Below are 144,179 nucleotides of genomic sequence, written 5' to 3'. Positions count from 1 at the left end.
CAAAATGTGTGTCTTCCAAACAAAGAGATTTAAGCTCTTAATTAGAAAAACAGAACAACAGGTTAGTGTATTTAGGGGATGGTGTCAGGCATGGGATTAGAAAAAGACAATGTCTACAGTATTTAATTGAATAACTCACAGCTCATTTGTCCATCATATATTGCTAAATATACATATAATGCTAACATACAGACATCATAAAATGTGATTTCAGTTTTATAGTTTCAAATTTGGAAATGTAGCATACTATAATAGCAACCATGACAGACGTGAGCTACCTTTTTTTGAAGGTACATATACTGCTATGGTTCCATGGACATTATTGTAGTGAGGTTGTATTCACTTGTTGTAAACTACTTCAGATAAGCAAATGAATGTAATGTATGGTGGTACCTTATACTGATTTTGTTTTTGACTGGTGAAGATAATTTTATTACCTTTCAGTGATTCCCCTATAATTAGGGTGGCAGCCCGCCAGGCCAACGAGAACCTCCGCCAGGCCAAAAAAAATTTATTTTTAATGCCAAAAATAATGCCAAATATCCATTCATTCAGAAATCAGTAGCGTTTGGGAGCCTCTGTGCAGCTCTGTTCTGAAACGTGAGTTAAGCTCTGTGTCATTGCCTGGGAAACTCCTGGTAGCATAGCTCCTTTTAAGGAATAGGGCAGTGCACAATGTTTGCACGTAGTGGGTGAGTGAGTGGTTAAGTGAGAGAGCGAGCGTCAGAAAAGTGACAGTGGATGTGAGCGGAGCAGAGGAAAAGGTTAGCAGTAAGTTGTCAATCTGACAGTAAATGTACAGTACAGGCTACAGTGTGTCAGTTAATAAAGGCTGCAGCTTGTCAAGACTAAGAGAGGTCACGTCTGTTGTTGTTGATAACTGTGACCGAAAACATCTGAACCCATAGAAGCAGTGTGCTAACCATAGACTGTATAAAAATATGGACGTAGTTACCGTGACGTCAACCGTTGGTTTCTGAAGAGTGGTTTTGAAACTCAAAGTGAGCTGCTCCGGCCGTCACCATCTTGGCAGTGCATGACGCTGCCTAACTCCCAGCCAATCAAAAATGGGCAAAGAGGCGAGCTGAATGGCTGAAACAAGCCACCTAGCGGCTGGCAGACCTGTCACTCAAAGGAGCCATGTCCTTCATTATGCATAACTTTATGACTTAATAAAATTTAAACAAGTGGGTTATAAAAAAATTCACCCCCTGTACAGTTGTCATGAAAGGGGAAATTAGCTACAGAGACCAAAACCATTTTTTGTACCAGGCTGTAAACATGTTTATTTCTGCTGTAAAGTTGGATATTTTAACATGGGGGTCTATGGGGATTGACTCGCTTTTGGAGCCTCAAGTGGCCTCAAGGAACTGCAGTTTTTGGCACTTCCACTTGGTGCTAACATGTAGCTGCTAACAGCTAGTGCTACACTGAGTGACTAGCAGCAAGTAAGGGTCTCACCTCAGCAGGGATGACAACTGTAGCCATGGCAACAATCAACATGTTATATGTCCTGCTAACATTACGATCCACATCATCTTCTCAAACTGCAGAAAATACAGTCTGATTGCTGCTAGTATGTCTCTTAGCTCTGTTTATAACAATGTAAGTCACATACTGGCGAGTTAGCGAGCAGATCATAATTCACAGAAGAGCTGATAAATGAATGGAAACAGGGTGCATCTGGGAATAAATGTGGACACTATTAGTGGCAATTGTTACAAAAATAAACACAGTTAGGCTAGACTAGCTTGTCTACACAAAAAGCATTTCAGCTGCATCTTTCAGTCATCTAAACAGATACACTTCCATTTTAATCAATCCAGCTGTCTACCTGGGCCATGTAAATGTTGTTAGATTCAGGCTATACATGTGTAAACGCATTCTGACCATACTTTTAAGCTTCAAGTCTATTTTACTCTGTTAATGCGTAACTATAGTGATTGTATGTTGGGCTCTGAGTGCTTCCAAAATGCGGGTGACATAAACAGAGCACACACTGCTGCTGCTCTGCTTACATGCTGATCACACTATGCCTCCTGTATAGACACCATGGATGTATTCAGAGGTATGGATACAGTACTGCCACTCAGCCTTGCTGCCAATATCCCTCAGTGTACACCGTTATAGAGAGACATCTGTAAAACTTGAATTTGTCCTAAAAAAAAATTGTCCTTGTCTCGCTTCATCTTACCCAAGCACGAACACACACCCACACACACAGACACACGCACTATTCTGCAACTGTTCTTACAAACTTCTTGTAATGAAGTAATTTTTCACCCAGTGCAACAGTATGACACTTTTATGTATATATTAATTTCAAGGTACAGAGCCAGAAGCTATATCAGTCTGTGGATACACAGACAACACTATAAATGTATTGTTGATATGGGGCTGTTTAGGGGATTTGTTGATAAAAAGAGAAAGGCCAACACTGGTTCTTTTAACATAGTCATCTGACAGGCACCCTTCTGAGACTGGTTGACCAGAGTTAGACTGTAAAACGCTCACTGAGAGCTCCTTACGCCTGGGACACACTGGATGCGTGAGCAGCGCATGTGCATCGCGGAACCTCTTGCTTTTCATTTCGGTGCCCATATTAACAGGTTAGAGCAGCCACACAGCCCTTCTCACGCGCTCAAGTTTCCTTTCAAACAAGTTTCCTTATTATCACATAATTTTCCCACTGATGGAAGAATACCTGAAGTGTTTTTGCTGGAAATAGAAGTCCTGAAAGGCTTATATTCTATTTTTTTCCATAAATGTCAGTTTTCCAAACCTGAAGGCTACTAGCTATGAGCTCTGATTGTTTTCTGTCTTTATTATTGCTCTGCTGCTTTGAGATCAGATATGTCTATTGTAACTTTTTTAACCAACTACTTTAAAAGTCCAAAGGCATGCTCAGGTGCAGAGGAGGTTTTTCTTTAGCAGTCAATATTAGATTCATCAAAGCATGGAGTCAAGATAGTCTGATGCTTTCATTTCAATAATAAGTGTTTTTTCTGTTTTCATAAAGTAAATAGGTTGGAAACTACACAAGGTGAGTCATGACAGTTATTAATGCTGACAAGCAACTGAGGCTGTTTTCCTTTTACAGCAGCAGCAGCAGCAGCAGGTTTCTGCAGGTCAAACAGTATCCAGAAAGAAAAAGTGCTTATGTTGTTTTGTGTGGACTGACCTTTCTGACCCAGTGTCACATTCGCAGCAGTTTCAAACGTATGTGGCCACAAACGTGTGTCGCCCTCAAACAGAACAGCATCTAAGCTTTTAATGAAACAGAAACACCAAGCAGGAATTGTACATGTCAAAGAGTAACAGAATAAAAATTGAATTTGGACAGCAAGAGAACATCTTAATTGGTTTTAGTTAAATGATCCACAGCAGCATTAAGATCAGAAGCTGCTTGCTTGCAAAGAGTGCAAATATTAAATGACGCTTCTGATTTTACTGCAGGAGAAAAACAGAGCAGTGGCTGTAAAATAGCATGCAGACTGGCAGATTTAGATGATATCTAATTTCTTTTTCCTATCAACATTAATATCTTTTGTCTCTGCATTGATTTGTTTTTCACTAAGTCCTTGGTTTAAATGACTACTGCTCTCTCGCACTGGTATCAGTCATCATGAAGTGCTTTAAGCAACTAGTCAAAACCTGCATTTGCTCCTCCCTTTCTTACACCTAGGACCCTCTTCAGTTTACAGACCAAACACGGCCACAGATGATGCCATCACCTTGACTTACCCATCTGGACAAAGGGAATACATATGTGAGAATGCTCTACATTGATTACAACTTGGCATTCAGTACCATCATTCCCTCAAAACTCATCTCTAAGCTTTTTGATCTTGGACTGGAGACCTCCATCTGCAGCTGGATATTCGACTTCCTGATGGGCAGGCCCCAGATGGTGTGAATCAGCAGCCACACCTCCTCTTTGGTGACCCTCAACCTGGGCGTACCACAGGGCTGTGTGCTCAGCCCGCTCCTGTACTCCCTGTTCACTTATGACTGTGCTGACAAGCACAGCTCCAATGTCATCATTAAGTTTGCTGATGACACAACCATCCTGGGCCTCATCATGGACAACAATGAAACGGGGAGGAGGTGAAGACACTAACCAGCTAATGCCAGGACAACAAACTCTCTCTCACTGTCAGTGAAACTGAAGAGATGATTGTGTACTACAGGAGACAGCAGGGGGTTGGACACCTCCCAATCCACATTGGTGATGCTGAGGTTGAAAGGGTCAGCAGCTTAAGTTCCTCGGTGTGCGCATCACGGACACCATGATGAAGAAAACTTGCCAGCTGCACTATTTCCTGAGGAGACTGAGGAAGCTTGGCATGAACACCAGCATCCTCAAGAACTTGTACAGGTGCACCATTGAAAGCTTGCTGACGGGCTGCATCACGGTCTGGTACGGGAACTGCTCTGCCTACAGCCACAATTCACTACAGAGAGCGGTGGAGGTGGCACAGTACAGCCATTCAGGATGTCTTCCAGTAGCAGTGCCTACGGAAGACACACAGCATCATCAAGGACCACAGCCACCCAGCATGCAGACTGTTCTTGTTACCATCAGGCAGATGATACAGGAGCAGGGCTGCACGTACTACCAGACTGAAGGACAGTTTTTACCACCAGGCCATCAGGCTTCTCAACTCATATACCTAAACACACACACATTGCATATTTTCTTACCTACTTGTCTGCACTGTCTACTGTTTATTGCACTGCTTAACAGAAATGCACTATCAACCATGACTGCTGCTATTGAACTAAGACTGCTGAATACCCAGTGTGCAATACTGTTGTATACATTTGTCACTTTTACTTATACATAAATCATCATGTTCATATATGTATATAGTGTTATATTTTATTTATATCTCATCCCATCTTTTTATTTATTTTTTAATCTTATATTCTATATTTTATGACTAGTGCTCTTATTGCTGAGCTGACCTGTTTTCTCATCCAACACATTTCATTATACCATAGACCTTGTGTTAACCTATAGACCAATAAAACTGAACTGAACTGGTTTGTACAGTAAGTTTTTATTCCCTCAAAGTCACAACACTCTTCCATCAAGACAGCAACTGCAGGTGTCTAATTTCATCCTTGCTGCTGGGGCCCTACCATGAGTATCTCAGACATCCATCTATCCACAGCCTCAAGAAAGTGCAGAAGGCACAGACAAATGTTTACCTCTCACTGAACCCCTGAACAATGCACCATTTAATGCTATGTCTTTTCTACCCTTCCACAGAAAAAATAGTCTGCCTGTCACAGCTTTCTACACAATTCTACGGATTGATGAATTCATTGATGAAAGCTAAAGCTCTCTTCTTTTTAGTCCTTCACATGCAAACCTGTTGCCAACATTAAGATAAACTCATTTGCTTTTCCAGATATGTTTTTTACTTCTTGTTCCTTCAGTCGGATGTTGTTCTCTGTGCAGAGTTTGTTTTGACATTCATCTGCTGAATGACAGAAGTTTCTCTGAGCTCACCTTGAATCTGAGTTTAAGATGTGTACTTATGAGCATGATTTGTTACAACACAACTAGTTTGGAGCCAATCGTGGTCCAGTATGCAACTTATACAAGTGTGATGTGGAAACTTGAAGCCTACAGTACACATACACTGAGAATGGACTTACTAGGAGACATCTTGTGTACTGTCAGCTTTTAAAATGAATTTGAATATTCCTAGATTATGGATTTTAAACAAGGGGGAAGAGGTAGATATAATCTTCAGAATTTTAACAAGGGAACTGAATTTTTTTTTGGTGAAAATTCATATAAGGCACAAATTATTATTCTAATTAGAATATTTTGAATCTATCCAAAAACATGTCTGGAGGGGATTTTTTTTTGTTTATATTAGTTTAATTTATGCAACTAAAACTATTTGGTTAAGGTTATGAAAAGATGATGGTCGTGGTTAAGGCTGCATGATATCAGACTGATAATGTTCCAACCACAGGGTTGTTTTTTTTGTTTGTTTTTTATGTTTGCGTCTCACCTAGTTTGACAACTTCTACGATGTGTTCTGTGACATTAACTTGTAGGGGCACAGAGTGCTCTTTATGCACAACAGTAAACATGACAAAGCAAAAAAAGAATGAAGTTGTTGGTATGTCAGGCACCTTTCTGATTACTATTAGTATTACTATTGATATTAGGTACTATCTTTCACTGTGTTAATTATTATTGCTCAAGTCACAGCAATGATTTTTGAATCTAAATTGCCCAATCTGACACAGAGACATCTCAAAAGATGAAAAATATCATATAGTCTGATTCCGACATTAAAGAAACCAACACAATCTATTGATGTCAAAAGTTAGACACTTTACCCCGTAAACCATCCACCCCAACATCCTCCCCTAAAGATTTCACTGAAATGTAATCCTGCTGCTTCTGCCTTTGCTTCTGAGAGACAACAGTCATTATTTGCACACCCACATGAGGTCACTTGTCAGCTAATTCGCCACTTGAAGCATTCGAACAAATGACCGATACTGTCTCCTACATGTTAGATTAAGGCTACTAAATCATATGTGATAGGTTTTGAACACAGACTATATGGACGCAGCGAGGTGTGACATCACCTGTTGGTTTTATTGGAGCCAGTTTGAAGCCCAGAGTTGCAGCTTCTGGTCGGTGCCATCTTTTCCATTTGGAGTCAGGAGCTTCCAAATAAGGAGTGTGGGGTTTTGCCTTTCACACTCTGGAAACATGCCCCACTACCTCAGACCTAAGATAATGCTAGTAACATTAAACTAAGTGAATTATTGCAACAATAGTCCAACTCAGTGCGAGTCCCGGAGCCGGGGTGAACAGCAGGTCAGCCAACTGTCGATCACAGCTGTCAATCATCACCCACATGGCAGTAGCATCAAAGCTACAATAAAGTCCTCAAATCTTCTTAATGGAGCAATAATTTCCAAAATAACCACCAGCTCACTTATTAAAGGGTCTGAGATTAGAGATTGAGACTATAATGACTCGTTTAAAAAAATGATTGACTCTGATTTCTAGAGAGAAGTTGAGGCTTTTTGAGTCAGTTGGAGCATCTAGTGGCTGTCTGTGGCACTTTAAGATACTTCCACATTAGCTTCAGCCTCAAGCTGTGGTATATGATATGCAGCTTGGGTTTGAGGAAGCTTTTTTTTTTTTTCAGTGCCTTCCATCTTCTTTTTCAATATTTCACCAAAACCACCATCTGGAAAAGGTTGCCACAGGACAAGCAATGAACTATCAGGCCACATAGGAGACAACAAAGCCATGCACTGTCTGGCCTGTGTCCATGTAAAACTGACTCAGGATAGCAGAACATAAACACAGGTCCTTGGTGTTAAAGGGGTTTCAGGATCCTCATCCAGAAAATCCCAAGTCTGGCAGAAGAAGCATTGCTTTTTGTAAAAACTATAACGGTGGCGGCGGTTATACTTGGTTTGTGGCAGAGCAAAATCATGATTGAACATTATTTCTGATCACGTTTGATAGGGCTTAGTCCAAATAAATTATTTGTTTCAACAAAAACTGTTCTTTCACAACACTCTCTTGATAGTGTCTTGACTAGATTATTATGGGGAATTGTCAGTTTATGCAACCATGTAAACGGCTTAAAGTGACTCTTTCAATCACAGTTTTGACAGCAGTGACATCACTGTTGCATGTGGAGACTGCCAAAGCCAACGGAATACAGCTTCATCAATCACTTTCATAAAACAAACTAAATGCAACCAGCAAAATAATGGGACAATTTCCACATCTGGTCCCTGAACTAACAATGGAGTACATTGTCTTCTTGATATTTGGGCAGATACAGTAGAACATTTTTCAGGACCTTCTTCCTGTGTTTACATTCTTGCTCCCACGCTAGACACAATTAACCAATGAGAGGAGCAAGCGTTCTCACATGGTTTTTAGTCATGCATTTTGGTTCACTTTAATTTTTTCCTGTGTGAAAAGAAATGTAACCAAGAGTCATCCACTCATCCACTGATTCAGACCAGAACAATCCACACATCCTCTCTACCCAGCTGGATTTGCCCCTGTCAACTGTAAGTGCTGTTACTGTGAAGTGGAAATGTGGAATCTACAAGCAACAACAGATGAGCACCTCTGACTGCTTAAGTGTGTAGCGCTTAAAAATATTTTTTCATCACTTGCAATACTAACTACTGGGTTCCACACTGTCTCAGGAAGCAGCACAGTACAAAAGTACAAGAACTGTTTGTCAGTATCATGACATGAGTTTCTCTGGCCAAGCCTGAGACCCATGGCAGTGTGCTTTACACCACTCATGCAGACACTTGAAATTGTGCACACTGCCGTTGGACTCTGGAGCAGAGGAAACGTGTTGTCTGGAGTGATGAATCACACTTCTCTGATGGAAGAATCTGGTTCTGGCAGTTGCCAGGAGAAGGTCTTATCAGCCAGTGTCAGTATTGGACCTCACTAAAGCAACTGCAGTTCCAACATCTGGTGAAATCCTGGCTGTTTCACCAGCTGTTATAGCAGGTATTTATTCAGAAATAGTAATTAACATGACCTTTATTTAAGGGCAAATATCTCACCCATACTAGCATTGCCCTTTCACATCGTCACAGTATGCTGCTGTTGTAAAAAAAAAAAAAAAGGAAATGATTCAGATATTATTATGGTCAGAGTTACTCACTTGATGCAAACAACCGTAAATCCAGACGCACGGACTGTATATTCACCCTCTTGTCATCATCATACACTGGCAGGCTGTATGTTGGCTAAAGGCGTATAGATTTAACAGCTGTCAGACTCTTTGCAAGCTTGTATCATCTGAAGTGGGAACTAGTACAGTCTGTCAGTCAGGATCCCCAACAGCTTTTAGGGATTTATTTAAATATCTTCATTTAAGAAATAATCTCCTTCTCGCAAACGTATTCCTGCACATGTGCCCAATGTATGATTAAAATTTCACACTCACACAGCTTCACGCAGGACTGAAATCTGGTTACAGAGAGTATTTTAGGAAGTAGTGTTTACATTCAAGAAAGCCTAAAAACATGTCTGTGTGAAGCATTAGCCAGCTGCTGTACACCCCAAATTAAATTGAATGAATTTGGTTCTAAAAAAAGGCATATTTGTTCTGTCTAGCAGACTTGTCATGGTTTCATCAGATTCCTGTTCATCTGACCAAAATATCCCTGGCTTGCTCTTATAACAATGCAGTACTAAAGGCGGCATGAGTCTACCACCGTCTGAAACCCCCTCCCACACACCGGAAACGGGGGGGCTGTGTCTGACAAATTTTTGTGTCGTCCTACAAAGCATACAGAAGCCCCTACTTACAATTTGATATTATTGAATCATAAATTAACATGTAGTGATGTGATGAAATAATGATTCACATTCAAAAGGACTACAGGTCTAATCCTCAGTCAATGGCTGCTAGATGCTACAATATCTTGGATGAAACAAACAAGACAGAGGAAAGGCTATTTGATCATTAAAATGGAAAAAGGCGTATCATCCTGAGAGCATGTGCTGTACAAGCTGACATTGAACCAGAAAATGGTTCTCATCGTGAGGAGCATGAATGTGCTCAATAATGTTCATGGCAATCTGTGTACACTTAAAATACAGTATTTGCCTGAGGATGATGATGACACAGAACTCTATCTCTTCATGAACCCTTTCAAATACTCATTTGCGGCACATGTTGATGTTTTTATCGTATTGGGATTTAAAGAGCAATACAAAACAAAAATGTAATTATGTCATCTGCTCAGTCTGCCCTCCTCCCTCTTCAACCACTGAATCTCTCTCTCTTCCCAGTAAGGACTGCTGCATTCCAACTCCAAACCCGGAAATTCCCAACCTCCTAGTCGAAAAAGTATGATGGAACAGCTCTCAAAGTCAGATCTCCAACTGGGAAACTCGGGCCTATTTCAGCATCCAAAGAAGTTTCAAATGGTGTTAAATGAATAGTGAATATACGGTATATTAGTGAATGACATAGACCAGCCATGGCCTCAGACCAATCACAGCACAAGGGCAGATTTTATACAGTCCATAGCTTCTTTCTTAAAATGTATTAATTATGGCCCGCTAGCACTGTCAAACTGAATTAATAAATCAATGCAAGTTCAAGTTGCAAGGTTGTGTTTGCCTAATTTGCCAAGAGACTGTTGCTGTTCCTAAAGAATTCAATATAAAGACACACTATCAGACTAAGCATGCTAATACATATGCCAAGTTTTCAGAGAGCGACCGCTCCGATAGAGTGAATCAGCTCGAAACTGTCTTGGCCTCCCAACAATAGCTTTTAATGCAGGCTTGTGAGTCAAATGAAAACAGCACCAAAGCAAGCTATGAAGTGGATATGCTAATCACCAAACATGGCAAGCCTTTTACAGAGGGTGAGTTTATCAAAGACTGTGATGAAGATAGTGGATAACATTTGATGTTTGCCTGGTTCGTAACACCGTGGCACAAATAATTGTCAAAATATATTCAGACATAAAGAGACAAGTGGGTGACTTTGATTTTTTTTTTTCTTTTAGCCTGCGATGAAAGCTAGGACACATCTGACACTGCACGATTGCTAATTATTTTAGGAGGAATTAGTAATGACCTCAACATAACAAAAGAACTGCTTGACCTCCATAGTCTCAAGGGCCAGACAGGAGGAGTGGATTTACCTGACTCTTCTGCTGTTGATGACATGCAACTGCCATGCATTAAAGTTAAACGTTACAGTCGGCATGCCTGCCATGGCTGGTGAACGAAGTGGATTATCCACACTGATAAGTAACAAAGTCAGCAAACAGGGAAGCAATGCCATTAAACTCCACTGTACAATTTATAAACAAATTCTTTGTGCCAAATGTCTGAAATTTGATCGTGTGGTGAAACCGGTGGTCGAAGACTAAGACTATTAACTTAATTCACTCAAAAGTCCTATACCACTGCCAGTTTCAGCAGTTCTTGTTGGACATCAAGGCAGAATATGGAGATGTTATCCACCACAACGATGTGAGATGGGTCCATTTTTGGCGGAAAAGGGACAACCTATGCAAGAACTGTCCGACCCTGTCCAGCTGGCAGATTTGGCTTTTTTGGTTGACATAACAAAGCATTTGAATGCTATATCAGCCTACATGGGTAAGACTCACTGGTGAGACAGCTATGTGCACACATCAAGGCCTGTGGTACCAAGCTCCAACTTTTCCAAAGACACCTGTTACAAAGGGAGCCCAGCACCTAACATTTCCCTGTGTTCCATGAGATTATGCTCAGCTTTCCACAGGACAATATTAGTGTGCAAATGAGGAGGTATGCAGCAGCCATCACATATGTCTCTGCAGAGTTCAACAGTCATTTTCAGGATTTTGCTGTTCTCCAAAAGGACATGTTGCTTTTTTCCTCCCACATCTCCATGGACCCTGATGATGCCCCGCATCACCTGCAGCTGGAGCTCTCGTGAACTTTTACTGGCAGCTGGACAAAGGCAGGTTTCCTGAATGCAAACATTTGCCAAGAAAATACTGAGCTTGTTTGGCACAGATGTTAGGACTGGCCCTCAGTCATAAGGTTTGATTCCCACTTCCTCTGGTCCTGAATGTCATGTCTATGTTGAAGTAAAAATGTATGTCACCGTGGACAAAAGCATCTGCAAGGTAAGTGTAAAGTCCAAGCCATTTCAGCCTGCATTTCCCCACATCTGATCTGTGATGGAAAAAAGAAACTATCACATGTTTTCTGTATCTATTTTTCAAACAATTTAGATTTTATATACAGGTAGTGTTACTGTAACTCGGCAGGATGATAAAGTGGCAATATATGTAGAAAATCCACTATAGTGTGTGTGGGTGATGAAATAACTTTGTTTTGACAAATGGTTAAACAACAAGTCTCATTATGGTCAAAATCTCTTTCAGGAGAAAATGTACAAAGAAGAAAACTGGTTTTGTAACTCATGCCATGTGTGAGGAGTGCATCAATTAAAGTCAGTTTTTCCAAGACCAATTGTACATGCAGTATATACTAAGATAATGGACCATATTTTCGTGGAGGCGCAATGACCAGCACAAGCAGCGCTCCGACTGTTTGGTATTTTCCTGACCTTGAAACTCACTTTTTGTGGTATTTGTGTGCCCAGAGCAGAGCACATGGTGCACAGGTGGGGTGACAACAACAAACAGGTGGAAGGTTCATTCAAATGAAGCAGTGCAAAACCAGTTGTTGTATTTTGGTTGAAATTTGGTCCTAGAAGTTGCCCTGAAAATAGAACCACATCTCAGAACCAGTTCTGTTTCTGGCGCAACGTCAATCTGCTGCTTCTTTGGTGATTTTATCAATAGGATCAAACTAAATACTTGCTGCAGATGTGCTGCAACAACAGATTAATGGTTGAAATATAAAGAAGTTATTTCAATTAATCACTCTCCAAATTAAATCAGCACAGAAAATAATGGTTAAAGCAGGAAAGTCAGTAAATCAGTATCTGTTGTCCACAGCTGCTTTATACTGTATGAAAAGCTTCTCCCTCAGTTCTTTAAATCCCTGATGCCTCCGATTAGAGAAGTGCTGCACCAGAGCACAGTGCTGTTATGCACGGACGTTCATTGTGTTTACCTTCATTAAATCACCTGAAAATAATGTAATACTGCTACAGAGTAACCACACACACACCTCTACACACATCAGACTGGTCAGTTATAACTTGACATTGGGTTAACAGGGCTCATCTTAGCCTTTTTTTCCAACTTTCTTGTGAGCAAAAGTATATTTTATCTTGAAATACATTGTGGTGCAAAAACTGTTGTGTAACATTAATTACTAAACTATGTGATGATTTAGGGGGTGAGATACATTAGAAATTATGGCTGAAACAGCCTCTCTGATGTAATCATAGAAACAGCTTCACCAAATATTTTTTTTTTTTTTTTTTTATCTCTGTGGTTAACTGGAAATGACTCCATCTGTCTTTGGCTGCAGATTTGTGGTGATGTGTATTCATGTCGTAACGCTCTGAACCATCCAGACATGTCCTGAAGAGAAGCTTTCCATTTGTTGAGCTGTCGTTGTCATGGTTAACTGTGACTGGCACAACAGTTTCAGAGCTATGAGAGCAGTGATGTGCACTGTTATGAACAGAGTCAAGAGGCTTTAAGCCGGAGATGAAGGCATGCATATATAAAATATCACCACAATCAAGTGCGGAAGTAATTGTAGATTCCTGTTAGCTACTATACATTTGTAACATTTAACAACTTCAATCTAAGAACACTGAAGGTATGGATGTGAGCAGTAAGCAGGATTGTCCTCAGTGACCACTGATACATTTTGTTTTGTGAGCATTTAAAAGACACTTATGTTGGATGAGAGAGATCTGAAATGCATCAATTTATGATTATTGTTTTGAACTAACATCCTCAAAACACCAGAAAATAAAACACTAAAAAACCACGGTACAAACAGGATACAGGTATTCACATTTTTAGGTTAGTGTTTTCTTTTTTATGCTTCCTTAATGTTTTTTGATCTTATCTCTGTTGCAGGATTAGCTCTGAGCCTATTATTTAAACACAGCATCTTGCTAGATTCATGTGCTGATGGAGGCTTGATGTAGAAAGAGACTGTTCTAAGTTTCAGCATGTGCCTAAAACAACATATGTTTACCTTCAACACCCTCTACCAGGCTGTAGTTCTGTTTCTCTAATCTTAACGAAGTATGTATTTTAATCCACACCATCATCTTTCCCTAACCCAAACCTAAAGTTATTCATTTTCATTTTGGAAGGCACATACAAATGATGTGGTCTTGCTGATAGGGGTGGCATATCAGAAAACACTCCATGGACCTCATGGACCTTTTGTCATTTAATTCAGAGGACTTGATTAGAAATGATCCAGTCACTGTGATGCTATTTATCTGCTTTGTCCCTCACTGGTTGTGCAGGTGTAAGGGTTACAGTATGAGTATGGACTGTACCCATTACCTGCAGCTGTGCAAAAGGAAAAAAAACAGATGAGAGAGCAAAAGCAGATGAGGTTCAGGTGCATGATATAAAAACATGTAGATGAATGGCAAGTGTAACTGCTCTCTATTTCTATAGTAATAGAATGGTAGAAAACAGTCTACCTAATTGCTGTGTGGGAGTAAAAGCAGCTTGAATAAGGAGAAACTGACCTAATGAAACACTTGTTCAAGTACAAAGATTTGAGGTGGTGTGTAGCATGTGTCAACATCAATGAACGTATTGCTTTACAGTATTTTCAAAGAGAGAAAGCCAGGGCTGATTTAATGTTGGATATTTAATAACAGCGGCCAGTGGCTCAGTGGTTAGCGGCTCACAGTGAGGCGGGCTTTGTAGACTGCAGAGTACAAGCTCTCCCTGAGTTCATGTGGCTTTCCTCCGGCTGTTCAGTTTTCTCCCACGCCTTAAAGATACAGAGATAATTAAAAAAAACTTTTTCCTAGTTCTAATCATGTGTCTCTGTCTTAATCTGTTGTTATATGCCAAAACATGTGAACAAATCATTTTCAAGTGCTTTTATGTGTTTTCATATAACAATATGTCTTCTCTCTTCCTGTAAAACATTGTCATGTTTTTGATGACTCATCTTGAAGTCAGGGGCATACACAAAAATGAATCCAGTTAAATGTAATTTTGCGCGACCAGGTAATCACATCCATTTTATAAAACCACATTACAGTTTGTGGGTCTTACTAGCTAGCAGAACAATGTCTCTGAGGGTGGTGTGTGTTTGGATATCAGTGGGAAAAAACATTATTTTCATTTCCAAAAGAATGTGGCTGACGTCTGATTTATTTATTTCTCCCTCGTCCTAGTGATGTAACAACATGGCCAACAGTCGTCTGGAGCTCAGTTTCAATCGGTCTGTATCATAATGTATTCAGTAAGCCACATTTTAGTGGTCCCATAAAATCTGAAGGATTTGATTTAAATCCCTCCTGTAATTCCACATGTTCCATTTCACTAGGAAATATGTCGCAGTACTGAAGCTACAGACACTTGACTTTAAAGACATGCAGACCAGCAGACCAAGTGGAAGAGAAACTGTACAATGTGCTTTGTGATGGAGTGGTCTTATAGGACAGATTTGTATTTTTTCAAGTCTATCTTAATACAATATTCACAAATCAAGTGGGTGATTTGCAAACTTACGGTCTTTTTAGTACAAAATTCCTTCTTTTGTCTTCTCTTGCCTTAGATGAATACATCCTGGTAGTTGCATGTAAGATTTCTACTTACTTACCTAATCCTCTTAGTCCCCTGTGGGATATAAGGCCACAATGAACTGCCTCTGTCATCTCCTATCCATGGATAAATGATGAGCCTAACCCAAGTTTGGTTCATCTTGGCTCGCTCATCTGTCACAGTTCTGCGTTGGGTCCTTTTTGGTCTTCCAGGTTCTCTTTTCCTTCAGTCCATCTCAGCCCAGCATTTGGAATGCGATCTGCCTCCTCTTGAGTTACATAGCCGAGCCTTCACAATTATGTCTGCCTTATTTCAGTGATGTTTTTACTTTTTGATTTTTCTTTTCGGGTTGTTGCCAGAACAAAACACCAGCAATTAATCACTGAATATGGTTGTGGATATGGTTGACTCTGGAATTCTCCATCTAGAAATGGTTCTAAGGGGATGATTGAAAGACGGCGAGAGAGTGCGCAGAGAGAAAAAATAACATTTTATGCTACATACAACCAAGGACGGACTTGGAAAAAATAATGGCCCTATGCTGTTTTATGTGGGCTGGCGCATAATCAAAGTGGGCTAATCTCTCGCTCTTGTTTTTGGCCTACTCAAGCGGCCCACAGAGCAACCGGCCCACCAGCATTTCTCCTGGTGCGCCCAATGGCCAGTCCAACTCTGAATACAAAGGTACTTTTAAAGGTAAGTTTTAAGTCAATGTTTGAAAGGCATAACTTTGACTTTCACTTAAGTGATATGACTAAAATGTATATGCTACTGATAAGTTAAATGCTTATGCCACAGTTAGCTAAAGTTAGCTAAATTAACTTAGCTAGTTAACTCAGTGGTCAGTGAATGAGAAACAACATTTCTGGCATTCTTGGCTCTTAAATGTTAACTTGCGCTTTTGCAGTTGCTAGTGTGGTTTCTAGGGAGCCAAAGTGCACCACTAATTTTGCTGATAATTTGTTAGTTAGTTTTTCATATGAAGCGTATAGACCACTAATTTAGTTACTAATGTTAGTAACTTAGCTGTAGCTATCTACACCATGGATGTATAAAGAGAACTGGATACAGGAAGAGTGCCAGGCTTTGAAGCCAATTTGACATAGCAGCCAAACCGTGTAATTACAACGTCATGTGATGCACACTGGCCCAAAAAGACTTTTTTCCCATAGACTTACATTGTGAAAGAGACGTCCATAAATCAGCGAATAAATTTTTTTGAGCATCACAACCCCCGCAAAATGACTCGTCTCGCTATCAGAATTAAATCCCTTCAGTCTGATCACATTTCAAAAGCCTAGAAGAGCCGCATGATTGAATTGTTTTATCCCCATTCAAGTTTGCCGGAGGGCTAAACTGGAAGTAGCCGGCTCGGCCAGCGAAAGTCACTAGTGCGCATGCTCTATGGGCCGCACAATGCGGAAGATCCGGATACTTTCATACCCGGAAGTCAATTTTTTTTTTGCTTCATGCACCACTGAGCAACTTTAATAGGAATGAACGGGGCCCCACCTCTGATGCTGTATCCAGTTCTCCTTATACATCCATGATCTATGCCGCTGAGTTACCTTAGCTATTAATATTAGGTGTCCTCCTAAAAGCCTTATCAATTTTACTTTAATCAATACTCACCTCTATTTATTATGTACGCTATCCATGACATGAAATTATTCTCTGCAAGAAGCATTCACATCATAAGTTAACATTTCTCATTGTGGGAAACAAACCATAACCTATAAATTGGATGTTTGATTTTTTTGGTGTTTTATTGTTGGCTCACATGTCATGGCAGTATTTGCACTACAACCCCTGAAGTGCATTTTGCAATGTATGTATATAAGATGGTTTTCTAACTCTTCTGTGATCTGTTGATTGCATATTTAACATTTTTGCTGATTTGATTCAGAGTTAATGTTGTTAGCCTATGGTTTTATGTGGGTTTCTGGAAGTTATTAATGTGCATTTTTTTAATGAATTGATCGGGAATGATGCAACGAGCATGGAGAGGAGACTGCACTGGCTGAGCAGATGATGACCTGTAAGACTGACACTGAAGACAAGCAGGTGAGGAAAGGTTCAGGTCGCCAGTTTATATTTATTATTCAATTTATTTGTAATTATTTGTGTCAGGTTTTCATTACAAACATTTATGCTCAGTGGTTTCAATACACTTTAATGTGCTGCACACTGTTTCTCAAACTCTAATAAACTTGATCTCTGTCATTTTAATAGTCTTATCATAGATTTCTAACAGAGTTAATATATCTTATCTTGTCTCTGTCCTTCTTTCTGTCCAGGCCCAAAATGATCCTGAAGCACACCCAGGCTGAGCTGAAGACCAAGAAGGCAGAGGTGAAAAAGATGGACAATGGCTACAAGAAGGATCAGGACCCCCTGTAGGCTGTGAGTGGCAGCAGGGAGCAACTGCAGGCTGAGCTAGCCAAACTCGACTGTTATTTGTGAAGGAAAAAGACTCATTTGTACTCTTAGCAGCTGCCTTCCTTATACTACTATACTACACTACTATATGTGTGTTTGTGTGTATGCAGATGGGAAGGAGGAGAGTCTGCTGCACCAAAGAAGACAGAAACCATGCAGAAACCGCAAGAGGAATGTTGACTATAAAATTCGCTCACACATTTCATTCACAGGTCTGAAATATGACCACAAGAATACATTTTCCTGTGTTTAATTTTATGTCACTATTCATTTTTTTTTTCAAAATCTCCCTCCCTCTCTGCAGGAGCGATCATCATACCTGGAGTACCAGAAACTGATGTGTGACATCCACCACTTGGCATTGTGCAAAGCTGTGAGATGGACAATTGGAAGGAGGCTCTTGCTGGTCTGCTGACCTATGCTCACCCAGAAGACTTTACCTGTCTGTGTGGTAGGTTGCTCACAAGTGAAGCAGCACATTGATCATGATGTGACTTGCCTTGCTTCCAGGAGAATTGCACCATTTTATCAGTACCTGTTTTACATGCTGAATAACATTTCTGTCTGAGCTCATCCCCCCTGCCCTCATGTTAACGCTCCTGCTGTTTTCAACATTTTTAAATCTGTAATTCTAATATTTTTCTCTTTGGATTGTAATAAACACATTTGTTCATGCTCCATTTTGACTCCCCACCCCGGGATCATGATGCTGAGAGACAGGCTGTTCCACGTTCAGGGAGCTGTTTCAACAGAATCAATGTGTTCACAGCCAAGCCCACTCCTGCTGCTCAGACTCAGGCACCAAAAGCACAAATTATGGTATAAATTTATTAGCAACCAAAAGCATTAAATCATTAATATATTTTGTTAGATTATCTTCTAATTGTGGATGTTAGAACCTTTCTTTTAAAACATTTTGTGATTGTTTTTCTTCACCCAAGCTTAGAGTCAGTGTCAGACTTCTGCTCCTTCCTAGGTGGCTGCACAACAGCAGCTTCCACTGCCATCAGTTTTCAACCCTCAAGCTGCTCCAACCAACACCAGGCCTGGCCTGCCACCTTCTTATGTACTGCTGCCTAGTATGACCTGCCCTGACACAAGGCCTCCATCCTCCCAACATCCTGTTCCTGCTCCAGGTTTAACGCTGACTATTTGTATTCTACTTTCAATTATGTCAGGCTGTTTTGATTGGATGTAGTGATACTTATATTTGACCTTTTCCAGGTGCCCTTCCTTATCAGCCATTCCAGGCTCAGCCTGTGCCTATTGGCGGACCCTCAGCCTTCCGTCTTTGCCAGCTGCTAACTTATCTGGACCTCCGCTACAGCCTTTGTGGTGGACCCCAGGAGGCATGCCCCCCATGCCCAGCAATGGTTTAAATTTTTTAAAACAATGTTCAGGCATTCACAGGGGAAAAAAAATCAGGATTTAGCTGTTGTAGTATGTTTTCCCATGAGCCATTATTGCATAAAATGGGGCCTTTAATAATTGCCTGGAGTGGAACTTCTTTTTGTTTGCTTTGTTACAGTTAAATGTTTTACTGTTGTCGCCTGAGCAGTTCCAAAAATCTATATATACATTCTAAAAAAGTGTTTTGTGTTTTTGTTTTTCATTCTGGCATCTTATACAGTGTTTTTTTCTCCCATACAATATGGAACATCCCACTCCCGCACTACAGATAGAACAGTTTGGAAGTCTGATTGTCTGTGAGAGAACATCTTTTCATCTATGAAAGATAAATTGTAACAGCTGCTTTCCCTCATATTTATTCAGGAAGGTGCCATAATCTCTTTTTCCAGGGAGTCTCATGTGATCACCTTCAAGCTTTATCACTGAGTTATTCAGAGGTGTTTATTTTTCATGCATATGGTATAGGGATAGTAGTATCGCAAGTTATGCACAGCAAGTTGCATACATATGATCAAATCTTGAACAATGCGTTGAAAACATGGAATATGTAAATCACTGATTCAGACAGTATTGTCATATGTTGATCCAATTGCAAACTAGGTAATAAATAATTGAATGCCCAATTGTGTATAATGAAAAGGAAAAGCAATCTAAAGTTTATTCCATGTTGAAAAGTTGAGGTGTACAGTATAGTACAATATAGTACAGGGTAGTACCACAGTAGGTTAATTAAGCAATTATCTATACGTGATCTACTTAGATAAGTAATTATGTAATAAATTATATGTCTTTATCTCAGCAGCAATCAGTTATTATTAATTAAAGCTATTTCAAGTAATTTCATGTACCTAAAAAAAAAAAACTCTTTTCTCCTGAAGAAGAGAAACTTTCAAGAAGAGAGTTTTGTTGCACAGGCACTTGCAAAATGTAAGACAGAGGATAAACTTCGTACTGGAATCTGCAGGAGGTATAACTGCATCATCTGCGTGAGGTATAACAGATGTTGGGACGATCTGTATATATATCAGCCTGTCGTTTATTTAAGTTGCAGAGAGAGCGGCAAGACGTCGTAGAAACATCGAGCAGCGATGTCTCGGCGACATATGGGCAATGAGCAAACGATCAAAAACTCTACCATCTACCGACACATTTTGATTGTATCGCCAATACATTGTGGTGATGTATATGCACTTACTGGGCTTGCTGATGGCCCGCCTGCCAATTCTAACATCTACTCTAATACATACTGTATATTTTTTCAATGTGCAATGACAGACACAAAATGGAGTTTGTAGTAGAAATTAGTAGTAGATTTTTTTACTATTTAACTTAATGTCCTTGATATCTCCTCTCATTATACCCACTTACTTTAATAAGTGACATTAGCTGCCGTGTATTCAGACAGACTTTTTTGTCCCAGTTGTCTGTTAAATGGCCTCACTGCCAATTCAGAGTAACGTTTAAACATCTTTAAAAGGAATGTAGCTTTCTGAAAGCTGGAGACAGAAGGACAAGGGTGCCAAGGTTGTTGCTTTATTTCTTGTTCCACTTTTTGACAAGAAAAAACATTGCACTGTCACAAATCCTGCTACAGCATAAAGTCTTCCCTTCACTTAGGAAGGGATATGTGTATGCCTGGCTTCCATCAGTGTTGTTATATGGTATGTGAGGTGGTGAGGAGGTGGAATATATAATATCAAAGAGACAGTCAGGTATTCTGAATATGCACCTTGTTAATATATTTCATGTAAATGAAAGTAAATGCAATGCACACAAGACACTTGCTTGAGGACTTTTTAAATTTAATGAAGCATCATGTTTGCATCTGTGAACTGACATACAATATCTTCACATTACCCTGTAATGAAATTTCATTGATTTCCTTGGGTAAAATTGGGTCATTACCACAGTGAAGTGTGTGACAAACAAAAGGGAAGCATTAAACATAACAATGACAAGTGACATCCAAGGGTAATAATTTCAACATAAGGGTGGGAAATAAGGGGAAGAGTTCAGGTTACTGACATGTCTTTCTCACTGTTATATTCAATTGATATAAGGGACTGTACAGAAATGATTGGGGTGAGAAGGAGAGCTGAACCTTATGTTTCACTTTATAAAAAAAAACCCTCCTCAGTGTCATAAATATCTTCTTTGGACCCTCCTTTTTAAGAGAAAATTGTAGAACCCTCCTCCCATATCTATTGAAAGAATAGTTTAACTATTAATAACTAAAAGTGCATAAAGTATTTAATAGGATGTACTCTTATTAAAACCTTAACTCTTTGAACCCTAAGCTTTTTCCCTTCAGTTTTCGATCCCTTTTCTGCCTTTAGCAGAGTCACTAGACATCTTAGCCAGACATGCCATATATTATTTTCAGAATAAGTTGTACTACACATATTTTTATTTTTAAAAAATTTTGTGCACCTGTTGTTTACCTGTATGTCCACAGGTTTCAACACAGGCAAAAGTGTCAGTGTTCCAGGGATATGGGAACCATGTTGATATGACATTCTGGCCCTATTTTAACAATCTAAAGCAAGTGCAAGTGCATTAAGGGTGTGTCCAAATCCACTTTTGCTATTTTAACGGGGGAAAAATGGTTGATGCACCAGGATCATGGTTGTCCATAGTCTCCTAATTAATCATGGGTGTGTTTTCTGCGTAACATGCAATAAACCAATCAGAGTGTCATCTTCCATTCCCCTTAAGAGCCAGGTGCGCTTGCACCTTGGCAGATTGATATTATAATGGTACCTTGTTCAAGTAGAAAGAAGGAGCACTTCTCTGCAGAGGAAACGGATCTGCTCGTGCACAAAGTGAAAGCGCACGATCCATAATGAGCACACTGGCCCCTGCTGCTCCTGGACCCTCCTGTGGCCCCAGACCACCACTTTAAGATCCTGTTCATTCATTTGTTGCAAATTTACTTTTCTTTGTTTTTTGAAAAGGTTTATTTTTTTTAATTTGGTTTCTTTAAAATCATTTTGTTCAGTCATGGAGTAACAGGTCAAATCAGCAGGGTTTTAGTTGCTGAAAGTATGGAAACCTGATCACTGTACTCTCAAACATGTTAATGAATATTTGTTAAATATTGTTCAAAAATTAAATCATTAATTTTAATCATGTAAAGAATCATCAACACAGTTATCAGGACTTGATGAGCTCTCAAAGGTTCTGATCCTGCTGCTGTGCAGATTTATTTCCTTCTTTAGTTGAATCATTGTTTTCACCTCATTTATTTCCTCATGTGTTCCTCATGTCTTCATGTATTGATGCAGCAGGAAAGTTGATCTGTGTCTGATCCCTTGTTGTCCATCTGTTTAAATACCTATGTGTATTGCCACGATTTGGTCAAATAATTTTTAAATAAGTTTTATTCGTCATTACTGCGATTAGTTAATTCTGATAAATATTATGCCTAACCATGATGATATGTATTTTTTAAAATATACTGATACACAATAATAATCTTTCACATTGTAATCCTTTTATTTGTAATAGTTGCATGTTTGTGCACTGCTGCTCGTCCTGTGTGTGTAACAAGCAGAATTACGCGTGTTGTTCACCCACCTGTGTAGGCGCATATTACTGTCTTGATAATGTGCCCTTAAAATAACATGGAAACACTGCTCCATTGACTTCAGATCAGGATTTTGTTGGTCAATAGCGAAATCGCTTTCTGCTGCCTCAAGATAGCAATGCGCCAACAATGCTCCTGACCACACCTCATTTTGACACCAACACACCCATGGGTGCTCAGATGGGCGCAAGTGCATTTGCTATTTAAACAACGTGGGCGCTGGACGGGAAAATGACAACTGCGTCAGTCTTATACTAACAAAGACACTTGCGCTGCGCTTGGTAAGATAGGGCCCTCTGAGTCTTACTAATGTCCAAAAAAAGGATTTATGGATGTTGTCGCTCCTATTTCTTCGTCTTTAATGGGGATAATCTAGTTCTCCGTTGTGGAACTACAGTTCCCATAATGCTTTGGGGGATACAGGCAGGAAGTAATGCTGCTATAGAGTGTGAGTTAACTGTAGGCTACACCTACAACTATTAGCACTTCTGTTTGCACTGTGACCTGGATGTTCAGACAACTATCACTGGATTACTGTGACACTGAAGAAAACGCTAACTGTGATGATAATACAGTAGGCGGCTCTGCAGTTATGAGAAGTGTCTCAAACTGGATTTATGGATATTTATCTGTCTGGACACTGAAGATACTTATAGCCCTGGAACCATGTCTTTCATGTCTGTGTGTTCAGATTGGACTGAGTCAATAAGCACACTCCTCTGACAATGAGGAGTGTGCTTATTGACACACATTGTGTTCATCAGGTGCAAAGGGTCAATAAATAATGAAACAATATTCCTATATAAAACAAATTGCACATTGCAAGTGGAATTAGCAAACATGGTAAAATGGTGCTTCCTGTTTATTCTAGCCACTCTGATCTTTTAAACCAAGTTATACTGAATGTAAACTGCAATGAAATAGGTACAGGTACCAACTCTAAAGGCTGCAAATGCCTGCTTCCCCACCCCAGCCTCCAAACAATAAGAATAAATAAGAATCAGATCAGATGATATTGTAGCCTGATATGAATGAGATCAGTTGTCTCATCGACCGTCAGAATCAAACCAATCACATCAACAACCAATCCCATTTGGTTTTATGCACATGGTGATGTGTATAGGAAGCTCTAAATGTCTTTGTGACAGTTTGGCAGTGGAGGAAGAAGTACTCAGATCTTTTACTTAAGTAAAAGTAGCAATCCTGCAATGTAAAATCAATCCATTACCAGTACAATTCCTGCATTTAAGATCATACTTAAGAAGAAGTATAGACTTATTATCAGCAAAATTTACTCCGAGTATTAAAAGTAAAAGAAAATCAGACACTGTGACTGTGACTAATATAAACCAGGTATAGGAAAGAAGAAAAAAACAATAATACAGATTTTTGTCTAAACGTTTTTTGTGAAACGTTGTAAAGTTTTACCTCTTTGGGCCTTTAACAGTTATTTATTTGGTGGAACTACTAACAACTCAAACAACAGTAACATGACAAGGAGTCACAACTACACACAGGAGTTACTACTGATTTAACCTTTAACTTTATCATATTGTTATTTCACTAACGTATTGTATATTACTTCATGAAAACTTTTAATCTGAGAAGTAACTACAGCTGTCAAAAGAGAGTAGTGGAGTAGAAAGTACAAGTACCTCAAAATTGTACTTAAGTACAGTACTTGAGTAAATGTACTGAGTTACTTTCCACCATTGGGTTTGGTTAACTTTGTTCAGATTACTATGGACTGAAGTGTATTTCATGAAATCATGTGTCATTTAGATTCACCCACTAGTGGAACAGGTTGGCAATGTGTGATGCTTTCATTATATTATAAACTAACGTTATTTAATTGATTTATTTAATAGATTTAACTTTACTGTAGTACTGCTTTCTCTTGATATGTGATATCAATCATGTGATATGTCAATATAGTGAAAGCAGAATCCTCAGAGAAAAGTGATGCTTTCTCTGGAGAGATAATGTTCAGTCTCAAAACTGACATAATGTTCCTACTAGCAAGTTGATAGTGATGAAGATAACAACACTCTGATATAGAGACAAGATATTTGGTCTCTGCTCAGCCAAACACACCTTTATGACCTGCAGCAAACAGAGAAGCCATCTTTTTGATGTAAGTATTGGATCTTTAAAAATATAAAGACTCTACCCTGTTCTCCAAAAGAGATTAGACTGACCCTTCAGCAAAACAGTGAGTCTAATCTCTTTATCATAGTCTAATTAATATAATACAGCCCCAAATGTATCATTTTCCACTTATTTTATATCATGAAAAATATCACAGCACACTGAATGATGCTCATATCTAATTATGATGTCCATATCAGAGGTATATCCCAGATATGTGAGGTTCAGTATGTCGTCGCTTGAATTTGAAAAAGAAATGCAAAAAAAAAAAGAAAAAAAGACTGAATTTGAATGAATGAATCAAAACTTTTTCATCAGAGAAAATAACCTGGGGTTATGGAGATCAGCCTAGTACTGCACATCCAATCAACACCAGAGGGAATATGGTAATATTCTTTCACTAACACAGTATGGATTTGAAACTACCCACTAATCCACCAAATCACACAAATAAATACAACACCAGCATTTTTCTTTAAACTTTGTTGGATATATTTTTTTCTCCTGTTATTCAACTATAAAGCCAATTTTACTGCAGATGCACAGCGCCTCATGATGCTGGTGGAAAAATCACACAGGGAGAACAGAAATACCAATTTCTGCACTAATGATTGTCTCAGTCATGGAGAATACAAGACAGATGTGTTGTGGGTAGTATGTGAATGCAAATGCCTGCTTTAGTGGCTTTTCTGTCAATGAAACCATAACACAAACTGCAGAAAAGTTCTATCTTTACCTTGACTTTCTCCCAGCTGAACAAACTTCTTGTTATTGCCGTCACTGTAGAACACAAAGAAGCATTTCTGGGACATGTTGAGAGGTATTCTGGGAAACGCAGGGAATTTCTGACAGAAGTTGAAGAAGTTAAGGCAAGTAGAGGGGCAGTGGGTGAAATGAAAAAGGAGAGTACAGCACTTCATCACAACGCTTTGAATTCATTAAACAGCACAGACTGATGTCAAACAAAGAAGCATCGCACAACTCAATGCAAACACAGAGAGCAGAGCCAGAGAGGTGACCTCCAGCTGTGATATGTGGAGAGGCTTTAGTCAGAGCTCTCTGCTTGGGAAATAAATATAGCCACATGGCTTCGGTTCATGTTCAGCCGAGTCGTTTTTGGCTGGCTCATGTACCCTGCTACAGGGCTCCAGGCCTGAATAAAGCTCTTGGAACAGGAGCACTGACCCAGACTACTGAGTAGCTTATTTTCACTAGAGGAAACATTAATATGAAATGTATAACATTGCATCCAGGATTATCTACTGCAATCTGAGCACAGGAAACAGAATGTATAAACAACAAGTTATCAGCTATGCCAACACCTCACACGTGTGCCAAACTGGAACAAGCTCATAACACTGAGCTCAGGAGTAAAGGTTACTCATTGTATCATTGGCTCTCTGGGGACAGGCGTCAATGCCAACAGGTTGAAATTTTCATATTCATCAGGACAAGCTACTATTTCCTCAGCCTATGAAAGTAAAAGTCTCTCCTTTGTATCAGCTGATCTTCAGAGATTCTGTTGCAGCACCATCAAGTCAAGTCAAATCAATTTTAATTATATAGCCCAAAATCACAAACACATCATCACATGACACGCTCTGTACTTGTGTTTATTATATGAAATTAAAATGACAACATCATGTAACAGAATGACAGTATGAGGTAAATAAATTGTGTGAATCACATCCTCTGTATCACAAAGACCTGGAAAAAAGACAGAGCACACATACTCACAAGACATCAAACTCAAGGACACTTTAAGTGAGAACTGGTTTAAGCAAAGATGAAACAAACACTTGCTGGAGGAGGAGGACCGGCATCAGAGTCATCTGAAAGAAGCATTGACAGGAGCTGACTGATACAAAGTGCTGGGTAAAGGAAAGACTGTCCTCACAAGAAAAACTATAAGATAGTGCCCCAAAATGTCATGATGTTAAAGTGACAGTGCCTTTCAGCATCTGTAGGAATTATGACTCTCAATATCAGACTTTAACACAGAAGGTCACTTCTGTCTGTCAATGTTGTTTCTTTTAATCATGACCATGATCTCCCACCAGCCTTAAACCTGCATTAACTGATGTTTTTTGTCCTCTTGTTTTCAGCAGAAACAACTAGTGAAAACTGACTCATCATCAGCTTTTAAGTTGATATGTTGAGCAAATAGTTGCTTATTTCCACATCCAGCAGTTATGGAGCAGCATTGTCATTCATCTGGAGTCGTGTTTCTGTCCACCTGGTGAATGTAAGTCCAATATTCACTCTCTTTTAGCTTCTGTTTTTACTCTCTACCAACTCCTGAGGGAAATATCTGGCTCTTTAGCTGCTAAATGCTCCACTATGTTCACCAGCTAGTCTACAGCTAACTGTGTCTGTTTGCCGTTTGGTGCTGAGCAGGTAGTGTACAGTGGGATTTTACAGCTTTTTCTCTGAAAACAGCTGCCTGCTGAGGCTCAAAATGACGCTATGAGAGTGAATCAAAACAGTAAAGTTGCAGTTAGACAGCTAAACAATGAGCTATAAAGCTCTGTAAAGCTGAGGGGAGCTGCAGAGTCACTGATAATTCTCTTTAGGTCCATCACTATCAGTCATGCCCAACACATTACACACTGACAGCTCAGACATTGTTATTATAGAGAATATCAGCTACAGCTGCTCTAACCATGGTGTTGTCACAACACTTCTTTAATGGCTTTAGAAGCCACAGAGTGCTGATATGGGCATCAGAAAACACCAAGGTACAAAGGATGTATTCTGATGGGTAAACTGGAGGACTTTTTGGGAAAGGGGGGGGGGGTGGAGGGAGAAGGAGGAAGAGAATGACCAGAGGGCTGCTCTGAGTTTATACAGCTATGGTTGTAATGCGTAACTATTGCTCTATTTCACACAGACTCTACTCTCTTCAAAAACCCCATTTTTATTTTCTAAAATTCTCATTACCACACCAATTACAGTTATCGAGTTATCATGTGAATTTGAGAAAACAGAGGTATTTTGTATTGTATTATTGCAATATTTTGTATTTAGAGAGCATGACAAGTGCTTGAAATGAGATTTAGAGTTGCAGGTGGCTAAAGCCAATCCTTGCTCACATTAGACAAGAATGAGCAAACAACCCGGACAGGTCTCCAGCCAATCACAGGGCTGACACACACACACAAAATCATTCACTTTCAATCCAGTTTCAGTATCAAGTCAAAAGTTTGGACACATTTTGTCATTCAAGGGTATGGGAAGGTGTGTCCAAACTTTTGACTGGTACTGTATGTCTTTGGACTGTTGGAGGAGCACTCAGAGGAACCTCACACAGACTTGAGAACATGCAAACTCCATAGAAAAGAGCCCCACCGAGCTGCCATGCTGTGTCTATTTAAAACTTTCGATTTTATATGAAATGTCAATATATCTGCCTTGGAAAGTGTCCCAACACCAAAGTTGGCAAACTCTCCTCGACAGGTTTAAGCAGCATTTCCTTCCAGCTGCAGCCCCTGCAGTAACACTAACCTGCACAGTGCTGTATATCAAAGTCTGATGGACACCTAAAGCAATGTGCTCTGAGTCCTGACTAAACCCTGATTAAGTACAACAGAGAGGCATCATCAGTCCAGCAAAAGCACACAGATTGCTGAGGGCAAGTAGAAGGCAGGAGGTGCAGGGAGAAAACCAGAATTACTTTGGGGCAGGAAATCATGGTGTGGTAACCTGAGATGTACATCCACTATATATTCTTAATACCACAACTAAAAACTCCTACGACAAATAGAAGACAGAATATCTAACCAATTGTGTGCAGCCAACAATAACATTATCTGAGGTTGATTTTTAGCCAGTTACATGAAATGTATATTGACTGGTGAATGTTATACACAGAAGTTGTTTGCAACATCTAAATAAAAACAATTTTGAGGTAACAGATGACCTAACTTTACTTTACTTTTTCTTTTACCTTTAATAATAAGAAGCTTTAAAAAAAAAAAAAAAAAAAAAATGTAGCCAACAGTAGCTTTATGGATTAATGCAACCACCTTCAAAATTTAAAGCCTGTGCATGTACATTGTCAGCTACATTAAAAAACGCAAGACCCCAGACTTTCATCTCTTCTTTCCCAGAGGATTTTACAGAAAAATATAATTCATTATTTATGAAACACAGTTATGAAATCACAGTGATGCACTTTAGCTGACGTGTCAGTAAAGAGCAGATTGCATTTAAATGAAAATTGTATCCTATTTTTATACTGAAATAAAACTGAAGTATGGAACTTGTGACCCCAGTCTTCTAGCCTTATACCTCTGGAGAAGTATACCTCTGGAAACAGCTGCAACAAGCATGGAGATACTGCAGTAACAGTGTTCAAAATAGAAATCTATTCAAATAAAATGATTGTCTGAGCTGAAACACTGGATACAGTAGGCCATGATGTCAGTGTTCAGGTGCCTGATGAACTAAACACATTTAACTCATAATCAGTATTTTGAGTTTGTGTTCTGTTTTAGTGCTTTAATATTTAGTTGTAATTCCTTCATTTAATAGAGAAGTCTAGCGGAACGGACTTGCCAGAGATGCAATGTGATAATCATAAGTATGTTTTAATTAGTATATAATCACCTGAAAATAAGAATCGTTGTGTTTTTGTTACCTTAGAATGAACCCGGTGTTTCACCCAGTATTTTTTTAATGCCAATAATAACACCAAATATCCAATCATTTGGAAATCAATAGCATTTGGGAGCCTCTGTGCAGGGGAAGCACTGGAGCCCCCGAGTTTCACGGCCGCTGTTGGTTCTCCTACACGCTTGTAAGGGGAGTGTGAGGGGAGGGGTAGTCACTGCTGGGAGATGCCACTACATCCTACACACTGGTCCTTTAATACGAATTTTAAAACCCCTGAGCGCAGAGGGAACATATTAGCTTGGAAAGTATCCGTCTCTAAGGCTTTAGGGGTTTGTTTCTCTTTCATAATTAATAATGTGATTTATTTTACACAAAATGAGATAAGTAGCCCTATTACTGCCAAGATAAACTTAAACTAATTAACTCTCTCAGAAACTCCATCCAGAGGAAGTTGCGGTCGACTGCAGTTTCAGAACATGTGGGAGATTATGTGCATACTAAATCAACTTTGTTTTTCAGCTAAGTGACTCTTTTACTGAAAATGGAGTATAATGAAAAGAACTTGGCTCTCAGTGGAGACAGCCTTAAGACAGTCACTTCTTACTCATTGCCAATTGTGAGGTTACCATGGAAAATCACTATGGCAACTAAATATTGTCTCAAGATGAAATTGATCCATATCTTCTTTACTTTATGTCTTTTGTCTCTACTTCTGTGCCTCTCCTCTCTACAATACAGACATAATGCAACCTGTATTATTGGCCTTCAAAAAACAAAAATGAGTTAATAAGGATATTATCAGCTGTTATCTACAGACCTCGTCTTGGGTTTCTCTTTTATTAGAATACTGACAGTCAGCTTCTACTGTGTTTGAAGAGGCAATACAGGAAGGGGCATTATGGTCATGTTTCCATTCTCCAGCTAGCTTTATATATTCTACCTGATAATGTTCAGCCTCACTGTGTGTTTTCTGTATTATTGTCTATATTGTCTATATCTAAAAACTCACACTGTTAATAATTTCTGAAAAACCTCCTTTCTTCAAAGACCCTCGTCAGACAGAAGTCTTGAGGAGGAAGAGGAAAGTCTTTGTACAACATAGCAAATCTTAAAGGGAAGCTTCAGTATTTTTCAACCTGGACCCTATTTTCCCATCATTTTGTATCTAAGTGACTAATGGAGACAACAATTTTTGAAATTGGTCCAGTATTGAGTGAGAACACTGCAGCCAGCAGCTGCAAAACGGGCTGCAACATAATCCTTTGGGACAATAGTGCCCCGTCAATGTACGCCCACTAAAAGAGCTTGTTTTTACTACTGACAGGCTCAGGTTGTTATTATAAGTGTCTGACAACATTATGGAAAGGACCATACAGAGAAATAAAAGGGTTTTTTTTACCTTTTGCTTGATCTGGTCTGTTTGTTATTCTGTCTGATCAAGTCTTGTTCAAGAAGTCTCAATCTGAAATGTCATGAGTGTTGAGCTGTTGTTGAAATCAGCTTAATGTTCAGCTATGACAGAGTTGGAGAGGAGTGCTGGGAGAATTTTGTTGTGTTGGAGTACAGAAAGCACAGCTTAGTGTTACCTAAAAGACTGTCAAAGTCATGGCAGACAGTAATTTTTAGATTGACAAGTAAATTAACAACCATCTTTTTCATATGTAGACAAATTAATATCAGACCTTTTCTCCTTATTGACATATCCCTTAGAATAAGTTTACATACTGTTTAATTGATTAATGGTTACCTTAAGCCCTCAGACTCCACTGTTTAAAAAGGCTGCAGGTCTTTTATAATAAGCTGATGAACAGCTTTGTGGCATCATTCATCCTCTCTGTCCTCCTGCCTCTGCTGCAGGTGCTGCTGGTAGAGACCGCTGGTGTCAGTATAAAGGCTACAAGAATTCAACTCATTTTAAGATAATGAGCTATTTAGACTTAATCAATACATAAAATGAATGTACATTTTGAGCTTGTTCAGAAGAGTTCACTATTAGCATAGTGAGCACCATAAGGCTGTAAAACATACAGGCTGTGGGTTGCTTGTTTTTAGATTAGATTCGATTATTTTATTTATTTATTTATTTTGAACATGTAAAAATAAGAAAATAAAATATATAGGCAACAAAACAAAACAAAAATAACAGCAAACTTTCAGTAAACCACGCAAATAATAACCTTTCAATGTTAGGCGTAGGATGAAGTAAATAACTTTTCTAGTCCTACCCCCCCCCCCCCCCCCCCCTTTTCTTTTATCGATCAAATCAAAGCAGAAAAGAAAACATTCAAAACAACACAAGAGATGTCTATCTATATCTGTTCAATATGTTTTTTAAAGATTTGTTTAAACTTACTTAATGTTGTACATGTTTTCATTTCTTCACTACAGTTGGTCCATAGATTAACTCCCTTTGTTGTGATACAATGACATTTTGCATTTGTCCTCACTAATTGTTTTTTGAACATATATATTCCTCTGAAATCATATTTACTTTCCCTCATTTGAAACAACCTTGTATGGCGTGTGTGTGTGTGTGTGTGTGTATGAATGGATGAATGACATGCCAAATGTAAAGAGCTTTGAATAAAGGCAATGAATGCAGTCTAATTGGTCTGTGATAGAATGCACACCCATCCCTCACTCAAATGTCCACATCCTTACACTCTGTTTGTGGGTGTTTTGAGCACAAATTGTGCACACTTTAAAATAGTGCACATTTTGCATACAACAAAATAGTTAATTTTGCAACCAATGTTTTTTCCATGAATTGTTTTGAGTTCTGGCAGCTCATTTAAGTTTGATCATGTTAAATGGTGAAGCTGTTGACTGCAGTGATTGGCTTTTCCCACATTTGGTTGAAGTAGAAAACAGCTGCTACTTCTGTTTCAAAACAGGTTGCTGCTCCTTCAAGTCAGAGGAAATTTGCATTCAAGGATATGGCTGGCAATTTTCTAGATTTTATAGAAAAATGTTTTAAAATATATTTTATTTTTCTATTTAGAATATATATTTATCAGCTTCTCCATGTCATACCACTCAACAACTCAAAATGAATGTGAATGTCATGTTTAAAATATATTAGTAATAGTTTTGTATTATTAAAAGGGGAAAAAAGGTCTTTGGGGAAATATCAGAAATGCTTTTTTTGTCACAGCTGGTTGGAGAGGTGTGTAGGTGTTGCCAGTGTTACACCTTATGTCCAGCATCGCTCACACAACTCATTTTGCAGTTCATTTACGTGCTTGTAGCTGAACGTCAATATGACAACCCTTTGCTGTCTCTAACTTTCTCATTTAAAATGTCAATACAGCCAATTTCACAACACAGCTACTGTCATTAACCTGTATTGTTGTTTGTTTTGTCAGATGATGTAGTGACGATAAAATAACGGCTTCATCTGCAGCGCAGCATTTTGATAATGACTGCTGCTTAACAAGGAATATTCATGAACTGAGAGCAAATTTCACTCTTTTAGATCTGACAACAGAAACAGTAATATGTAAATGAGAACTATATCTTGAATTCAGCTGCATTAAAACACTGTGTGTGATCATATAAAGCAGGAGAGTGAACAGAGGTTTAAACAGACCCTGTCCCCCCCTCCTCTCTCTCTGTCTATCTTTCTTTCTTTCATTACAAACACATACAGTATATGTGTTAAGACAATGTCAGTAACAAATGAAATGCATGATTAAATGTTCATTTTAAGTCAACTGTCAATGAATACCAGTATTTATATACATTCACAAGTGAATTTCACACTTCAGAGATATGAGCTGGTTAGGTAACAATAGGCCAGGTGCATGAAGATAACAGAGCGGAGAAATGGACTCAGAGACTTGTTGGACACACAGACACCAGCTAGAATGGCAGCAGATTGTCTCCTGCAGGCATGACAGAGCCTGAACACAGCCCATGTGGATATTGCAGGTTACACTGTTTGGAACAGAGACAAAGTAAGCAAACTGTTATAGCAACAAGTCAGGGACAGACAGTGTGTCGCTAACAGGGATTTTGAAAAGCAATTACCAAATCAGCATCTAACAAGTCAGTGACATTTACATGTTTACTTCAGTGTTGCCGACTATTTTCAGTGGGATGTAACTAAAGCCTGCAGGAAAAGTCACTAGCTGTGCTAATTTGCATATCTATGATGTCATGATGTAATTACATACATACAAGATTTTTAAAAATTTAAACAAAATTAAGTTTAATTAAACTAAAGTGATTGTATTCCATTAACTGTTTTTCTTTTCAAGTTGTGCCTAAATGTGCATCTAAATCTACCTCTAATAATAATATTTATGCAGATGGTATCAACTTTAACTGACATATCATGAATAGCGAGATGATCATGCACCGGAATAAAGTCACTATTGTTTATTCTGTCTATTTTGACAAAAAAAAATCAAACTTAGATAGTAAAGTTAAAGCACACATTCACAGCTCATTCATGACTCTGTCTGGCTGATGATTGGTCCACTGGCCGTGCTGCTGCTCTGTCCCACCCACTGAACAGTCGATCCAGAGAGCCATATTAGTTCTCATTCACTGAGAAATACTGGCGACTCCGTTCAAGGAGAGGAGTTAAGGTCCGTCCAAAAAGTCTCTAAAGGCATCTGAAAAGTTGCTAAGTCTAGCAACAAAGTCGCTAAATTGGCAAAACTGCTTTATATTCTGTTTGATGTGATGCAGCTGAGCAGCTAATTAGCTATCTAGCCAGCTAACTGATGTTAGCAGTGCACTTTCCTCTGGTGAATGTTTGTTTGGTGGCTCATTCAACAAGCTAAGGTGCAGGAAAAGATGTGTGTTCATGTTTGTAAGTCAGATAAGGAGGAGACTTTAGCAGGAAAACTAATGTGGTTTGTTGTTTAGTCTGTGGCTCTTGTGTTGTGTAGCAGGATGCTATCAGGCTCAGTGTGACCATCTGCTGTGCCTGATAGAACACCACGTTACTGCTTTATGCAAAGATTTAATTCTCTGTATTGAAATAAGGACTCATCTACGTGGACAGATAACAGAGCTGTATTCCATCAAATTAATATAAAACTAGATGGAGCAGTCATGAAACCAAAGAATTAAAAATATAAATGTCTCCCTCTTGGTTTCTGATTTTTTTCTCAAAGGAGAACACAGGGCAAGTCATTTAAAGAACAGATATGTATGCTGTAGTAGACAAAAATTTCAAGTTGAATTTTATGTCTTGAAATGCAGGAGGAGACACCAGGAACTTTTTGGAGATTCAATTCTGCCTTTTCAAGTGGAAGGAACAGCAGTTCTACCCCGATTTGGCTTCTTGAATCTGTGATCTCTGTCCTTTGGTCAGTTGCCAAAGCTCATGATCATAGGAATGCAGATCAACTGGTAACAGTAGAGCTTCTCCTTCAGGATTAGTGTCCTCTTCACCACAACAGTCTGTACTGCCAACTTGGCTCCACTTAATCTGTTGGCCTTGTGTTCCACCATACTCCTACTCATAAACATCACCCTGAAATACTTGAGGCGCTTCAGTTGGGGATGCAACCAACTCTAGAGGGCAATCAACCTTTTTCTTGCAGAGTACCATGGCTTCAGACTTGGAGATGCTGCCTTTCATCCCTATCCCTTCACACCCAACAGACCACTCCAGTGCATGCTGCAGGACATGTTCTGTTGAAGTGATCATTGGCAAAAAGCAATCCTGAGATAAGCAAACCACTCACTTCTTAAAGGTTCTGTGCATAAAAATCATGAACAGAATTGATAAAAAGGCACAACCTTTGTAGTGCTCAGTCCCCACCAAGAACCAAGTGCAATGTGAGGAATTGCTGGTGGACCAGTCATTAATCAAGTCACCATGTTTCCTTCTCTTTAAAAGTGCTGTTAAGCATCACAGTGATCTGACAGCTTTGTGATGGAAGGAACAATTCCTCCCAAGAGGAAACATTTATTTACATGCATTTGAGATATAATCTTTGCATTCTGGCATCTGTCATTGTATTTCTGCAATATCCAGACAGTGCTGTGGCCAAGCTCTCAACTATATGCAAAAAGAGGAACTGAACAACTGCAGTGATCTGTATCTGACATGTTCTTTCATGGATTTGATTTTTTTTGGGTCCATGCATGAGTATAATTCATCTGCAGTTGTTCACGCTGTATCATGAAAAATCCCATTTTTCAGGGTATTGCCTAACTTCATTGTCCTAAGACATGCAATGCAATTCAGTGCGCCAAAGCGTCAGCTTGTTCCATTATCCAACTTGTACAAAGAAAATTGAAAGAGAAAGTAGAGAGCCAGAAACAGAGACAGCTCACCTTCAAAGTAAAAGTTGTGTGTTAGCTGCAGCAGCCAATTTAAGGAGAGCTACACTAAATGAACAACAAATAGCCTAAATAATGAACATAATTCATAATTTATTTCACACACTTTGGAAATGAAACTATGTAAAAGGAAATAGAGGTGGTGAAACCTGCCCCAGGGATTTCCAAAGTAAACGCAGTGTTTTCCAGAGACACACTGAGCCGCTGCAGACATTTAAGAAAGTCCAACTTCTATGCATTTGTGGTCTTGTTGTGTGCATGACTTTGAGTTAACCTCTCCAACCAGACACCATTTAAATAGTTTACCTGTCCAACAGTGTAGCTAACTGTTAGCTTTAAAAGATTATCAATGCTAGCAATGCTAATTGGTTTATTTCATTCCTTTTTCAGTTTTCATTGTACAAGTTGCATAATGGCACAAGCTGATGCTTTGGCGCATTGAATTGCATTGCATGCATTAGGACAATGAAATTAGGAAATACCCCAAATACCCCGAAAAATGGAATTTTTCATTATACAATGTGAACAACTGCAGATGAATTATACTTCATGCACGGAGCATTTTGCTCTTAATGTTTAATGCTCTTAATGGGTTTCCCTCCTTTGTAATACCCTGCCATAATGTAAAACATTTATAGCGGGGTATTACACACATTGGCTTTTAGTTCTTTACAGTGCAATATACACAGGGTCAGCTTGACTGATGTGTTACATTATGGAGCTAAATGGAACATATGAGCCATTTGCATTGAAGGCAAAGCTGATCATACCAGCTTGATCACGCTTAATGTGTACTGTAAGACATGGACTGCAGCAACTGTGTTTGAAGGCAGAGTCTGAGCATAAGTAGCAGCTGTTCATGCAGCCTCTCTGTGCCATTATGTTATATAATTCTAATGCAACGCTGTTTGTAACACCTATTTACAGAACATCTGTTGTGAAAAGGGCACTTTATACATTTGGCTTTGAACAGAACTCCATCTAAATGTGAGTGTTGTGTAAGAACGTATGTAAATACAGAGCTTACTTTTGCGACTCTATAAAGGCAGCCAAGCAGAACTTTATCCTGAGTATTTAAGTGTCTGGTCACTAACAGAAGTGAGTTGAGGTCATTTTTGTATCTGATGGTGTATTCTGCCAGTTGTTAGAACAAATCTAAACAAAATGGCCTAGAAGCAGCTAGCATTTGGCTTCATTTATAGTGTAGAGCTCTTGTTCAATCACTGTAGTGTGCGGTGGTGATTTTTCAGCCTTGGTGGTAGCCCATACAGCAGCATTGTTTTGGGAGATTCTTGAGGACCTGCTACAATCTGCAAAAGATTCATGTGACTTACAGAGGTATCTGAGCTAGCACAGTGCTAGAGTGATAGCAGTACCTCAACCATATCCCACACTGCCACCTGTGATGAGAAAAGTTATTAATACCAGGTGTAAATGATCAGATGTCATTATGATAATGTATACAGAATCAGACTGAAAATATCAGGTGGAAATGGGGTCTGGGTGATTAAGTACCATAAGAACAAGAAGACCCATGACATGTGCACTAATGCCAAAAACCAGGTAAACACACGGTGTGTCGGTATGCACTCAACATATCATTACTCATAATACTCAAGTGTTCTTATGTTCTTATGTCCATGTAAGCTATACACAAAAGCTGTGTCTATGAAAGTGATTGGAATTGGGCGTTTCAGTGTTGCCACCACTACAAACACCATATAAATTTATGCATTAACTGTAAATTCCTGTCAGATGAGATGAAACCCCATATTTGATACTATTTATGATCGATATTTTTTCTGCAATAGCCATTTCTGTATCTAGTATATTTTATTGGTGGTGGCAGAGTCTACTTTTACTGCCCTGGATTCAGATTGCCGACCTAAACATGAGGGATTGACAGGAAATGATCCAGCGCAATTTTATATCATGATATCACCCTTACTGTTTAATGTTCCCTCTCTTTATTATACTGTAAACGAACATCCTGCTGCAATTGTTTCACAGTAAAAGTATTCAACTGGCAAAACACATTTTAGCCTTTATTGTGAAGTGGCTAGAGGAAACAGTGTATAAATCAAAGTTAACAGTCATATTTTGTAATTTTTGCAAGGAAGTAATGGAAGAACAGGGAGCAGCCACAGTGAGCTGTTAGATGAAGAGCTACAGACGACAGGCTGCACACCTCAAACTTTTCCGTGTCCGGCTGTGTGTGGAACACAACTTGCATCGTGTGCAGCGTGAAATCAGATGGCGGGTGAAATTATTGCTGACTGACTTATTTATGAAAACATCCTGAGTTTGTTTGGCTGCACTTTAAACAGATACACCAGCTGCTCCTCTGTTGTATTTCTGACAAAGCAGCTGCTCAAGGAATGTTTGCTGTAGTATTAAAACACACTCACTGTTACCATGGTAACCACGAGTGTCACCAAATCAACCTGGACTGACATCTTAAAGGGTAACCACACGATAAATCATTTTTATTACACTGTAGACATACTTTAATAGATCTACGTTGGCATATGAAGTTAATGCAGTTGATTTTTCCAATAACACATATTGTGTGTAAAAACGACTTTTTCTGCTCAACATTAGCTTATTTCTGTCTGCTTGGATTTGAAAATTCAGTTCCGATGAATTCTCTGCCCTTCCCTAATTGTGGCATAAATGAGAGAGGGAGGTGAGAATGCATTTGACAAGTTTTTCTCTCCCTTTTAGCTGAGAGACAGAGAAGAGCTCGATAGTAGCACCTAGCAGGTAGCTCTTGTGAAGAAAGTTAGATAAAATAGGTTATCATTTTGATTAAAGTAGAACAATAGCAAGGATAAATGAGGAGAGATTCTTGGACGCTGAAAAGACAAGTTATACAAGAGCCATGGAGCCAGAGGCGATTCTAGACTCTGATGGGGCCCCAGACAGAAAATCTCACGGGGCCCTACGTTCCCTAGAACACCTATAAAAAAATCAGATTTGAATCAAAAAGCATTTATAGAATCTAAATTTTCATTTTGACACATTTATATTAACAGCAAAAAATCAATGTAATAAATTCTTTACTTACAATAAAAACATAGTTTAAAATGAAAGAAATAAGAAATGTAAATAATTTAAAAGTATAAAGTAAAAAAAGTATACAAATATATTGTAAAGTCCCTCAATAAGCTAACGATGAGACGTTAGCTAGTTTTGCTGCAAGTTTATTGCAGACACTAACACAGGCTACTGTGGGTTGTAGCCAACGCTGCAGTAGCCTTCCACTTAGCCTATTGCCTATAGACTAACTCCCACATCCCCTAGCAGGAAGAACAATATCCCCCCAAGCTTTCAGCCAATAACAGGTGTGCTATCTCCCGCTGAGCACTGTCATAGGTAGCTGACATGACAGACAGGCTTCACAGTGTCTAAGCTGACAACAACATGTTCACTGACATTCTGGAAATATCAGTACTTCAACGTAACAGTCCTGTCTGAACTGAACTAATGTTCCTTAACAGTGACACTCATGACAGTTAAACTCTAACATGAACACAGTCCGTTACAATATATATAAAAAAAATTATAAATAACAAATTTAACAAATAACAAATGACTTGAAAATGAACTCTCTTCTTCTTTCTCTTTGGGAACAAACCCCACATTATGAGATCAGTGCTCATCCACATCTAGTCTAAACATTTTTCACACTAATGTTAGCAGGAAAAAAAATGTAATAATCTTCTTATCTGACTACTTAACAGTAATAAATAATCTCCTTAGTTATGGATAGTGGTGTTGCTGTTGCTAAAGTGCCGGAGATGGTGGAAGTTGATGGAACTGATAATAAAAAATAAAAGGAAATATACTGTCATGATGATTTGTAGAAGGCATGGCATATCTTATCAATACCATTAGGATGCAATGAACTCACATTCATCAGGATCAGGATCTGGAGGAGGGGTTGTTCCTTTTTTTTTTCTTTTTTGAGCTTCACCAATGTACCTGTGTTGAGATAAGAAACAGCTACTTTATGATACTAAGCAGCAATAGCATATTAGCAAAGAATTAGCATTCAGAATGAGCTCATATGAATTCCTGAAATGAATATCTAAATATTCCTTATGGCCTTATTCATTTATATTCTATCATCTTCCTTTTCTAATTCATTCCATTTGATTTACCTAACTTTAATCAGTTTCACAGGCTGGTTTCACAAACCTTACCAAAACTATAACTATTTATTTAGTTTACCTTAGATTTTAATTAGTCTCATGTAATCTCAAGGCAAACAGCCAGCAAGCTAAATTTTGTTAGCTTGCTAGATAGCATTAGTCAAGTTCTCGTCAACTCCTAAAACATTAGCTAGGCTACATGTTACATGACATCATCATTACTGTCCTGCTTTCTTTTGTTTTCCTCCTCTTTCTTTCTTTTTCTTTTTCACTTCTGAATGGATAATTCTTCTCTATTTTGCGTAGTCAATGCAAACAAACTTGTACTGGTCACAGGCCCTGTTCACACCTGGCATTACCATGCGTCTTGGTGTGATCTGACCACAAGTGGACAGCTCTACGTACGTCAGTTCACACCTTGCATTAGAATGCGTCTCCACATGCATCTCGAGTGACTACTTGTGATCAGATCTCACTTCCCCACTCTATATGCAAATAAACACACACATCATTTCCGTTTGCAAAGACCAAATGCGTTCTTCTTTTTAACCTGCGGGAGGCAGCATTGCACTTCCCGTTCCTAGTCTAGCGGAAATTTAAAGATGAAGAAATTTGCAAAGACCTTGGTTAGCGGGCAAAATCAAAACTCTTAGGCCCAAATGGAAATCAGAGTGTGTTTCATGTGTACTCCATCCATGACAGTCCATTGTTGTGGCTTCTTCTTGTTGTTTTGCACGTTAACATGACACCGTTGGTGTGCGAATGAGGGCATACTTCCACTTACACAGAGGACGTCAGTTGAGTAGGCAGTCCTTCAATGTGGCCCAGGACACATTGCGCTCACACTGCTAAATGAATTTGTAGTATTGTATTTATTTATCGGGACAGAGTACAGTTTTTAACATAAATGATGCACTGTACCAGATTTAGCTTCAAGCTAATTTTCATCTGCAGTCCCTAAAAATATACATAACAGCACAATAACAAACAGTACAAAGCAAAAAACAAACAGGATGCACTACACAAAATACAAAGCCACACACAACTGTGCATCACATGCACCCACAATGTCAACCAGAAAGTCCATGAGATCAAATCCAGACTCAGTGGCCACAGAGTTGAACAGCCTTCAGCAGATTCTTCAACCTGGTTCTGAATGTACTGATGGAACTGCAGCTCTTTATATCATCAGGTAGGACATTCCACTGAGTTATGGCTTTCACAGAGAAAGCTGACTGCCCAAATGCAGTGTGATGAAATGGTATGGTACAATCTTGTATAGAAGATATTCTGGAAGATCTAATAGAACTTACTGAGTGAGTGTACACAAAGTCACATAGTGGAGGAGGCCAAACCGTTTAAAATTTTATAAACTAGGCACAAATTTGAGAATAATCTGAAATTGTCAAAGCTCAGTAAATTGTATTTCCCCAGTACCCTACAGTGATGGAAATGCATTGGCTTTTTGTCCAGAGTTTTTAGAGTTTGTTTGTATAAGGACCCAAGAGGTTTTATAGCTGTTTCTTCAGCCTGCCCCCAACATGTGATATAATAAGACATGTGGGAAATGCGCCACAGACCACCTCTGAATGTGGTCTGAGCGATAGGATCTCAATATGTCCTCAATGCATCTAGGGTGCACTTACACCTGTACTTAGAGCTGTCCACTTGTGATCGGATCACCTGAGACGCATGTTAATGCCAGGTGTGAACAGGGCCACAGAGACACCAATGAGATGGGGCCCTTTAGGTGGGTTTTCCTAATATTGGTCGTCGCTGCAGTGGTACCGCAGTTAAGGGGGATTCCCACATTTTGAGACAGTGTGAGTCAGCCCTCAGGGGCCCCCTCATGCTGGAGGGTCCAAGCAGTTGCAGAATTTGAATGTGTGGTTACTCTTTAAAGTCCCTCTCCACTCAAAAATATGTTTTGCTTCTTGTTCCTTCAGTTTGATGGTGTTCTCTTCACTGTACAGAATGATCATCTGCTGACGGAGGAAAGTTTTTCTCTGCTCACCTTTAATCTGAGTTGAACAGATGTACGTGCAATCAGAAATTGTGACATCACAACTAGTTTGGAGCTAATCATGGTCCAGTATGCAACTTACATAAGTGTGACATGGAAACTTGAAGCCTCCAGTGCACATACACTGAGAATGGACTTGACAGTGAAGTAGGAGACATCTTGTATCAACATTTGAAATTAACATTACGTCATTTTAAGAATTTCTAATGAGACATTTTTACTGCTCCAGTGTGCAGTAAACACATGGCCAGATGAACTTACATGGGGGCTTGGGGCAAGAATGATAAGCTCGGCCCCAAATAATCCCCTTTTCATCCTGCTCTCTGTATTGTGTACAGTATTCGGAAAATTATGCCCCAGCTTCACTGTATGATAATTTCATCAAACTCAGATTCATTTAGGAAGATGGGTTATGTAAGCACAGTTTCAGCGAAAATTATGGTCTATAGTCTTTTATAGAGGAACCCCCTTCAAGCCAGGGCCTCAGGCTCAAGTGATCACCTGAAGGCTGATACCAAGGCTGGTCTTGGTGTTGAAGAGTTAAATATATATAGTTACTAATGCTTCATGCATTAATAACGTCCATACAGTCCATAGACTGTATGGTCATAGCCATGGTTGCATTATAATTTCATGCAATCATATTATCATTAGGATAGATATTATTAACATTTGAATGTAATGAACATTTTACAACATTTCTTTATTGGAGGAGCAATTTAGAGTTTTCAATTCACCTGACATGCATGTCTCTGGAGTGTGGGAGGAAAATGAAGTGCTTTAGGGTAGAGGTTATTAATGCAAGGTTTATGAATCACTAATTCACATGTATAAATTATCATCAGTGTGTATGAAAACAAATTATAATAATAACGAGACAGTGTTAACTCTGTACAGTGTTTCTGTATCTGTCTGGCTTGTTTGATGAAATTCAAGTTCATATTAATTTGTTGAGCATAATCTCATTCAAAGGCAATTAAAAGTGTGAATTAAAAAAAAGAGTTTTTAAATGGACAACAAATGCAGACACAAAAACACACACACAAAGCTAAATGAAACTTAGCTATACTAAACAAAACTTTTTATTTAAGAATAAATTGAATTTATTCTTTAAGAAAAATCATGTTTGGTGCAAACCTCAAATCAGTAGAAAGGCTGCTCCATGCTTTTACTAAAATACCAGACAAGCTGTCAGTGACAACAGCCACGTAAAAAAAATAAAATTAGACCAGCCGTTGTGCATTTAGCACACCGGTTCACTGTGTGCAGTCCATCTCAGATATGCATCACTTTATATTAATCTGATTTGTGTCTGGTTTCGCCTTCTAACATCACTGTAACAAATGTAATATCTTAATGATCATCTCTTATGCACAAAATCAGTTTAATGAACTTTGAAACACTGTGAAAGAGCCACTTTTAGGGCTTTAGGGAGATTGATCTTATCAGATCAGTATATAAAAACTGTTTTTTTTATCCTTGCGTGACCGAGGAAAAGAGATTAAAAAAAACCCTCTTACAACCACAGTAATAATCAGACCAGCACACCCTCTCGATATTTCACATTCTCATTCATGCCAGCTGTTGAATAAATGTATAGACGTATCCAGTAAAACACGGGTGTGAACTTTTTCACCACAATTTTTAAATTTAGCAAGGCATTTACTATGACTACAAATGTAAATGAACCCAGCCGCAGTTCATCTGATTTGCATGAATTGATGCTAAATAAGGCTGATGCCGGGCTGTTTTGATGTGAGTTGGGTATGTCTGGAAAGGAATGGTGTGCAAATCCAAGTGTTTTCTGCTGCTGATCTTGGAAAAGTGATTGAAAAATAACTTTTGGATCTGCAAGCTTGCCTTCATCCCACTATAACAAGTCAAAAGTTGTGTTCCTGATTGGTTTACACAGCCTTCTATACATTTCTCAAAGTTGGAAACACAAAACCACGTATTTGAAGAGGTCACATGACCTGACACCACCACATCCGCCACAGATATCATATTAAAAAAGATGATCTTTGGCGCAAAAATACATTCGCCATTACTTAGCTCACATAGCTCAGCTAGCTTACTTTGTGTTGCAGTACAAGTTTCTATGGTGAAAAAAATTCAAGAGCTCTGATGCTAACATATCAGTATAATGATGCAAGATATTAAGTTACCATTATTTACATCTTCAAAAATGATCACTTAACCAGATAGTTTTATTACTTTGTTGGTCTGGTCTTAAAACATCTTTTCACACAACACACAATTGATCATCTAAATTTGAATAATTAGCTTGTTACACAATAAGCCTATGTCATAGAAAACTGGACAGTGCGATAGTGACTAACATGATGAGTCTCCACTGTGCACTCTGTGTTTTAGATGAAGTATTGTGTTGGCACATTTTGAACCAACACACTCAGATAACCTCTGTTATATCACATTGTTACAAACACCAACATATTGACCAGTCACCATGATGATTATAACACGCTAACATGACCAGATGATCCCGCTGCTGTGTGGGAGAAATCATCTAATTATTGTTGCTGTGTAAATAGAGAATTGATGTTTGTCAGACTGCTGTAGAGGAAAGTCTCATGTTCTTTCATCGCTGCCAGTCCTGAACTCTTTATACTCTTTTATAAATCTGGTTAGATATTTTCTAAAATGTAAAAGCAAGGTGAAGCAGCAGATGTCAATGTACACAACATGACACATCCTCACTTCTGGTGTAGACAGGAAGTAAAGTAAAGTTACTACAAGGAACTTTTAACTGGTTGTGAAACTGTCTCATGATGCCTCTGTATGATCTTCATAAGCAAACAAGACAATCAGAGAGAAGATTGGCTATTTCTATACACTTATTTTAAATGGCTGCCACCAGGTTCTTGCAAACTCAGATGAAACGATTTACAGCAGGCAGACCGGAAGTCTGTTTACTACTACATGTAGCATTGTAGCATGAGGGAGTACAAAGACGGGACTAGGATGAGGGCAGGACATTTCTCTATGTATGATAACGTGAAAAGTAAATTTAGACTTGTTGGCTTTCTGATTCATTTTTAAAATGACAAAAGATAAAGAGAGAGAGAGCAGCGGTGGTCAAGCAAGCTAGAGAGTGAATGGAGAGAGGGAGTGATAGTGTAGCCAGAACAAAGGAGTGAACCTGGGAAATAAAACTTTATTTTCTGATTGTTTCAGAAGTTACGTTCTAAAGCACAAATAAACACGACCACATCTCTGCACAACCCTGCTGGAAGATGCTGCATTGCTGGATTTGGTATGAATGCAGCCTTACATGTAACCTAACTGTAAGAACAGTGCTAAAATTTACTTTGTTTCACCATCGTCATATTACAATTATTAATCTTACATAGCCACAAATAGATACATTGCCTCATCCCTATGCGTCCTGCAAACAGCTCACTCGCTTCCAAAACAAATGCATGCGCCATCCAGATCAAGATTTTTACGATACAAGGTGGAGCTCATGGGAAATGCAGTCTTCATTCCAGGAAACACTATCGCTTTTGTCCTCAGGGGCCGCTAAATCAACACAAAATGAAAATTCCTTTGAGTAGCTTTAAAGGACAAAATTATAGAGTCAGAACACTCGCTGTAATGCATAAGTTTAATAGTCTTTCTCCCTGTGTGTGTGTGTGTGTTGTTACGTTTGGAGACAACCCAGACAGCCTGAAGAGATGCACTTGTTGCCTTCTCTTGTTCATTTAAAGTTCAGTTAATAATTCCGCTGGCATGGAAAAGCTGCCGCCTGTGGCTTCAGCTTTAGCGCCGGTTGTGTGGCTAGAAGAATAGGTAGAGCCAGCTGACGCAGTGCTAACAGCAGCCAATGCCTTCAGCAGACACGCCCCCAGCGTTTCAGAGCACATACTGCCCTTTTTTTCTCCACGATTTTGAAACCTTACTTTATATACCTGCTGTTTTTTTATTCAAATTTGGCTGGGTGGTTAATTACACATTTTTCTGTGGTGTGACAGACTCAGAACACATATTTATCATTGCTTTATACAGACTTTAAAATTAAGATGTTTCCTGCCACAGTGGTCAGTCTCTGGTAATAAATCAGGTGCAGCAGATATTTCTATGAATTTCCGCTCCCTCCTCCCACATTTTTCACCTCTAAACAGGAAATACATATTGCATGAGCCCAAACACGCAGTTTTCTGCAGTGCTGCCTTTCTTCCATTTAACCAGTGCAAAACCTCTGTGTGACCCTTTAATGAAAAAGGAGAGAAATGCACTTTGGCTGTTAAGCACTAAAAAGGGGCCACAAATTCTCAGTAAATATCCCCCTTAGACTTGTTGAAAGGTATGGCCAAAGACGAGTCAACTAAACTTAAGTCTACATCTGCCAACAGTTCAAAGGAGATTTCCTGAGCAGCATATTCATAAAATAACACACTACATGATGTGCATTAATGCAGAATGTGATGACAAATAATGAGCTGGCATGAAGTGGAGGTCTCTGCAATGTGTGGAGGGGATTATGCTAACATAATCCATGGTGACTTGGTTCACGCCATGTTACCAATTAACTCTAGCGAAACCAAACTAGCCATGGTTTAACCACTAAACTGTGTTTTTTTAATCATTCAGAATCACCAACTTTATTCTCTGATAGGTGGTCATTGTGTAAATGTACAAATGTACTGACATGTCCAAATATAAACAAAAACAACAAACTCCTCAAAATGTGACATTGCTCTATGCTGTGGCAGTTTTTACCTGCACCTAATTATTTTATTTATATGATGATATCATAATAGGGGCAGCTGTGGCCCAGGAGGTAAAGCGGGTCTTCCACCAATCAGATAGTAGGTGGATCCCTGGCTCCTCCAGTCTGCATGTCCTTGGGCAAGATACAGAACCCCAAATTGATTTTTTTTTAAATTGAGTGTGTGTGTGTGTGTGTGTGTGTGTGTGTGTGTGTGTGTGTGTGTGTGTGTGTGTGTATTGGTTAGTGAGCATTAGAAACATTGTAAAGCGCTTTGGATTTAAAAAAAAAAAGAAACTCTATATCGCTCCTGATGAGCAGGTTGGTACCTTGTGTGACAGCCTCTGCCATCAGTGAATGAATGTCTGTGTAAATAGGTGAATGTTGGCATGTGTTGTAGAGTGCACTGAATGATCAGTAGACTAGAAAAGCACTATATAAATGCATCTACCACGCAGTACAAACGTCATCATGTGTTACCACTGACTTAAGACACCACATAGATCATGATATGATATGCATGTCAAGCTGGTCTTTAACACAAATTAAGCCCCAGAAAATTGAGACCCCAACATAAGGTGGACGTCCCTATTATATCACCTTCTTAATTACAGAGCTACATGCCATCATTTAGTGGTTCATCATTTTCACACAGTGTTAATGTAAATGTTGTTCACATGCTGAAGCTATTCAAGACCTATCAAAGATGATTCCAGCAGGACTATCTGCAATGTTCAGGGATATAATTACTGGTTGTCATTCAAACATAACATACTCATTAATCATTCAGTAGTTAATAATTTGGTTGTTGCATTGTTACAGTCTCATCATGCTGAATGCGTCTGAAGTGTCATACAGCTGCACATATTGTGGTCTGCTACTAAGATAATTAATAAGTCCGGTTTGTCATCATGAATGTTGGGTGTGGACGAGTGCAGACTGCTGTGGATAGTATTGAATGCACTTGAAAGAGAAAATGAATGAGCTGGCAGCATTCTCTGAGAGGGAACACAGCACTGCTGGTAAGCAAAGAGGATGGCATCCTCCACTCCAGTCACACTTTGATGGTGGGCAACTTGAAAAGGCTCAATTACTCATTACCTCTTCCAATCTCACTGCTTCAACAGCTGAGTCCAAAATCAGGTATGGTCAGGACAAGGCCAAGGCCATCTGTTGAATCACAGTGTAATGCAGGGGTCATCTACTACATTTGTCCAATCGAGATCAAGATATTTTGGCTTTTGGGGAGCTTTCATGTTGTCCATCAATGGTTTTGACGCTATTATGCAGTGTCGTGACTAGTGAACACTTGAAAAACACTTGAAGGAAGAAAAGCCTTTTGAATTGTTTGTTAGGAAAGCAAAAATGACACTCTCAGAGAGCCTACAGTGGAAAGCTGACATAGAAAACTGCAGCTTTAATGAAGAATGGACTGACAAGTATGCATTCATCATGCCATCTTTCAATAATGCTAAACCTGTAGGCCTTATTTGCAATAAAACGATCACTGAAGGAATACAATCTTAGGTGTCACCATCACATAAGGCATCTATCTTTCAAAGAGTCATACCCTGAGCAAACAGAGGCCCGCCACAGAAAAACTGTCACCTTGAAAGCTGGATATTCCCATGCCAGCGGAATTATTAACAGAACAAACTAACATAACAAACCATTTACCGATGCTGAGGTTTTTAAGGAGTGCATGGTCACTGTTTTGGAGGAACTTGCCATTGACAGATCTATGGACAGGATAATTGCCTCTATTAAGGAAATACCTCTGTCTGTCCACTTCTTGGCAGAGAATGTCCAGCGGCTTGTATTTGATGGGGTCAAGGAAGCTCAACACATATCCCTGGCTATTGACAAGTCCACTGACAACACTGACATTTCCCAGTTGTGCATTTTTGTCAGATATTTTGATGGGAAAAATTTCAAAGAAGAGCTGTTGGCATTGATTCTGCTGGAAGGTCATACCACTGGTGACATTACCTTTGGAAAACTGGAGTAGCTATTTAAAAAGCATGGCTTGTCATTAGTAAAAGTCAACCTAATCGTCACAGGTGTTGCTCCTGCCTTACCTTGCGAAACAGCTGGATTCACAACATCACAAGATCACACATGATTACACGAGATCACACGAGAATCCATCTTGTCAGGCTTCAAGTTATGCATTTTTGTCCAAACCATAAGTGGTTCAGATCTATGAGGAGCCATTGGCATCTACAGGCGTGGTTTAGGTGTGATGGCAGCGAGGAGCAGCTGTTTGTTCAAGACAACAATGGCAGTTCCTAAAGAGGTTAGCGCAGATGCTGCTATAGCATCAGTTATATTAGAACTGGAGATTATTTCTTTATTGAAAGAAGAGCAAACGACGGCACTGAAGAATCTTGATGAAAAAGATATTTTCTCTCTTCTCTCAACTGGCTTTAGCAAGAGCACTCCCACTACGTCATATGGTTCATTGATCTGATTGGTTGAAGTTAGCCTATGATAGACAGTGATAGACAGATGTTTCATCCAATCACCTGCCAAGTATTTTTTGAAAGTGCCTGCCCTTTTCCAAACAGTTTCCAAGTTTCCAAGTTTCCGACTTCTCAGATGGTTCTGTGTAACAAACCATCTGGCGTGCCAGGTTAGCTCCTGCCATGTTCGTCAAAAATAGGGGTCTGGTGAGCAGAATTAAGAATGTCGCTCCCAAAACGAATGCACTTCACTGCCTCATTTACCAAAGCATGCTGTGTGCCAAACTAAGTGGGGATCTTAAAGAGATTACGGACAAAACAATGAAGATAATTAACTTCATCACAGGGAATTAAAGTACACAGTATTGCCTGATTTGTGCTGGAATCTCAAGCTATTCACAAAGGCAAAAGGGCAAAGCCTTGGAGCGCTTCATTGAACTCAGGGATCAAGTTGTGGATTTTTTGAAGTAACGTTAATGGAAAGGAGCAGCTGACTACAGTACCTGCATATCATGCAAGACAGAGAATACATGTGCAACGTTGCATTTTTAGCAGACATATTTTCCTATTTGAATGTACTCAATCTGCAGCTGCAGGGGAAAGAAAAATCTGTGATGGATATGGTGGAAAAGCTTGATGCCTTTGGGAACAATCTTAATCTATTCCAAGCAGATTCATTATCAGGGAGGCTGCTGGACTTCAACACACTGAAGGCAGTGGGTGTAAGCAACGTCAGAGATAATATCAAGAAATTCATCACACATCTGAGGAAGAATTTCTCTGCCAGATTTGATGACTTTGCCATTTCCAGGGAAGTCACTGAATTTGTGCGTGACCCATTTACGATCAGCCCAGACACAGAGTTCTCCACTAATGTGAAGAAGGTGATGCTGTTGGACGAAGCAGTGATTCAAAGTGAGCTAGTTGACATCCAGGCCTCCAGTGAAATGATTGTTTGAAAAATTGTGCTGAAAGCTTGAGCACTTTTTGTGTGGCTTGTCCCCAAGACTATGGCACCATGAAGACCTTGGCTCTGTATGTGCTTACCACGTTAATCTATACATGCAAATCTGCGTTCTCAAAGATGAACATCACAGTTTCAAGACGTATGAGAAGAACCGACTGTTAAACCAATCTTTGGAGGACTGCTTGGCAATAAGCCTAACAGCTGTCAAGCCTGATGTTAAGAAGTTGGTGTCAGAGGGGAAATGTAATTTCTCCCATTAACCAAATGTGAGTATTTCAGCCTTAGGATTTTATTCATGGCATTCATTCTTAAATGGCATGGTCTACTTAACGTTTTATGGTCTACTTAATGTTTTATTTGATGTACAGAGCAAGATTTCTGGCAACTAAGGCCCATCTGTTTTAATTTTTTCCATTCAATTCAATTTTATTTGTATAGCACCAAATCATAACAAAAGCAATCTCAGGGCACTTTACACATAGAGCAGGTCTAGACCACACCTTTAGGCAATGTTAATTAAACCGATTTTCTTCTTTTGAGAAGTTTTGGTTGTTATTATGAATCACCATTATTGTGCATGTGAAAAAAAAGAAATGTTAAGTAAGAGCATGTGAGAAATAAATAAATAAAATGAAATGTTAAATGAGAGCTATGAATTTGTCCCCATTCTTGCATGAAGATACGGAACAAGCCACATTCCATTCATAAAAGACAGGAATTTGTTTCAGATTCATCTATCCTAGGCTACTGCTATTCAGTGCACAATCAGCGAAGCCAGCACAGCTTTGTAAGTGAGGTAGGCCTGACTCCTGCATCAAGTTGTGTAGGCTACTCGCTAATAATAAGCTGACAGTTGGATTTTTAATGGATCTCACCTGGGGGTTGAACACACATATTTGGGGTCAGTAAATCATTCCTAAAAAAATTATTTCCATCTCAATTGTTTTTGGGGTGCTTCAATATAGGAAGAAAGAGATGCTAGATATCCTAAATACTGGAATGCATGTTTTTCCTCCTCACATTTTACTGAATTTATTAATATTCTGCGGGCCGGATAGGAAGCTCTGGCGGGCTGCATGTGGCCCATGGGCTGCCCGTTGATGATCACTGGTGTAAAGGAATACTAAGTTATCTGTGACTGTCATTGATATCTGCACATATTTGTCTGCAGCATCACAGCTACAGCAGATGTATACCTAAGGCAGGGCACTTTATATTCCAAATTTTCATCATCTTGATGCTGATCATTGTCTCCAAATCTGACACATTTGCTTGCTAATGTACATAAATTAAACATTAGCTGCATTTATAAAATAATATGCATTACAAATGTTACGGAAGTTATACAGAGAAATAAGCAGTAAAGATTTTTTCATTATTAAAGGGGACCTATTATGCTCATTTGCAGCTCTATATTTTTATTTTTGGTCTCAACTACAGTAGCTTTGCACGATTCACAGTTCAAAAAATCCTTTTTTATCTTATACTGGCCCTTTATGCAGAAATAATGCAGGGAGGATTAGTACAAGCACAAACAGCCACAGTGATGATAATTTTTGATGAAAAGCTGTAGCTGTAGCACACATCCAACAGGTAAACTGCTTCTTTTACTTGGCTGTGCTATATAATGGAGTCATGGCTCAGTGTGACTACCCCTAAAACAATGGAAAATAATAATGTTAGCTGCGCTGAGCAATGAACTAGCGCACCATGCGTGGAGCAGATGACCATTTAAAGAAATCCTTCACAAGCTGACCTCATCTCAGGCTGAAAGTAGAAAAAACTGTTGGGAAGCAAGTGTTCAGAGCAGTCTGAAGCTGGTGCTTTTTGTCCAGAGGGATTACTTCTATATATGTTTACCTTACTATTTGGCACTTTAAGTGTACATTGATACAAAAATATGTTACACAGTGTGCAGTAATGTGCAAAAGTTTTAGGCACTAAAAGTAAAGTGAGGATGCTTTCGAAATTAGTGCCATGAATAGTTTTTATTTATCAATTAACTTCATACAAAGTTGAGTAAACAGAAGAAACCTAAATGAATGAGATGCTCAGTTTCCCTGGGAATAATGCAATACTCGACAATTTTGATCAATGATTTAATGATTTAGATCCAATGACAATGTTCTGTGCCAATGCAGGGAGTAGTGTCTCCTTTATATAGCGAAGCTGAGTAAAGGAAGAGTAAAGATGTGGAGGTGGAAGCCTCAATATACCCATCTACCAAGCCTACACCACTGCCAAGTATCATGAACAATAAACCAGACTCATTTTCATTCATTTTCATTTAGTGATAAGCTAGCTAATTAGTACAAAAGCATTAGAGATTCCACAGAATTCTCTAGTTTAGAGGTACTGGAGTAATGATATGTGGCGTCATTTGAATTTTTGGCTTTAGAACAAGGCCTCTCTGCCCTTTGTTCTTGACATGCAAATGCCAGGAGGGAGTGGATGGCCTTGAACTCTTTCAAGTGAGGAGGCCCGGAACAAAGTATTCAATTTTCATGGGCAAAGAAGCCTTACTATGTCAGGGGAACTTCTGGGGCCAGATGCATAAACGATGCCTACGCACAAAAACCATGCATATGCCATTTCCCACACATAAACTGGTCTTTATAAACACATTATGTGTGTGTGTGTGTGTGTATATATATATATATATATATGTGTGTGTGTGTGTGTGTGTGTGTGTGTGTGTGTATGTATATATATATATATATACTATACTATACTATATATATACTATATATATACTATAATCCATACACTGTGTTGTATGCATGTTAGTTAACTGCTTGTTAATCTAGCATACTGAGGAGACACTTATCCTGCATATTCAGAACTACAGAGTCAGAGTTTTCCATGAGTGCCGGCTGTTGGCTGGATGGCTGGACACTAAAACATTTCTAGCCGACTTCTTTCTTACTTTCTTACTTCTTTTTGATAGCGAGTTGCTTCTTGCCCTATTGATGTAAGGTTCCTTACATCCAATTGAGGGCAGCCCATGTAGGCAGGACAGGTAATGAGGCCACAAATTTACAGGGTTTGCCAACTTAAGTCCAATTGGTTTTCTGCTTCTTTCCAGCAAACATAATAGATGCATGGCTTTTTGTTATTGTGAGCTGCTTTTCATGCTGATTGTATCTCACTGATTTATTGATGTAGAGTGTTGTTTTAGAACTCGTTTGTCTTACCTGTCTTCTCTATATTGATTTTAATGTCAGTCATGCCACTGAAAGGTATAGTATGTAACTTTCCCGCAATATAATGTCTAAAAGCCCTATCTTATATATTTTGTTTAGTTGTGTACTTACATTATGCCAAATGTTTCCAACAATGTGAAAACAAAAAAATGTTTTTTTATTGGTTTTAATTACCAGGTCTGTTTGTTTTTGAGAGGAGGAGACCTCTGCAGATAAAAACCTTGTGAATAATGATCACTGAAGGAATCCTAACCTAAAGTTAAAACCGCAATGGTGGTGGCTAAACAATGAAGATGATCTCATCGTCCCAGGCTACTTCACCATCACGGTCATCAAACTCTGTCTTTTGTTATTGTTTTGATTGAGACCCCTGGCAGAAAATTGAAAAGAAAAAGGACAGATAGTTTTTTGAAAAATTTATTTTCCATTTTATTGTATTTTTATGTTTATACAGCAGGCCATCATACTTTGAAATGTAAATACAAGTTAGCAGAATGTAAATGAAAAACAAGTTTGATTTAAACAAATTTGAACTAATATAAAAATTAAAAATAAGTCTATACTATTTGCCCTATTAATCCTATTAAAAGTAATAGGGACCTTTCATCTAGAGAAAGCTGCTCAAAGAACAGTGCAATAAATGTTTAAAAGTTTGTTAACATCTTTACTTTAAATTAAAAAAAAAAATACAGCCTTAGTTGTTAAAAATGTGTGATAGACAACTTTAGCTCATGTTGAAAAAAAAAAAAAGAAAAAAGAAAAAGAAAGAAGACAAATATAACTGCTTTCCATTTATTCTGTAAAACGCTTGAAGCAAGGAACTTTTGCTCGTGGTCCTAAATGAAAACAACATTCCAATGTTTAAATAAAATCTTCAAATATGTAAAATACTCAATAGTCAATTGTTAAAGTGCAATATCATATTATATATATTAAATATGAGTGTAGTGAATGAAACAACAGCTTCCACATCATCCATATCATCAAAACTTGATGATAACTTACAAACATGAACACATGTCGTGTCCTGCAGCTTGTTGAACGAGCCACCAAACAAACATTCACTGGGGAAAAGTGCACTGCTAACGTCAGTTAGCAGCTAGATAGCCAATTAGCAGCCCAGCTGCAAAACATTAAATAGCATGTAAACATACCTGCAGATGTCACTTTGCAGCTGTTAGATGCTGGTTTTGTTGGCCTTCAAAATCCCTGTTAGCAACATGCTGTCTGTCCATGACTTGTACTTACAGCAGTTTGTTTACTTTGTCTTCAATGAGACATTATATTTTGCTGTTAATCTGTGGTTCACATGCGTGTCGAACCGTGGGGGCGAGCCATATGGAACATGAATCAACTAAGTTCTCTTACACCTCAAATAAATATCCATGGTGCTCAGAGGAAGAATCCTAATGACTTTGGTGATCCTCTTACTTTTCCTCTAGTAGCACAGGCAGGTTTTCACAAGACTTTTCTTTTAGTGTCACCATGAGGCTCACATTTGTGGTTTTGAGTGAGATGTCTTGGCAATTATTTGATGGATTGCCCTGAAATTGTAAAAACTTCTAACAACCGCCTTGTCATCTAGCCATCATCATGTCAGAACCATAATTTGTCCAATACTTTGGTTTATAACCAAATACCAAAAGCAGCAGCCTCAGCTGTACTTTGTTTAAAGCTACTGTGAGTTGCAAATGTTAAATTGCTAACTTACAAACTAACATGGTAAACATTATACCTGCTTAACATCAGCATATTAGCATTGTCATCGTCAGTGTTTTCATGCTTAAATAAGCATTTAGCTAAAAATTTCAAACTTCTCTATGTGTGAGTCTTGTTTCGTCAGTCCTTCAGAAAATCTGGATTGTGATATGACCATCTAATACTACATGTTCATAAAATTTAAATTTTTTAACACATACAGGAGAGTCAAACACTCATGGAAGGTGTAGCCTCAATGCATACAGAGTCTCATGTGAATCAGATTATACCGTAAGGAGCAACATGTGCAGCGCTCCTTGCACAGAGCTTTTGTTCAGCTCCACAGTAACCCATGACAAAACCTTTTAACACAGACAGAGACAGAGAATAGCTGGGGTGGGCATTGGGAGCTTTGCAGCTAAATTAACCAGAAGGGTTCATCCCATTTTAATATGGAGATGCCAGACCAAAGTTTTTTATTTAATTCATGCCATCCCATGGCGGTGTTGGTGACAAGCCAGATCATGCAGTGGCTGATTGAAGGGGAGTCGTGCCTGGCAGTTGGGAGTGAAGTCCGGGATAAGCTGCATTTCTTGGAGGCAGCACAGTGGGTGCTGAGTGAGTGGGTGATGAAGTGAATTGGATGTTGAGTCAGTGATTGCTAGGTGAGTCATCTACATTGGGAAGCATCTGTATCCAGTGTTGCAGGTGGAGCTTCTGCTGCGATGTAGCATGAATGTGTGTGTGTGTATGTGCTGTACAGGCAATATCAGAAATAGGTAAATGGTTAAATGTGTGATAAATAAATGGGAAAATAAAGTAAATTACATATAGCTCAAATACTACAGTCAATTCTTAATATTTGCACTTATTGTTTCATTTATTTAAGAATCAAATAAGGTTTTCAATGTGAATGTCCATCATAAAGATAAAGGGATTATTGCTACCAACACATGATCAGTGGAAGAATCACTTTGTGTTGGTTTCAGCCATCATTTTTCTGTGGGGAGAGCAAATACCTCGGTCAACGTTCACCAACACCACTTACTTTTACATTTTTCATAGAGATTATAGAGAGAGAGTCTTTGCATTTCCATTGATGTGATATCAAGTCAAGTCAAAAGATATGTCTGGTATTATTCTATATTTTTACTAATGTCAACTTAATCCCATGAAAAGGCCAAAACCACTCATATGTTAGTCCACCTCTCAATACTTTCTGACTTCACTACCCTGTCTCTGCCACTCATCTCCAAGGGTTTAGGTACACACACACAATACATGTTAGTAGAATCAATTCATTAATGGTTTTGGTTTTTGGGATTTGTTGATTATAGAAAATATTTAGAATATCACCAGATTTATCTTTTAAATGTGAATCTTCAGCATGAATGAAACAGTATAATTTATATACATTAGGTGATCATGTTTTAGCATTTAGCGGAGCTCTCAGCACTGAGTGTGGAGCTCAGATCGTTTGTGTTGGTAGTAGGGGTGTAATGTAAAGTTACTTTCTGTATTTGGAAGTGGCCATGGCTTGCACCAAAGGTTGTTATAAACTGTCTATTCTGTCTTGTTTTCTGTGGTATTTTTGACATATGATTTGCATGTTTTGTAAGTCTAAACTCAGTCTAAATAAATGCTGTGTAAATGGTAATGGTTCCAGAGGAAATTAATAGTAAAATTATAATGGCAGATTAGTGGAAAAATACAAGGCAGAAATGCATGATTTTTTGTTTGGATGTGGAAGAACTGGATGTCATGTATATAATGGGAAGAAGCCCAGATGAATGTTAAATGAAAAAGACTTGCAACTTTTGAGACGGCCCCTAAATTCAACTCCTCAATTTCCTGTCTTCTGTCATGTCTACACAGTGCAGGCTATTAACTATATATATATATATATATATATATATATATATATATATATATATATATGTAGCTTTATTTAGCTTTATGTGTCAACTTTATATTAAACTGTCATATGTGGTTTTGACATACATACATACATTCTGTTTGAGAACATATGCATATGTCCTCAAACAGAGATAATAGACACTTCACATCATTTCAGACTTCTTAAAAAAAAGATGATTGTTGTTGTGGGATGATACTATTCAAATAAACAAGAAGAAGAAAAGTTTAATTTTATATTCTATAGATTTTTGGGACAAATTAACCAAAAATGAACTGAAAACAGTACAGTGGGGGGTAGAGCCATGCATAGAGTAGACAGGTCATTTGAGTCATCAGGTGGGTATAGTTACGTCCACGACACCTCAAGTAGGCTCAATAGTGAACTCCAGCATCCTGGAAGCAGCTTCCTACACACCCACTCTCAGCATGTTGAACAGCGTTGTGTCACTGCTACTTTTTCAACAGTATTACTTCAAAATCCTTATTTCACCAAACATGCTGGCTTCAGATATTTGCAGTGCTGAAGCTGCATTACTGTTACATTAAAAATACACAGTATGGGTCATAATGGCTGCCAAACAACATTACCAACTTCAACAAACTAAATCCCAAATCCAACGAGGTTTAAACACCTACACTTTGATATTTAGGGGAGACCGGGGCCTCTTGTCACACTTTCACACTCTTTTATATATCTTGGGATCAATACATCATAATGTTAAAAATCGGCATACCGAAAGTCTCATGCATGTATTTTGTATTAATTTCATTTTTGTAACTTATTTCAGGACAGAGTTATAGGTGTTTAAATAGTGAGTGTGCACATGTGACGTGTATATGGGCCAAATCCACAAAACGATTGCACAGTTTTTGCGGCTGCTAAACCTGTACAAATGGGACAAAAAGATAGTATGTAATTCACAAAACACCCGCTAAGGGTGCATTGTGAACAACCTTTCTGAGTACTTTTGTAATTGTCGTCAGTGTCTCGGAGCTTTCTGCTATACCAAAAGTGATCATGGCAAGTTGCTTCAACTGCAAACCTAAAGAAAAGAAAAGTCATTAAGAAACCTAATCGGAGTCACTTGAATTTGTACTGTTGTTGCAATGAAGGCACGGCCTGCATAATGCTTGTCACTGAATTGGACTGACATGAAACTAAAAGCAAACAGTACTATGCAAAACAAAACTAATTAGTCACCTCACTATTTTCATTCCAATACTATACTGTGACATTAATGTATAAGCTTTATTTTTCTGCCACTGTTTTGGCACATCAACAACAAGACAGCAAAATGTGGTGGCCACTGCTGGAAGTGTCACAATAGAACAAAAAAAAAAACAAATAAGCCAACAAACAAACAAAGCCCAGCAATAATTCTGAAGTGGATTCTGTTTATTGCAGTAGCCATCACAGTCCCTTAAAAAGAAATTACAAAGCAGAACTGAGTAATGACAATAAATTATTGCTGTTTCAAAGAGTGGAAGTAAAAGAATGGAACCAATAGCTCAATCCTATCCAGAGATATTTGATAAAGCTACTGCATGGCCATGAATAAGAAAGAAACACAAGTAGATGTGAACTAGGATTCACAGCGGCTTTGTTTAAACAATATCAAATGATTTCATCTCAGCTCAATCTTTTCTCTTTAGTTAAAGCTCCCGTAAGACTGCATGTCAGCACAAACCCCTCCGGGCAGAGAAGCAGGAAAATTCAGCCTACCTTTCCTTTCACTTGTTTTGTTTGTTGTTATGTGTTGTTCATTGTTCAAAACACCTACATACAATCGAAACACAACTTCTAAGTAACATATGACAACAACATATGAACAAATATTTACAATACCCGTGTGGCAAGTTAGCTCAAATGAAGCCAAGGGGCTCAATACTACTACAAGATAGATGTCTGTTATTTGATTTGATTTATCTGGTATTCTGTTTCTTACACAACATGTCAAGAATTAAATTTGAAAATTAAATTTCTTGAAATAACTTGGTTATACAACAAAAAGCAAGAACTTTAGTAGACATGAATAGAACATCTGGCCTGCATCATTGTATCTGTTCATTTGTACTCTAGTTATTGCCTTTACTCTTGTGAAAATGTGTTCACTTATTGCTTATCTGTGACAATGAGAGCTTATGAAGAGCCATCTCATCAATGCCTGATATGGAATGTTAAAACAATTGTGTTTACTATGTCTCAATAATATTTAATATTTCATATGATATGGCCATAAAATGTCCCTTGGTTGATCATTAGGATATATAGTGTTTAGCCAATTCAGTGTGAGGTGGATGAATATAAAATACTGAAAGATTCTGGCTATAAAAGACTAAAAAAGAACACAACTTGTTAGCCCATGAAGAAGGCATCTTGCTGAAACATCTGTCTTATCAGTCCTTTAACACTAGAATGAATGATTATCATGACTACATATGTGTGCAGTCCCTGTTCTACATTCTGTACAAGTGCAAGTGTTCTGAAGCCTGAAGCACCAGACTATACAGTTCTTGACTGAGGCTAGCATCAGTACCATTCCTGTTTGTATGAGGTGCAAGAACTTATCCATTATTTTAGATGTTATTTTATAGGACATACCATGCACAGACCATTAGCTCTGGTTCTAAGAAATTAGAGGTGTGTGAGATGTAGTAAATGGTAAATGGACTACATTTATATAGCACTTTTCTACCAACCACTCAAAGTGCTTTACAACACATGCCAACATTTACGCATTCACACACTGATGGCAGTGGCTGCCATGCAAGGTGCCAACTTGCTCATCAAGAGCAATATAGCGCTTTTTATCCAAAGAGCTTTACAGTGTTTCTAATGCTCATTCACCCATTCACACACACACACACACACTGACACACCGATGACGCAGACATTCAGTTCAGTATCTTGCGCAAGGACACATCGACATGTGAACTGGAGGAGCCATGGATCGAACCACCAACCGTCTGATTAGTGGATGACCTGCTCTATCTCCTGAACCACAGCAAAGGATACGACTATATACAAGGATATACTGTATACTACTGTATAAGGATACTACTAACTACACATGTATAACTCACACTGCTAAATCTTTTATTTAAGGAAGAAATTGTTTGACTTATTTAATGATGAGACTTGGTGACTATTGAGTCATTGCACACAGACAGCGGTCAACTTTTGCGATGCTCACAGATCTGACGAAAAAGAAGGCAAAATGCTGAAAAATATCATATATAAAAATATCAAACATCAAAGTATATGGGGTAAGTTAGCTAGAACATATTGTTGTGATTGTCCAAACGTTTTTATACAGTAATACTAATATCAGACTTCTGGCTCCTTAATAAAACAAGTATAATATATCAGTGAAAAGTGAACCAGGTCCAATGATCTACTCCAATGTTACTATGTTGCTGCTATGTTGTATGCCTTGATAGCTACTAACTTTTCTTAAATAACAAAAGATAATATAACTAGCTAGTTAGAGCCGAGTTTCTGCTTACCACCATAACCCATCGTTGCTGTCACATTTTACCAGATACATACTTCCATGGCATTTTGCACACTTCATCCTCCTCCTCAGGATACCCCATTTCTTCGTTTGTCTTAGTATCAGAGCACCTAATATTTTTTAGAAGTCCTTGTAATATTCGTGTTATTGCGCCAGTAACTGTCTGGTTTCTAACCCAACAGCCTGTCTCTGATCTGGACCTTCTTCAATATCGTGCCACTTTAAATTTGGGCAGCTAGTTATCTCTGTAATGTTACGCCTTCATTCCATTGGACACAGCTGCATCTCGTTCCAGCTGCGATGTGGTTTCGCTCCGTCCTCCATACAGCATCAGATGAACCTCTTGTCATCCATGGTGACAAATATCCACGGCTTCTGTCAAAAATAGGCTAGGTGCATATGTTTAGGGGAACGGAGGAGAGAGCCATTTCTGAAACACACTGTGGTACGTCTGGTGGGATCACAAGTTTTGACTAGAGTGGCTGCAATCAGCTCTGGCAGCTGGGTCGCAGTCGGAATGTGATGCAGATGCACCTGGTGGGATCAAGGCATTAGTTTGACTCACAGGATGTAGACTGTGGGTATAAGCCTTCCATTGGCCAGCTATTTCAGTCGTAATTCTCCTCCCCTTCCGCTATCTGTGTGCTACCGTTTCAAAAATCCACATTGCTATGTGACACAACAACCTCTGAGCTAGCAACCTACACAAGTTCAGTGAGCTCCTCCAGAGCTAAGGTATAGGCAGGCTTCACCTCTAAGGCACCGATGATCAAGATATGTTTGTCTTTTTTATTAGTAAAAGTTTTATCACATAGTCGACATACAGTATGTCTTTTACTGTTTTATGTGGCATTTTCTGTTGCGGGGATATATCTATTTTAATGCCATGCCAGGGCTCGCTTCCCACATGCAAATGTTCCTCCAAAACAAGTCCCCCCCACCACCACTTCGCAAGGGCATTGTTGCTGCATACTTGGCTTAGCGCCACCCAAGACAGCTGTGATTGGTTTAAAGAAATACAAACAAGCTAGAGCGTTTTTTTCTTCTACAGCAGAATGATGGGTTCAGCCAGACCTTTCTCCAGCGCCGGCACAGCACTAAAACAAAGTGTGGAGACTGGCTATGGCAGACTACTGGAATGTAATGTTAGTGTCATTCAATACCCTGTGCATTGTTATTTACATTTTTTTACTTCATTAAAATCAAACAAATTCAGCATGTGTACCCGTGTGCTAGATGTAGACGAATCAAACCCACCCAAGTAAATGTGCACCTACTTGACTGTCCAACAACAGAGAGCAAAATTCTCCTAAGACTTACACATGTGCAAAAGGAAACAGAAGAAGAGTATCAACGAAACAAAATACCCACAATGTTAACTATTTGAGGTAAGCTAAACATGTCATTTGGATTTTCTTTGGGAACATAACATTGACATCAATCAGCCATTACTAACCACTTTGGCAGCAGATTACTAACCTGAGCTCAAAAATTTTATTTATGAAGAAGTCATTTGGCCAATTGTTGCATATCCACAAGCCATTGTATCTGAAAGGACGAAGATTTTTGTCATGCCCATGAGGTGAAAGATAATTCTGAATAGCAACACTGGTAGGCTATCCAACCTTCAACCCAACAAATGAATATTTGATTGGAATAGTTTGGGTCAGCTCTAGTTATTATGTTACTAGTTTAGTCCAGGTAAGACATAAATACAATAGATAGAATTACAATCAGTTTTTTGTATTACACTTAACCTTATAACCTTATTACCTTATTACACTTTGTATTACCTGTTACTGCACAGCACCTTATACAGCAAGGGACATTCTCAGGACGGTAGATTAAAAAAGACCAAAAAAAAAGAAACAAAAAACAAACTAAAAGAATAAACCAAGATGGGTCAACAGAAGATTGAACACCATGAGGACTGCTTTAAAAACATGGAGGAGGTCAACAGGAAGCTGAAAAACAACAAAAAAGGACTTACTACCTTCCCAAATTAAAGGAGCCTGCATTTATTGGCAAATCATGTACAATGCCAATACAATTAATGTTCTTCATACAGTACTATATGTTCAAGGAAGTCATGGAGGAGAGAGCATAATAGGCTGGGTTTTCAAGAGCAGAGTGGATAGATATAAGAGCTAATCTTCATTGCGTTGTTTAAACACACCTGGGATGTCCACTTGATTGGACATATGTTTCTACAATGCACAGAGCTGTGATAGTGCCACTATCGACTTTTCCTCCTTTTTCCTCCTCTGCCTGACTGGGTACCTCTCCTTCCTGTTGGAGGGGCAGGCGTTCATCACAGCATGCAGTGCAAAAGTTTAGCTAGGTTCAACTTTGGGAGCAAGTTCACCAAGGGGCGTGGGGCGACAAGCCGTCATTGTGGAGCCATTGGAAATAATGGAGTTAAGGGCACAGAGATGGAGTCAAGACCACCTCTCACCAAGATGACGGAAAAGTAATTTTAACAAGATTTAAGTTGTCAGTCCCTTTAAGTGGCTTTCAGATAGAATGTGGTAACTCCACCTCTGCACCCTGAAACCCATTATTTCCACTGCATGCGCTAACACACTCTCCTCAAGTTATGCTGTGCTCACCTCTGGTTATATTAGATATATTAAGCCTCTGAAGCAGATAAGAAATTCCACTTCCACAGTACTGGTTGACTGTGCATCCTCCACTCAGGCCGGTCATGTTCGATGTAACCTCTGAGGCAGGTAAGATTGAAAGATTGTTTTTATTGTACTGCACCTTGTAACTCTTGTTTCAAAAGACGCTTTATAAATAAAATTTACTTACTTAATTACTTACTAAGAAAGGACACTACTTACCCTGCTGGTTCACTGTGCATCCTTCTTCCAGGCTGGTAATGGCAGATATTGATAGCCTCAGAGGCAGATAGGAAAGGAGCTAAATCTAATATAACCAGCCTGGAAGGAGGATGCACAGTGAACCAGCAGAGTAAGTAGAATCCTGTCTTGTCTGCTAGTACTACCTATAAGGTGCCAAATCAACAATGCATGCCTGAAAATAGATGCTGAAAAAGTTTATCTTTGTTTTTGTTCATTTTTTGTTAACAGATGAAGTATTCTGCTGCTATGGGAACGCCCTGAGGAGATTCACCAAGTCTGGATCCATGAACAAGGTCTTTACCAAGATCAAGATTGACTGAAACACAATTGCAAGAACAGCTGTAATTGCTGAGCTAGCGATCAAATATCCGGACACCATCAAGGAGCTGCTACCTGGAGACGAAGATAACGAGAAGATCTCCCAGTTCACAGAGCTATGGAGGAAGGCTATAACAAAGGAGATGGCTAAAATGATCACAGTAAGGAAAAAAAGTGGAAAACTCCTCCTGATAATGTAAAGTACACTTAAGAACATTTGGAAGGACATTGGTTTTTTTTTTTCAATTTAAAGAACAAGTTATCCTGTTTTGTTTTTCCCAAAGTACAAAATGTACGTGCTGAGAATATGTCAGAATCCTCAGAGGAGGAACAAGTAATCCAAGTCAACAGGTTTATTTCCAAAGTGTATTATTGTGTAAGTACAATTAAAGAAAAACCATCTCTTGACTCTTACTTTAGTTAAGGTATTTAAAACATTTGACAGTGTAATAACGTTTAATGACATCTTAATGAAAAGTACCACTGTTGCTGAGGTAAAGGAAAATATTCATGACACAATAATAATGATCTTATGACAGCCAATGTCCAAACAACATGACAGTTTAATGTAATTGCATTAAAATTTGCATTGAAAATGACATGATTGACAGATTGACACTCAATGACAGCAGTCATAAACATTCATAAAGATTCCTTCATGTTCATGACAGCTGTCATGTCAGTCTTATGCGTGCACCTTCAAATAAAGTGTTACCAAATATTGAATATAGATGGAATGACTGGATGATACACAGAATTTACAACCACAAACTGACTCTTTACATTTCATTTTGTACAAAATTGCGTGTGTATTTTGACATTAGAGGGGGAGAAAGGGGGGGGGGGGGGGGGGGTTGGTTCTGCCCACTGCCCAGAAATGCTGGGCCCGGCCCTGCACTAAGTGAAAATAGGGGTTGCATTTAAACTGCTCCACCATGTTCCCTGAGTTGAATGAAACGTGATTCCTGAGATGAGGTTTTTATTGACAACAGGGAGGAATAATCTGTCTCTCTTGTTGTGTCATACTAGGCTGCAAATAATCCCTGTGTGGTTTTTTTCCCTCCCTCGGTGCATGTAGGCTACAGATGTTCATCCTCTCTCTCTCTCTCTCTCTCTCTCTCTCTCTCTCTCTCTCTCTCCCTCGTGGGGATAAACGCAGACAGTGTATAGGCTCTCACACACACACTCACACACACACACACACGTTCCTCTCCTGCAGCCTCGCGCGGCAGAAAGTCTGATGCCATGACCGAGGACGCGTCCATCCTCTGCTGAGAACCATGCGCTACCGGCTGAGCCCTGCTGGAATGAACCGACTGAAGGGGGCTTTCAAGGGACTCACCTGTGGATTTGCGCCGTGAAGATGCCTTATCTGACCAAACCTCTGATTTTACTTCTATGCCTGGTCGTTACCGGGGAATGCCGTAAACACGGCCACCGGGTGCGGAGATGGACCGGTACAGTGGAGACCCAAAAGCATGGCACGTAAGTGGACGATCCAGGGGAAATAAACTCAGGATAAACACGTGCAAATGCGGAGAGAAGCGTAGAAATCTAATAGATAACTGCTCAAAATACTTTTATTAAATTGTCATCATTAATCAGTTTGACAGGTTTTTATCAGGCTACAGTTTGTAGTGTTGCTTATTGTGGACATTCTTGAACTGCTTTCTATGAAGCGATGACTGTAAGTGATGAGTGAACACTGAGGAGCTCAGGGGTCAGTTGTAAAATTATTATTATATAACATTTTGCCTAATTAAAATTATTAAACAAAAATAAAAACACATCTGTGTGCAAATAGTTGTATATAATAATAGTTATGTAGCCAGTTTGGTGAAATAGCTGTTTTATCAGAACGATGTAATAATGTGATAAGTTTGACCTCAGGAAAAAAAAAAGATTTCATTTTATTGATTTTTCTCAGTATTACTGTAACATTTATTTACTTTTGCCGACTGGTTTGGTGAAAAGCAACAGTTCAGATCTGTACTTTCTCCATTGTGCACTGCATAAATGAGGTGTGGTCAGAGGGGATCTCCTTTGATTCAGTGCAGAATAATTCCTTGTTGACACTGAAGAACAAGATTATTAACAGAATGTAGTAGAAATCCTAAAACTGTTGAAATAATGGATGAATTGTAACGGCCAATATTTCATGGGCTGTCATTGAAATAGTAAATGGGCTGTAGTTATACGGTGACTTCATCCTGAGAGCAGTGCAAAGTGCTCTCCCAAATATTCACCTACACACACTCTTCCAGTGATGGTGCTGGAGCTGCCTGCAGCGCTGTACACTGACCTGCTCACCGGGAGCAGTTTGGAGCTCAGTGTCTTGCTCAAGAACACTTTGATGAAATGTTCAAAAAATGTCAGAAAAACGACAAATCCCTGAAACAACCAGCATTTACATTTACCACACAAAGATCTTTAGTGGTTGTGTGAATTATGACATGTGTCTGTCAGGAGCAAAGGATGAAGTAAGATGACATTGCTATAGTACCCCCAAAAAAGCTGGGGGTGGATGAATAGGATTGACAGAACTGTTGTCCTCGCTCCTACCAGCAATCAGCGTCACTTTCTTATAACCATGACCATGATCTTTCCCTACAACCCTAACCAAGTGGTTCTTTATATGGATGATTTGTCTTGTATGTCATATAACTGATGAGGTCGTCACATCACAAAACCCTCATATCAGTAGTTTTGGAAGGTAAATGAAATAACCAACAACCTATTTTGTTATTTATTTTGTTGAACTGACAATCATAGAGTCAGTTATCTCAGCAACTGCCTTACAACAACATATACTGTAGTTTATGGTCAAGTGACAAAGACCTCTAGTGGTCATATGAGATAGAGCCACAGTCTGCAGGGAGGGTCAGGGTGGAGGGATGGCCGAAAAAAAGTCTTCTTTCTTTCTTTTAAACACTATTATTCCGTCCTCACAGTCGTGCTGGTATAGTCGACATAGGCTGCACCAAAGAGTTCGAGGCGCAGAGAGAAGGATAAAATAATACTCGGTGCTTGTGAAAGGCCAGTAAGTAGAACATTTCATCATTAAGCAGAAGCCTGCCACACACAAACTATCATCATTCACTTCGCTCTGCAGTTTCTCATTTACTGCAGACGGAAATGTCCATCAAAATATGACTATGGCGGCAGAGTATATTAACAGCTGAGTCTTATCAATAATGCCGTTGTAATGTGGTGTTTTGTAGAAATGTCAAAACTCTGTTTGGTGAGTGAGTGAGGTGCCTTCAGCTTGTGTAGTCTCCTTCTACCTGCAGCCGTCACACAGCAGCAGCAACAGTGTGAGCATGACCAAGCTGACAGAAGCCCTGTGCACATTTTATGCACGTGGCACAGCAGCAGTAAGTTCATTAATGATTAAAATGTCCCAAAACAGCGACAGGATTGGTCAGGATCTAACAGTAACTGAACTTATCTGCTTCTACGCATCAGACTGGTCAGATATTACACACAGATTCAAGCTTAACATTGACATTTTTTTGGAATATAGCAGCTGCTCTGAATCAGTTTCTTCTTTTCAGGAATAGTCCAGCCTCATTTCTTTTGTCCTTCGATTTATTTCTGTCCAAGGAGATGATTACAGGAAGTTTTCAGTTTACTAAACTCTAATCATTAAAGTATAACAACAAAATAAGACAACAGATATTTATGTCAATAATTTAGTATTGTGTTTGGGACTTGACGGGGCTTCATGGAGGTGATGTTCAACACCGCAGCCTCTCTCTTTCTAGTCAATCCAAAGAGTCGGTTCACCCAAATGACTAAAACCAAACATATTTCCTCCCTCCCTCTTGTCTCATGCAGATACTGTCATTTCGGTTTATTTGTCCAGTTTTCCTGGTACCTGTTCAGGTTTTTTGGACAACACAGTATCTCATTCACTCTGTACATTAAGCTGCAGAATGCACCAGATGTTAGTGTGTTTTACGTCCAAGCACGGCCTGACCTCTGACAGAGCACAATGACAGCTGACAGCAGTGATGAAATTGTTATCTATTTTGAATAATTGTCATGCAAAGCACAAACTGCAATCCAGAATGTATGTCAGATGAAAGGAGGAAGATAATGGAAATCAAAACCACACAAGCAGAGCATGCAACTGTGATTCATTCAAACTTCCAACTGGAGGAACCCTAACTCAGTGTTTCTCACTATTTAAGGACTTATGTTTAAAAGTGTCCTCTCAAAAGTGGGGTATAACAGGGTCTGAGGCGGGAAAAGTGCTGAAAGTCTAAATGGACACAGGGGCAGGAGGGCAGTACATTTATCTCTTCTTTTTTGCTCACTGGTTGAGAAACTGAATATCTGTCTGGTATAGTTTTGCCAAGGCCTTGCTGTGTTGACTCCATCTGTCCACAGAGGTGATTTAACACAGCATGTGGTCTAAACAGTCTAACCACTATCACGGTCCTCACACACTATACCACTGAAAATTATCACAGCATGACATTCTATTCAACCACGGACACAAATAGAATTTTAGGAGTGGCACGTCTGCAGAAAGATTCAAGCTAGGTCTCAGATTTTCTAAAATAAATGTGCATGTCATTTTAGATTAGTTTCTGTGTGACATTCTATGTGTGATCGTCTGAAGTTTGGAATGCAGATATGAGAAAAGAGACTTTCATCTCACACGCTTTAGAAAATTGAAAGTGAGAAAAAAAGAAACAGGTTGTACATAAATGATCTATTCATGCGGTTCTTGTTCTCAGTTGTCACAGCAGATTTAATCAGAATTTTCCAGTCTTTGCTTTTTATTTCTTCAAAGCCCAGTCTTTACTACCCTCTGACAGTGAATGTCTTCTTCTTCTAGCTCCCTGGCAAAGAAGCCTCCAGATGTGACCAAGTCTCGCAAAATGAAGACAGAGCATCTACTCAAAGTAGATGATCATGACTTCACCATGAGGCCGGCGTTCGGAGGTAGGTGTCCAGTGCTTTCTCATTGTTTTTGTGGACATGTATATGAAATCTGAGAACCTAAATAGGCCCCAATGACTTTTTTTGTCTATTATTTTCACAAAAATAAATACTCAAATAGTACAAACTCAGATATTTAACATAATTGCATTGCTCAATTATGTAAAATGCAAGTGTTTTTCACATTCTTGCAAAGACACTCAAGAGATAGACAAATAAATAATAAATAAATAGATCAATTGGCCTTTGATATATCAGCTAATATTAGCATATTGCACTTAAATCTGGGCTTATATCAGCCAACAGGAGACGTCATTATAGAGACACTCAAGATATATTTGAAATCATTTCAAAACAGTATCTCCATTGCAGAGTTTGTCCACCAGAGAGCACTGACAAGTTTATTCTTTTTCACTGTAAAATGTCCCCCCCCATATCTACATCATATTTATTTAAGCTAATGCAAGGGAACCTCATCAAAATGTCTGTAGTGAAAGTCAAAGGATCACCAAAGTCATTAAGATTCATAGTCTTGGAGACATGAATGTCTGTACAAAATGACATGTCCATCCATCCCATAATTGTCGAGATATTTCAGGACCAAAGTGGCAAACTGTTTGACCGACCAACCAACAATGCCATACCTGGAGCTACACTGCTAGCATAGCTAAAAATGAATATCACCCAATATACTGTTATCAGATTTTTGTAATTCTCAAATTTCACTATTGGCATTGGCTTTAACCCAGCGTCATCAGGCTTTAATAGACTCCATAAGCTTTATTAATATATATTTGTTTGAGAAGCTGAGACTTAAAGAGGTGCTGTAGGGATTAAATGTTGCAATAGTATATTTAATATTACTTCTGTAAAAAGTTGTAGATTGTAGATTGGTAGATTAGTAGATTGAAAATTATCACCAACAATTTTTATAATCAATCAATCATTTTTAGTAATTTTTTAAAGAAAAAAATGCCAAAATCGAAAGAATATTTTCTGGTTTCTTTAGGCCTCTATGACAGTAGACTGAATAATGTTGGGTTGTGGACTGTTGGTTGGGACAAAAGAAGACATCACCTTGGGCTGTGGGACATTTTATAGACCAAACATCTAATCAATTAATTGAGAAAATAATTGACAGATTAATAGATAATGAAAATAATCATTAGTTGCAGCTCTAAACAGATTAAAGTAAAAATGGTCAAAACATGTGCAGCAGAAGCAGAGATATCCTGACTTGTAGTCCTTCATATGAGCCACACTCAAAAAATGCTGAATCCTACATTTCCTACAATGAAAATCAATAGCATATTTCATTCATTCCTCCCTGCATGGTTAAAACTCCATGCCCAGTTTGTAACACACGTCATCAGGGTTATTTTCCCAGAAGACATTATGCAACTGTTTTCACAGACTGAGTGGCACTCCTCATGACAAGTACACTGACCTTTATGTGATGGTGCCTTTAACCCAGTGCTGGATGTGATGCTTGGAACTTGAAACAACCTGAATAAAGACAGGGATGGAGGAAAAATTGGAAGCACTGGTTGTCACCTGTCTTCCCTCAAGCTTGAAAAACTAACTGCATGTCAGCACTTCCGTCTACCCTCATGTCTTATAATTGATTGGTCTTTGGAGTCCAGAACCTCTGATATGAAGAGCTCTTTGATGTTATACCAATTGAAAGTATCCATCCCTCTCCTGGAATGATCTCAAAGCATGAAGCATCTCTAGCCCGCAACCTCCACATTAATCCTGCTCTGTCACCAGGTTGTGACCAGAGTGAACAGACATGTTTTTTTATTCTGCTGGATCACAAGAAAAAATAGATCTAAAGGTTTTTTCAAGTTGACAATGTCACTAATCCTCCATTCTGGGTTTTTAAGATGAATGCTCAAACATTAAGAAGTTGTTCCCCACTGGTGTCGTTCCGTGTGATCTAAAGACTGCAGTTCATACACGTTGCATACCTTAATGTCTTTTTAAGGCATGGGTTAAATCTAAAGGTAGTGGTGTTTTATCATTGACATACTTCAGATAGTAGCTCAAGGCTAGGTCTTTGTTGAAGTCTGTGTCTCTTGTGTCTCAGTTTAGCAATCAGATGAAACTTGTCATTTCTGCTCAAAACTCAAATGAGCTTTCATAATGATATTTGGATATTGCACTAAGATCCACCCACATTCCTCCTCTGAAACAGGAAGGGAGCAGAAAAAAAAAAATCTTCTTCTGACTCATCTTCTTCTTCTGAAGTTGTACCTTGTTGGGTGCAGAAGAGGCAACCATTGTTAAGCCAACTTCTCCCCTGTTCAAGCGATTGTTACTTCAGAGAAAGGCAGGGCATGTAGCAGGAGGTCACAGTGGAAATGACACTAAAAATATCCCAGGTACAGGCACAAAGTCCCAGTAGAGGATACACAGCTCTGGTCACATTAATATAAAGAGTCTCATACTCCACTCTGTTGCCCTACAAAGGGCTGCCCCTCCAGATGTGTTTAAACCCTCACATTTTTTTCTGCTTTGAATAATACTATAACGTGGCTTTTCCACCAAAACAGATAAGTAAGCAACTGGCTTAGCTGCATCAGAATGAAAGAGAAAATGCCCCCAATACTCCACCCTGTCTTCCAAAGAGGCAAGCCAATAACAGACTCTGAGCCCAAACAGCAGCATGGAGATTCGGTGGTGATGAATACAGATATCAAGCGGCATATAAAGACAGAACTATGGTTTATTACAATTTGGGCTTGCCGGCATTGGTCATGATAACATTCTACTCACCAAAGTTATTACTGAGAGTTACAACTGATCACTGAAAACATCCAATGGGGCAAGAAGAGCAAGCAGTCAAACCAACAGTTCATCCAGACTATTTAAACCACTTAATTTGGAGGTCAAACTGAAACTGAGTACATCCATAATGTTGCTAATAATCTGGAAAATTGCTGTTGACTATGTGTGTACAACTCTGAAGTTCAAAGTCACTCTGTAAACTGTGTTGTATGTTCACAATATGGGGTTGGGTAATAATTTTACTGTTGCTGTTGTTTTCAGCAGTTACTTCCGGTGAGGACAATGTTACAAAGGAGCGACCAAAATAAAAGCCTGATACTGATCACTCTGAGGTTGAAGTCAATGCAACTAACAATCCTTATGATGTCACAAGCCATCATAAAATATACTGCTGAAGGTTTTAAGTTACATCACCCTTGTAATTTTCAATCTTTGCATACTTAAATACTGAAAGGGTTTATCCCCTCAGGAGTAATAATGTGCTCAGAATGTCACGGCCATGTGGCTAATAGATTTTGAGATATATCTTGCTGCTAAATGGAAAATGTGAAGCAAAGAACCTGGATAAAAAAGGCATATCCTTCTTCAGTTTGGTGTGTGTGTGGTGTGGGACAAAAGCGGCTTACAATGGGAGTATTCTCCCAAGAGTTGAATAGTTTAAACTATTAAGGTTTGCCTTTACTTTGATGGTCAAAATGGTGCCCTATTAAACTCCAGGGAGCTCTCAGGATTCAGTGTGCTAACTCCCTCTCATTCAAGTGAAAAATGTGACCTGATGGTGATGGTAGAGAAAAGGTCAGGTAGTCACCCAAAATAGTACTTATCCTTCTGGGACCATGGAAATTAATCAGAATTTCTTTATGGAAATCTAGGCATTGTTTGTTGACCCAGTGATGGCGCCAGCTGAAAGGACTGGAATCACCAAAATTATTAAGATATTTCTCCAGGGGACCATGAATAACAATACACAATATCATGACTATCTGGCCAGTGGTTGTAAAAACATTACTCTGGATCAAAGTGTTGGACAGTGGATGAAGGGCATCTCCGTCTTCAGGATCCAGTATACTGTATGTACTGCAGGACTATTACATACTATATGTACACGTGAACATATTTAAAAAGATCAGTATCAAGGTCAGATGCTGGATGTCAGTCACTGGATAGAGGGGGGTGAGTGTGGCTAACGTGTGGGGTGTATTATTGCTCTTAATCCTCGGTAAAATAACACATTAAGCTTGTTGTTAATCCATGCAGAAGGGAAAGAGAGAGAAAGCCCATCGGCTAGATCATTTGATGTATGGGCTCGGGCGAGGCATGTTATGATCTGTTAACTGTATACCAAAGCCACTGTGTGCTTTTCAGAAAATGTGGTGGCTTAGCAGTGTTGCGGATTTATCAGAGGTCACAAAGTCAGAGGTGGAGTTGTTTCATGCGGCCTATTACTTTAATATTTCCTCCACCCAGCTCTTAAAGGCACACCGTAGGATTCAATGAAAATAGGTGTGTCTTAGAAAAATCCAAAAGCACCGAATGTATAGAACCCTTAAACAGTTGTAGGCCTTTTGATAATGATGCTTTATTTTGTCGCACATACAGTGACAAACCCACAGAGAATTATCACCAAGTCTGCAGTTTCCCTCAGCTCTACAGAGCTTTATAGCCTCTCTTAGCATATTTTTTGATTTCATCAACCTGTTTTTAGCAAAAACGCTCACTACCTGCCCAGCAACAAACAACAGACAGACAAAGTTAGCCACTAGCTGGTAAACATTTAGCAGCTCAAGAGCCAGATATGCTACTGTAGGCAATTGTTGACTAACACATTAGTTACATTGGTGTACATGGACTGGATGACCTGCTGCTCACTGTCAATTTTAATGATATCCTCAACATTTCTCAACACAAAAACACAAAAGTGTCCTTGATAAGTCTTCTCAGTTGTAGATAGTGGAAGGCTACGGAAGAGCACTGTGTTGTGGGTGGATATGGCGCATTCAACTACTGTTTTGGGTTGTCTGCCATCAGTGGGCTTCATTCCACTTCAAATTGCGACCAGTCAGCAGCAACCCGTATACCAAACATCACTATCTCTATTAAGAAAAGGTGTTTTATAGCCTGTGATTGTAAAATGTGAAGTTGCTCATTTAATTTTATATTTCCAAGAATATGTGGCTGAGAATATTTAAAATCTCTCTTAAAACTGAGTCCTCAATTAATATTGAGCCATGTCATCCAATAAAGCACTCCAACGTGTGTGTGTGTGTGTGTGTGTGTGTGTGTGTGTGTGTGTGTGTGTGTGTGTGTGTGTGTGTGTGTGTGTGTGTGTGTGTGCATCAAATCTTGTACGATGGCCATATAAATAGGATGAAGACGGGGTTATCAGACTGGACTTTACATTCCAAATCCCTCATTTAATCCCTGCACTTGTCACTTTCATATATTTCATCAGACTGGACTTTACATTGTGCATTACATTCAACCTCCACTGTTACATAATTAAATTATTTATGCACATGTCACATTTAATTGTTGCTCTTGTCACACTCATATTTCATACACTTCATTTTTTGTCCATAGCACAGTCCATATTTCCTTTGTACAGTCAATATTTCATATCCCATTTCAAAACTATTACTATTACATTCTGTAAAAAGATTTTCAATTAAAATGAATATTACTTTGTTTATTTCATTATTATTATTATTATTATTATTATTATTATTATTATTATTACATTACTTTTGAGCAAACACCAAGACACATTCTTTGTATGCTTGCATTAGCTAATAAAACAGATGCTGACTGAACAGGCTCTGTCATGCTGACATAAGATCCCAAAACCAAGAATCATGAAGATACAAACAATCTCCAGGGTTGTGTAAATAGTAACCTATGCATGCTTGTGTCCATGAAATGAGAAAATTAAAACTTTGTCGTAGAGCTAAACCAAATACATCGTTGGAAAGGTCTCAACCTGGAGAGTAACATATGTCAGTATGAAGATTCTACATGGCTCCTGCTTTGAAATAATGACCTTTGAACCTTGACCTCAGTGCATGTTTGAAAGTTTATAATTCAGCAACAAAAGGGGCTCCAGACATGGGACCAGCTGTTATAGAGAGTTCTTGACCTCAGCTATCATGTGAGTATAGTCAACAACTGGGGGCACTGTCAGATATGGATAAAATATGGTTAAAATTCATTTTCACCCATTTAACAATTAGATATTTAAATCTGATTGCACAAATGTGTTTACCATCCCCTTAAACTCTTAAGTGTACTCTCAATTCAGTATTTACAACTTCCAATTCTAGGAAAAACACTAATAATTTTTAAAAATTACAGTGCCCTAGAGCAGCCCCATGCAGCTTGATACAAATCAGCACCACAGTTGTAGTTCTTCCAGTTTAGGGTTGTAAAAAGGTTTGTATAAAGATATATCTACTGAATATATCAAATATCTAGTGCAGCAGTAATTACACTGCATATAGATGATCTATGTTAAGAAAGAGATGTTGGTTTATTTCAGATATTTTAGCCAAAGCAGGAGTTAAACGCGGTCATAACACAATGCACTTCCATAAGCCACATCTTCCAACGTGAGTGTGTATGTGTGTATGAATGGAAGGGATTCACCAAACCAACTGCTCACAGACATCTTAATCAGTTTGTAATAAATTCAACAATTAAAAGTAAATAGCAGATATAATAGTTATTAAAAGTTTTCTAACATAACATAAAGTGGACTGTCTTTGTATCCGGTCGAGGAGGCTCATGGGTATAGTAGCAGCTTCTGCTATCAAAAACATTGACCTATTGTATTGTTGAGTTATCAAGGACATTTCCGTGTTTTTCTGTTGAGAAATGTTGAAGACGGACAGAGGGTCCTCCAGTCCGCCCACCAGACTGACTCATACCATTGACTGTACTGATAAAATTAAAATAAAGAAATAAAAACAAGGATAAAATCTCATGATTAAATGTTAATTGATGTAGTGGTTATAGTTTTAAAAAATGAATAACAAATGAGAAAAAAACAATACAGCTTCTGTGCTCCTGAGTCCCGACTGACAGTAAAAAAACATGGTGCAGGCATGAAACGTATGTCCAATTGAAATACATTAGTTTGAAAGTTGTGCTAAGTGTCATGAAAAAATGGGAAATTTGTGTCCATAAACACAAATCTATAGATTAAATTTCAGGACTATTTCATGAACTGCCGTGATACTGGGTTGGCCATCAACCAGTGCTCTCGTGTGATTTCATCTTTACAGCTTTTTAGCTGTAAACTGTAAAAAACCATGCCATTCAGCCGGCTATTGTTCCAGGCTGGTCTGCGCCAGCTGGCTGGTAGACTATGGAAGCTATTATTACAATTTTATCTCATAAATCACATCAAAAAATCTACACACTGGCTGTGGATTTGATTGTATTATTTTTGGAATTGAAGTGGTGAAATAGATGTGAATATTTGCAGTATGCGGTGTCTTATTTTTTGTACTTTCAGACCTGCCAACACTCCCACTTTTCCTGGGTTTCTCCTGTATTTTCACCCCCTCTCCTGCTGTGCTCCTGTTTTGTTGTTTCTCCTGGGAAACCCCTGTAATTTGCACGGCCCTCAACCTTTATTATGAATAATTGTGATACACACAGATCCATAAGTTTTGTATTTTTATCTAATGTTATCCAGGTTAACAATTCCTCTATGAAATACAATCTACACACACAATCCACATACGACATACAGTTTCAACCCATCTGTCACCACAATTCAAGTGGCGTGTGCACAGCTGCTCTCGGTGCAGGTAGTTTTTCCTCCTGTCCTCTGTCCTCCTCCCTCTGCTGCTGATGTGATTCACTGCTGCAGATACACATACACATACAGACAGCTTTCGTTATTAGCTTAAGTAGCGCACTGTAGTTGTGTAAAACATACTGGCGGTGGATGGAACACTGCAGGCAAAGCAGGTGAAAATATCGATTTTCTACATGTTTATTATGCTTGTTGAACAGGTGGTTTGATAAAGTACTTGGCCTTTTACTTGCAAAACCGTTGCGAGTAAAAGGCCAATAAGTAAAGTAAAGTAAAAAGCCCCCTCCTTGCCATATGTTACCTCCTTCCAGGCAACATAAGTACCCCCATAAAACAGCACCAAATCTAGGGCAGAGTGGCATCTTAAGGGCAATTTTGGGGAACAAATGTCCCTTTTCTTGCTGCCGTCCCATAACCTGCAGTCTGCACAGCTACTTGGGCACACACAACTACAGATATGAAGTGAACACACCTAATCACATAATTAAACACTGAAAACAAGTCAAAACTGTCTGACAACAATGACACTGACACTTCATCATGGTTCCCAAGCTGGATTTTTTTTTTTACAAATATCAACGCGAATTTGATCGAAGTTTTCCTCTTTTTCTTCTGACTGGCTTAATTTCTGCTCTCCATAACAACTTCATGAGTTGATACATCAGATTGTATTTTCAGCTCGCTCCACAGCCCCCAGGTGGCCAAAAAAATCTATAAATGAAGCTTTAACAATGTGTAGATGATCGAAGGCAAAGGGACAGCAACTGGCAGCAAACTTGACCGTAAGGAATACTGTCTTTAAGAGAAGGTAAAACTGCCACAGAAGACTACTTCTTTAGTCTTTATTTATCCAAGGAAGTTAACAAAGCTCTAGGGTCTTTTCCAGTGATCCCTGTTGCACCCTCATCCACACATCCACACTGGGAGCTTTGCCACTGAGCACTTTCTAAACTTTTAGTCCTGATGAAAAGGTTTAAGGGCGATAGATGCATCACTGAAATGCACATAAAGGCATAATATTTATTGTATTGCATTTAGAGGCTTTTACTATAAATGAAGTAATTGAATTACCATCCCACGCAAGTCTTAGAATAAAGTGGCATGATATCCACCAACATCAGGGCTGTGACTGCTGCTGCCAGTTTGATTTCAGAACTGTATCAAGCTTGCTACCTCAAAGGAAACTGAAATAATCTATAGATTTAGGCTCGCTGCTGCTTTATTATGTTAAACCAAATGAAATGCTGTCACTTGTAAATGTGTGCATGGCTAAATGGTTTTCTGTATTGACATGAGATGATGTTCAGCTTATGGAATATTATGAACAGCAGAAACTTGTCATTTGCTTTATCCCTGAGCACCAAAGTGACATGCTATCCCAGTGTGTCATCTGTGAGGGAGCAAGAGCTCAGGGGAACGTCACAATGATAATCACCACAGTTTTCAGTTTCCTTTTTTTGTTGCTAAAGCTTTAAGCAGTGCTCACTGATGAATGGGTCAGTAGCACCCAGATACCATCTGGAGATGTCGGCTTAATTTGAGGGGACTGGAGTGTGGCTTCAGCTGCTAGCTTCACCCAGTGTCATTCAACTGGCCTGCAATGTTAGCCTAGCTCTGCCTAGCTGCATGGAGGCAGGCCCCACTGCAGCAGTGATGAGCAGATTAAGCTGGCAGCAGTTCCTCCTGTTTACAGCTTAGATTAGCACAGGCACCAATCTGTTACGCCATCAGACAGCTGTTACCCCGCAAATGACACTTTGTCCCAACTGAGGAACACACACATAAATACGAGAAGATCCAGAACTAACTGTAAAAGTGCATCCAGACACCAGTGTGGGTGTCCAGAGGGAAATTCCAGGATTTTTCCAACCTGGGTGTCAATCCCAATTTTGTCCATTATGACTATCGGTCGTGATAACATTTTACTCTTTTTTTTCACTGTGCAGTGTTTCTTCTATAATTGTACAGGCCTGGCAGGTCACCAGGCTAACAAGAAAAATATATTTTTAATGCTAAAAACAACACCAATTATCCATTTTTTTTTGGAAATCAATAGCGTTTGGGAACCTCTGTGCAGCGTTGTTGTGAAACGTGAGTCAACCTCTGTGTCGTTGCCTGGGAAACTCTAGGAGTGTGAGAGAGAGAGTGGAAGAAAAGTGATGGTGAATGTGAGTGGAGCAGAGGAAACTTAAGCAGTGAGTTGTCAATCAATCAATACATGCTGCAGCTTGTCTTTAGTGTCAATCTCAGCCCTAAACAAAGAACTCAGAAATGTGTGGCTGCTGAGTCTCTCCCAGAACACCAAAGTCTACATTTCTCAAGGTAGATGGTGATTGAAATATTATCATAACCTAGCCATAATGAACAAAACTATGACGATACCACCCAGACAAACACTATAATTTCACTTAAATGCTACATAAAAAATAAAATAATGAACAATGGACCAAATGACTATAATGTGAAAGGTGTCACTGATACAAGGCCAAAGCCACTCTGCAGTTGACCGCAGCTCCACAGAGTCTTTTAGCCTCCTTTAGTTCATTGTGTGTGTGTGTACGGCCCACAACTCTGCTCTTATCAGCCTGGTTTCCTGCAGCAGCAGACAACTGTTTTCAGTGAAAAAACTTCTGATAAACCCTCTGATACACTAACTGCTCAGCATCAACACTGAAACCTGCTATCGCTCCTACACTGATTATCTTTTATTATACCAGGCAACTACTAAATCGTGTACATGTGTATGGTTTGTTTATCAGCAGTGTTTGTGAAGACAGCAGGAGAAAAGCCTTTATTCTCTATTATTTATAGTTTATTATCCATTATGATCAGATAAAATGCAGATTCTTCATCTCTAAGTCAAACTCTTCATTTATTTATGTGAATGTGCAGTACATTTATGTGGGAAAAATAATTATGGATTACTGCTTTCAGGATGTATTAAATCTTGCAGACAGTGCTGGGCTGTTAGCATTCAAAGGCCTTGAACAAACACTTTTTACAGTGGTTAACAAAACTGATTTGTACATGATAAATTAGTTTGACTGACTGCATTGAGGCACAAAACAAGTGACCTCAGAGAATTAGAGAGACTGAAATACATCGGCTCTATTTATGAGATCAGCCAAACGTCTGATGTAAGGGAACATGTCATTTTTACTGATATTATATTCAAAGCCTTAATCAGTTCCTCTGAAAAGCTGCTTTTGGGCAAAAATCTGGTAGTTTAATTTTCTCTTCCTCAGCTCAAGCACTACACTGCACACTCACTGAGCACTTTATTAGGAACACCTGTGCAATCCAATGCAATCCAATACAACAGCTCTGCCATAAATTCTACTTTTACAAAGCTTATACATTTTCAGTCCTTGTTGACATTGTCAGATGGTGATAATTCTACTTTATGTTTATTATTGTGGTTGTAGTGGGTGGTGGTGGTGATGTACTGGAGTGCATTGTATTGAAAGTAATATTTCTTCCCTTCATGTATGTTAATGGAGTGGACAAAATATTAATCTAAAACCTGTTGTTAAAAGTTATTGTCTTCAAGAATTTTGACATACAAGTGATGAATCAAGTGTCAAGTAGTTAGTTAAAGCTGGAGTGCAGGACTTTTACACATAAATGAATGTCCGTTACATTCAAGCCCTTGCCACACAGTGCTGATTAAGCCAATCACTGCCAGATAAATCTCTCTGTATTTCACAGTATAGGGGATATTTGAATCTGGTGTCTGTGGTGACATTCCCGCGCTGGCGCACTGCTAGTGATGCATTTTTCGTCAACAGGCAATGATTGGTTTTCAACTGTTGAATGGGGTGGACTGTCCTCAGTGTGCCCCAATGTGCCTTCGCATTACCATGGCGGGGACTGGCTCACGTAAAAAATGTCAGGGGTCTTAGGCGATGATGTCAATAGTGTTTGTGTAATTACTCTCACTGCCAGAAGGGAGAGACAAAAGGTCCAAACTGCAGGTTTAAAGAATAATTCGTCCTCCAGATTTCATTCTTACTGTTTGTTACCACCTGCTACAGGTCTTCTTTGTGATGCCTTTCCCTCGCAGTATTTGTCACTTTATTCCAACATGTCACCCCCATCTCTGGATCTATGATAGATTACCTCCTGAATGCAGCACAACCTAATGTTGATTCTCAAGCCCCATGAAGAGTTTCTGGTATGCAGGTCATCAATATGGGATATGTTAGATCTCACACACTCACACTTTCTTTGTATTGAAGCCTCTCCTTGAAACAAGCTGAAAAGACATAAAGACAAATATCAGGAAAGAAACTTTCCTCATGAATTCTTGCAGACTCTTCATGTGTGGAGCTGTATACGTCTGTGGGAATCTTCTGTTAACTGTGTGTGTTATCACACCACAACTATATGTTAGTTTAATCATACTGAAATTTCATTTTTTCATTTGTTTGCACATGATGTTGAAGGCAAAAATGTAATTTATCAGTTTACTCCAACTCAAAGCAGTCACAATGACAATGAAATCTAATGTGAAATGCAGTTTTCACTTTTCTCGAGAGTTTTTTGTGAATCTGTCAAAGTCAAGCATCATTAAACTGTCCATGGAAAAGACCATTTCAATTTCATTTGTACAACCACACAACCCCAGACAATAGAATGACCTGTTTTTTTCTCAGTAGAGGTTTTTCATTTTAAAAATTCAATTTGACTTTGAAAAAGGAAAACAAAATTTTAATTTGATCAGATAAATCATTTTATTTCAATATTGGCAGCCATACACTTCCAAAGTTGTGTTGCATATTATAGCCATATATACTGTATACTGTATTAGACATATTCAGTATATAAGCCATATGCCAATAAAACAAAAGAAATTCTAATCTAGTTACGTTTATAGAATGTAGTCAATGCATTATGTATAAACACTTAGTGAGCATAGGTATTGCAATCAAACACACAAAAATTGATATTTTGAGTTAAACGTTAGCTGGTTTGTCCATTACCTGACTTTCACCATTTCCTTTCTAGGGAATTACATATATATCTGATATTGAATGAATCTGGATTACCAAAAATACAGCATTAAATGACATTGGGCAATTACAATCAATTTATATTTAGTTTATATTTAGACAGTGATTCAAAGTAGAGAGTGCACATCGACTGTGCACATAGTGAAAGAGAGAGAGAGAGAAATTTTGAGAGGTTTTACATTTGTTCTGTGAAATACAGTCCACTTACACTTGAAATTTATCATTTCAGATGATCATAGCATGTAAAAGAAGCAAGTTAGCCTTGGTGATGGTTAAGGTGACTAAGATAATGTTTGTTATGGTTTGAGGTTATTGAGCTTGTAGGTCTCACTGGGAAAACATAGTGATGGACAGTGGTGAAAGGTAACTAAGTATTTTTACTCAAATACTGTACTTAAGTACAATTTTGAGGTACTTGTACTTTACTTGAGTATTTCCATGTGATGTTACTTTATACTTCCACTCCACTACATGTCAGAGGGAAATATTGTACTTTCTACTCCACTACATTTATTTGACAGCTTTAGTTACTTTTCAGATGAAGATTTGACACAATGGATAATATAACAAGCTTTTAAAATGCAACACATTGTTAAAGATGAAACCAGTGGTTTCCAACCTTTTTGGCTTTTGACGTCTTACAAAAAGCAGTGTGTAGTCGGGGTCACATTTCACATGTCTATGAGTTGTTAACAGCTCAATTTACACATTTACACATTTACAGAGACCAGCACACTTCCAACAGGTAAACTACTTATTTTACTTTGCCCTGCTGTGTAATGGAGTCATGGCTCAGCGTGACTACCCACAAAACAATGGAAAAATGCAATAATGTTAGCGGAGCGGAGCAGTGAACTCACACACTGTGTGTGGAGCAGATGACCATATATAGAAATCTGTCATGAGCTGATGTCAGCTCGGGCTGAGAGTCGAAAAAACCGTTGGAAACCGAGCATTCAGAGCAGTCTGAAGCTGCTGCTTTCTGCTCACAGGGATTACTGCTACATATGTTTACTCATTATTTGACACTTTGACCACATCTAATATGAACATCCAACATTGTAACATTATATGTATGACTGAAAATAAGGAAAAGCATAATAGGTCCCCTTTAAGTAGGATTTTTCATGCAGGACTTTTACTTGTTATGGAGCATTTTTACATCGCTGTATTGGTACTTTTACTCAAGTAAAGGATCTGAATACTTCTTCCAGCACTAGTGATGGAGAGAGTTGTGCTTCTATAGGATGAAGATAAGGAACAAACACAGAGCTCAGGGGATAGAACCATGTGGTGTGGAAATGTTTGGCACTTTGAGACAAGGCAGCGGTTGTCATCACACAGGTGATGATGGATTAGCCACAGTATGTCAGTCATTCAGTGTTTTCTGCTGTTGTCGTAGACAAACTGAGATGATCCAGATCAAGATCCAGATTATAGCTGGATCCAGATTATTCCTCAGCACTCTCAGAAATGCACCGTGCTTCACAGTTACTGTGAGTGAGATATGAGATCTAAAAGTTAATCTAGGACTAAAAATACTATAGTAGTACCATACTAACTCAGAGTAGGACTTGAGAGAATGTATGAAGCTTTTAGCAAGAGGGATTACTCCTGAAAAAGTGTGTGATATCGCTGTTTTATAACACTGAGAGCCACAAAATAGAAACTGTAATGGTGTGCCCTTTGCATTAGATGAGTAAACACTGGCAAAACACTTTAAAAAGTAAATCTATAAACAGTTTAAACTGCGGACTAGATAATGTGATTCAGTTGTGACATCCTGGTCAGATCTATCCAATCACATCATTTTAAAATGCCTAAATGAGTGCTGAATGTTGCATGTATTGTGCAGTACTGCATATGCAGAGATGATGTTGCAAACGTGACTGTGGAGTACCTGGAATTTATCTTCTCCACTGTCCACTCCACTCACCTTATAAGTGTATATATATAGAAGTTGTTGGTTGTGTTGGTCGATCCAAGTCATCACTGTTCACTGTCCCTGAGGTATCGACAGATATATGTGGTGAGAGCATGAGCCGTAAGCTCATAGTGATCAATGAAAGTCTCCTCCTGCACCTCCTGGTGACTCCTAACAGCTTAGGATTCCTCTGGGGCTCAGAGAGTGATTTCCTAAGTTAGGAGGGTGATAAATTGATTTTACTCCTACTCCTAAAAGTTAGGAGTGACTTCATACTCTGAGATGCTTGATAAACACAGACTCTGAGTTTGTTTGGGTTTTCAGTTCCAAAAACAGACAACTTTAACTCTGTCAGTTACTGTGGTAACTTAGTCTGTGAAGCTAACCTGCTGGCTCCCTGTCTCTCTAGCCTCTTCCACACATAGTTCCCAGTAAATTACTGCGATAACCTTTCAGGCATCACTAATGATTTTCACTATTCACATATGCAGCTACATTCAATAAATGGGGCAAGAGACAGTCCAGCAGATGGCGATAATGCAACACTTATAGATACCAACCGCCATAAAACATAAAAAAGAAGATGGGGCAAGTACGAATGTTCATATGCGGTGAAGACGTCTCTTATTATTTTCAGGAACATGGGGGGTGAGGAGCTGTTTTTGTCGAGTGCCAGTGTTCTTGTAATATATTTCTGAATCTGTCTAGTTTCCAGCCATTCTATTACTTGTTAGTTATCAACAAGTCGTGGATTCAAATACATCATCAACAGAGTCTTGTGATTGGTTCACTCGCTCCACATGAAAGCAACTTTCGTCAAACAGACGTAGCCATGTACATGCTTGTCCCTGTCATGTTACTGCTTTCATTCATAACACAGCCGTACCAGCATTTTCCCTGAGGTGTTACTAGGTCTTGAGGTGGGAAATTGGCGGCACAGATTTCCCTGAATATCCATCCCTGCTCCCATTCACACATGACCCCATGCAGGAAATGTTCTGGAACATTTCAGGGATAGACTGCATGTGTGAAAGGGGCTTCTCTCTCCTCTTGCTGAGCCTGGAGCAGCTGTCAGACACAGCGTTTCATTTCCTCATTCATTCAGTCCATATCAACACATACATCAAAGTGCATCAATTTGCAGAGGTTTATGTCAGGAGATGGAGATCAAAATCCTGTTTGGATATTAAATTGTTGCTCAATGACTATCTCTACCAACGTTACCGCTTTTATGTGCAATCAGTCATTTCTATTTGCACAGCAATCTCTGTCATCACATTCATATATTAAAACAGCGTAAATTCACCCTCAGCTCACAATTAAATCTATTCATGTCTTTTATTTTTGCTAGTGGGAGTTTTTTTTTAATAACATTGCGACTCTCAAAACAGTTCTCCTGCACAGAAAAGTGTATTGCACATTGTCATATAAAATTTGTATGAAGCTTTACTCCTACTATAAGACACTGATCAATCAATAATCATCTCATATTTAGATTCACACTGCTGGAACATTGTTTTCATATCATATTTTATGTTATATGTTAATATTTCTGAGTGAGCAGGATTGTGGTGCAGCTGCAGACTTTAAGATTTTAAAACTGGGCTAAATGTTTAAAATGGACTTTTCTAATAGGCTGCAATAGTTGTTACATGTTTAACATCATTTCAGGGGCTATGTTTAAATTTGCGACACACTTAAATATAGTAATTAAATGGTGTTGAGGAAAAACATGTAAAACAGACCTAAAGAATAACTTTGACATCTTTTCAACTGAAAATCACTAAATTCATAACTGCTGCCGTGGTTATGTTAGTATTGGAGCTCTATTGATTATTTTTTTCATTCAACATGCATGTGCTGAACATAAGGAGAGTTGATTGAACTGACTCCAATCAGCTGCTCTAGAACTGAAAACTCAAGAGTTTCAGAGTTCAGGGTTAGGTTCTGAGTTTATTAAACCTGCTTTTTCAAACGGGTCCTTGGTATCTGTCTATGCAGACAGTTTTGGTTGTATTTGTCCAGGTTTTGAGATGCCTGTTCGATATTTCTGCCTCCACACCAACACAATGGATGTAAGTAGAATTTAGTTTCTTCTGCTCACAGCATTAACAAATGACATTTAAAAACCTCTATGGCAGCTTGTTTTTTCCAGGAACAATGTCCCTGCTACTCTGGATAATCCACAGAGCACACAGTCTCCACTTTTAATGGGAAGACTTTTTTTTTTTTTTTTGTAGTGATGTATAACTAAAATAAACTGGTTCATACTGAAAGCAGTTCTTATTTCCTGGATGTTTATCCATTTGTAAGGCAGAAGACAAACAAACACAGATGTCTCTGTCTACCTAATTTGAACAGGTATGGAGGTATGTTCATAATCATAATATCATGATGTTGTGAGTAACATCAGAATACTATAAGTCCAGTTGGTGATTATCTGGGGTCTTCAGCCTGGAGTCTGACCTGCAGTACTGCTTGTGCAGTGAGCTCTTTTTACTTCACATGTCCAGCTGATTGAGCCGTTAAAACATTCGAAGGTTTTTTTTACCCCCAGTGTCACAATGTGCTGCTCTGAATAATTACCTAGAAGCACGTGTACAATGTGATCAATCGATGTTACCTGCTGAGCTGTAACAGACAGATCCTGACATGTCTTTTCCCTTGATAAATTGAGTGTGTAGATGACAGTGTGCATGGCCTTTGTTGCGTGATGTAGCTCATCAGCTCGTTGTCCTCTGAAGGTTCATGTTCATCATCAAACCACTTCCACACTATTGAAGTCTCCACAGCAGAGCCTGCTCCAATGTTGCATTCACTTTCAGTCATGTTACTATATCAGCATGTCATAATACTAATATTATGGTAAACATCATTTTTATCCCATTAATATCTCTACTGGTTTCATGAACATATGCTTGAGGGTTGATGAGTTAGACTTTACTCCTTTTTAGAGGTTGAATATTTTGTGGAGTGTTTATATGCAGCAAATATACTCCATATTTTGGAATTCATGTTATTTCTTATTGCCATTCTAAAAAAAATTGTCTTTTCTTCTTTCCTGTTCATTGGGTGTTTAAAAGGGGTTAACAAAGTCACTGAGCCCACACACTGAAGAAGGCATTAGTCAAAATATTTGTCCTTGTTCATGTGAACTATAACATTTTTAAAAAAAAAAATTAAATTCTGTTTCCTCTATCTGGGTGCCAGAATTTCACATCAGTATTTGAAGTTGGAGAAATTCTTAGTAAGAAGGCTCAGTTGTACTGTCTTTTAGTTGAATCTGGGGACAAACCAGCTTCTTCATTTGCCCCAATTAATGTACTGTTGGAATTACGGGTGTAACACAAAGATACCGCTGTATCAGTACCTGTATTCAGATTTAGGCCATATTCAGACCAAATCAGGTGGTGCGGCTTGGTGAGGGTTGAGCGGAGATATTGAGGGGGTCGTGGGCATGCTGTTTGGTTCCACATCTAACACTGGTAATTTTTCTATTGGACACGGACCAGACAGACATTTTCAACAACCCTGTGATAATTTCTTATATATAGGTGGCCTTTGAGATTAGCAGTCAAACAATCTGGTGCTTGTCTGTTAATGTTCAGCCTCAAAATTGCCTGAAGGCAGCTCTTTCAGCTCTAAAACTGACTGACTTCACTCATCACTTCAGACACTAATTTAAATTATTTAAATGACCCACAGGTTTTTAAGACTAGAGGAGGTTTTGGTTTCTTACATCTAAATCAAAAGAAGTCATAATAGTCAAACTGTTTCTTTTAGTGGTTGAAGTATTTTCAGAGCAGATAGAGCTGGTAAAAATCATCTCTGTCTGTACTTGAGCTGACTTAAATCTTACTTCCTAAATATTTTGAATTTATTTCCTTGAAAATTTATCTGGGGCATAATAATTCAGTAATAGTAATTGGTGTCTACAGATCTCCTTCTGCCCCCTCAGAAGCTCTAGAAAAAATTAGTGAATTAATTGCACCATTGATTGATCAAGAGGTGATTATCCTTGGTGATCTCAATTTAGACTGGCTTACCTCAGCATCTAGTAATCTTAAAGAACTTTTTTACATTCTTAATTTTACACTGTTTATTTCACACTCCACTCACCCCAACCTGAGGATTCCTCCAAGTCAGGCTTAATATTAACAAACAGACCAGAGAAATATCCTGCCTGTGGTGTTTTTGACCTTGGTGTTAGTGACCATTGCCTGATTGTTTAAATTAGAAATGTGAAACAGAGGAAAACTGATTCACACATAGTGGTCAGAAGAAACTTAAAACATTTTAATGACCAGGCCTTTCTACATGTCCTTGATTCCAGTCCAATCGCTGACACTCTCAAAATCCCTGATCCTGAAATAGCTTTTAAGTTATTTTACCAATGTTTTTAACTCAGTTTTAGATAAACATGCACCTTTTAAAAAGAGAGGAACAAAATGTAGCCCCACTCCCTGGTTCAATCATTTTGCTTCATCTTGTCAGTTATTTGACAGTCTTAGTGTTGGTCCCAACAGTTGTGTGGAAGAACATAATTCATCCTTCCTTAATACTAGTGCTGAAGTAAACCACTCCTTTAGCTTATCTCCTGTCTCCAGTCGGATGGTAGCTGACACCTTATGCAATATTGATGCATGGAAATCAATGGGTGATGACAAACTGGAACCGTTTGCTTTGAAATTCTCAGCACAGCTAATTTCTGAATATATAATTCATATTTTCAATCTTAGCATTACCTCTGGCATCATTCCTACAGTTTGGAAGACTGCTTATGTTCTTCCTCTCTATAAAAGTGGTAGCAAATCTGAGTTAAATAATTATTGTCCAATCTCAAAACTATCTTGTCTTGCAAAAATATTTGATTGACTTCAAGTTGAAATTTATCCACACATTCCATACTAACTCCATTTCAGTCTGGCTTCAGGCCTAAGCATTGCACTATTTCTGCTACTTCTTTAATTATTAACAATATAGTCTCAGCATTAGATAACAAAAACAATGAGATGCTATTTTTGTTGATTTAACCAAAGCTTTTGACACAATTGACCACTCTCTGTTTTTACTACGGCTTTCTTCTTTGGGTTTTGACAATGCTAGCTGCCTGTTGTTGTTTCTCAATGATCTTTCTGATAGGTGTAAGTGTGTCAAGATAGGTAATATTGGGTCGATGAAAAACTTACTTTTAAAGTCCATAATGACATGTTGTTACCAAAGCTAAGGTTGAAATTGGGCTTTCTTTTTAGTATAAATAAATCTCATTTTCCTTTATTCACAAGAAAAAGACTTGTTGAAGAAGACTTGTTTTGCTCTCTGTATTGGACTACAGGGATGTTATTTATGGGCTGAAGGACAGTTCTGCTCTCAAACCTTTAGATGCAGCATTAAGATTCATCACTGGAGATAGTTATGGGACACAACATTGCCTACTGTATCAAAAAACTAGCCTACCTGCTCTATCAGTGAGGAGGGATCAGCATTTAAGCTTCCCCTCTATCTCTCAGTCCTGCTTTCATGGAATGTTGGTGGCCATTGTAGCCACTCACTGACATGGCTCACCCTGCAGGTGCCAAAAATTCATACAGAGTTAGGAAGATCTGCTTTCTGTTACTGTGCCCCACATATTTGGAATATGCTTAAAAAAAAACTTCAAGTTGACCTCATTAATACTGCTCAATACCAAGGTTTAATTGCTAATTTTATTAATTGTAACTGTCATTGCTTTTAATGTTTTTAATTGTTCTTATTATTATTGTTATCATTGTTTTTAGGGGTGCACGATATTGGATTTTTTGCCGATATTTCCAACTCACTGTGGCTGATTGCTGATGCTGATACCGATGTATGCACCGATACTGATATATGCACATATTTTTTTCCAGATGGCTAAGGAGACTATTATGCATGCAAGCATAGATTGTACTAAGTATGATCAAGAAAGATAATATATGAAGGAAGAATTTAGGAAGACTTAAAACTTAAATGAACCTGCCAAGTGGGTGGAGCAGTAGAGTTTTCATTGAATTTATTAGACAGACAGGATAAATGTGTAGGATTTAATCTCTGGTCCACACCCTGGAGCAGAAGGTAATGCACCTAATACGCTGGTTCCCAATCGCTGTTATAAACCAAAAAGATTTTTTTTCCCAAACAGAGTGGTACATCCTGTCAGCCGAGGTGTTTCCTATCTGTGCAGCCGAACTTAGCAGCTCCTCGACGGAACGTTTCTCCCTGACGGTCCGGGTGCTTCCTCTGCAGGCTCCACTTCACTCAAGCTGCTTCTTCCCACTTTAACCTGAATAACAAACCGAGGCTCGGTGCTCTGGTTGGATCCCAGCTAACGTTAGCCCCGGTTCTGCATGTGGATCCAACCAGAGCACCGAGCCCCGGTTTGTTATTCAGGTTAAAGTGGGAAGAAGCAGCAGGTCTGACGGGCAGCTGAGTGAAGTGGAGTCTGCGGAGGAAGCACTGGACTGTCAGGGTGAAACAGTCCATGGAGGGAAGCACAGTCGGGTGGCAGAGGAGATGGCAACAAATCGGCCTCTCATAATCAGCAGAAATGGCCGATGCTGATATTTCATTTTAGAGCTTTTATCAGCCAATACCGATGACGTGCCGATAATATTGTGCATCCCTAATTGTTTTATTATATTTATATATATTACACTTTTACTTTTTAGCATTGTTAATTTATCTTGTTTCTAATTGATATAGCCATGTATTCTTTTATTGCTATTTAATTTTTTTCTGCATTTATTGTATGTCCGTACCTCAGCACCATTGAAAATGAGGGTTCTCCCTCAATATGTTTTCTGAGGTTTAATATAAATAAAATAAAATGAATGAATGAATGAATGTGCTTTCACATCCAGTAGTTCATAATGGTCTTTTGTTGGTCAGGTCCTGCCATCCCAGTTGGAGTGGATGTTCAGGTGGAGAGTTTGGACAGCATCTCTGAAGTCGATATGGTAAGAAAACCTGTTTATCCAACACTACCTACAGCACCGCCAGAGATTCATGTCACAGTATGAGATGAAGATAAGATTTATTCATGCAGCACTCAGCAAAAGCAGAGAACTTTACAAAAGGCAAACATGAAACAATAAAACAAAAATAAAAGCTAAGTTAACAGTGAAAAATGGATCAAATAGCAAAAACAAAATGAGGATCAATGAAATATGAAGAAAAACCAGAACACAGAATAAACCTACCTAGCAGAAACAAGCACTGTATGATGGATTCACTGCCTTTAAAGCTTCAAATTTAACAGGTTTTTGTAATGTGCTATAGTTGATAAATCATAAATCAAATGACCTTGCTATTATGTTATTCAAAATTTAAAGCTGGAATCAAACATCCCATTAAGGTTTTAGAGAGAATGATTAATATATCTGCACAGTCGACCCAGTCAGGACTGGATCTGTGGGTGCAGATGGTCGGGATCAATTATATATGTGTGTGGTAAAACTTTTGGAGTAGAAGGATATTGCAAGCCCTGTTACTGATGGTTACATGAGGGGTTTAATACTACAGCAAACACCTTGAGCAGTTACTTTGTCAGAAATACAAGAGAAGAGCAGCTGGTGTATCTGTTTATAGCGCAGTTAAATGCATGTTGTTCAATGCAGGAGTCAGTCAAAAAAAATTGCAACCTTCATCAGTACGAGTAGTTTTTCACACACAGCAGAGCTCAGTACCAAACAAAAATAGTGTCACAATATGGTTTGATGTAATGACAGTCTCAATGATTGTAACTTTATATGTCAGCCCTAGAAACAGAACAGACATTGGGGCGTCTTTTGTACCCAGTGGAAGGGACCATAGAGTATCAAGGTCAGAACTTTTAGTAATTGTATTTCTTACCTTAAAGAGAATTCAACAACATACAGATTTTTTTGTGTGTGAAAGATTCTTTGATGAAAATGTACAGAGCTGAATCAGTTTTCACAATAACTCATCACATGTAGTCAGTGCGAAGGCAAACACCAAAGTGAGGAAATCTAATTAAATGTTGACAACTGAAGACCAAAAGCAGTTAAACATTGGCTGGTTTTCTCTGCTGATGGGCTTTTTGATGGTGTAAACAGCAAACAGATTTCCCTTGTTGTTCAGCTCCCGTCAGTCATTTCCCTCTCAGTGTGGATGCAGGGTCACTGTTTCTCAGAAGTCTTACATTTGGTTTCACAGCCTTGGGCTGCTTGTGCAGGTGTTACACTGTGTTTTAGCATGTCACAAATAAACATTTTACTGGTGTAATCAGTAAAATCCTCCTACCTCGAACATAAACTGAATTGAAACACTCCCCTCTGGCAGGAAGCTACAGTCTATTGAACAATGGCGCGTTACATTAACGCAATTATTTGTATTTCTACATTTGTACATTACATGTACTGTTTATACTGTGAACATTTGCACATTCCAAGTCAATATCGTGCATATTATGTTTTAAACTCAACAGCTCTTTTCACTTAGAATAAACTATATTTACTATATCTTATCTTACCTGTTTTGGCTTTAAAGTCCCAGTAAAACAGGAGTCAGAGCACCTTTAGCCTCCAGAATGTGGAAGGAATAATCCAGAGATTTGATTTAATCACTCAAAGATGGTCAGGTAGATAGCAGAACAATCAACATAGGGACACAGCATTACACTCTTTCTTTCTTTCCCACAGGACTTCACCATGACCCTGTACCTGAGGCACTACTGGAAGGATGAGCGTCTGTCGTTCACCAGCAGCACCAACAAGAGCATGACGTTCGACGGTCGTCTGGTGAAGAAGATCTGGGTCCCTGATGTATTCTTTGTCCACTCTAAGAGGTCCTTCATCCATGACACCACCACTGACAACATCATGCTGCGTGTCTTTCCTGATGGACACGTCCTCTACAGTCTGAGGTCTGTATCATTGCAGCATCTGACTCATTGTTCACGACCTATGTTCATCTGCCTAAGAGGAAACATTTTAATTCAAGTCCCATGCAGCAGAAATATTTTCAATACAATCCTTTTACACAGCAGATATTTTGACTTGCTTTACAACCAGTTTACACACAGTAATTACTGGACCATGTAAGTGTATTAGGATTGGGAGGAGGGGGATTGGGAGGGGGTCAAATGTGCCCATCAGTACTTCTCATGTGACACTTTAACCTCAGGGTTATTACTGTAATCAAAAGGGTTGAAGAGCAGTAATCTTCTCATTTTGGATATATTATTTTGCCGGTAAGATGTTAAAAATATAACACTTAAATTTATAACTGATGGATCCCACTATTTACTATTTGCTAGCAGTAGCTGTTAGTCAGGAATTGACTGCTTAATACTAACAGTACAACGGACAAGGCTGGAAAATTCAGCTAAAGCTAGATTATGTATGTAGAAACAGACACACTCAATTTTTAAACAGCAAAAAAGTTAAAAATTGACTGACTTTTTAAATATCAAAACAATTCAGATTGGCGTTTCTTTCCATAGCAGTTCCATACTTTGGCTGAACATACAGACATCTGCTGGAAATGCATGTTTAGCAGATAAGAAGCCAACAGTTTCATTTGTTATTTGGCTAACTCACAAATGAACATTAATTGACAACAGCTGATAAAATTGGGGTGGGGGGATTACATTACATTACATCACTTTTTTTGTAATGTGAATTGCTGCTATGCTGATAAACTGATAGTGATAAACACCTGTTTAACTCTGGGGGAAAATAAAAAGATATTCCAGAATTTTGGAAAAATTATTATTTAATAAATAAATTAGAATATAAAGTGTTCAATAAATAACAAATAACATACAAAGAAGATCTATTTACATAGACCTATTAACATTCCAGAAAGGGAGACAGATATGGGCCTGGATGAGCTTGCTGCTCTACTCAGTCAACATTACATTTCATTCATTACCCAAGTGATTAAAAAGGTGTTTCAACATAACCTGCTGAATCTCAGCTTCAGAGCTCCCTGTTCTGAAACCCCCTGCCCTTCAGAGTTTCAGCAATATATTTGCCATAGGTATCAGTGAGATCTACTACTATTGGCTCCTGCAGACAACTAAGTATGATGCACACACTGTAGCCCTAATCGAAATTGCCCCAAGGGAATACAGTTGTATATATATTTAACCTCATGTTTCAACTCAATGTTGATCATTTCACCTTTTTGAATACTTTATCACACATCATAACATTTGTAAATTCATTTTTTAGTAGCCACTTGCAGTTGTAGCTGATGCTTTGCTTATGTTGATATTTTTATAGTGTGCTAAGCTAAAAGGTAGCTAGCTAGCAAACATGAGCAAGCTAGCAAGCCACAAAGCCAATACTAACCAAACTCTTTATGTGTACTGTAAATATAAATAGTATTTGACTCAAAAAGATTGATTGATTTATTTTCATATTTAAAGGGCACTAGCAAAATATCTAGCTTTAGCTAACAGAGCATAAAGCTTAGGGTAGTGATACATTCAGCAGTTTTATGGGCAATGCTGCAGGCAACAACTTTACCCTTCTCGCATATTCTTTTTAAGTTGCAAATCATTGTGTCCCCTCAAATGCCCCTATATTGCAACACTTACGGTAAAAAGTGTGCATTTCATTTGTGAACACAACAGCTGTGAGCACTGTGCCAAAGCTTTGGGTCTGGGGCTACCACTGCTTCAGCCCCGAATGGTTGGAGCCGAGCCCCGCATATTTCTGCTCCTCAAAACTGGTATTTTAATGTAACAGTGGAACTTCATGTGGAGCGACAGGAGGAGGGGTAGAAATATGGTGATGCACATAACAAGACACATACAGGCTGTGGATGTATTACAGGCAGTGAAGTTGCTATTTACAGTGAGTAAAGCTGTTTCTAGCTGCTGAATGCTCCACTATGTTCACCACCTAGTCGATAACTTTGTCTGCTGTTTAGCGGGTGAGCAGGTGGTTTCCAGTGGTGTTCAATAGAAAATGAGGCAAGAGGTTTTTCAGTATATCAAAGATGCTATTTCATCTTTAAAAGAAAAATGATCTGCTCTCAGCAGGGGACATATAATAATATTTGGCATGCTATATCGGGGCATCTTGCGATTCTGTACTTCTCAGTATGCTTTGTCAGAAGCTGGTCTGGACTCTGGCAATACTGCACAATTCCTAAGAGCAATATTAGGGGTATGAAGATATTTGACTCTAAGCTCTGTTAATGGTAGCTTTAGAGAATATTGTCTTTATTATTTTGCTTCCTTCCTGTGACTCATTATGTCATAATTATATAATTTGAGGCCACATTAAGCTCATTTCGGTTCCATTCATGCCTTCCTTATTAAGGGCCTTGTTAAGGATGATGGGTGGTGCTACACCCTGTGCTTGCTGTTGTCAGTATAGCAGGTGTATAGCAGGTGGAGGGCTTCTTGATTTTATCCCCTTGCATCCAGAGGAAAATCATTTTTAATTAGTATTTTATGTCATTAAGCTTTATTATTTTTCTTGTTTTTTATTTGATGTTTAGATGTTTTTAAAATTATTTCCAATTTTTTATAACAAATTGTCCCATAAAAGAGTGCTCTCTACTGATTAAGTATTGCACACCTATAACATTGAAACAAAAAGGGATTAAAATCAATGCAGCAGAAACAGAGATATCATGTTATTTATAGCATGCCACCCTCTTCCTTGTAAAAACCAAGCACCTAGATTTCCCACAATGCACCTACACGTATTTCACTCCATTGTGAAATGTGTGAAATGCATGTGGGGTGTGTTATGCTAGTAGCAGTTAATGCAGCCTGGAGCTGCTAGCCTCCAGCAGAGATGAGGAGCTGCAGAGGTCTGCTAACCTCATTTCTTTCTAACTCCACACCTCCAGATTTTTTTAATTTCAAACCTGTAGTCTCCAGCCCCAACTAAGGCTGACTCAAGTGACATCACTTGAGGCAATTTATCAGATTTCACATAGCTCCCTCTGGAGACACAAAAGACTTTACTCTTCTTTTTACACATATGCAGTAGTTCTCCCCAACACCTGGAAACACACACTGATGTGTAAAAATGGTTCTCCTTTAATCTATTAAAGTCTAATTGGCTCCTTTTGTAACAAGCTACAGTAATTCCCATTTTTTGACATTTTCAAAAGCTGTTTTAATATCAGGCCTATATGACCATCCTTCAGAGGACTCACTGATTCCACCATGTTCCACAGTATGAAGCTGACCCAGGACTCAGTGGGTGGTCACAGATTCTGTTCTATTTAAAGCTCTGTTCTGTTAGTGGTAAAAGTGTCCTGGTTTCTGAGTGCCACCATTGGTTTTGGACTGAATTCAAAAGCCAATACTGAGATCCAGCTGACTTCATTAGATGCGTTCACAATCAATTAGCTCAACTCACTTCACTACAGGGGGTATATAGTGACATCCCGTCAGGAAGATTCAAGCACTCTGCTGCCACCTAGCGTCTACAGGTAGGTAGTGCAGCCCCCACATTTACCGCCACGGCAGCACCTTAGTAACACAGCGGTAAAGCAGACAAATGAAACAAGAAACATCTGTATTATAGACTTTTTATCTGGGCTTGTAAATAATTTCGTCATTTTATAAAATGACAAAAATGATTTTTGTCATGATTTGACATCTTGTGCATAAAGTCCTATATCCTCAAAAGCAGGTTGTTAGAGGGTTGTTGTTGTAAAATGTATTCCATTAAAGTTGACCTTGTTTTTTATCCAGATTCTATTAAATCTGCTTTGAAGGATAATTGAGCCTTACTGGACCTTATTTTCCCTTTTTTTGCCATCATAACAGTTTAAAATGTGATTCCTTATTTCACTGTAGAGCAGCTCCATGTTTTTTGTGAGCAGTAGCCTTCTAGGCTAAGCACAGGTTTCAAAGAATGAATGCAACACTTTCGTATAGTGTGGTGTAGAAAAAAAAAATCTTTTTTCTTTGACAGTTTTATTCCTATCCCAAACTGCCTCCTGATCTTGTTCCAGGTCTACAGTGTCTCTGTTACTGAATCTTTATCTGCATCCACTTTGCCCTTTCTTCTGCCGTTCCTTTTGTTCTTTCTATGCTGATGTTCCCTGTCGTCTGCTCAGAATAATCAGTGGATTTACTGCAAAACACTGCAGTGATGTCAGGTGGCAGACAGACAGAAGGTGTAACTGCAGAGATAATAACACATTAAAAGAACACTTGTATCTTGAGGGACAGGTGCATCTGAGAAGACAAAGAAAGACAGGATGCTAAGCTCTAAAACTCTCAACTAGAAAATTGTAAAGACAGACAAACAACATTTCAGTGTGGAAAGGTTCTGTCTCAGGTCTGGCTTTTATATAGAAGAGCCCCCCCTAGATAACCACAGATAATGAGAAATAGAATGTTGGGGCTTCTGAAAGAGGCTCTAATTGATATTCTCTATAATAACAATGTCTGAGCTGACAGTGTGTAATCTGTTGGGTGTGGCTCATAGTGATGGACCTACAGTACAGAGAATTATCAGCAACTCTGCAGTTCCCCTCGGCTTTACAGAGCTTTATAGTGAGTTTCAGCTCATTGTTTAGCTGTCTGACTGTAACTTTACTGTTTTGGTTCACTCTCAGCGCTCTCATATCCCCCTCAAATGTGCTTTCAGTGTAAGCGATGGGGCCAAAATTCACAGTGTGTCCACACAGTCATTTAGTCCAAAAATGCATTTAAAAGTTGATGTGAAGCTTATATGAGTCTTCTGAGTTAGTCATATCAAGTGGATATCTGACACATTTACAGTCTTTTTATTATCAAATTCCCTCTTCGTGTTCCCTGCTGAGCTGTGGTTGAAGAATAGTAACAAAAAGAGGAACTTTGGCACTAAAAAGACTGTAACGTTGAAAGATATCTACTTGCTTCATATTAGCTTCAGATAAACTTTTAAATACATTTTAGCACAGAAGGAGGACTGTGGATTTTATCCTCCATCACTTCCATTGTAAGGTCATTATGAAGGGATCTTCTAATGGTCAGTATGAACAGGAGGAATGATTACAGCAAGAGAAACAGGTTTACATGTTCATTTGGGCTCCTGACTGTTGTTTTAAGACAGACATTGAAAAATTGTGAACCTGTCCTTTAACACTAAAAAAAATCAGTGTATGTTGGAGGAAACAGCTGTTATGTGGGGGGTGATTAGTCTTTGTAGGTTTTAATAATCTTTGGACTGTTTCAAACTTAAACTTAATATAACACTCACATGCTATATGTACATTAATTGGTCACTGTAGTCATTCCTCCTGTCTATACTGGCTGTGAATGGATCTCCTCCTAATTCAACTACACTGAAGTGATGTGGGATAAAATCCAGAGTAATATGAGACTCGAGTAGACTGAGTTAGCCACATCCTTCATTCTTACCGCACCTACACTCACCTACACACAACAATAACACAGGGCCAAGTAACCTACATCCATCACTTTATTGCATTAATCACATTTTAGCTGTGTTTTGTTCTACAGTATGTATACTATGCATACATTATGTATCCTCAAAGTTCAGAACAAAAGAGCAAAAATGAATGAATAATGTAAATGAAACATCATCACACAACCGACGCTGAAAGAATACATTAATGAAAGACACGTAGCGCAGAGCCACAGGCAGCGAAACACATTATGAATGAGAAAACTGGCTGTTTTTGAAGAGAACTCATTCAAGTCCAACTTTCCAACCAGATCAGATGCAGTGGCCAGAAGTGACACCATCAGGTTTTGTTTTGAATGCATGACATTTGATAAAAGCAACATTCCTCCCCGTAGTTGCCGAAAGGAAGCATCAGATACAGTTTTCACGTACATGTTAGGAAATGTTGACTGTTATCCACAACTCAGCGTTGTCTTTAGTATCTCTGAGTTGCGCTCTGTCTGTCAGATGGAAAGAAAGATGTGAAGTGTATCAGTTCATTAGAGATGTTTCTTCCAAATCAGAGGGGCAGCTGAGGAGCGAGTGTTGTCTGTCTGATTCTGTCTCTAACTGCATCTCTAGCTTCTTTTCTTTTTTAGTTTGCACTCTGCCAACTAACGAGCAGTGTCACAGCTGACATGAGTGTCTCTTCATTTCTGCTCTGCAAACATTTTAATTGGTTACAAAAATATCAAAATCAATGCAGCAGAACCAGATATACTGTTGTTTTTTATTTCATGTATTCGTCTTCCTTGTCAAAACCTGGCACCTTCATTACCCAGAATGTAACTAGATGGCTGACAGGTTGGATGGACATTCATGTGTGTTAAACTAGTAGCGGCTAATGTAGCCTGGAGCTGCTGTCCTCCAGCAGAGATGAGGAGCTACAGAGGTCTGCTAACCTTGTTTCTTTCTACCTCCACACCCCCAGATTTGTTTACTTTTCAAACTTTTAGTCTTCAGCCCCAACCGATGCTGACTCAAGTGACATCACTTGAGGCAGTTTATCAGATTTCACACAGCTCCCTCTGGAGACACAAAAGACTTTATTCAACTTTTTTCAAACCTAAAGTTGTACTCCCTATCACCTGGATACATACACTGATGTGAAAAATAGGTGGAGTTCCCCTTTAAGATAGACTTAAAGGGCTGGGGAAAAAATACAAAGTCATCCTTTGAGGCCTGTTGCTAACTTTAAACCACCTACATAGCCACGGGTGTGCCTGTGCCACCAGAATCTCACTTGACTTGTCGCACTTGACTTGAGGGGGGTTTTTTTGTTGTTTTTTTTTTAGCGGTAGCCAAAATGGAAATAAGAAAGTGCAAGTAAGTTAATGCTACTTCAGACAGCATAGACTTCAAAAACGTGAGTCAGATACACCCTCTCTCTCTCTCTCTTTCTTTGTGTCTGTCTGTATCTTTGACTCTTCGCTCACTTCGGTTTCTGCCCTGCTGGTTAAATGTTCCACTGTGGCTCTCTGTTTAAATCTTTACTGTGTTGTTGCTGTAGCTGTTGTGTTGTTGCTGTCTGTGGAGCCGGCCGTGGCTTTGAATAAGTTGTTTGCTGGTTGTTAAATCACCTGTTGCTGCTGCTTGTCTGTGATGTGTGAGTGTTTGGAGGCTGTGCAGAAGGTCTGCTGGTTGGTCCTGAAAATATCTTTATTCAGCACTTTGTACTGTACAGTATTTTAAGCCTTGAGGGATGTTTTTTCCATGTATATGATACATGCACTGATACTTGTTGATGTGAACATAAGGTAGAGTTTAGATCTGTTAATGAGTTCAAACCTGTATCAGAGTTTAAGCTTTGTTGGTCTGTAGCTGATATATTTTAGTTTGCTAAGTAAATAAGACAATTGTGCAATAATAGCTTACATGTGATATGTGGATTGCACACCCAGTTGGAATGATTTCCTGGATCAGTTACTGTCTCCCTCCTAACGACCCACTCCATCCAATTATGTATGTGTGTCTGTAAGCACATCACATCTTTCAGAGACAGATTTCTAACAAGCAGTGAGTTGTTGTTCCATCATGTCTTGCTATGGGATGAAACTTCAGCTCTGCAGAAACAAGAAACAGAAAAATAACAGATTCATTTACATTCTAAGCTCAGTTAAATATGGTGTCCACATTATCTGGGGACATTTCTATTACTTTTGTGATCAATTTTAACTTTAGATTTAAAGCAATGTTGAACCTACAGTAAGCAGTTCATCCTGGGTGGACTGTAATGTGCATATATTGCTGAGTTTATTTGACTACAATCCTGCAGCTACATTTCTGTGACTCCTCTCTGATTTTTAATCAATTCTGCTAAAGTCCGGAAGCAAATGGAAATGACACATCACAGCTCTGTGGATGTTTCTTATCGTTTTAAACCTTGAAGGTGCGCTGACACATGTAAGTCATACTATTGTGCTTGATGTATAAATTTTGCTTTAGTAAGTAAGTCATTTTTGAAATGGGACCTGCTGGCGCAGCCTATTGTGTTCTTGGCTGAGGGATTGTAAATGTAATGATAGTTTATAAATGAAGCTAAACTTGGTTAATCTCACACTTTGCTATATTGTTGGATATGTTATGTTTACTTAATTTATGTCAGTGGTATGTTGTCAGTGTGTTTTTGCCATGTAATGGCATTGTGCAAATAACTTATAGGCATAGACTAAAAAAAACGTATGGTTGTGTGGTTACCATTGTTTTATGCAACACTTATGCTATAATGTTATTAGGGAAATCACTGCAGCATTAAATGAAGAAACAGCAGAATCAGATACACCCTCATTTTTTATTTCATGTATTCGTCTTCCTTGTCAAAACCTGGCACCTTCATTACCCAGAATGTAACTAGATGGCTGACAGGTTGGATGGACATTCATATGTGTTAAGCTAGTAGCGGTTAATGTAGCCTGGAGCTGCTGTCCTCCAGCAGAGATGAGGAGCTACAGAGGTCTGCTAACCTCATTTCTTTCTAACTCCACACCCCCAGATTTGTTTACTTTTCAAACTTTTAGTCTTTAGCCCTAACCGATGCTGACTCAAGTGACATCACTTGAGGCAGTTTATCAGATTTCACACAGCTCCCTCTGGAGACACAAAAAGACTTTATCCAACTTTTTTCAAAGCTAAAGTAGTATTCTCCATCACCTGGATACATACACTGATGTGAAAAATAGGTGGAGTTCCCCTTTAAGATAGACTTAAAGGGCTGGGGAAAAAATACAAAGTCATCCTTTAGTAAGTAATTTTTGAAATGGGACCTGCAGCATTAAATGAAGAAATGATGTTGCAGCTCACCTCCGTCACCTTATTTCTTGAAACTATCATATGTTGCTAAGCAACAGTAAACAAAACCAGTGATCTGCTATTGATACAATGAATAGAAGGCAAACACTAATACTAATGTTAATGAGATCAAAACAAGAGTAAAAAACTGGTTGATGTTTGATGTACAGATCACTTTGGTTTTTGCACATCTAATATCCTACAGACACACCTAAATTAATATTTCTGGCTACACTACTGCTTTAAACGCATTCAACTCTTCAATAAGTGCTAAAATACATTATATAATACGATAGAAAGCAAGAAATTGTGTTTGTGTCAGTACGTGACAAAGCCCTGCAGACTTCATTAAAAATCAATGTACAGTCATATCTGTATGTCTGGTTATTGTTCAGTCTGCAGCCAGAGAAATCAGTGTTTCTAGACTGTCCTTTTATGAGTTAACTCAGGCACTAATTCACTCATATACGTGTTTTGCTCAATTTCTACTTTAATTGCTTTCGCATTCTCCATCATGTCAGATGATGCTTAACTTTTGGGTGAAGCAGCGGGGGACACGGCACAGAGAATAGAGAAGTCTTCTGGCAATGTTTGAAGTTCTGTTTGTAGTTAAGCTCAACTCCACATCTCCAAATCCATGACATGGAAACTCATGAATTATTTTAAGATTAAGAGAAGATTTCTCCCATTCCATGAGTCATATTTCAGTCTGACAGCTCACTTTAATGAGCACCTCCCACACAATACCATACCAACCTGCAGGCTCATTTGGATCAGGAATATTTGCAGTTTAGGTATGATCTTATATTCTAATCCACAAAAACATTAAAAGCAGACAACAGCTTCGGTTTGTAGATTTTCAACATCACAAGCAACCAGTGCACCATAAATTCGTCATATGAGACCGACATATTACAAAAAAATGGAGTTAGACTGATTAAGATGTAACTGGTTTATTGCCCGCAGATGAAAGTCTTTCTCACGTTCGGTTTGAGGTTTTTTTTCAGGACAGCAGATTGGAGAACAGAGCGGCAGGATGTGGGAAAGACAGCAATGAGAAAGAAGAGGATTTTAGGGAGATGATGACATGGTTAGAAAGCAAGTAGAATGAGAAGATTTATTTCAACATTGTGTGAATCAAAAAGTTCAGCGGGATATTGTGTGGAGCCAGGATCTGGCGTCTAATCAGTGTTACTGCATGTGAAACAGTATCATCGCCTCAGTTTGAGGCTGTTTGATTTTACTGGTCACCCAGAAAGTTGGAATAACTGAGCAAATTGCCTGTTTAGTTGGTCCATGTGTACTTACACTACAACAAAAATATCATGTCACCACATGCATCTCCAGTAAGCTGATTTCCTGAACATCATCTAAAATGAAAAACCTGGTTACCATCACTGGAGAAGAATAAAGAAAAAGCAAAAATCAGATGCTGTGTTTAGTCTTTAAACATAGATAAAAGCAACATTTTCTCTCACCAGTTAAAATGAGTGAAAGATGATTAGAAATGAATGTCAAGGCTAAGGGAGAAATTGATGGGAAAGGATTTTAGACGACTTGTTGAGAATCTGATATGAGGTGTTGTCTCACTCTGAATCTCTCTCTCTGCTGGGGGAAGGTGTACTCTCTATACGTTCTGTCTTAACTGCTGCAACCTGTTTATAACTAAGTTACAGCTGTTCAAACTGTATCTAAGCTAATTCTGAACTCAATCAAAGCTGGTACAACAGGCTACTTTTTTCCCAGGAATTAGCAGTTTCACAGCAGGTCTAAATGCACATTTCAAGGGATCTTTAAAGATCCCCTCCAGACCTGTTGTATCGCATGTAAAAACACTCTGCTGTGACTTTCCACAAAATTCCAATTTACTCCTTGAGCGTGGAGGATGTGACAGGAAATGAATGTGAAAACAAACTGTATGTACAGTACATCATTCTGCACAGTGAAGAGAAGAACATTCATGGCTGGAGGGGGACTCTAAAGGATAATCCCTCTTCATTACATCATGAGTCCCATCTTTTTTACCATCATTTCCATCAGTTATGATCACATCTTTATCACCAAAGTAATTGTTGAGATCTGAAAACATGGTGACATCACTACAACAAAGTCCTACAAGGCAACACCAAACACATAAGCAGGATCACCATCAACAGTCTATCCAGATGTATAAACCACTTTATTTGGAGGTCAAAATGAAAGTGAGAGCACTGAAATGTTGCTAACAATAATAATAATAATAATAATAATAATAATAATAATAATAATAATAATAATAATAATAATAATAATAATACACTTTATTTATATAGCACCTTTCATAACATAAAATGCAGCTCAAAGTGCTTTACAGAAAGAGGTACAAACAAACAAGCAGGCAAAAAAAAGATATTTTATAATATTAAAAGAAAGGAAAAAGATAAATACAATAAACAATACTGTTGTGTACTACTGTGATAAAAAGAGGTAAGAGGATAAAAGGAGGTAAAATCATGAGATAAAAAAGATAAAACAGGTAGTAAATAAACTGATAACAGTAAAAGGCAAATAAAAGGTTGAGTTAATTAAAAGCAAGCATACAAATAAGTTTTGAGCTTATTTGTATGAAAACATGGTGACATCACTACAACAAAGTCCTACAAGGCAACACCAAACACATAAGCAGGATCACCATCAACAGTCTATCCAGATGTATAAACCACTTTATTTGGAGGTCAAAATGAAAGTGAGAGCACTGAAATGTTGCTAACAATAATAATAATAATAATAATAATAATAATAATAATAATAATAATAATAATAATAATAATAATAATACACTTTATTTATATAGCACCTTTCATAACATAAAATGCAGCTCAAAGTGCTTTACAGAAAGAGGTACAAACAAACAAGCAGGCAAAAAAAAGATATTTTATAATATTAAAAGAAAGGAAAAAGATAAATACAATAAACAATACTGTTGTGTACTACTGTGATAAAAAGAGGTAAGAGGATAAAAGGAGGTAAAATCATGAGATAAAAAAGATAAAACAGGTAGTAAATAAACTGATAACAGTAAAAGGCAAATAAAAGGTTGAGTTAATTAAAAGCAAGCATACAAATAAGTTTTGAGCTTCTTCTTGAAAATATCAACAGAGGATGTTTGTCTAATATGTGGTGGGAGTTTGTTCCAGATCTTTGGTGCGTAGCTGCAAAAAGCTGCCTCATCATAACTTTTTGCATTTTGTTTGTGGCACGTTTAACAAGCCAGCGTTAAGCCACGTAAGCGAACGGTTTGGAACATATTCTGACAAATAATCTGAGAGATATGAAGGTGCTCGAGACCTTTTTGGGCTTTAAAAACAAGTAAAAGAATTTTAAAATCTATCCTCAAGGTTACAGGTAGCCAGTGCAATGATGCTAATACTGGTGTAAAATGTTCCCTTTTTATAGTTTTGGTTAAAATTCTGAATTTTGAATGAGTTGCAGCCGATCAATGGTTTTATTTGGTAAACCAGTATAAAGTGCATCTTCCAAAGTAAGGTACGGTCTGACTCTTGCAATGTTTCTTAAATGATAAAAAGCTGTCTTTGTAATGTTGTGGACATGACTTTTAAAATTCAATTCAGAATCAAGGATAACACCCAAGTTTTTTACTTCTGGTTTAATAATCCCTCATTGCACAAGAAATCTTCAGTAAGCAAGCCAAAGTTGGAAGGAGGAAGGAAAGTTTGGCTCCCTTGAAGCTTGCTTACAACCTGACTGAACTCAACAATAACTCAACAATAGTAATAAAACTGAATTATCCTTTCATCTTTCATCTGTGGTGCTGACTGGTTGGTGCACACCGCAGAACCACAGAATGCTTAACATAGCAAATGACAGGAGTCACATCCTTCACTATGGGAAGCCACCAAAACTCTGTCTAATAAGTATGAGCTACTTCTGTCCGGTCCTGATTAGCTTGTAACTCCAAGCCTAAATCAACAAATTGTAAAAATAATACCATGAAGGCAATCTTTATATTATGATTCAGGCCACAGAAAACGAGCAAAAGCCGGGACGACACACAAAACATAATCCTGTGTTACTGTGGAGATGTTCCCCAGTCACCATGTGGTTGCATTCAAATAAGTCAAAGTGACATTAGTGAATGTATGCAGTACCATGACTGTTCTCACCATGTGTCTGCTGTCGTTGAACAGAGTGACGGTGACGGCAGCCTGTAACATGGACTTCAGCCGCTTTCCTCTGGATTCTCAGACCTGTTCGCTGGAGCTGGAGAGCTGTGAGTACAGTAGCATGTTCCATTTATACTTCAAGAAATCATGCTCATGGTTAGTCTAGGAGAAATGAATACCCTCAAATCTGTTATTCTGTTTCAATGTTTACAGGAATGTTAAATGATCACATTGTTTCTTTGACTTGTGTAAATGAGGACAGAGCTATACTGTAAACTCCAAAATGGAAAGCACACACAAAAATGAATGAGAGGGAACCAAGACACCAGAACATGTTTGCCCCAACACCTAAACACACACACACACACATGCACACAAGGTAAAGAAGGTTAAGTGCACTGAAGGTAAGGCTATGTCCAAGATGACACACACGGTGAAGCCAGACAGACAGCAGTAAATGCTCTTTTTTAAAAACAGAGTAAAAGTTTCAGAGTTAATCCAGCTAAAATGCTTACAAAAATAGCATATGAATTAAAACCCTGGGGCAGCAGCACTCACTCAATTACCATCCACACACCGAGCCAAACCACAGCAGAGCAGAAGGCAACAGAGAGGAGAGCAGCACCAATAAATGCTTGAAACAAACAGAGAAGAACACATGAAAGTAGCAGTTCTAAACCAACAATACCAGAGGAAACATTATTACTGAGGTCAAATACTGTTAAATGCAGGTTAGTTGTTGTGAAAACTCTAATAAAATAACATGTCAGGTTTACCTGTCAGTGGCAATTTTCTATCAATGCCTAAACTTAAATCCTGACATTGTGTCAACCTGTTAAAGTATCACAGCAATGTGTATGAAGGCCTCACTACAACATGCCTAACATCATGTGACCATAATGAACAAGACCTCATTATGTCACACATTATCAGGGAGTTGCACTGGTTTTGCATACATGACTGTCAGTCTTACCAGGTACCCCATTTATGTGCACAAGCCCGAAAATAATGTACCCAAAATAAGAAGGTGACTGTTCTTCAACCCTTTTGATTACACTCATAACCCTGGTCTCATTAAAAATGTAAATCTTTACATTTTACAACCAAAAAGTCAGAAGGAGTATAAGTGATCCTGAAAATAATGCCACCAAGGCTAAAGTGTTAAAAATACTTGTAGGTTATTTGAGGTGAGGACACATTGGCTGGTATCTACATTTATTGAGAGAAAGATCAGTTTAGAATTAGATACATATAAACATCCCTGAAATATTTAGTATTGCAAGCATTTTTTTTCTGACAAACAAGCACAAGCTGAGTATTTACTACTAGTTACTACCTTAAAAGATAGCTTCACAATGTTTCAAGTGTGTCTTTAAACAACAGTCAGGTGTCCATATGAACAGTGAAAGAGGTTTTCCTCGCTGTAATCATCTGTTCATACTGGATATTAAAAGATCCTTCAAATGTGCTTTCAATGGAAGTGATGGAGGCCAAAATCCACAGTGTGTCCACACAGTCATTTAAAAGTTGATGTGAAGCTTATATGAGTCTTCTGAGTCAGTCATATCAAGTGGATATCTGACACATTTACAATCTTTTTATTATCAAATTCCCTCTTCGTGTTCCCTGCTGAGCTGTGGTTGAAGAATAGTAACAAAAAGAGGAACTTTGGCACTAAAAAGACTGTAACGTTGAAAGATATCTACTTGCTTCATATTAGCTTCAGATAAACTTTAAAATACAGTTTAGCACAGAAGGAGGACTGTGGATTTTATCCTCCATCACTTCCATTGTAAGGTCATTATGAAGGGATCTTCTAATGGTCAGTATGAACAGGAGGAATGATTACAGCAAGAAAAAACATGTTTCGATATTCATTTGGGCTCCTGACTGTTGCTTTAAGACAGACTTGAAAAATTGTCGTCCTTTAAAGGCTAATATTTATTTATTACATGATGGCTCTGATTAACATACCTTTGGCCATCATTCCTATCCATACAGATAACACTGTACTCGTGAAAAGAAGTCAAAGTAGGTGAGAAACACAACTAGACAGGTTGTGATACTTGTTTGGAAGAGAAAAACAAAGGCAATTGGTAAAATTCTTCTGTTGTAGAGATGTTGTCCTGTTCCTGGATCAACCACTTTGATCAGTACAGAGTTACAGGCAACACACACCAGCAGCATACAACGTGCATTGCAGACTGATGCCACTGTCCTGTTTCTCAGTGTCGACATGCATCAAGGGCAACTCTACCTTGATTTTTTTCTTCTGTGTGTGTGTGGGACTGTATGTTTACTGTGTACACTGGGAGTAAATTCATCAAATGGCCGTAAATTGTAAGACAAACAGAATCATCATCATAATAATGATGCGATACATACAGTGGTGGAAAGTAACTAAGTACATTTACTCAAGTACTTCACACACACACACACAGCTTTAGTTAATTTTCAGATTCAAATTTGACATAAAATATAATGATGAGTTTATAAATCAAACCAGTGGTTCCCAAAATGTTTTGGGATATATATCTACATTGATTTATAAAAAAATCAGTGTAGATATGTCATCTAGTCATGTTAGCAGTTCCACCAAAGAGACATTTCCCCTCACATGGTTTCAAATAAATAACAGTTTGAGGCCAAAAGAGGTCAAACTCACATAAACTCAAAGATTAAAAGAAAATCCTTAAAAATTATTCCAAATGTTTGTAGTAGAACTATGTTTTTTCTTCTTTCCTACCCAATATCTTATCTCATGACCCTTTATAAAGCAGTTCACACTAGCTCCACCCCGAGCAGCTACGACTATAAAATGCTGCTTATGCATTGACTGTTAAATTGTCCGTTAAAGTCACAGGATACATTTTCTGCAAAACAAATACTTTTACTTTAGTACTTTAAGTATATTTAGCTGGTAATACTTGTATACTTCTACTTAAGTAGATTTTTCCTACTATAGTATGACCTGTGAAAAAGGCCTATCACTGCCTCTAGAGTGCTCTTCTCACTAACCAGCTCAAGTGTTTTCTGGTGACGTAGCAGGGATAAGAGGGTGGGTCATACCTGAAAAGAGACTGAGCAAGAGGGACTCTAATGTCTGATTTCTTTTTGTTTTGTTTTGTTTTGTTTTGTTCGTTTTTTATGAGACATGAAAGATATTCTTATGAAAGACCCAGTACATGCCAGGGGCCATTTCTCAAAGAGTCCCCATACATTTAATATTAAGGCGCACCTTCTGATGTTTTAAAACTCAAGTGTGAACTGTGTGCAGCTTCAAAACATCAACAGTCAGCTGGGAAGACATTTGGGGATTTGGGGTTGCTACTGGGCACTATTCAAAATTACAGATTTTGTAAAGATAAAAGCTATTCACAAAGCTTCTTCCAGCTCCTGAGGTAAAGAACCGCTCCAAGAAAAAGTAAGCAGGAAGTGCAGAAACAAGTTTATCTGACTGTTTGTTTGTGATATTAATCACAGCTGAGCTGTGTTCATATTTTCTCTCAAAACATCACAGTTACATCATCAGGCCTATTTTACAGCCTCAGTTCATTTCATTTAGAGTCTGAACAGTAATGGATGGATATAATGGATTTCCTCTGTTCTTATACTGGACACACATCTGCATCAACAGCAGTTTATTAACTTGTCAATGAATCATACTGAACTCTCAGTCTTGAGCCATTCTTATGTCTGTCTGATAACTGGCTGATGGTGATATCAATTAAATATCCAAACAAAACAAGACAAAACAAGTGAAAAATTCAGTAGTTTGTGTTAAGTGTCTATTAAAGGGTAAAGCTTTTTTCTATATTGCTCTTATTATTATCATGAAGACCAAAGCCAACAATGTGTTAGTCCACCTCTCAGTACTTTATGACTTCCTCTTTGTCCTTATTGAAGAGGAATTTCCTGAAACAGCCAGTTGCTGTTTAACAAACGTTACTCAAACAGGAGACTATTTTCAGCAGCAGATTAATCCATATTCTGTGTTCTTGTGAGTATTTCTGGTAGAGGGATGGTGTGTGTGGGATTGAGTCAAAATAAACTAAAGTGTGTGTGTTCATGGTAATGAAGAAACATGCCACCCGTTTTAATAGTTTTTAGCCATGCTAGCAGCGTGGCTTTAGGAATGACAGTCAGTCAGTCAGTCCATCATTTTGGTCCAAACTCTAATATCTCAACAACTATTTGATGAATTTCCATGAAGTGTTGTAAATACATTCATATTAGGACTCTGGTGATCCTCTGACTTTTCCTCTAGTGCTACCATGAGGTTCACATTTGTGGCTCTGAGTGAAATGTTGCTATTGGATGCCATGAAATTTGGTTCAGATATGCACGTTGCCCTCAGAACAAATTGTAATGGCTTTGGTGATCCCTTGACCTTTCATCTAGCTCCGTCATCATTTCAAAATGTCATTTTGTCCAGTACTTTGGTTTATGATCAAATCCCTGCCAAACTAATAACATTCCCATCAGCCTCTACTTTCTGTTTAATGCCAGTTAGCAAATTTTAAACTAAGATGATGAACATGGTAAACGTTACCTGCCAAATATCAGCTTGTTAGAATTGTCATAGTGAGCATGTTAGCATGCTGATGTTAGCATTTAGCTCAAAGCACCGCTGCGCCTCAGTACAGCCTCACAGAGCTGCTAGCTGCAGGTGCTGGCTGTAGATTCTTAGGGCCAAATCCACAAAGAATGGATTGCGCCCGCTAATAGCACCGTGAATTGCGCAGCATTTGTACCTGCAATCTGCCCCGTTTTAAGGTCCTATTCACAAAAGATGATATGCCGGCGCAAACACGCACGTAAAGTTTTGCAGCTGGGTGCAATTTGCCCTTGTTTTGCATCTGTTTGAGCCTCAAATTGCGCATCTTTAATTAGCAGAGGAGCACACACACAGAGCTCTCCACAATCACAACCCAACTTTCATACATTATTCTTCTTTGACTTCTCTAGTATTTACATCTATAACATAATTTATTGAGATGTCCATTAAATTAGACTACAGTTATTAATGTGACTCAGGCAGGTCTGAAACTTGTTAGATTAATGTCTGAATCTCACAAATATGTTGTTCAGGTGTCACTGAATGTATCCAGGATTTTGCAGAAACATCAGTACTGATGTTCTGTTTGTTGCCCACAGCTGGCTGTGTGTCACAGCTGGCTGCAGCATCACACAGCAACTAAAACGAAAAGTGCGTCTCCAAACGTAGAAATAGGCTGTATGCAGCACAGCAGTGGTAACTTCAATAACACCGGATCAGTCAGGATCTGACGGTAATTAATGTTCTGAGTTCTGGTACCCGCTATCTTTTTGTCTCATTTGCAAAGGTTTAGCGGCTGCAAAAGCCGCACAATCCAAAAATAGAATATGTTATCTTTTGAAATGCAGAATTTAATGTCTGACTGTATAAATGATGTGATTAAAAGGTGTTTTCATTCTGAAAGATTTTCACGATTATTGGTCAGTGATACCACTCATCACTGTAAAAAAAAATCTCACACTGTAGCATATGCTGCTATTTTCTTCCACTGCTAGTTTCATGGTGCAGATTGTTTACTTGTGCCTCAGGCTGCTGCTCAGTGGTTGCTCATCAAAAGCTGTTCATTTTTACTCACTGCAAAGTACTGCCCATGTCAGCTCCCATGAGCCTGTGTTCACACTCACACACAAATAAATGACAACTGTAATAAAACATGTAAACAGCGTGAAATTAAAAAATATATATATCGATCAATTATATAAATATATATTGATAATAATATTGAAAGTAAGTCTCATTCATTTTCATTCATTTTTTATTTGTCATGATGTCATGATGAGACCCTCTGTAGTCCATACTTAGAATGAAGTGGACTGTGTGATGTTTTGCAGATGCCTACACTGATGAAGACCTAATGCTCTACTGGAAGAGCGGCGATGAGTCCCTCAGCACTGACGATCGCATTTCCTTATCGCAGTTCCTCATCCAGAAGTTCCACACCACATCTCGCTTGGCCTTCTACAGCAGCACAGGTACACAAGGAGCAAACTAATGCAATGAGAGCTCACATGTGTTTTCATTTATTAAGTTATGCATGATGCTTGTTAGATATTGTTCTTGTGTACAAAACCATGACATGAATGGCAACTGGTTTGTCCAAATGAATCATGTTTGAATCAGTCTGCTTCCACAAAGACAGAACAAAGACAGACCATGGACCCTTTTTATCTTAGTAAATGACTTTTCTTCTAGTGTCACTGTCAAGACAAACTTTATGCTTTGAGCTTCACTGCTGGCTTTTAAAGCTTTTTTTTATGGAATATCATGGAGTAACATCAGCAATACAGGCTTTACAAAGGTTAGTATTTTTTCACTAACCCAACCCCAGGCACTTACAGGGTAGCTGACACATAACATAAACACATATAGCTTATACCCATCTACAGACACCCAAAAGAACAATCGAAAAGGTTGTACATGTAAATTAGATCATAACAATACATAAAGTCAAGAGTTACTGACAAGGTTTTAAGCAGGTATTTTCAAAGGATTTGTGGCCTTTCTTTAAGCCCTAAAAACAGTCATAAAAACTGACCCTATGTTTTTTCCATAGACTGTATAAAAATATGGACGAAGTCACCGTGACTTCGTCAAAGTGAGCCGCTACGGCCGTCGCCATCTTGGCAGTGCATGACGCTGCCTAACTCCCAGCCAATCAAAAATGGGCAAAGAGGCGGGCTGAATGGCTGAAACAAGCCACCTAGTGGCTGGCAGACCTGTCACTCAAAGCAGCCATGTCCTTCATTATGCATAACTTTACAACTTAATAAAATTTAAACGGGCGAGTTATAAAAAAATTCACCCCCCGTACAGTTGTCATGAAAGAGGAAATTAGCTACAGAGACCAAAACCGTTTTTTGTACCAGGCTGTAAACATGTTTATTTCTGCTGTAAAGTTGGGCATTTTAACATGGGGATCTATGGGGATTGACTCGCTTTTGGAGCCTCAAGTGGTCATTCAAGGAACTGCAGTTTTTGGCACTTCCGCATTGGCTACATTTTACAGACCCAGAGGTTGCCGCTTGTTTTTTTCACCAGAATCAGGCTTTGAAACAGGATTTACACCTAATGTTGAAAATATACGGAAAATATAACTGAATAGTTAACTCACATAGAAAAATAGCTGTTGGCTGTTTTGGAGATGTGTGGGGGGACCTCAGTATTTCTAAATTACTGGCTCCAGTCCAAAAATTCAGCAGCTTTTTTTCCACACAACTTTGTTTCTTTTTCTAACATGCTTGTGTTCCAGACTTTTCAGGCTCACAGCAGGTCCTGTCCAGTGCAGCAGCCAATGAAATACGGTGAATAGGTCGGCCTGTAAACAGATTTTCTTAAAGTTTGTTTACAGCAATAATCTTGTCAAAAGAGTTTAAAAGTTTTAAAACTATCAAATAACTCCAAGAGGCCTTTTTAATGAAACCACTGATCTTCTTGTTCGGCTGACAACGTTGGGATATCTCACTAATATTCCCTCACATATAACCATCCTCTTGTGTGATGAATATACACTTACTGTTCCAAAAGTGTCTTCTCTTCAACTAATATTCCAAGCTCTGAAGTAGAAAACACTTTCTTTCATGTGCCTTACAGAGTCAGCATCAGATGTTATTTATGCAAATCAGATGAACTGTGTCTGGGTTTATTCAAACTAGTGCAGTGCCCGTTCAAAATGTGCCTGTTGGGAACGGGCTGATTGCTTGTCCTCCAGCCGTTACTTCAATGCATAGAAAAATCAATGCAGTTGATGTGAAGTGTTGATGAGTATAAACATGAAAGAAACTAACACTCTATTATACACAGATGTTATAAATAATATGTACTCTAATAGTAAATACATTTTCTTATTTTAAGTAAAATAAGGGCTGCATTTGAAAATCAAATAATGTGCATCCTAAAATATAGTAAATCGATCATATTGGGCTCTTACATCGTCCCTATTTTCTGTGCCTTCAGTTTGGATTTGAGTGGGTATGTTTGCCCCAAAGATTTGTGCTTTGTCTGTAGTGGCGCTTCACAATCTCTACAGTCTCGGAAGACAAACTGGTTCTGAACCTGCCTGTGGAAGTATTTGCTCTGTTTTCATGCGTAACTACAGTCATTATGTATTGGGCTTCTACAAAGCGGGTCACCTACACTCAACAATGTACCTGAACGCCTCCTGTGTAGTCACTCGCTGCTGCTGATCTGCTAAACGTGCTGCTAACGCTACGCTTTCTGTCTAGACTTTTCTCTGACTCGTGTCACACCTCGTCTCTGCTCTCTCTGACATGCTGGAGTCAGTTAGCAACCCTTACGCTCTGCCCTGCCCCTTCACTGAACAGAGTGGCACTGGTTTATTAAAAGTTTATTAATATTAAACACATTGCGTGTCCAAATTGAACCAAATTCAACACTGCACTCCCTTTGTTCCCCAGCAATACAGCCGCCAGGTGTAGAGTCAATCAGATGAACAGTTCAAGAGATGCGTGAAGGACATACAGACATACTGACAGAGATTCCTTCCTTTATTAGATAGATTCTCTGCCAAATTGAAAAACTGCAGTGATGCAAAACTTTGCACACTTAAATATCCTGCTAGAGATCAGTAAAACCAGTTCCTGGGCCACCAGCTGGGCTTCACACTTTTAGGGCCCTATCTTACACCCGGTGCAAAGCAGCGCCAAGAACGACACAAGTGTCTTTGCTAGTTTAAGACCGACACTGTTGTCATTTTCCAATCCAGCACCCATGTTGTTTAAATAGTAAATGCATTTGTGCCCATCTGAGCGCCCATGGGCATTTCGGTCTTAAAATGAGGTGTGGTCAGGCACATTGTTGGCGCATTGCTATCTTGAGGCAGCGACTGACCAACACAAACCTAGTCTGAAGTCAGTGGAGCAGTGTTTCACTCTTATTTTAAGGGCACATTATCAAGACAATAATATGCACCTACATAGACGGGCACACAACACACGTACACTCTGCTTGTTACACACACACACAGACGCACAGCAGCGCACAAACATGCAAAAGATTACAAATAAAAGGATTACAATGTGAAAGATTATTATTGTGTACATTAACATATTTTAAAAAATACATGTCATAATGGTCAGTCCTAATATTTATCAGAATTAACTAATCGCAGTAATGATGGATGAAATGGTCTAATTATTTGACCGAATCATGACAATACATGTAGGTATTTAAACAGACCCGTCAGGTTGATGGTGTCTGTCAAGACCCAGCAAACAGATCTCAACAAGGGATCAGACACAGATCAATTTTCCTGCTGCATCAATACATGAAGACATGAGGAACACATGAGGAAATAAATGAGGTGAAAACAATGATTCAACTAAAGAAGGAAATAAATCTGCACAGCTGCAGATTAGTTGCTGCCAGCAGCAGGATCAGAACCTTGGAGAGCTGATCAAGACCTGATAACTGTGTTGATGATTCTTTACATGATTAAAATTAATGACTTAATATTTAACAAATATTCATTAACATGTTTGAGAGTACAGTGATCAGGTTTCCATACTTTCAGCAACTAAAACCCTGCTGATTTGACCTGTTACTCCATGACTGAACAAAATGATTTTAAAGAAACCAAAGCTTTAATTAAAAAAAATAAACCTTTTCAAAAAAACAAACAAAAATAAATTTGCAACAAATGAATGAACAGGATCTTAAAGTGGTGGTCTGGGGCCACAGGAGGGTCCAGGAGCAGCAGTGTGCGTGTTATGGATCGTGCACTTTCATTTTGAGCACAAGCAGATTGTTTCCTCTGCAGAGAAGTGCTCCTTCTTTCTACTTGAACAATGCACCATTATAATAGCAACCCACCAAGGTGCAAATGCACCTGACTCTTAAAGGAAATGGGAAATGACACTCTGATTGGTTTATTGCATGTTACGCCCAAAACATACCCATGATTAATTAGGAGACTAAGTACAACCCCTTTGAACCATGCGTCTGGCGCAATTTCATTATCAGTTCAGTTACTACACAGAAATACTGTAATTATCCTATGACTATCCTAATTATGTAATAAAACATAATAAAAATTGTATTACCAGGGATTTAAACAGAAATGACACATGTAATTTATGACATGGTGCAAAGTATTTTTATTTCAATAAAAGCATTTAGCAGGAAATATGATAGAGGTGGGATAGCAACAAAACAACTTTTAAAAAAGGATAAAAACTAAACATCAAGCTAAAGAGAAGGAACATCAGTCAGGAATAGTCAGGGGATTTAAGTGAGTCACTTGAATGAGATGATCTAATTATGAGATAAACTTAGTTTTCCAAAGTTTAGGGGCAAAGACAGCAAATGAATGGAGCTCCATGACACTTTAAATACATGTATGAACACAGCAATGCAGAAGTGCACTGTGGGGCTTCACCATGGAGTGCCTGATAGGTAAAAAACTACAACAACACTGGAGACATGCACTTCCTGCTGCAGCATGTTGAACCACTCGGCTGAGGCAGGAGTAGAATGAATGACAGTAGGCAGAAGACACAAAAACATGGATTCATCTCATTCATTCATGTCTAATCTTAGAATCATTTCTTCATTGAAATATGAAATTGTTAATAACCTCATCTCTTAAATGTATGAAATGAAAGCTCATGTCAAATCCTGACAGCGTTCCTGCATTGTTGAGCTGTTCTCTCTCTGTGTTTGCAGGCTGGTACAATCGCCTGTACATCAACTTCACGCTGCGACGCCACATCTTCTTCTTCTTGCTGCAGACGTACTTCCCTGCCACGCTCATGGTGATGCTTTCCTGGGTGTCGTTCTGGATCGACCGCCGGGCTGTGCCGGCCAGAGTTTCCCTGGGTAAAAAAAAAAAAGAAAGAAAAAAAAAATCTTGTCAAATGTCCTTTGAAGAAATTGTGCATGCCTGAGGTAAATCTGTCTGTGTGAAATGATGAAAGCTGGCTGTGACATGGCTCCACCAATTGGGAACACACACATGCATGTGTGAACACACAAACCTCCCACGCACCACCACTCTCACTTTTCTTTTGAATTATTTTCTGTATAGGGACTGTTGCTGTACTTGTCATATAGGCATCTGTTTCCCCCTCACTGAGATCTGCTCACGGCTCATTTCATTGCTCTTATTAAATTCAGCTGTTAGGATGGGATGTTTTTACAAGATCCTTTGAGATTTTTCAATCTTTTGTTTGGTTTTTCTCTTCTCTTTTGTACATTTTATCATACAGTACCAGTCAAAGGTTTGCTCACACCTTCCCACTCACTTGAATGAGAAACTATGTCCAAATGTTTGACTGGTACTGTATATTTACACAGTACACAAAGTAAAGCCTTGGTAACAGCTTGTAGTCCCCCTCCACTCAAAATGGGTTTTGCTTCTTGTTGGTTGACTGTGATGTTTGACCTTCACTGTGCAGAATGGTGTATGTGCAGAGTTTGTTTTCACCTTTATCTACTGGAGAGGGAAAGTTTCTCTGTGCTCACCTTAAAGATAGCTTTCAAATCTGTCTTAAAACAGCAGTCAGGTGTCCATATGAAGAGTGAAAGAGGTTTTCCTCGCTGTAATCATTCCTCCTGTTCATACTGGATATTCCTTCACATTTACAGTCTTTTTAGCATCAAATTCCCTCTTTGTGTTTCCTCAGACAGTGTTTCCCTGTTGAACTGCAGTGGAAGTATGGTAACAACAAGACTAGGTCGAAACCTAGTATATAGCTGAGCCATGTATGCTCAATGTGTGAAACTGTGGCCAGTTTGTTACAGGGATAGTCAGTGGTAGTGTCTATAATTGTCTGTAGTGGTTTCAATATTTGTTGTAAATGTGTACTGAAGTAGTATAGCACATGACATGGTTAAGCTACGTTTGAGTAAAATAAAAGTTATAAATGCAGCTGCAAGAGCAATACTTTCCACTTATACCTTGAGATATTTGATTTGAAAGAGAACTGATTTTAATTGCAATTATAACTATTGTAATTATCTGTTAACTCCCCCTGCTCTTTCATCTGTTTGACTCTGTGGGTGTCTCTCATTTTTTCACTCTGCATTGAGTGTTTTGTCAGGGTGATGGTTATCTGGGGTGCTTCAACTGTGTGCTCTCAGTCATGCCTCTATGCACCTTTTTCTGCCTCTTTCCCGGTCGATAATCATGGAGGCTGCAGTGGAAATTATAAATGAAAGTTCTGACAGCATTTTGGGTGCAAATTCAGGAGGCTTACCCCCCCCCTGTTACCACAGTTACAATCAAATCAAGCACACCTGCAAAGCAGCAACCCCACACTAACCTGATATAACAGCTACATGAGTCACAGGTTTTACTCACAATGATGCTGTTGTTCATCGTTTGTGATGTGAAGACGTCAGAGGAATAAAAAGTTTGCGTCCTGGTATTAGTTCAGTTATAAAATCCAAACACACTGCAGAGCGTCTCTCCTGCTGGCTGCTGACAGCGCTGTCAGCCGGAGAGTGGATCACACTGGACGGTAGAGGAAGGGACGCAGAGACGCTGGTACACGTCTGTTTAAACAGGAGTTTAACTGACTTCACTACATTTAACACTGCAGCTGAGTGTCAGAACTCGGAGCAGAGGCTTAGTCACTCTGAATCACTGCTGCCCTCCACTTCCATCATCTCACACCAATTCATTTTGAAAGCGCTGATGGGGAAACTCCAACATGGCTGGCTGACCAATGGTGTAATTTCATCACTCACTCAGTCACTTACTCATGGACAACTGTGGTTATAGGGCTGACCCTGCTGTTGCAGTCCAGCCAAAAAGAGGGACTTTGGCACTAAAAAGACTGTAATGTTGACAATTGATGTGACTCATTTGGACGCTGAAGCTTCATATTAGCTTCAGATAAACTTTTAAATCCATTTTTGCACAGAAGGAGGACTGTGGATTTTGTCCTCCATCTCTTCCATTGTAAGGTCATTATGAAGGGATCTTCTAATGGTCAGTATGAACAGGAGGAATGATTACAGCAAGAAAAACATGTTCATTTGGGCTCCTGACTGTTGTTTTAAGACAGACTGTGAACCTGTCCTTTAAGGAAAGCTCCACAGCTTTTATTGTGTGTGTTAACATGCTTTTAGCTCCCTGCAGTGACCTCATTTCTTACATATCATATAAACAAAACCAAAAACAGTATAGAAACCTGATTTCTCCTGCTAGATTTCTCTTGGAGAAAGCAGATTTCTTGGCCGTGTAGATGTGTTTCTAATCCTTTTTGCATGTACACAATATATGATTCAGACAGGGATTGACAGCGTCACTGTTAAAGCAGAGCAGCGGGATAAGAGAGGAGATCATTACACATAAGGATGCATTGTTGTATTCAAAGTAATTTCATTTAAAGTGAAACTATCACTAAGTAATCTCTAATCAGGCGAATTAAAAAACATAGAATTGCCTATGTTAAAATAAAAACACCCAGTTTTGGCAGAGAAAAATATTTTTTCTTCTTACGGTCAAGCTGCCATTTATTTCAGCCCTTTCTAAAATACATATTATTCTTTGAAATCACTGTATTTAGAGAAGCAGCCCAGTCAATAATTTATAATGAACAGCTTCAAATTCCAATATAGTGTTAGTTTATAGAAACACTTCAGCAGCGGAAAATCAGTTGCTCTCTTGTTCCTCTTTCATGTTCATGTCTCCAGTGCACACACACACTGTCACTGACTGGTGTGGGCAATAGAATAAGATAAAAATGTGTATGGAGTTCTGTTGCCAAGAATTTCTGTCTGTGAAGTTACAACCTCAGTAGAAAAAAGGACTGGAGCACACTGATCTGCAGCCTTTAAAGTCTGCTGATATTCTATATTTTTCATCTTGTCAACAAATCTCATGTTTGGAGCCAAACCAACAATGAACTGATCTAACAAGTATTGTGTGTGTGTGTGTGTGTGTGTATCAATGCCTGATATATCTTATTATCTGTGTTGTTGTTTCTGTTGTTGTCCAAAAAACACATGGAGCCACACAGTTGCACTGGTTTATCCAAATAACTAAAAAAGTACAGTAACCAGCTGTTTTTAAATTAGTGAAATTAATATATCTTTATTTATATAGCACTTTTCAAAACAGAGTTACAAAGTTCTCCACATAAAAACACAACACTAACAGAATAAAAGTACTAAAAGAGCAACATAAAAATTAAAATAGTAAAACCCATAAAAAAGTTTTGTGCTTAGATTTAAAGAAGCTACTGACTCAGCCCGCCTTATTTCCTCAGACAGGGTGTTCTAGAGCCTCAGCGCTCTGTCCCCCTTGTCTTCAGCCGAGAATCTGGAACAGATTGAAGTGCAAGCGGGGTCGTACAGGGATGACAGATCTGAGATCTGTTGAGGAGTCAGACCATTTAGTGCCTTGTAAGTAATTAAAAGAACCTTGGAAATCAGTGTAAAGAGGCTAATACTGTTCAAACCTGTTTACTCTGGTTAAAAGTCTGGCAGCTCAGTCAATTTCAGCTGAACTGCAAATGACTAAAATCATTAAACTACTGTAGATTAATAAATTACTGAACCTTTTGTAAAAAAAAAAAAAAAAAAAAAAAACGAACAGAAAAAAATGATACGAAACATTTACTGTTAATAAAGATCTATGTGTCATATACATGTTAGAGTAGTCAGAGAGTATTGAGAGATGGACTAATATATTGTCAGTGTTGACTATAAGATAGAAAATTGTCAGCTTTTTCCTTTAACAAAACTCTTCACGGTTTACTGTGAATGTTATACCAATCTTAAATATTAAATCCATATTTATAAAATGTAAAATAACATCCAGTTTTGTGTACAGTTTTGTAGTTAATACACAATATTCACTTGTAATCACTGCGTTCAGAGATGCAACCACACCCAACACTCCATCCTCATGTAATATCAGTTTATAGAAACACTTAAGGGCAACACACACTGGTGGCATATGACACATGTCAAAACACCTATTGTTAGTAGTGTAAGCTGACACACTGGCAGCACCTCGACATGGTGGGACTTGACGCATGTTTATGTGTCAAGATACACCGTTTCTTATTTACCAGTGTCAACACGTGTCAACTCTGCAGAAAAGCAGCCATTGGATCAATATCCACTCCTCAGGTTGGCACCTCCCAGCTACCGTACTTTAACTACTACCTCTAGCAGTTTCTGGTGTATGAAAGGTCAGTAAAACTTGGGAATATGAATGTTTATTCTCTCAAAACCTGGACTAAATTTGATGATGAAAGTTGAGTCCTTACCCTGGAAACAGTATTTCAGACACAATTTCACCACAAGGTCCATTACATTCCGGAGCCTTCAGTCATATCACACAATCTTCTTCAGCAGATGGAGTTGCCAAGTTGTCATGGAATTGTGGATAAGAAATCTTGGAAGGAGGAAGAAGTCCTTAAAGGAAAGTTTATACATCTACAATTCCATCACAACTCACCAACTTCATCTGCTGATAAAGATCATGTGATATGAATGTTGTGAGAGTTTTCTGTCACCTGGGCTAGATTTGGTGGCAAAATGAAAGTTTTAATATGACTGGCATATAACTGTTGTTTGACCAGCATTTCAATCATCACATTTCAAGATGCAGAAAATGTAATAAATGACCAGTTGCGCATCATTGAAATGCAAGCAAATTCCACTCAGGTTAAACCTGGATCCCTCCTTTTAAAACTTCAAATCCATCCTGACTGGGAGCTTCACAGGGTTTGTATTTATTACAGGGCTGTTGGATCATATTGCATCAGTGTTATTGAGTTCACCCCTTTAGCTGTAGCTGTCCAACACTGGTCAGCTGCCTGACTCAGGGTAGTAAGTGACTCCGTCATACAGCTGAAAGTAAAAATAACAAGCACAATACCAGCTGGTACAACAGCCTGTGGTTTTCAAATGTGAGTTAACTAGAATGTTCTGCATCTTGTGTCTAGGCATCACCACAGTGCTGACCATGTCCACCATCATCACTGGTGTGAACGCATCCATGCCCCGGGTGTCCTACATCAAGGCAGTGGACATTTACCTCTGGGTCAGCTTCGTCTTTGTCTTCTTGTCTGTGTTGGAGTACGCTGCTGTCAACTACCTGTCCACCGTCCAGGACCGTCGGGAGCGCAAGATGAGAGAGCGGGCAAGATCCCAGGTAATCACTGTGCAGCTTTGTTTCTAAAGCATGTTGTTTGGTGCTGTGAGAGAAACTCTAAACTACCATGCAATATTATTAAAAAGAGGCGTCTCTCTCTCTCTCTACTCATGAGCCAGAAAAGTCGATCGAGAAGGTCCACTCTCACTGCAATTTCACTTTTGTACAAGAGCATCTACAGCAACAGGCTGCCAGGATAAAGGCAAGAAAACAACAGCAGCATCGAAACAAAGAGCTTGTTGGAGGAAGAGTAGTGAATGTTTGTAACCAACTGTTACCTACATGGTTTGAGAAAGTTGGTGAAGTTCAATAGTTTTGTTTGAAACAGTTATCTGTTTGTAAATGACGTATAATTGCCTTTTATTGATGAATTTAAAATTTAAGCAAATTTAAGACAATGATCCAAACTTAACATACCGGTATTTAGTCTCTTAAGAACATGGCAGTGATGTGATCTTGCCAGCTTCCTGTCAGGATCTAGCTATTTGTTTTTTTGTTGTGAAGACAAAGCCATCTAGTTTTCTCATAACAGATGTCTGGAATATTGGTGTGACATCCATGCAATCCATTTTTCAAATTTGTTATTATCCACTCTAACTGAAAAATACATTGAATCTAACTTCAAAGTTGCACAAATCAATATTTTTACATTAATAATGGATCAAATTTTTGTGTAATGTGAAAGGTGTCACTTGGAGTGATGAACCAATAGAGAATTATCACCAACTAAAGAGCTTGTGGAGACCAAAACAGAGCTAAAAGAGAGTGACTATTGGACTTACATTCATCAGATGGACACAAATACAACTCCAAATGAATGGTTATGTTGCTCTGTGTCTGCTTGATGTGTAAGTGGGCAAGTGTTTTCTAACACGTTTGCCGTATCAATTTTGTAAAATTATAGTTATGTTAATGTTATGTGTAGCTGGTTTTGTTGCCCTCAAGTTGCCAAGTTACCTTGAAACAAGTTTAATGATCTAATGCAGAGCACTGACCTATGAAATAGTTTCAGTTTTAATCAATCATTCATTTTATTTGTCTGCAATGGGCAATTGGTTGCACATCAGTGGAACAGAAACGTAGAATAAAATGCAAAGCACATTAACACATCATATAAATATAAAGTAGGAATGAGTGAATCATTTGTTTAAACAATTAAAAAATAAGTCAAATTAAAATTAAAAATGTCAAATAATAGATCATTTAATATTCATTGAATAGGTATAGTGTATGTATGTGTTCATTACATATTCCTCACAGAGTTAAGTCGAGAAATGACAGTGGGTATCAAAGAGTTTCTAGACGTATCTGTTCATTTTGGCTCATGGGACCCTAAAAAGGGCATCAGAAGGCAGCATTTGAAACTCTGGATCAAGGATATGGGAACTGTCACACAGAACTGACTCTGCAAACACCACAAACACCAAGACATACAGTAGCACATGCAGTGTTTTTGTTGTAGTACACAATTGACTGCTGCATAGGGTCATATCAAAGCAAAGTCTGTAGTTAGTTGCTTTGAATGTCAATTGAAAAAGTAGGCATAACTAGTTCAGTAATATTATCTGCTAAATTATGTCTTTAGCCTCACTTGTGTCATAACATTTCTTGTGGAATCCAAATTGTTAACAAAAAAACCAAATAAAATTCCTATGTTAAACACAAACACCTACTCTTCAACTCAAAGTACTTTCCAGCTGTTTTGCAAAGCAAAGATGTTCCTCAAAGGGAAAACCAAGGTTTTTGGAAATCTGGAGACAATGTATTCAGTCTCCTTATAGTGTAAATTTAAAGTGGCTATAATCAATATTTTTTATAATAACAATGTATCAAATGACAGTATGTAATGTCAGAGGTGTCACTTGTAGTGATGAACCTAGAGATAATTATCAGTGACTCTGCAGCTCCGCTCAGCCTCACACAGCTTTATAGCAAGTTTCAGCTCATTGTTTAGCTGTCCAGCTTTGGAAAGAAAACAAACTGTACAAATGGTTACTGTTGTACTGTAGTGATGTTTGGCAGGACAGGGCCCTCTCTGGAGTGCTGTCAAACCACTGATGCTGTCTAAGGTGATTAATGAGATCACAGGAGGAGGCTGTGGTGATGGTGGAAGAATAAAGTAGACCCAGCAGGCATCAGCAGCATGTGAGAGCCAGGGGGAGTCAGTGTGGGAGGTAGGCATCAGTGTTCAGCATGTAGAAAGAGTGGACAGGTTCAATAGCCTCTCTTCATAAAGTTTACACCATTGTTCCACAGTTGTATTTTGCAGTACACTTTATGCTGATTTGTACAAATTTGATGATATAACAAACCAACATCTATAGCAAGAAGACAGACTAGCAGTTGACAACATAATGACTACTTTTTAGAGCTTGTGCTTCTCAGATTGCAGGTCAAGAATCCAGAATTTTACATCCTTTTGTCCTAAATCAATTTGCTTTGTAACAATTGTATTAATAATAATCCATTTAATTTGTACCGCACTTGTCATTCGTAGTGAATCTCAAAGTGTTACAGCATTGAAAACATAGAACACACAACATAAAGAAAATAATAAGAGTAAAGATGAAAAAGCCTTTCTGAATAGAAAGTTTTAAGCCATTTTTTAAAGAGTCTAGGGTCTGTGCTGCCCTCAGTTGGTTAGGAAAGCTGTTCCACAAGCACGGTGCAGCAGAGCAGAAGGCTCAATCCCCCATGGTGCAGAGCTTAGTCCTGGGGGGCCAGAGGAGCAAGCTGTTGGCAGATCTGAGAGTGTGGGTGGAGGTTTGTGGTGTGATCAGTTCCTGTAGGAAGGGAGGTGCATGTCTGTTAATGGATTTGTATGTGAGTAGTAGGACTTTGTAGCTGACCCTGAGGGAGACAGGGAGCTAGTGCAATGAAAATATATATATTTGTGTTTTCACATTCTCATCAGGATCCTGGCAGTGCTGTTCTGAATGTACTGGAGCTTCTGGATGCTTCTGGGAGAGATTGACAGTTTGGGTGATCAGGAGGCTGAGAATGGGGATGTATGATTTGAGAAAAGCTGTGGGAATGGGGTCCAGGGCACAAGTACAGGGTTTCATCTTCCTGAGGATATGGTCAATGTGGCTCTGCCTAACGCCAGTAAAATGGAGTAGACAGTGAGCCCCCAGACAGAGGGCTGATGACAGGAGGAGGCAGAGAGGAAGAGCTGGACATCAGAGAGTGAATGTTGTTGACTTGGCTCTGAGCTGTTACATCACTCTTCTGTAGCCCCAATTGGGCAACCTGATTGTGGCTTCAGGAGATGATTCATGGTGGAAAAAAGATGCTTAGGGTTGCCAGGATTGTTATTAATTAGATTGGAGTAGAACTGTGACCAAGCATCTTTAAAGGACCTTGAGTAAGTCCTTTGATGTTCATGGAACGCCAGTTTATGGACAGTGAGCCCAGAGCGTCTGAAGCGTCGTTCCAGGACACGTCCAGCTGTTTTTATTTTCCACAGTTTGTGAGTGAACCAGGGAGCAGAGCATGAAAAATTGACTTCATGGGTCTTGAGAGGGGCATGAAGATCAAAGACACTGCTCAGAGATGTATTGTAGCTGGGCAGGTAATGTGCTAGAGGTCCATAGTCATGATGGTTGGGTCAATGCTTTTCCAGTTCCAGAAAAGCATCTGACACTTAGCTTCAGTAGGGGGGTGACAGGAATGTCAAATCATTGGAGACCACCTTGTGGTCAGACACACCTAGATCATAGACCTATTATTGATGGGGAAGTCAGCAATGACCAGGTCAAGTGTGTGCCTCCTGGTGTCAATAGGGACATCAACATGCTACTTCATGCCAAGACAGTCAATCAGACTCAGGAACTAAACTGCAAAATAACAGGAGGGGTTGTTGACATGTATATTCATATCACCAACAATGTCAATGTTGGTTTACATGGAGCAGAGTGAGGTGATGAGGTTGTACATCTCAGGGAAGAAAGATGAGTTTGGTTTGGGGGGGCAGTAGACAAGAAGCACTGTCATGGAGTATGGAGAGCCACCACCACGGCCAGAGCTGCAGGCTTTTCTATGTAACTATAGCAGGAGGGCAGGCCTCATTAAGCACATAGTACAACCAGGGGACCCTGGTTTATGCCAGGTTTCAGTTAGGCACATGAAATCAAGCCCCTTGTCCAAGATGTGGTCATGTATGAGGACGGATTTATCAGTGAGAGACTGTGTATTAAATAGTTCCATGGTGACATTAGACAGAGCTGGGAATGGAAGTCTCTCCAAACTCTGCAGTACATTCAATATTTTGCCTCTTCACATCACATCTCAGAAGAATCACAAACATAAGGTGGTTTAGGCCAGTGGTTCTCAAATCGGGGTCCCCGGACCCTCTGGGGATCTATCTATTAATAAATCTATTAATAATTGATAAATCTGTACTGTCTCATAAAACTGGAATTTATACACGTAAACACCCCTTGCACCATACTGCGCAACAAAACAAACATTGTTGTACTTACTCCCCCTAGCTAGCTTTGAGCAAATGGAAATTCTGATATGTTGTGACACATAACATCAGTATTGCTATGACTGCTGTTGTAAAGAAAATATGAGAAAATATGATGATAGCTATATTGAGTTTGGCTTTATTGAGAGCAGTGACGGAAAACCACAATGTGTGATCTGTCTTCGGTTGCCAGCAAACAAAGCCATGAAGCCAGTCAAGCTAAAGTGCCATCTGACAATGCAACACCCGGAGCCAGCATGCCAGTAAACACACCCACACACAACCAACTACACCCCATTCTATCACCTCCCTCCTGACTCCCCACCGGCACTGACAGACTGTGAAGAGGATGTGTGTCAACTCTTTCAGAGACAGAATATCAGGAAGGCAACAGGCCCAGGCGGCATGTCACCCTCCTGTCTGAAAGTCTTTGCTGATCAGCTAGGCCCCCTTCACATGGATCTTCAACAGATCACTGGAACTGTGTGAAGTCCCCTCCTGCTTCAAACGCTCCACTATCATCCCGGTCCCCAAGAAACCCTCCCTCACTGGACTAAATAACTTCAGGCCCATTGCCCAGATGTCTGTGGTCATGAAGTCCTTTGAGAGACTGGTGTTGACCCACCCGAAGGACATCACAGCCCCCCTACTGGACCCTCTGCAGATTGTCTACAGGGCAAACAGGTCAGTGGATGAGGCAGTCAACATGGGATTGCACTACATCCTGCAACACCTCGACTCCCCAGGGACATACGCAAGGATCCCGTTCAGGGATTTCAGCTCAGCATTCAACTCCATGATCTCAGAAGTCCTCCTCACCAAACTCACCCAGCTCACTGTGCCCACCTCCACCTGTCAGTGGATCACAAACTTCCTGACAGACAGGAAGCAGCAGGTGAGGCTGGGGGAGAGTCGGCGCTGGCATCCCTTAGGGATGTGTGCTCTCACGACTGCTGTTCTCACTCTACACTAATGACTACACCTCAGGAGACCCCGAGATGAGTCTACAAACAGACCGGAGGTCAATCACCTGTGGTGCAGTCACAACAACCTGGAGCTGAACACGCTCAAAACTGTGGAGATGACAGTGGAGGAAGAGGAGGAGCCCCCATCATGATGGGGCGGCTGTGGTTTAGGAGGTAGAGCAGGTAGTCCACTAATCGGAAGATCAGTGGTTCAATTCCTGGCCCCTCCAGTCCACATGTTGAAGTGTCCTTGGGCAAGATACTGAACCCCAAATTGCTCCTGATGGCTATGCCATCAGTGTGTGAATGTGTGTGTGAATGATTAGTTCCTACTGATGCGCATGTTGGCACCTTGCATGGCAGCCTCTGCCATCAGCGTATGAATGTATGTGTGAATGGGTGAATGTGGTTTGTAGTGTAAAAGCACTTTGAGTGGTTAGAAGACTAGAAAGGTGCTATATAAGTGCGGTCCATTTACCATTTACCATCACTGCTCCCCCTCACCATACTCAACAGCACTGTGTCAGCTGTGGAATCCTCCAGGTTTCTGGGATCTACAATCTCCCAGGACCTGAAATGGGAGTCCAACATCAACACAGTCATCAAAAAGGCCCAGCAGAGGATGTACTTCCTGCTCCAGCTCAGGAAGTACAACCTGCCTCAGTAGCTGAGGAGCTGATCTAGTTTTATACTGTGGTCATTCTGTTCTCTGCACATCCATCACTGTCTGGTTGGGATTGGCCACCAAACAGGACAGGAACAGACTACAATGGACAGTCAGGTGTGCAGAAAAGATTATCGGTGCCGACCTGTCCACTATCCAGGACCTGTACACCTCCAGAGTCAGGAAACGGGCAGGGGAAATCACTGCAGACCCCTCACACCCTGGACATAATCTGTTCCAACTTCTCCACTCTGGTAGGTGCTACAGAACACTGTTCACCAAAACCACCAGAAACAGGAACAGTTTCTTCCCCCTCACAGTCACATTTATGAACAGTTATCTTGACTGTGGCACTCTGCGATAACCCTGGAACACAGTACCCACGGTACCTACAAATGCTATATATTTATTTTAGTCTAAAATACAAAATGTGGAATACATTTCACTCACTCGTAACAGACCATATATACTGTACATATCCACCTACTATATGTATATAAAGTAACTGTCACATCTTGCCCGGACTTAAGGTGGTTTTTTTGGTCTTATGTTGTGTTCTGTGGGGTCTCCTGGTTTTGCACGTTTGTTTAGTCCCTCGGTTCATCACTGCATCATTGGTTTGTTGGGTTGTGTGCTTGGGTTTGTGTTTGTGGTTGGTTTTGGATGGGTTAGTGTAGATGGCATTAAGTTTGTTTTCTGGGTTTTTGTTCTGTTTCCCTTGTGTGTTCATGTACTCCTCCACACCTGCCCTGCATTTGGACTCGTTAGCCCTGCCCTGCTGTCTTCCCCACACCTGCCCTGTGTTAGCCTCGTCAGCCCTTCCCCGCTCCATGTGTGTACTCAGCCAATCAGCTCCCTGTATGTTCATTCCCCTCTCGAGTTCTCCACCCATCTCCCCACCTGCACCTCATCTCCTTGTTAGTTCAGTTTCTTTAAGTTCTGGTTTTCTGTTCAGTCTTTGTTGGATCGTTTTGTGTTGTGCCTTCTGCTAGTTCTGTTCAGCCCTGTGTACCTGTCCGTGACCATCCACTATTAAAAGAGTTTTTCATCATATCTGCATTCCGGCCTCTGCGTTTGGGTCCACTCCTGCATCTCCTGAGCCCTGACAGTAACGTCATTTTTTTTTACCATTTAATGTTTATCTCATCTCTCCTTGCAGTCTTCACTTCTTTGCACTATTTGTATCCTGTTTACAGTTCACAAAAACGGTTTCACCTGTATATAGTCATTCCTTGTGTATATTTCTGAGGATTGTTGTGATGTTATTTTGTACTTGTGTAAGTACACTGAGAGCCACTAAACTGGAGTCAAATTCCTTGTATGTGTAGACATACTGTACTTGGCCAATAAAGATGATTCTGATTCTGATTCTGATTCTAAATCCAAAGACTTTTTCCAACAGAAGGGTGAGGGATACACTCGCCAGGAAAAAGTGAACGGTTAACCTTGTAACCATTTCAGAAAAAGCACAGAAGGCTTATTTGGTGGCTCAGCGGATTGTAAAAAGCAAGAATATGCACACAATTGGAGAAGAACTCCACTTCCACATACTTCCAGCTGCGGTCGAATTGTGTGAGGTTATGCCCGGAAGAACATCAGGAGAGGAATTATTCAAACTGCTGAATGTATTCAAGACCGAAGCCAGACTGAGCTGGGAAAAATGTGTGTCTGTGACGGTGAGGATGGGCCACAAGAGTGGAGTTATTGCAAGGATAAAGGCTGTCAACCCGAATGTCGTGGCGATGCGCTATATGCTGCACTGCCAAGCACTTGCATCCAGTGTTATGAAGGCAGAGCTTCACTCTGTTTTGAACACAGTTGTTGCCACAATGAATTTAGTGAAGTAAAGAGCTTTACAGTCACGTCTGTTTGAACAGCTTTGCCTTATGTTTTTAATATTCTGCTTGATTTCTTCAAAAATAACACTGAACTGATGTGAATTGTTGGGGGATTTCAGTATAGGTGTTTGAACTGTTGACTATTAAACATGATGGAAGGTCTGACACTATCAGACCACTGCTGTTTCCACACTCACTGATCCACTGTTTGATGTCTGTACATTAAGGGAATGAAAAGATGTAATATATTTACTGCACTCTAAACACTCATGAACTGGTTTGTCTGTGTTTATTATTCATTTTACTTGATCAAATAACTCCAAAAAAATCATGGGAAGAAGCTATTAAATGATTAAAAATCCTATGTGCAGACCCACAACAACAATGAATTGATCTTACCAACAAGTTTTGTGTGTATCAAAGTCTTGTACTGTATAGCTTCTTCCTCTGTGCCATGCAAATGCACTATTTCTTCCTGTTTGAGTAACCTTTGCTAAAAACTACAGTGACCAGCTGTTTTAGGAAATTATTGAGACTTAAAGAAAAAAACTATTTGTGAGCTGTTTTTTAAGATTTATGCCTTCAGTTGGAATCAGTGGGCTGACACTTTGTGGGCACAGACAAGGTAGGGAAAGAAAAGTATTGGGAGACTAACTACCGCATTGTTTATGTTAATCAGTTCAATGGATTTGTTGACAATAAGTAAAGTATAGAATATTAACAGCCTTTAAACAAGTCTTTAAACAGTACTGAAAACCAATTCCAGCAGCTCCTTCAAGGGAGCAATAATATTCATTATTAACTATTATGGTGTTGGATAAAATAAACGAAGTGTAGGGGATTTTTCCACTCTTGCACCCTGTGTACACTGCTTACTGATTCCTTCCATTCATTTTGAAGCATTGGTCAAGAGGAAATGTTGACCTAACAGTGATGCTAAATGCTAGGCCAGGTGGTCACCACAGTTACTGTAAAATGGATTATTCTCTAGGGACATCATAGGAAATCATAGGAAATTAATAAAATTTCATGGCATACTTGCCTGTAGTTGTTGAGAATTCTCACTCTGGTCCTAAGGGTTAGTGCAACCAATAGATCAATAATCATTGCCATCATTAGGCCCCTGTTTTCTATAGAACAGGTTAGGGAGTGAACAATAACACTGGGATCAGTTTTTGAGGTACTTTTCATGGTTCTAAATGAAAGATGATCACTGCCGTTGAATGAGATTACTCTCTAGGGATAATATATATTCAAATCAAACATTATGGCATTCTTGCCTATAGTTGCTGACAATTCTCACTCTGGACCTATGTATTGGAGCAACCTACAGATTAATAACCATTGCCATAATTAGGCCCTACGATTAGCCTACTGAGGACACTTTGATGGTTTTGGAGACTTAGATTTGAAAACTTAAAGCACAGGATGCTTGATAATGTCCCTAAACTTTGGTGTATTCCTTCAAAATTCCAAATGTATCAATGATTATGTTGTATATGTCTTTCCAGTCATTGCCCTGCACCTGTGGCATCTCCCAGACGAGAACCATGACCATGTTGGATGGCACCTACAGTGAGGCCGATACCAACAGCCTGGCTGGCTACACTGAGGAGCCCATGGTGCCAGAGGAGGAGCAGGAAGAGATGCACGAGGTTCCAGAGAAACCTGAACACATGGTGGTCCATCTGTCGGTCAGCAGCGAATCCACCACCACCAAGAAGAAGAAGAGCCTGCGTGCCCTTAACATCATCCAGAACACGCACGCCATTGACAAATACTCCCGGATGATTTTCCCTGGTTCGTACATCTTCTTCAACCTTATCTATTGGTCCGTCTACTGCTGAAAGACACTCCTGAGTCGGGACTGATTAACACAGACAATATGAATGCTGCATCAAAATGGGACACTTCTGGACTAATAATAAGAATGGTGTTGTACTGTGTGTCTGGTGCTGATAGATCTTTAGGTTTAACGCCTTGGACAGTAACAGCCTGAAAAGATGAGTTGTCAGCAAAGTTCAGCATTGAGGCTTTGGTATTGATTGGAACACTCCTTTTCAGATTTTTTTTCCTCATGCAGCAATTTGAATGTTCATTAATGCTGTCTAAACTAAAACAAACACAAAAAAATCATTTGAATAGTGTTTTTAAACTACTGATGCTCATTCTTCTCTCAGTCTTTTGTCAGCTTCATCAACTGTCAACTGCTGTTGAAAAGCTCTTTGTTCTCAGGACTGCTGTCCTTGGAGTTTGTGAGATTCTAGATTTGGCTGAAGAAAAAGTCAATTTTTGTATTTGACTCATAACACTGATAGATGAGGGGAAAGGTACAGTTTGCGTTTGTTCATGCTGTGAGCTACTCGGCTGATGGGTTTCTGTATTTATATTTCATTTGTAACGATCATCAGGTTGAGAATCACCAGGGTTATATGTTTTTCGGGTCCATTCTCTATCAGTCATGAATTATAAATTTCATGATGTAATCCTTATTTTCTCAACATAACTCATATTTTTAAGCCTGTTGTCTCAAAAAATTATATTTCTACTTAATGTTGAGCTATCAACAGGACTAAGGGTTTACAGCCACATTAGCAGCTCTGTGAGGCTGTGCTAATGCCAGCATGCTAACATGCTCATGTAAACATGCTGTTGATGTTTAGCAGGTATAGTGTTTACCATATTAGTTTAGCATGCTAATATTTGCTAAACACAAAGTAACCTAACTAACCTGATGGCACTAGAGGAAAAGTTAAAGGGTCACCAATGATTATGATTCATCCTGTGGAGAACATGAATGTTTGTAACAAAGGTCATTCAGTAGTTGTGGGGACAGTACACTCAATTGAGACATTTCACTGAACCAAATCTGTTTGTGGCACTAATTTAAAAGTCAAGGGATTAACAAAATCAGTTGGATTTATCCTCTGGAGACCTTGAATATCTGTACAAATTTTTCATGTCAATCAATCAGACAGTTGTCCTGATATTTCACTCAAAACATGAGATGTCAACCTGCTTATGGTGCTAGAGTAAGTCAGTGGATCAACAAAGTCATTAGGATTCATCCACTGGAGAAAATAAATGTCCGTACAATATTACATGGCAATCTAGAGATATGTCAGTCTGGACCAAAGTAATGGACTGATCGGCCAACACTGCCATCCCTAGAGCCCCACAGCTCGCATGGCTAAAAACTGTTTTCTAGTGATCATGACTTTAATGCGTCTTTATCTGAGGATAACAGCCTTTCATACATCATAGTCTATCCATGTGGTTTTCATCATTGAGTCATTTCTCTCAGCTTTGACATGTAGGCACCCCATAAGTGAATAGAGGAAAAGTAATAGAGTATAAAGAAACTATAAACTATAAACAGGTCTTAGGATCACACCACAACACCATTTGAACTCTTTTATTCAAATCTAATAATTAAGTAATGACCTTGAGATAACAGGCCTAAAAAATATTAGCAGCCATGGCCCATGTTTACATCCGTAGTACCAATCATGCAAATCATGTATTTTCCACCAATTTGGTACTGGTTTTCTGATTCCAGTTTATGGTCATGTTGTTCTGATGTATAAAGACTACAATGACTTTTGGAGAAACTAGCCTCTTGGTAAACTTTCATAGCAAAGTAATTTGCACAACATAACACTGGATTAATTAAAGGACAATCTTATGTATTGCTAGTTGCCTTAGCATGGGACAGAGATATGTACTAATGACAGACGTATTAGTGATGACTATGGTGATGCTTATAATATCTAAAAGGTTTGTTGGTTAGTGAGACATTTTCTCTTAAGGTCATTGTAGTCATTTATCCTAGTTAGCATACATAATGAACAGAAGCTAGCTTAAAAAAATGTCTTCGGATGTTACAGCATCCCCACTGATAAATGAAGACATTCATATCATTTCAGAGGGATTGATTTCTCTGAAATAAACATTGCGTATAGATAGACACTGGATTTAGCTTTGTCCATGTTGCATTGACCAGGCAGAATGTTGAGTTTTCCCTGAACTTCATTAGAAATGAATATGCCTGGTGATATGTTGATTGCACTTCTCATACTGTGAACATGCTTATGCTCTTGAAGTTGCTGTTTTATTTCCCTTTGATTGTACATCTGTACTTTTATGTACACAAATATCTACAGTAATTAACTTCAAAAGATACTTCAAATGAAGCTTTTGTATTCTTGTTATTGATCTAAACTTTCATTTCAAGTTTCGTCATTAATATTTTGACAGATTTAATCTTATTCAAATACATACTTACCTTTTGAACAGTATGACCTAACAGTTACTGAAACAATGTGACCCAAGTCTCATGAAGAATATTTGCCTATGACTTTTTGTCAAGGTTTTATTAAAGTGAACCTAAATAAGTGTTAATGAACACAGTTCCCCAGACTACCAAACCATGGTCTGTCACTTCTTGCCCACTCATAGTCAGCTGTTGTTCCAGTAGCTTTCATTGCTAAATGTTTTTTTGTTTTTTTTTCATTTATGGCTTCTTTAATCATTATTTCTGAAAAGCATTATTTCTGTCCATGAGTATCTGCTACTGTACTGTTTAGTGCAATTTGAACATACAGTATCATCATTTTAAAAAAGATAAAACAGTTATTTTGTCTTTCATTCATCTACTGCTCCTTCAGTGCTTTACAGGATATCTATGGCTAAGACTTGTGAAACATGTGAGGGATAACAAACTAATAATTGTTATAACTAATGGCCATCTCTGTTGAAAGGATGATGTGTTCAAGTTTTGATACACTACACCACAGTACAGTGATAGATACTCAATTTTCTTAAAGTATGGACAGAAACCTCCAGCACTATTTTTCAGACTGATGACAGAAACTGTCCATTAGAACATTACATCTGTTACATTGTCTGGCAGAAGCTAGTGGAACAGAAACTAGCTTCAAATGGGTGCAGAGCTTTGGCTCTGTGTATGGTGGCTCAGAGGTGCAAAACACAATACAAAAAATTGAATTTCAGAAAACACGTTTCAGAAAGTACCTTTTAGACAAGAAACTTTTAGAAGATACAAATTTGGTGAAAGACATCAGCATTTCAATAACGCAAAACTTTTTTTTTTAAAAACACTTGTGTATTGTGTATTTAAAGTTTTATTCACTGCCATACTTGACTGTTTATTAATTCCCTTTGGGAAGGCTCTGCCATTGATCTGAAGAGCCTACAATATTTGATGAAGATGACTCAAACAATGTGACGACAAATTCAGTCAGAATTAAGGATGAAAAAGATAACAGCTATCTTCCTCTTCTGGTTTCTTAAGTGTCATGCTTTCTGAAATGTTGCTGTGTTTTCTCTAATGTTTAATTTATTTCTGTCCATGAATGTTCCACTGCCAAGTATCCTGTGCAGGGTTGCAGGGTAAAGGTGGATTCAAATCTAGGACTAGAACTGCATGATAAGTCAATTATTTAATCAACAGAAAATTAATAGGCAACAATTTTATTAACCAATCAAGCATTTTCATTGCAAAGCTGTCAAACATACTTGACTTGCCATTGATTTGCTGTTTTTCTTTGTCATACAGGAGTAAATTGAATGTCTTTATGTTTTGGATCATTGGTCAGACAAAAGGAAATTGAAGGCATCACCGTCAGCTCTAAGAAATTGCAGATGTCATTCTTTCACAATTTTTAACAATTCATAGGCTAACTGATTAATCAGGAAAATATTCGACAGGTTAAATGACAATGAAAATTATTTTAAGCTGCAGCCCTACCTTGGAATTTATTGCTATGAGGCACTGTACTGCCTAGCTGTGTGGACATATTCTTTGAAATTTTGTTTTGCACCTCAGGACCAGGACAGTTCTCTTGAAGTGAAATATCAGTTAAAGCCAGGACAGTAACTGACAGGTACTGCAGGTCCTAACATTAGTCATGCAAATTGTGAAATTGTATGGTATAAGTACCATACAATTTATTTGGAGTGACGTGTCAAGTAAAATAGAATCTGAGGTCATGTACACAGTTCTTTTAGACAGTCCCCAAAATGTTATTTATTTGATTTATTCATATGTTACTAAAGTGACATTTGAAACATACTGGTTGTGTTTAAGAATGTATTGTAACGATGGAAGTCTTTATAAGCTTTCTAAAAAAATCTAATGATTTTGTATATTAGTTTAGCCATTTATAATTAAACCAACCAGCACTAATGTCTAATTTATACAGTCTTTTGGCAGGTTCTATCATATGACAGCACCTGATGATACATGGCTATGTGGACATCTCTCAATGGAAAATTGGAAAAAATGTGATTTATAATATTTGATGTCTACAGTAAAGCTTTATTCATACATACTGTCACAGTATGCAAATTTATACAACTTATACCTTTTTTGGATGCTGTTCCTATATCATTAAACATGAAGCCTGTGGTTGAAATGTTCTGTAGGCCTATCACTGTAAGCATTCATGAGTTGCTACTGACATTAAAGAATGTTACAATGTATTTATTAGGGGATATTAAATGTAATTATGATGAACTAAGTATGCCTTTTATTTAGATTTAAATTCTATATAGCACACACAAGGCATTCTCTGCCATTAGTTTCACTTTACTCAGTTTCAAGTTTCAAAGATAATATTTGGATGATAAACGGGACATATCATATCAATTATCAAGTTTGTTTACTTCTGAATGACGACCGTTTCAAAGCTTCAGATCCCGTCAATCTGCTGACAGCTGCATGAAAATCTTTCATCTCATGGTGAGACTTGAAGCATTGGCACAATTAGAGGTTAACTCATCTAATGCCCTTACTTAAAGCTGCACTTCACAATATTTATATATTAACAACAGATCAAGTGACTAAGTGTAACATGAAAGGTGACTCTTGTGGTGACAAACCCACTGAGAATAATCACCTACTCTACTGATCCCTTCAGCTTTATGAAGTGTTTTAGCATTTTTTTTAGCTCATTGTTTTGGTTTCAGTATTGCAACATCTCTACTTTGGTTGTGTCTCACTGCTCTCATCAACCTGGTTTCCAGCTGCAGCAGGTGGCTGTTTTCATCAGCTCACTGTACGCTACCTGCCCATCCAAATGTTTGCTAACATGTCAGCCACCTCAACATCATATGGCGGAATAAATGCATTAATGCAGCTTTAAAGTCAACCATACAAGTACCTTGATATTCCTGAATTGCTAAGTTCTGACAACGCAGCAACATCACTTAATCAGATGATCGGACAGACTTGAAACAAACCACCAGGTTAGTCAAACTTATTTAGAAAAGAAACCAAAGGCAAACAGAAAAAATTATTACCCCAACTGTGCATTGAAAACATCCATCGCAGTTTGCAAAGTCATTCCCTGGTTCAGCTAACTGTATTTACTGTAAGTTTCCTGTGTAATGAGGGATTATTAGCAACATTTCAGTTTGCTCCCTTTCAATGTGATCTCTAAATAAAGTGATTTCAATAATCTGGATAACCTGTTGGCTTGTTTACAACCTATTTGCTCAATACTTGGACCCATAAGCTTGAGCCAACCCACCACTAAGACTGATCTGAGTTGTAAGTGTACGTCTAATTTGCAATACATAACACAGTGTGCTGTGCTATGGTGTAGCCTCAGTACTTTCTTTATATATCCATACATTGGTAACTGGTTTTGAGCAAGAATGCTTGATGCATTTGTAGACCATTTTATGTTTATGTTGTTGAAAATTGAATCCTGATGCTGAGTGCGGTTTACAAAGATATGAAAGGCTTGATATTTCTATAAAGAGTGCAAAGAGACTCATGGCTTACTTGGCAACAGAAAAAAGAGCTGAAAAATTGTCCAATGTGTGAAGGAGTCACCACATTCAGAGCCAGGCACAACCATTCAGCCTCAGGAAAGCTGACAAAGTTTGATGTGGCTTTACATTATACAGCCGAGCTTCTGACAGCATCTCAGTGCCATAAATGTGGAACTACAGAAAGACGCAAACAGGTGCTCATGAATATGTATCATCTGAATAGACATGCCTTCAGAATAGAACTGCTCGTCGGCGAGCTGAATGCAAAAAGAAGAAGCTGCTCACTTTCTGGCTTGTAAGTGAGCATAGCACAGTCATCACACCTATTCCACAGGCTGGGATTCATTGGAAAATTGAACATACTAACATTTCAGCAGACCTGGTTGTCATGCCTTAGAAATTCAGTTTAGAATTTTTTTTGAGAATATATTCACAGTTGATGTGGAGAGTGTTACTGAGTGAAGTGAAGAAGGTCAGGTCTTAAGGTGCATTTCCCATTTCAGTTACAAACCACAGCTCTTCAGTTGACATTTTATGACTGGTGTTAGCAGAAAGGATTGTGGAAAATGGGAAAAGCCATATCCTCCGATGAATATGAATGTGCTAGTACACTCTTCTTTAGATTTTGATGTTCCTTTTGTACAAGTGGAAGTTTTGGCCTGATGGTGGCACTAAAAACATTAGGATTCATCCTGTGGAGACCATAAATATCCACACTAACTATCATGGAAATCCCTTTATTAGTATTTGAGATCAAGGGGTAATTTTTACTACCTGATCAACATTGAACTTTGCCTGATCAAATGATAGAGAGCGTTTACATGCGCACTTTTATTATGGTTATGATCGGGTTTTTGGAGGATCCTGGTTATGTTTTGTGCATATAGACACCTAATCCTGGTTTCAGAAACCTGGATATTCTACTTGGAGTGGTCCAATAGAAAACAGGATACTGTCACATGTAAACACCTGATCCAGGTTTCTGCACATTCTTTACTGGTACAGAACATAGTGGCTGAGATGATGAAAAATCAAGACACAACAGCAAACAGATGATTAAAAACATGGATACTGTTACAATCATGTATACAGGAATATGAATAACCATGTTCCATGTAAACACCATATTCTGAATATGATCAAAACCAGGATAAGGCTCGAAACCGGGATGCTAGTGCACAGGTAAAAGAATTGTAGCAAAAATTCTGCTACTTCACACTTGCTACATTTTCTCATTTGCAAGCATTGTGTAAATAAGTAACCCATCATTTCTACAAAAGAGAAATCTCAGGATCTACAATATGACCTTTTCCTCCACAGACATTTTTTCCTGCAGCTGGTAAAGACAAAATGTTCTGGCTGACACTTCATTTTTTTCTTTTTCTTTTTTTTCTTTTTGCAAATCACTAAGGAGCTTCCAGGTGACTTTCTCTCCCCATTTACAGAGAGTCAAAATACTTCAAACACTTTTCCCCCTGGAAGGAAAGACTGGAGTGGTGTATGACATCACATGTGACAGGTGTGGGGACACTATATCGGTGAAACAGCAAGGACCCTGGATATGAGACTGAATGAATATGTCAGCTGTCTCAACACCAGACCAAAACTACTCCCAGTGTCCACTGAGAAGAGGTCAAAGGCCAGTGGACGACCGGAAAAAGATCACATCTGATATCAGAGACCATCTCTGAACAGAGACAGACGTTACCATCTGTCCCCCTTGAAATTACATTTATATACAACTAAATTGCGTTTCCTATTACATTGCTTTGGCAAAGGTAATCTCTGCCTGGATTATGTTCACAGGTAATGTTTTTTCGAATAAATGATGCTACACTGATATATCGCAGTCAAGTTGGAGAGAGATTTGAGGCGGATGGAAAACTTAAGATGCAGGACTCTGAAAACAGAGCTGAGTTAACATCCTGAGTATTGCGTGTAGTTAGATTTAGGCAACAAAAGCACTTTGGTTAAGGTTATTGAAAGATGGTGGTGTTGGTTAAATGTGAATAAACATGTCAAGCTTCAAGTCGTTGTTGACTTTTTCTGTATTCAGTCAAGACCACAACATTTCCTGAACCTTAACCCAGTGCTCCCAGTGCACTGGCCAGAAAAAGTTGAATATTACTGTAGTTTCTTCTAGCAGATATTGTGCTCTAAGATTGGATATTTCAGTTGGAAAAAAAAAGAACTAGGTACACTGTCTCTGAACATTTCACAACATTTTCTCATTATGTTGAGAGAAAATGAAAATGGTTTTACTTTTGCAATTTAGTCATATATGAAAGTAATTTCTAGGAGACATATACAACCACCTGTCATCAACTGATCGCATGCATAGGTCACATGATGACAATCGAGCCAACTCATGACAATTAAGAAAACTGACTGAGGATGAGGAGAGATGTTGAAATCTTCAGAAAAAAAACTAGTAAGTAGACCTTGACTTAAAGTTATTTTGTCAAATCGCTCAAACTTCTCAAATACCGACGACTCCTTTTTCTCACCTGGCTCGTCTGCATGCTGCCATCCCACAATGCCTTGAAAAGCATTTGAATCATGTCCCATAGAAAATGAATTGGGGGCAAACCTTTTTCACCACTCTGTGATCACTGCTGCTTCACAACAAGTATTTCACCATCCTAGCTGATTCGTACAGTTACATGTGATACACCAGTGCAAGCAAATGCAGCGCAGCTACATCTTCACATATCTGTGAACAGTATCATTTCTTGCTGATACTGATCCCCTTAAATGACTCAGAATAAATGTACTATAGCAATAGTAATCATCCATCAGAACTGGACATAATGTTCCTCTTCAAATTAATAAAAGAGGCTGCCAACACTAGAGCGGATGTGCTGATGAGTGAAGCCGAGTGCTAGTCTTGAATTTTCTCAAAATGGCACTGGTGCAGCTGAGGGGAAATGAAACAAAAGCAATGTCTTTAGGAAGGAAGCGCTCTATCCTATCCTGTACCTAACCTAATGTGTCAGGGCCGACACATCAGCCCTTGAAGAGAAGTTGGATTTGGATGTGATCTGTGCAGCCCTGCAGGGTTTATTGTGCCTCCTGCTGAATCTCTCACTGCTGCTTGGATTCATTAAGGAGTGCCCTCAGGAGCAGAGCCTATTCTAGCACACAAAATAAGAAATAATGCAAGAAATGGTCCTGAATTTTGGGGATATATAAGCTGGTATAAACAGTTACACAAATGTCTGAGGTTGTCAAGGGTGTCATTTCAGTTGGGGATAAGGGGACATATCCCCCTCATATTTTTGAAATCCTATTTTTGTCCTCCACACTTTTACAGCCACAGATTAATTTACTCACAAAAAAATCTCTCTAAGCAGTGTCCTAATCCAGATGAGAGAGGACTTGTCAAAAATGTTGATATGCTCAACTGATCGCCTTTTTAAGAGCAGTAGCTTCATACTGTACAGGCCCTCTGATTGGTGGAGCTTGTTGGGGCCACACAAGTTGAGGAAGACTCTCGAGGGACTGTGTTTTGGTAGTCTTGCTAGCCTGTCTACTTGTGCCATAATCACTGAAGGAGAAAATAACATGCCTGTCCTAAAAATGTAATAAAACTCTGTACAGCAAAGAGGAAAATAGTATTTCAGTATTATTTGAACAATCAGTGGAAACATTTTCAAATGTAAAAGTGATGATTATCAGGGAGACAAAATATACAGGAACTTGTAGCAAGCCAATGTCCATCCAAAATATGATATTATACCTCCTTACAATGACTTGTAACCAGGTTTTGAAAGCCACATTTGAAGATCCCTTTAATATAAGTCACTTTCCTGCAGTGGTGGAAGAAGTATTCAGACCTTTTACTTAAGTAAAAGTACCAAATACAGCAATGTAAAATACTTCATTACAAGTAAAAGTCCTGCATGAAAAATCCTTCTACAGTAAAAGTACATAAGTATTATGAGCTTGATGTAGTTAAAGTATTGCAGTAAAAGTACATAAGTATTATGAGCTTGATGTAGTTAAAGTATTGCAGTAAAAGTACATAAGTATTATGAGCTTGATGTAGTTAAAGTATTGCAGTAAAAGTACATAAGTATTATGAGCTTGATGTAGTTGAAGTATTGCAGTAAAAGTACATAAGTATTATGAGCTTGATGTAGTTAAAGTATTGCAGTAAAAGTACATAAGTATTATGAGCTTGATGTAGTTAAAGTATTGCAGTAAAAGTAGTGGTTTGGTCCCTCTGACTGATATATTATTATATATGACATCATTAGATTATTAATAGTGAAGCATCAGTGTTAGAGCAGCATGTTACTGTTGTAGCTGCTGGAGGTGGAGCTAGTTTACACTACTTTATATACAGTTAGCTAGTTTAGTCCAGTGGTTCCCAACCTAGGGGTCAGGCCCCGCCAAAGGGTCAGCAGATAAATCTGAGGGGTCGTGAGATGATTAATGGGAGAGGAAAGAAGAAAAAACAAAGTTCTGATACACAAATCTGTTTTCAGTTTTTTGGACTTTTTCTCTAATCTTTGATTTTTGCTGAAATATTGGATCATTTGAACATTTATTGAAATGAAAGCATGTGAGAAGTTTAGAGGGAAAAATCATTATTTGGTGGAGCTGTTAACAACTCATAGACATGTGAAATGTGACCCCGACTACACACTGCTTTTGTAAGACGTCAAAAGCCAAAAAGGTTGGAAACCACTGGTTTCATCTTTAACAATGTGTTGTATTTTAAAAGCTTGTTATATTATCCATTGTGTCAAATCTTCATCTGAAAGTAACTAAAGCTGTCAAATAAATGTAGTGGAGTAGAAAGTACAATATTTCCCTCTGAAATGTAGTGGAGTGGAAGTATAAAGTAGCATCACATGGAAAGACTCAAAGTACAAGTACCTCAAAATTGTACTTAAGTACAGTACTCTCACTATTATCACAGGATTCCCCCTCAGATTGTTTGTCATTTGACTTCCAGCAGCTCTGTTCTGAATGTCATATGCCCAGCAGAATGCCACTGGATCTAAAAAGACAACAAATGTCATTTTCAATAATCAGTTCCTACAAAATGTGTCATAATTTCTTTTTAAATTGGTAAAACACCTCCTGAATCAACAGCAGGAGACAACTGAAACTAGCTTTGTCACTCTTGAGGGTCACTCACTACTAAGAGTCTCCCACTCACACTGCACGCACTTCTCAGAGCTGAAAGAGCTAATACAGCCTTCTCCAACCTCCTCAAAAATAGATTAAAAAACAGACTGTTTTAGTCAAAGAAGCCATGACATCATTGTGCCAGAAAGGAAGGATTTCACCATGAAGACTGAGTCACATACTGATTAGTAACAGGTCAGGTGATCTTTCAGTTCCTTTTGGTCTAAAAATGTACTGTAAAAAAAAAACAGTTTCTTTTTTAAATCAGTTTCTGCTGTGAGATTTGAAAGAGCCTCTCTATGGTTTAATTGTGTTTAGTGTTAAATGGCATCATTTCAGAGGGTTCCCAATGCCAAAATAGATGAGGATGTCTTACTATAAAGTGTAAAATCTGCATAAAAGAATTTATGATGTACCATTAGCATTATGAATGAGTGTTTTCTGTTGTAAAGATACACAAAATACCTGCTCTGTTTGTAAAACTACCATCCCTACCAAGAAACAATAAAAACCTAGAACTGAAACAAAATCAACAATCAACACATGTAAAATATAATTCAAACTTGACTAAATGTAGTAAACCAACAATGAAATACCACTTAACCTAAACTGATGCTGAAGTAAAGCAGCAGACATTTCATTTAGTTCCATTCTGACCTCAAGTAAACTTAAGTCTGGCTGCATGCCAGCTGCAGTTTGTGATTTCCATAGATAGAAAAGGAAGGAGACAGGTGTGTTTGGAGGGAGAAGAAGGGCAGGCAAATATCAGGAGACACAAGAGGTGAATAAAAGGCTCGACGATACATTTCTTTCTCCTTCTTTGCTGTTTAAGAGACACAAGTCAGGTTAATTCACTTAATTTTAGGTTAATTCTTACTGTTACTCTTCTCACTTTCTTCTATTAGTAGACAGCCATGCACATGCATGTAACATTTTCAGACAGTTACTCAGGTGATCCACAGACCTTACTTTTCATTTGAACTACTCTCTCAAACTCCCAAAGAACCTACCTACGACCTTCTTTGTATTATCCAGAGTAACAGTGACATTGATTCTGGATAGAGATGTCACTTCCATTGTATTGGGGTGGAAGCAGAACTCTCAGAGACATACAGTATATCTAAAAAACCAAAACTATCTGCATGGCAAGATACCACCAGAGTAAGTAAATACATTGTGTTGTAATTTGGGTCAACTGAACTTTTAAACTACAACTGTTAACCAAGTTAATAAAAGCTGGTTACATTCTGTATAGTCACTGGCTGTTAATGTTAGGTTTGTAGCCAAAGATTTGTGTGAGCGATGCAGCTTGTTATCAGTCATAACACACACCTGTGAATTCAAATAAATTAACATAATAATAAATCCCAGCAATTAAACTTTGGTTTAATATAATTTACAGATGGCTGTCAAGCACTGCTAATTGATATGTAATTCAATTTTCTACATTGTTGTAGTGTGTTATCAGTGGTGATTCAGTTATTTCTGCTGTCATGAAGTGTTCAGTGTAACCTCTGTGTATTTCATTGAGAGTCAGAGTAAGTTCTGACAGACTGAATGGAAACTGCTGCTGTTCTTTCTACCAATAGGAACAAACCTCAGACGCGCCCTGAAGTTTGAATGTCTGGCGCGTGGCGCTCTGGATCAGCAGCTGCTCTGAATCCGTTCCTTCTTCTGGTTCAATCTGGTCTGCTGATGTGTTCAAGTGCTGTCAGAAAACACTGACATAAAATATGACTGCAATTTAGAATTAAAGAGAAGAAATATAGCTGTTATGCATGCTTTTGATAAATAAATGTGTTCAGTGAAAGTCTTTATGGTCACATAACTCTCTCATTTAAATCTTGTGACTACAGTACACAATCCATACTTAACCTTAGATATACCTTATGTACGCACTGATTTTGGCAGAGCTGGTTTCAAATACTATTCACCTTTTAATTAGAAAACACTGGCCTCAAAACTGTCCTCAAACCAGATTCTTTCATTCCCCTTGAGGATTTTATAGCTTTATTATCTGATGCTTTTTTAATGACTGTTGTAACTGTTTTTATTAATTCTTTGTTGACTGAGGTTGTCTGGTCTTGTTTATGTTGTTTCTGTATGCTGCTGGTTGTGTGGCTGTCTGATTAAGAATTCTTTTTGTTCTCTGCGTCTCTCTTGAAAAAGAGACCTCAATCTTATTGAGA

At 38.8% G+C, this 144,179-nt stretch overlaps 1 protein-coding gene and 1 long non-coding RNA gene across 5 annotated transcripts; both read left to right on the top strand.

Moving 5' to 3' along the window:
• Positions 1-62,899: 62,899 nt before the first annotated feature.
• LOC121881495 lies at positions 62,900-63,983 on the top strand. Its single transcript, XR_006091786.1, has 2 exons — positions 62,900-63,122; positions 63,486-63,983. It is a non-coding gene; the product is annotated as an uncharacterized LOC121881495 (long non-coding RNA).
• An 820-nt stretch (positions 63,984-64,803) lies between these two features.
• gabrr2a (gamma-aminobutyric acid type A receptor subunit rho2a) lies at positions 64,804-131,187 on the top strand. 4 transcript variants are annotated; one of them, XM_042388597.1, is made up of 9 exons: positions 64,804-65,060; positions 68,422-68,528; positions 89,974-90,041; positions 91,746-91,969; positions 104,954-105,036; positions 110,819-110,959; positions 115,668-115,820; positions 120,908-121,116; positions 121,232-121,696. In XM_042388597.1, exons 1-9 carry the CDS (start codon positions 64,939-64,941, stop codon positions 121,427-121,429), a joined length of 1,305 nt encoding a protein of 434 aa, XP_042244531.1. In that variant the 5' UTR covers positions 64,804-64,938; the 3' UTR covers positions 121,430-121,696. The 4 variants fall into 4 exon arrangements, 3 of the variants coding, with proteins under 3 accessions (XP_042244531.1, XP_042244532.1, XP_042244530.1); XM_042388598.1 differs by having other exon boundaries at positions 121,236-121,405; XM_042388596.1 differs by lacking the exon at positions 121,232-121,696 and adding an exon at positions 130,563-131,187 and having other exon boundaries at positions 64,821-65,060.
• The last annotated feature ends 12,992 nt before the right edge of the window (positions 131,188-144,179 follow it).

This window comes from Thunnus maccoyii, chromosome 16 (genome assembly GCF_910596095.1).
Source record: "Thunnus maccoyii chromosome 16, fThuMac1.1, whole genome shotgun sequence".
In the NCBI taxonomy this organism is placed as follows: Eukaryota; Metazoa; Chordata; class Actinopteri; order Scombriformes; family Scombridae; genus Thunnus; species Thunnus maccoyii.
This window is presented reverse-complemented; position numbering and strand designations above follow the sequence as displayed.

Coding starts and splice junctions, on each gene's coding strand:
- gabrr2a (XM_042388596.1), top strand. CDS start 64,939: ATGCCTTATCTGACCAAACCTCTGATTTTACTTCTATGCCTGGTCGTT. Junction 105,037..110,818: donor TTCGCTGGAGCTGGAGAGCT/GTGAGTACAGTA, acceptor GATGTTTTGCAG/ATGCCTACACTGATGAAGAC. Junction 121,117..130,562: donor GAGAGCGGGCAAGATCCCAG/GTAATCACTGTG, acceptor ATGTCTTTCCAG/TCATTGCCCTGCACCTGTGG.